At 43.2% G+C, this 140942-nt stretch overlaps 1 protein-coding gene and 1 non-coding gene across 2 annotated transcripts; one reads left to right on the forward strand and one right to left on the reverse strand.

Annotated features, from left to right (window-relative positions):
• Nucleotides 1-4977: 4977 nt before the first annotated feature.
• On the reverse strand, nucleotides 4978-110333 carry DKK2 (dickkopf WNT signaling pathway inhibitor 2). The gene is made up of 4 exons (XM_038754937.1): nucleotides 110046-110333; nucleotides 9583-9733; nucleotides 8610-8765; nucleotides 4978-7244 (listed from the first exon to the last, which is right to left on the reverse strand). Exons 1-4 carry the CDS (start codon nucleotides 110331-110333, stop codon nucleotides 6994-6996), a joined length of 846 nt encoding a protein of 281 aa, XP_038610865.1. The 3' UTR covers nucleotides 4978-6993.
• On the forward strand, nucleotides 90841-90978 carry LOC119935962. Its single transcript, XR_005453556.1, has one exon. It is a non-coding gene; the product is annotated as a small nucleolar RNA SNORA7 (small nucleolar RNA).
• Nucleotides 110334-140942: the final 30609 nt, after the last annotated feature.

The following is a 140942-nucleotide window of genomic DNA, read 5'->3' on the forward strand; positions in this document are numbered from 1 at the left end:
CTATTATTTCAGATGATCTGGCCTGGATTCTAATTCAGAATATGAAGGTCCATGGGTAAGTGTGCTCCATAATATAGCCATTCATGAATAACTCCATGATTTGGGGCAACATATTAATCCAGTGCCAGCTCTCTCCTTTCCCTGCCAGGTATTTGAGGTCACACTGAACACAGGACTGCCCGCAGAGTGGTAGAATCCTGATTCATCACTGAATCAGGTAATGTGCTGTTCTTTTATTTTTCACAAGATCTTCCTGTTGTCCTGAACCACTGCTCCCCTAAATATGTCCTCTTATTCTAGTTCACAAATCTGAACACTCTGACTTAATATGCACCACTCAGGGGATTTCCCAACGGGACTGCCCTTTACCATGAACAAATACTCTCAGTTCTGTCAGAACGTGTGGTTTCAATGAAGGTTTTGGACCTCATGGGACATTGGACTTGCAGAGAATACTATAGCACAAGTTTTTCTTAAAAGCAGATTTCTTTAACTTCACTCCAATTAATCGATCAATCGTATTTATTGAGCACTGTATGCAGAGCACGCTATTAAGCACTTGGGAGAGTAGAATATAAAAGAGTTGGTAGACATGCTCAGAGCTGGGGGCACTGATTATGGTAGGCCTCCCTGCAACTGGCTTTGAAGAAACTCTATGCCTGTTGAAGAAACAAACCCACAAGTTTTCCAGCTGTCTCCACCTCTCTGATAGTAGGAAACCGCATTCATAGCATTCCCACATTTCCTGTTTCCCCACACCTAACATTTATTTTTAAAGGTCTCAGAGAAAGCCCATAGAATATAAATGACTTTACTCCCATGCAGGGTTCAACATTCCCTGAAAAATGTTAAAGAGAAGTTTCAGCTTTGCCTCCTCTCATGCAGTCCCAGATCTGGGACTTGGGAGTTTGACAGCATGTGCTAGACCGCTTGAGCACACCGCCCTATTTTAACAGATAATTGATTCTTGTGCTGTTATCATTCTTTAAACCTACTTAACATGATTTAAAATGAGGCAACGGATTAGTGAATTTGGGGGATGGGATATGAGGGGTGCTTGGAGGGGAGAAAACAGCTCTTCCTCAGCTTTTAGGGCTGAATTAAGAGCAGAGCCAGGACTTTGAAATTTACCTATAGAACTAGTGGATCTGATGATCTCCATCTGTTCATTTCCTCTTGAGGCTGACCAGCTATTAAAAACAGAACGATGACAGGTGCAGCAGGTGAAGTGAAATGGGAAGGTGTGGAGCAAATAAAATATTCCTGTGGCAATTATATGAAATGTTGACCTCCAGGAAGTTTAAAAAACATGTGACGGATGTGCAGAGGTATGATGGTAAGCCCATTTCTGGTAGAAACAGTACAATTACTCTCACATTTGTGTTCCTCTACAATTCCCAAACCAGATATAATACAATTACCTAAGAAAGAATTAGAGAGCACAATGATTGTTTTTTGACAAAGTGCCTGTTAATAAAATTAATTAGCTATTGCCATTGGGAGCTGTGTGCAAGTAAGACCCCTGCAGAAATAATTTTCTGAGTCTACAGCTGTGATTTCACCATTCTCATCTTCATAGACTTCCTCTAACTCGCTATAGCTATCTGAATTCATTCATTCATTCAATCGTATTTATTGAGCGCTTAACCAATTCTCCCCTGAAAGCTCTGTGTTTCAGATAGAGGAAGTGGCAGAGTATAAAGATATAGACTTAAATGCTGTGGGACTGGTGGTGATTTCAGTCTTCCCATTTTCGCCCCACAGGCTCTCCACCATTTCAACCCTGTCTTCCCCATCCCTACTCAACTCTTTCTGCCTCTCTCCCTTTCCTAGTCTGGGCCTTGCGTCTTCTCTCTACCTTCCTTTTTTTTTCTTTCCTCCCTGCTGTTCTGGATATCACCTCTCTTCCGTAAGATCTCTCGGGAACCACTTCCAGGTATCATATTATTTTTCGCCTCTGTCCTATCTTCGATTAACCTCCTTGGTTAGGTTTTCCATTCTGAAGAATTAGGTAGCTATTAGCTTGCTGGATAATTTGAAGGGGAGTGGGAACATTAGCCTTGTTAGGCAAGATGGTCTGGAGGGCCTTTGCCTAGAGTTAAAACAGTTCATTGTGGTTTGAGTTATAACGATCACTATATTGCACTCTTCCAAGCACTTAGTTCAGTGCTTTGCACTCAGTAAGAGCTCAATAAGTGTGGCTGAATTGATTGAATGAAAGAATACTACTCCTACTCCTATTACTACTATGACTAATAATAATGATAGTAATAATAATTGTGGTCATCTAAGCCCTCATTTTCCTAATTCTCTTTCCTTTCTGTATCTCCTGTACACTTGGATATTTAAGCACTTGATATTCACCCCACCCCCAGCCCCACAATTCATTTTAGTGTCTGTTGCCCCCTAGAACGAAAGCTTCTTGTGGGCAGGGAAATGTCTATCAATTCTATTATATTGTGCTCTCTCAGGTTCTTAGCACAAGGCTCTGCATGCAGTAAGTACTCAATAATTGACATGGATTGATTGATTGTTATTTGTTAAGGGCTTACTATGTGCAAGGCACTGGTTAAAACAGTCCACTGTGGTTTGGGTTATAATAATTGCTACTACTACTACTACTATTACTAATCTACTGCTACTACTACTCTACTACTAGTGATAATAATAATAATAATGATAATAGTAATAATGATAAATTATATTGAGGAGCAGTCGGTCAATCATATTAATCTAGCTCTTAATGTTTGCAGAGCACTGCACTATGTGCTTGAGTACACTATAACAATATAGCAGATACATTCCCTGCCAACAATGAACTTAGAGTTAATATAAAATGAAAGACATGTACATAAGTGCTGTGGGGCTGGGAGCGGGGGATGAATAAAGGACCAAGTCAGGGTGATGCAGAAGGGAATGGGAAAAGAGGAAAAAGGGCTTAGGGAAGACCTCTTGGAGGAGATGTGCCTTCAGTAAGGCTTTGAAGAGGAGAGAGAGTAATTGTCTATCGGATATGAAGGGGGTGGGGGGTGTTCCAGGCCAGAGGCAGGACTTGGGCAACAGGTTGGCAGTGAGATAGATGAGACTGAGGTACAGTGAGTAGGTTAGCATTAGAGGAACAAAGTGTGAGGGCTGGGTTGTAGTAACAGAGTAACACTGTGAGGTAGGAGCGGGTAGGTGGTTGAATGCTTTACACCCGATGGTAAGGAGTTTCTTCTGTTTGATTTGGAGGTGGAAGGGCAACCACTGGAGGTTCTTGAGGAGTGGGGAAACATGACCTGAACATTTCTGTAGAAAAATGATCTGGGAAGCAGAGTCAAGTATGGACTGGAGTGGAGTGAGATGGAAGGCAGGGAGGCTGATAATAGTAATCAAGGTGCGATAGGATGTGTTTGGACTAATGTGGTAGCAGTTTGTATGGAGAGGAAAAGGTGGATTTTAGCAGTGTTGTGAAGGACAAACCAAAGTAGTAATGGATTGAATATGTGGGTTGAATGAGAGAGAGAGTCAAGGATAACACCAAGATTACAGGCTTGTGAGACAGGAAGGATGGCAGGATATTAGACATGGACATTAGACATATTAGGTATGTGTACCTACCACAGCACTTTGAACAATGGTTGACACAAAGCGTTTAACAAATATAAGAATAATAATAGTAGTAGTATTTAAAGCACTCAATCACCTTGCTCCCTCCTACCTTACTTTCTTGATTTTCGACTACAACCCAGCCCAAGTACTTTGCTCCTCTAATGCCAACCTACTCACTGTACCTCAATCTCGTCTATCTCACTGCTGATCTCCCGCCCACATCCTGCCTCTGGCTTGAAACGTCCTCCCTTTCATATCCAAAAGACAATGACTCTCCCCACCTTCAAAGTCTTATTGAAGGCACATCTCTGCCAAGAGGCTTTCCCTGAGTAGGACTTCATTTTCCTTTCTCCCACTCCCTTCTGTACCATCCTGCTTTGGATTTGCATTCTTTTTTCACCCCTCCCTCAGCCCCACAGCACTTATGTACATGTGTGTAATTTACCTATATTAATGTCTGTCTCCCCCTCTAGACTTTAACCACTTTTGGGCAGGAAAAGTGTCTACCAATTCTAGTTATACTGTACTCTTCCATGTGTTTAGTATAGTGCTCTGCACACAGTAAGCACTCAGGAAATAGGATTGATTAATTGATGGATCGATTGGTTTGTTACGGTCTTACTTTGCTTCTAATGTTCTACTAAGCATTGGGGTAGATAAAAGATAAGTAGTTCATACACAATCCCCATCCCACATGGGGCTTATTATCAAAGAGGGATATGGGTATTTTGCCCTCATTTTATACAGATTAGGAAGCACAGAGAAGTTAAGTTACTTGCCTAAGGTCACACAGCAGGCAAGTGACAGAGCTGCGATGAGACCCCAGGTCCTCTGATTCCGAGGCCCATGCTCTTTCCTCTAGGCTTCATTATTACTCTAATTTCCATCCTATTCATCCTCAGTCACATTTGTCTAGTGTGACTGAGGATAGTGTTGGCCTTTCTAGTTATAATAATACAGGTTATTGAGACCACTGGAGCACACTGAGAATAGTTTCTGGTTCATTCTGCCACATTTTGTCAGGGCTCCAGGAAGGATCTAGTATCAATCTTTTGGCCTCGTCATCAAAAAATGATCCACATCATCAGATCCCCAAATACTCTTAGTCTCAACGATCCGAATGCTTCAAGCGAAAGGGATATTTTGGATTATTGAGACCAAATAATTGAGACCACAAGTGCAATTTTTGGTCTTCTGGACAGAGTGATAGTTTAGACGGAGCTTTAGGGCTATCAAGGTAAGTGCTGCTCACCCCACAAAGCCACAAACTCAGAAATTCCTCCATGATTCAGAGAAATAAACCAGCACCCTAAACATAAAACATTTCCTCCCACTTGGACAAGACCGGTCTGTTAAACAAAACACAAAGAAATTTGGTTATGGTATTTGGAAAAAGAGAAATTTAATATATTTAATCTTATTATACATTTCCCCCTAAATTACAAAGTCAATGGGCTGCAAATATATTCTGCTACAAAGCTTTTCTGTAAGAAATATCTCTATAAGAAAATACATCTCATTAAACATTTCCTGTAAATAAATTATTTCAAATAATAACTTTTTGAAGGGTAGGGAGGGCAGGAGGGCCATAAAGGAGGTCATGCAGAAGCTGGCGAATAAATGTAATTGCTGCATAGGAAACATTTTGCTGATGTGCTGTGGTTTCACTTCTCCAAACCTACAGAATTGTATTGATGGACAAACAATCTATCTGTGTGTCTCCAGAATTGGGAGAGTGTTGGGGAATTCATACATTTTTTTACGATCCTTTTGAAGGTGGCATGTGACTGGAGAGCTGGAATTTCTACTAGATAATGCAGACAGAGATTCAAAATCCAGTGGAAAATTGGAATTGGAACCAGCAGGTGGGGAAATCAGTCGGTGCAGAGAGAAGGAGATGAAGGAGTGAGTGATTGGTAATCTATATCCAGGTAGCTCAAAACCTGGTTTTAGAAGGAAGATTTGTTTCATTGTGCGGGTGCTTTCTCCCTGCTGTTGGGAACTGGGCAGAGAAGGGGGGAATTCAGCAAAATGGGTTAATCAGATAATCAGTTGATTAACAATGTCAGTGTTGTTAAAGCACACGCGTCATTTTCCTGACCGGAAGCATGGCTTCCGACCGGAGAGACAGAGGGAGGAATTTATTCAGACAGACATGGGAGGCCCATGTGGGGCAGGGACTGTGCCCAACGTGATTATTTGGGTTCTACCCGAACACTTAGTACATTGCTTGGCACATAGTAAACACAGTATTGTAATTATTATCTAAAAGGGAGCTGGTCACCATGTTACCAAGATGACAATTTTTTGCTTTCATATGGCCTCATCCTTTCTTCCCAATGCGGGTTCCCTTCGACACCAAAGGGTTCCAGATCTTTAATGATGAGCTTGTCTTGCATCAATTTATCACAATTGCGTTCAGCTTGAATTGAATGCGTACCTCTCAAGTATATCTGGTTCTGAGAGATAGTTGGGGAATCAGAAGTTTCAGTTCCTTTTTGATGACTTGGGGCTCCTGTCGTGAAGAAAGGGAAGCTTCCTCTCGTCCTCTTAGCCAAAGTTCACCTGGAACTTTGGTTTGGTGTCGTCATTTTCTTTTCAGCTATCAAATGCTACAGATGTGTTCAGTCAAAGAGAATAGTTGTGACTAAGTGAAATACAATATGTGGATTCCTCTAGACCATTGGATGCTTGTTCAGCATATAGTAATGGAATTGAATATCTGTGGTATTTGAATAGAGATAAAAGTTGTGAATAGTGTTTAAACACGAAATGCCTTTTTTAATGGCCTTCTTCACCAGGTGAGCTGCTGACATTTTGAAATTAAGGTGAAGAAGAACTGCTCCCTTGGCATCTGCCCCATCCTTCACTTGGGGCACATGGAAGTAGTTCTCCATACTGAATGAAGGCCTTGATTCACAAGTTACCCATCTTCAACCCTTTCTGTCACTCTTACTATTTTTGTCAATGCCTGCAGAACTTCATAGTGTGCTTCAAGAAGACGATAGTCTTCTTTATTTCATTAAAATATAGTTCTGCACACGATTATTGATTTATCCATCCGTAACTTGGCACCTCTGGCACAGGCTAAATTCTCGGAAAGCCATGGGATAAATGTCAACCATTTCCACTGCGGGCTTTTTTCTTTTAATAATAGCTTTTTCACAGATGTTTACATTATTTACATGAAACGAGTTGCATAATGGAAACACTCCAGCTGCCATTTCAGTCATCGGTCACCATTCCAAACTGCTTTTTCGTTTCGCTTTTGGTGACGTATTCTTATGCCACACTTCACGTTAGACTTTCTGTTCTTGGTTACGCTCTGCGTTTTCCACCATGCCGTAATGCATTAAATACACAAATTCACAGTCAGCTAGTAACACTTTTCCTCATTTTCGTTCAGATCTTCTGACACACATGAAGTCTGGATTTGGAGGAGTAGGTAGCATCTTTCCATACTTTGCAAGACAGTCCTCTAGCACAGTCACATCGCTGGAAAATCTCTAAGCCGTGAGATCCCTTCTTCCTCTGCTTAGTACACACTTCTCCCTGGTGCAATACTGGCTTGCAGATTTTGGTCCAAAAGTGACGTGCGCAGCAAAATCCTTCAATGCAGTCAGATGAGCGTAAGCAGGGGTCTCCTTCGTGCCCTGCAGAACCCAACCAAAAAAGCGGTTGCTAAATGGTTGAAAGTATTTGCGAAAATGAGCCTTTATGGATTGTCTGTGCTTTTCAACAATCTGCAGTAGCCCCACTCCCCATCAGAATGGATTTTCAAACGTGGCTGTAGTGTGTGTGTGTGTGTGTGTGTGTGTGTGTGTGTGTGTGTGTGTGTGTGTGTGTGTGTGTGTGTGTGTGTGTGAGAGAATGGGTGTTACATATACAAATGCATGTATGTTTGTGTGTGTATGTGTTTGCCTGTTTGTGTGTATGCCTAGTGAGGGTGGCAGGATGTAGAGGGGAGGAGAGGTAAGAGGAGTCAGCTAAATATTTATTCTGGAAACCACATGATGGCTGAGAGCAAAGCAAATCAGTTATCACTACATTGATCTGCAAGGAGAGGCAGGTGGAAGTCAGGGGACCTGGGTTCTAATTCCAACTCTGCCACTTACCTGCTGTGTGACCTTGCTCAAATCACTTAATTTCTCTGGGCCTCAGTTTCCTCCACGGCAAAAAGGGAATTAAATACCTGTTCTCCCTCCTACTTAGACTATAAGCCCCACATGGGGCCTGGTAATCTTGTATCTAGTTCGGTACATAGTTCAGTGCTTGGCACACAGCAAGCACTTAACAAGTACCATAATTATTATTATTAATTATTATTGGTCTGGGGAACTCACACTCTTTCGGACATTCCATGGCAAATAAAGCTGTGTCCAGACCTTAGGAGGAGTTCATTCATAGGGAAAGTGAGTCCTGTCCTGAAAGGACAGCATATATTTGAGGTATATTGAGCTGCACTGAAAAATATAGGACTGCCTGACTGCACTTCTTTTATAATAACTGGGGTATCTGTTAATAAAAGTAATTATGGCATTTCTTAAAACTGTTCTAAGTGCTGGAATAGGTGCAAGATAAGCATATTAGGCATGTTACCTGTCCCCATGGGGCTCCCAGTCTAACTATAAGGGAATATGATTTAATCACCCTTTTGCAGATGAGGGAACTGAAGCCCGGAGAAGTTGTGACTTACCCAAGGTGACACAGAAGGCAAGTGGTAGAGGCAGGTTAAGAACCCAGGTTCTCTGATTTCCAGGCCTGTGCTCTTTACACTAAGCCATGCTGCTTTCCTATTCAGCACTCTCTATGTGCTAAGCACTGTTCTAAGAGTTGGGGTAGATATATAAGCAGATCAGACACAGTACCCCACCCACATGAGGTTCAAAATTTAAGAGGTAGAAAGAATGTGTATTTTGTCCCCATTTTATAGATGAGGCAACTGAGTCACAAAGAAGTTGTGACTTGCCCAGGGTCACCCAGAAAATGGTGAGTTGTGGGTATTTTTCTAGCCTTACCTTTTATGTGGGATTGCTTGGAGTGAGGTCTTCCTAGATTCTGCCAGCCTAGGTCGTGATTAGAGTAGTGGCCATTATTACGATCCTTCTGGCGGGTCCCATCCAGAGCTGGGATGTGAGGAGTGAGGATACTTTCAGTAACCGGAACACAGATCCCTGAAAGGAATGAATAGTGCAAGACGTCAATGTCTTGTCCCAGATCAGAAGATTAGAGATCACGAGGAGAAGATCTTTCCCATCCCCAGTTTCCTCCTCAGAGCAATGCGTAAAGTCCAGATGGGTTAATACTGTACTCTCCCAAGCCCTTAGTACAGCATATAGTCAGCGCTCAATAAATATGACTGAATGAATAAGGGCTATCAGTTTGCCTTCTGTATATGTGAGGACTGATGGAGGGGGATCATGTTCCTATTCTGGGACTCTGGTCATCCTACCACTGTTGGTTACACAAAATTGCCCAAAGAGGGTTGATGTGGGCTGAGGCACTTAGGCAGGCAGAGGAAACCAGAGGAGGTAGATTCACTCTGGTACCTAAACAATAAGTGGGTCAATTGGATGGCTATAGTTCAGCTACTCATTAGGAAACAGCGACCTGAGTTAAGAAGGGAAGTTTGCAGCAGATCTGGCTCAGCTCGAGAGGAAGCCAAGAAGATATATGTTTGTCTAGAGTTCAAAGTCTTCATTTGATTGTAAGCTCCTCCAGGACAGGGATGGCGGTGGTGGTGGGAGGGGCGGCTTGTACTTCCTCTACAGCCCACCTAATGAAGTGCGCGACTCAGAGCGGATGCTCAAGACATCCTGCTGCCTGCTGGCCTGACTAAGCTTGAGAACTTCTCTGCATTAAGACAGGATTTTGTAAACCAGGCTTCTGACTAAAGATGTGGCCGCCCCAGCTTCTGAAACATATGCTTCCTGCTGCTGGAAATTCTAAGTCACCCTCCAATGGACCCCAACCCAGAGAAAGCTCCCTTACCGTTATTGCAGCGGTTACCAGGGCAACACATCCCATCCCGATGGCAACGCTTCTTTTTCCGCCGGCACACCATGCAGGCCGAAGAACCTTGGTGGGGACTGTGACAGTACCTCCCAACTTCACACTCCTTATCGCTGCTGCACGGGTAGGCCTGTCGCAGACAGACAAGAGGAGAGGCATGTCAGAGGAAGGCGAAAGGGGAGATCAATAAAAAGTAGCACCCTCTGCAAAAAAACACATGAGCAGAATGCTGCTGGAAAAAAATATTTTTTTTGTAAGTTCAGCTTGAATATAGTGGGAAGCAATATGGTCTAGTGGAAAAAGCTCTGGCCTGGGAATCATAGAACCTGGGTTCTAATCCTGGCTCTGCCACTGGGATGATGTAGGACCTTGGATACGTCACTTCACTTCCCAGGGCCCCAGTTCCCCCAACTGTAAAATGGGGATTAAGACTGCGAGCCCCATGTGCCTGGAACATAGTAAGCGCTTAATAAATACCACAATCACTATTATTATTACCCATATGGTGATGCTGATGGAGCCTTGGTCCAAGTTACAAAGATTTTGGGAACAAGAACTCGTGTAGGTGAACTAATTGTGGAGACAGTGGTTTGTACAGACCTGATCAAGCAATCAATCGATCGATCGTATTTATTGAGTGCTTACTGTGTACAGATCACTGTACTAAGCACTTGGGAGAGTCCAATAAATAGAGTTGATAAACACTTTCCCTGCCCACCACTACCATTCTCTCATCCTTTCCAATCTCTGGGTCATGATAGACCATGGAGTCCAACGAGTGAGTGGATAGGGGTGCAAAGTAATACTAATTATTACTAATTCAATAATGATAGAATCCAATAGTAATATAATTATTATATCACGATATTAATCAGTAGTAAATCTTATTAAATTATATTAACTATAATCAGATAATACTATAACAATGAAAATTAATGATAATAATAATGATGAGGGTACTTGTTAAACACTTACGATGTGCCAAGCACTGTTCTAAGCACTGGGGTAGATACAAGCTAATCAAATTGGATTAGCTGATAGGGCTCCCATAGGGCTTACAGTCTAAATTGGAAGGCATAGGATTTAATCCCCATTTTCCAGATGACATAACTGAGGCACTGAGAAGTGAAGTGTGACTTGCCCAAGGTCACACTGCAGGCATGTGGTGGTGGCAGGATTAGAACCCAGGACCTCTGACTCCCTTGTGAGATGCGTGTAAAAATTTTAAGGGCAAAACGTACGTATGGCCAGACTGGTTGTGGCCTAATGCCGATTCTGTGCCAAAGAGTCACAGACCAAGTCTGACCCACCTGGCAAAATGCAACCTCCATCTAACTGCAGTGTGGTGGTAGTAAAGAAGTGTTCGCTAGAGCTAGGCCATCAGTGGTATATGGCATCTGGCACGGAAGACGGGGCCGGCAGGAATCCGGAGCATGGCTGTCTAATGTGGGCAGCAAAGACCGTAATGTTTAATAACAATAGTATTTGTTGAATGCCCATGGTACAGTGCCCAGCTTGAATAGTTACAAGATAATCCAGCCAGACGGAGTCTCCGTCCAACGCATTGCTCCCATTCTAAATAACAGGGAGAAGCAGTATTTAATCCTCATTTTACAGATGAGGAAACTGAGGCACAGAGAAAAAATTAAGCGACTTCCCTAAGCCCACATAGCAGGCAAGCGGCAGAACCAGAATTAGAACCCAAGTCGTCCGAATCCTAGGCCTGTGCTCTTTCCACTTGGCCACGCTTCTCATCGTCATTATCATCAATCGTATTTATTGAGCGCTTACTATGTGCAGAGCACTGTACTAAGCGCTTGGGAAGTACAAATTGGCAACATATAGAGACAGTCCCTACCCAACAGTGGGCTCACATTCTAAAAGGGGAAGACAGAGAACAAAACCAAACATACTAACAAAATAAAATCTGACTTGTAGCATATCAGAAACTCAACTTAATGAAGCAGCACAGGCCTCGGAGTCAGAAGGACCTGGGTTCTAATTCCAGTTCCACCACTTGTCTGATGTGTGATCTTGGGCAAGTCACTTCACTTCTCTGTGTCTCAGTGACCTCATCTGTAAAACGGGGATTAAGGACTGTGAGCCCCAGGTGGGCCAAGGACTGTGTCCAAATTGATTACCTTGTGTCTACCTCAGTGCTTAGAAGAGTTCCTGGAACAAAGTAAGCACTTAACAAATACCATAAAGAATGGATATTCAAGTAATTATTAATTGACAGCGATAATGGCCCTTCTATTTCTTGAGGCTAGTGAACTACGGGCAGGCAAGCATGATATGTGACACATGACCACCTGAAATCTAAAAATAAGTCAAAATCTTTATACAGTAAAATGTCCGTAATTAGCTTTCAGCAGATATTGTGAGCTCCCTGGGGGCTGGGATTGTTTTTATCATATTAATGAATTGCACTTCTTCTAGACTTCTTCTAGACTGTGAGCTCACAATTGGGTAGGGACCGTCTCTAAATGTTGCCAACTTGTACTTCCCAAGCGCTTAGTACAGTGCTCTGCACACAGTAAGCGCTCAATAAATATGATTGATTGATTGATTGATTGCACTATTCCTAGCACTTAGTACAATGCTGTGAACACAATAAGTTCTCAATAAATACCACTAGAAAAAAACACCAGTACGCTTATTTTAGAGAAGCAGCGTGGCTCGATGGAAAGAGCACGGGCTTGGGAGTCAGAGGTCATGGGTTCTAATCCCAGCTTCACCACATGTCTGTTGTGTGACCTTGGGCAAGTCACTTAACTTCTCTGAGCCTCAGTTACCTCATCTGTACAATGGGGATTAAGCCTGTGAGCCCCGTGTGGGACAACCTGATCACCTTGTATCACCCCAGTGCTTAGAACAGTGCTTTGCACATAGTAAGTGCTTAACAAATGCTACTACTATGATTATTATTATTTGGTCTGAAGTGGCACAGGTGTGCTGTTTAACTTTAGGTCATGCTGTGCAAGTTCAGCATATCTTTCCAATGTTTCCAACACTATTTTGTTTTCTTGAGCTCTTGGCAGAGTTGTGTTGTGTTACAGTTGCTCAGGGCAGGGGCAGAAGCTGCTTGTTTCTTATCTGCTGCCATCTTATTGGGAAGATTTACTAAGACTATAAGCTCATCTATAGATTGTAAGCTTGCTATGGGCAGGGAACATGTCTCCTAATTCTGTTGTGCTCCCTCAAGCGCTTAGTACAGTGCTCTGCACATAGTAAGTGCTTGATGAATAATAATAATAATAACGATAGCATTTATTAAGTGCTTACTATGTGCAAAGCACTGTTCTAAGCGCTGGGGAGGTTACAAGGTGCTCAGGTTGCCCCATGGAGGGCTCACAGTCTTCATCCCCATTTTACAGATGAGGTAACTGAGGCACAGAGAAGTGCAGTGACTTGCCCAAAGTCACACAGCTGACAAGTGGAGGAGCCGGAATTTGAACCCACGACCTCTGACTCCAAAGCCCGGGGTCTTGCAACTGAGCCACGCTGCTTCTCTATTCTCAATTGAATGCAACTGATTGATTGAGACACATGGTCTCTGTCTTCCAAGCACCTGACTCCGAAGAGCCTAGGCTAGGGTTGCCTTCCTCTGCCAGGCAGGAGACTTTTGAGTAACTGCTTTGTCTAATTATCTATCTACTATCAATCATCTATCTATCTATCTATCTCTATCCATCCATCCATCTATCCATCCACTTATCTATCTACCTACAGATTGATAAATATAGCTATACACATATATATGCAGGTATATGAAAGGAGTCACCAAGATCTTCATGCTATCCAGAGGGATGAAATAATAATAATAATGATGACATTTGTTAAGCGCTTACTATGTGCAAAGCACTGTTCTAAGCACTGGGGAGGATACAGGTGATCAGATTGTCCCACGTGGGGCTCACAGTCTTCATCCCCATTTTACAGATGAGGGAACTGAGGCCCAGAGAAGTGAACTCTCTCCTCGACCCCCTCCAGTCTGGCTTCCGTCCCCTTCATTCCACGGAAACTGCGCTCTCAAAGGTCACCAATGACCTCCTGCTTGCCAAATCCAACGGCTCATACTCTGTCCTAATCCTCCTCGACCTCTCAGCTGCCTTTGACACTGTGGACCACCCCCTTCTCCTCAACACGCTATCTGAGCTTGGCTTCACAGACTCCGTCCTCTCCTGGTTCTCCTCTTATCTCTCCGGTCGTTCTTTCTCAGTCTCTTTTGCAGGCTCCTCCTCCCCCTCCCATCCTCTTACTGTGGGGAGTTCCCCAAGGTTCAGTGCTTGATCCCCTTCTGTTCTCAATCTACACGCACTCCCTTGGTGACCTCATTCGCTCCCACGGCTTCAACTATCATCTCTACGCTGATGACACCCAGATCTACATCTCTGCCCCTACTCTCTCCCCCTCTCTCCAGGCTCGCATCTCCTCCTGTCTTCAGGACACGTCCATCTGGATGTCTGCCCGCCACCTAAAGCTCAACATGTCGAAGACTGAACTCCTTGTCTTCCCTCCCAAACCTTGTCCTCTCCCTGACTTTCCCATCTCTGTTGACGGCACTACCATCCTTCCCGTCTCACAAGCCCGCAACCTTGGTGTCATCCTCGACTCCGCTCTCTCCTTCACCCCTCACATCCAAGCCGTCACCAAAACCTGCCGGTCTCAGCTCCGCAACATTGCCAAGATCCGCCCTTTCCTCTCCATCCATACCGCTACCCTGCTCGTTCAAGCTCTCATCCTATCCCGTCTGGACTACTGCACCACCCTTCTCTCTGATCTCCCATCCTCGTGTCTCTCTCCACTTCAATCCATACTTCATGCTGCTGCCCGGATTGTCTTTGTCCAGAAACGCTCTGGTCATATTACTCCCCTCCTCAAAAATCTCCAGTGGCTACCAATCAATCTGCGCATCAGGCAGAAACTCCTCACCCTGGGCTTCAAGGCTCTCCATCACCTCGCCCCCTCCTACCTCACCTCCCTTCTCTCCTTCTACTGCCCAGCCCGCACCCTCCGCTCCTCCGCCGCTAATCTCCTCACCGTACCTCGTTCTCGCCTGTCCCGCCATCGACCCCCGGCCCACGTCATCCCCCGGGCCTGGAATGCCCTCCCTCTGCCCATCCGCCAAGCTAGCTCTCTTCCTCCCTTCAAGGCCCTGCTGAGAGCTCACCTCCTCCAGGAGGTCTTCCCAGACTGAGCCCCTTCCTTCCTCTCCGCCTCATCCCCCTCTCCATCCCCCCGCATCTTACCTCCTTCCCTTCCCCACAGCACCTGTATATATGTATATATGTTTGTACATATTTATTACTCTATTTATTTATTTATTTATTTTACTTGTACATATCTATCCTATTTATTTTATTTTGTTAGTATGTTTGGTTTTATTCTCTGTCTCCCCCTTTTAGACTGTGAGCCCACTGTTGGGTAGGGACTGTCTCTATATGTTGCCAATTTGTACTTCCCAAGCGCTTAGTACAGTGCTCTGCACATAGTAAGCGCTCAATAAATACGATTGATTGATTGATTGATTGATTGAAGTGACTTGCCCAAAGTCACACAGCTTACAATTGGCAGAGCTCGGATTTGAACCCAGGACCTCTGACTCCCAAGCCCGTGCTCTTTCCATTGAGCCACGCTGCTTCTCTAAAAGACGCTCTCAGCACATGATCAAATATGAACATTTTTCAGAAAATAATAACTACGGTATTTATTAAGCGGTTACTATGTGCCACGTACTGTTTTAAGCGCTGGGGTAGATACAAGGTAATCGGGGCTCACAGTCCCATACGGAGCTCACATCCATATTAATCCATATTGTACAGATGAGGTAACTGAGGCCCAGAGAAGTGAAGTGACTTGCCCAAGGTCACACAGCAAACAAGTGGCAGCGCTGGGATTAGAACCCAAGACCTTCAAAGCAACTTCAAGCAGGATCTGGGCTGTGGCTAAGCAGCAGTGGAGTTGAGTGTGCGGAAAGCCAGCTGGAATAAGAACATCATGAGGTCTGCGAGGTGAAGAGAGAGGTTAAAACCCAAGGCCAGACATGACCAGAAATATTTGAAGAGACTATTGGGCAAGACTGAAAGGACTGTGTTCCCATCTCAGCCTCTTCTGCTCTTTTTGAATGCTCAGAAAGCAACACCAACAGAGTCTGGTGCAAATGTATAAACTACTTATCAGTCTATGATTAATTTATTCCTCTCTGTTTTCTGGAGGTCCAAGATTTAGGAAATGGAAAACAGTTTATCAGCATCCCCTACGGTCTATTTTAAGTATTTTATCTTTTTAACACATTTCCAACAAGAGGTCTTCCCCAGTTAAGTCTCTGCTATGTGATCTTGGGCAAGTCACTTCACTTCTCTGTGCCTCAGCTATCTCATCTGTAAAATGGGGCTTAAGACTGTGAGCCCCACATGGGACAATCTGATTAACTGGTATCTACCCCAGCGCTTAAGAATAGTGCTTGGCACATAGTAAGCGCTTAACAAGTAACATAATTATTTTTATTTTCTTTGACTCCCTCTCCCTCTGCACTGTCTGTGCATTTGGATTTTAACCCTTTGGGCACCCTCAGCTGCCCAGTACTTACGTACATATCCATAGTCTCCTCTAGACTGTAAGCTCATTGTGAGTAGGGAACTTTCTACCAACTCTGCTTTAGTGTAATCTCTCAAATATTTAGTATAGTGCTCCATACTCAGTTAAGTGCTCAATAGGATTTTTAATCTCAAATTTAACATCACCTTCCCTTAATTTTTACATGATCTCTATCTTCTCTCTTTTTCTATCTTCTCCCAATTTGCTCTTTCTCTCTTTCACACACACATAGACACACACATTCAAGAGAAGCAGCATGGCTCAGTGGAAAGAGCCCAGGCTTTGGAGTCAGAGGTCATAGGTTCAAATCCCAGTTCTGCCGATTGTCAGCTGTGTGACTTAGGGCAGGTCACTTAACTTCTCTGGGCCTCAGTTACCTCATCTGTAAAATGGGGATGAAGACTGTGAGCCCCTGTGGGACAACCTGATCACCTTGTAACCTCCCCAGCACTTAGAACAGTGCTTTGCACATAGTAAGCGCTTAACAAATGCCATCATCATCATTATTATTACTATTACTGTGGGCAGAGCACTCCACTGGGAGTGCTTGGGAAAGTACAGAATAAAAATTAACAGACACATTCCCACACAGACATGCACACACACATACACACAGTATCCGGAAGATCTAAAAATCTATTATTCTTTTGATAGAGAAATCACCCATGCAGGATAATGTGGATAAACAAGTTTAAAGAATAAGCAAAACATCATTTCCAGGAAGAGATCATCTAATTCATCAAATTTTCCTGTGCCTTAACTGACAGTTGGCAAGCAAGAGATTTCCATTTGAAATGGTTTTATAAATGGTGTCCATTGACAGCTTTTGTTGAGTGAATACTTTATGACTTGGGGAGGGGAGGGCCCCTAATTACTCCTTTGAAAATAGTCTGCACGCTTTCTTCCCTTCCCATCATTAATGACAGGAGACTCCAGCTAAGGCTTGGTTTCCCAGTTAGTCTGTTTGAAAAAAAAATTAAAATGTTGGGTTGATGAAACCCAAAGCATATTTTCCCCACAAGCTTTTCTCCCCAATGGCTTCTAAGCCCATGGGAATTGTAGGGGAAATGAAATGCACATGTTTCTGATTCGCTTACACTTAATTCAACGAATTGGTGTTTTGCAAGAGCCATTTGATGTCCAAAGAAACTTGCAAGTGTTTTTGAACCTCTCTTCCCCCTTAGAAATAGGACAAATTTTTCCAACAGTAAGTAAACAAACTCAATTCCCCAAAGAGATTATGTGAAATTTGAAACTCAAACTGGTCCAAGTAGATTCTGAGCTTGGTCCTGTGAGCTTTCCAATCTATAAACCTATTTTAGTCAGAGGAACCGGTAACAAAAGTTGGCCCGTGTTTGCGGGAAGGTGCTCAGAAACATTTTGTTTGAAAAGCAAATGTATTTAGTGGTCAAGTCTGTCATTTGTGTTAGATGGAGAAGCTATTAATAAATGGTGAGAATCCACCCATATGGACAGGAATGCCTGAAAAACCTTATTTTCAAATTTATACTCCATCAGAGTACAAGCTCCTTGTGAGCAGAGAACAGGTCACTCTTTATTCTGTACTTCTCAAGTGCCTAGAACAAGGCTCTAAACACAGATGGTGCTGAAAAAATACTACCATTTGACTGATTAAATCCATTGTCGGAGAGTTTTTGCTTGATGTCGAGGGAAATGGATAGCCATTGGAGGTTTTGGAGAAGGGGAATGACTTGAGTGAAATCAATCAGCAGAATTTATTGAGCACCCTGTGTGTTAAGAGCTTTGTACCTCAGGAGGATAGCAGAACTGTATAGTCCCAAGTGCTTAGTACAGTGCTATACACACAAAAAGCATTAAATCAATCAATCATTGGTACTGCTTACTATATGCAAAGCACTGTAAATACTATTGATGATTGATTGATTAATTGATACAATACATTCAGCAGATGTAATCCCTGACCTCAGAGAGTTAACAGTTTTAGCAGGGAGACAGAAACTGTGATAAATTATAGTTTAGAAAGAGTAACTGAGTCTAAATACAGGTGCATGAATGCTTCACAGGGGTACGAATACTTAACTACTGAGAACTACTGAGGTGGCAGTTTGGGGGACACAAGATAGGAAAATGAGGAATTAATCAGGGAAGGCCTCATGGAAGAAATGTGACTTTTACAAGGGTTTTGCATATGGGGGGAGCATTGGTCTGCTGGATGTAAAAGGGGAGGGAGTTTCAGGCAATGAAACTCAGGCTGTGAACACTGAGGTCAGCAGCAGGAGAAATCAGAATATGGCACAGTAAAGAAGGCTGGTTTGAGATTAATGAAGTTGTGGGAATTAAAGGGGTGTTGTGAGACGAGTAGATAGTACGAGAAAGAGAAGATTGAGAGCTTTAAAGACAATGGCTGGGAGTTTTTGCTTGTTGAGGAAAGAAAAGGGCAACATTGATGGGTTTCGAGGACTGGTATTTGTGGAAATTGTTTATTCATTCATTCCATCATATTTATTGAGCACTTACTGTGTGCAAAACACTGTACTAAGCAATTGGGAGAGTACAATACAACAAACAGACACATTCCCTGCCCATAGTGATTCTGTATTGCATTTTGACATTAAGCATGACTTGAAGATGATATTAATGAAACCATTCAAGAAGTCAGATGTGACATCTGCCTCCAGGTGTTGCAACCCAATAGAGAGTGGACACTACAGATACTTGGTCAACTATCCTAGATTTAGTCATCCAAGATCTACAAGACATCGGTGGCTGTATTCTCAAAGCACAAGAAACTCCACGTCAGCAGTAGAAAAGTTGTATTTCAGTTAAAAGAATCTCCCGCACACTGGAACACTTTGTCCGTGAAAATACAATAATGCGCCATTTCTGACCTCTTGCCAATATTTAAATGTGCGTGGCTCATTCAGTTTGCATTCAGAATTCAACTTTGCCATGGTTAATAAAGGATCATTTTTATCATTATCCATGTCATCTAATGCCTAACCAAATAGGAATGGCACTGAATGTGTCTGTTATACTTTTATATTGCACTTTCCCAAGTATTTAGGATGCACACAATTTTTTTTTAGGACACACAGATTTTTTGTCTGCATACAAAAAATGAAATTGTCAGACAAAAAATTTGATTGATTGACTTAGTGACTGACTGTGGGGTCTCAGATCATGTTCTGTGACCACAACCTGCATCCAATTTCCATACCAGCTGCCTTGCAGTACATGCTACTGAACAAAGGTGACCAGCTGAGAGAGTGTAGATGGCTCAGCACAAACCATCCCCACTACCATTAAAAAACTCAGGCACTTTTCCAAAGTCAGTAGAGTGTCATCATCGACTGTTCACAGATATCCAGTGATATTTTATCATGTGGCTAGCAAGGGGTGTAAGAAATTTGTCCAGGTTGGGAAAAGACAGGGAGGTGTGGATTTTCAGAAGACCTGGAAACGCTATGGGGGGGGCAGTATATTTTTGATCCTAAAGCTAGAATTTGAGAGATGAGTTTATTTTAGGTAGGTATGAAGCAAACAGTTCACACGTTTGACATCAGATCAGGACCTGGCCTTAGAAGAATGTCATCTGGATAAACATCCTGTGAGGTTTGATGGGAGGAGTAACAGGTGTCAGGGAAGGGAACTGAAGAAGCGATGGTCCCGACTCCAGGGGATGGTGGACTAACAGGAAAATAGCAGTTGGTCTCTTCCACTTGTAAGTCAGTGGATTCCATTTGTTTATGCCTACAGAGATTGTAGCTACTCCTAACTGCTGACTATTCGAAAACCTATAGGAGATTAATTTCAGTACCTCAACTCAAGGGTCCAAGATCATAAAAAAAATGTCAAGATCTCTCCTTGTCTGCAATGCTATGTGGAAGGATTAGAGAAACACTGCAAGGGTATAGAGTCTGAACTGTTATGAGTGGTTCCTTTTCACCTACATTGCGCCCTGGGTTTGAGGTAGTAGAGCTTAGGGCCCCCTTCTCCATCCCTCTGGGAGAGATGTTGGAGTGAGGCATAGCAGCCAACTTTTCATTTTTAGTGCAACTGCACTTCGACTGCATTTCGACTGCAGTTTCTTTGGAGGGAGCAAGTAAGATGGAGTGTGTGATGATATCAGGTGGGCTTCAAAGGCTTAACCGGTCAGTAAAACCCAATCCTGAATTCCTTTAGCTGTGCTTCACTTTTGGGTTTCCTCAATCCTGCTCAGAAACCTCTCGGGTCTTGTTGATGCCTAGAGACAAGTGAGGCTGGGAGTCCAGTCCAAACAGATGTGGCAGTGGAAAACTACATTTTCTCCCTCTCAGCTGGGAACTAGTAGAAATTGAAGGTGGGGAGAAGCAGGGGAGAGACATCCCCCCTGTTCTCCCTGTCCCCCGCCATAGACTTGGCACCTGTTTCTTGGAAAGGGGAACAGGAAAAACAACAACTCTAAGCACCAGCAAAATATGGCAAAGTAGGGAGAAAAGTGAACACTAAAGCACTCATCTAGTACCAAACTGAACACTAGCTCTCCAGGACACCTAAGGGACAGATTACCTGCAGCAATTGGTTATCTCCACACATTCAAAGGTGAATTCATTCATCCCATTTAGTTTCCCTTAAAAAAAACTAGTAAAGAAGCTTGCTTTACGTTACATGGTATACGGTAAAGTTGTCTAATCAGGCAGATCAACAAAGTGAATTTGTCTAGTTCTATCACCACTGACAACTCGGATCCCTGGTAACTTGAAATAAAATAGCAGTGAGATATAGAAGCAGGGTCATGTTGAGGAAAAGCATGGACTAGGGGAGAGAACATGGGCCTGGGGGCCTTGATTCAAATCCTGGCTCTGCTACTTACCTGCTGTGAGACCTTAAGAAAGTTACTTAACTTTTCTGTGCTTCAGTTTCCTCATCTATATAACTGGGGGTAAGATACTTGTTCTTTCTGCCCCTTAGACTGCAAGCCACATGTGGGACAAGGACTGTGTTTGATCTGCTCATCTTGTATTTACTCCAGTACTTAAACTGGTGTTTGGTGCCTAGTAAATACTTAACAAATGCCACTATTATTATGCCAACTCCTCAGCATTTGAGAAAGATTGATAAACTTGAAACTAGATGCTAATCTTTTGAAGATTCTGTTTAATAGTTTTATTGCTCTGTAGGTTTGATCACATTCATCTCTCCATCATCATCCTGGATGGCATGCAAAGTTATTATCATAGACCCTGATGCTCACAGGAGGAAACTGAGGCACAAAGAATGGCATGGAGGAGGGCTATATATCGTTGAAACACACCAGCCCTCCAAGGCAGAGATCAAATATTATTTATCCCCATTTTACAGAGGAAGAAACTGAGGCACAGAGAAGTTAAGTGATTGGCCCAAGGTATCTCAGCAGGCAAGCGGTGGAGCTTAGATTAAAACCCTGGTCTCCTGACTCCCTCATCAATACTGTTTCCACTAGGCCACATCCCTAAGAGGGACACTCAGCAGGCCAGAAGGTTTTGGAGAATGCTGGAGCAGAGCTGAATTTAGATCTTGGGAAGATGAGCTTCTGCATTGTTCATTCTACAAGCCTCTAAATGTCAACAACATGGACTGGGGCAGCTGTTAGAGAAACTGAAAACTGGAGGGAAACTTGGGCATATCTGTAAATAACGTTTCCTCATTTTGCTTTCTTCTCCCAGTTTAATGTTTGTTAAAAGTCAATATAAATCAGACATTCAGGATGAAATCGCCGGAATCCAGGCCATTAGTTCATAATAATACACTAATGAGCAAAGGAAAAATTAGGGCTAATTGTTGCCTTTAATTAGAACTAATTGTAGTCTTTTTTTTTCAATTATGCTGCCAATTGCTTGGTGTAATAGGCTACTAATTCAAGACTTATGGTGAAAGAGTTGTTTTGATTCTCTTTTGTTGTACGGAAGGGAGGAGAGACAGATGCCACCCATCACTCAAAACACAAAGAAGGTAGACACAAGACAAACAACAAAGAGATTGATGGGGAGAGGACAGGAACGGACATTTCAGATGCCACAGAAGAGCCAAGGTGCAGGAGCACTAATTTAGCACCACTAAACTAAAACGTCGGTTGAGTTGCTGAGTGTTTGAGTAATGAAACTGTTCAGGCTCACTACTGGGGGGTGGGGGGCCAAGCAAGAAATGGTCATGAAAGCACTGATGTGTGCAGGCCACCCCTCCTGACTGTCCCAAGAGCGTCCTAGCTTCGACTGGGATCAGACCTTCCTTCCTCAAGAACAGTCGGCAGAACGATTTAACAATCTGGGGAGGTTTGGACGGCAAGCAACGTATTATCAACTGGGCGGGCCACCTGGGGGAGTGAACGGCATTCCCGGAGGGGAAGAGGCAACCATGGGATCTGGTCAGAGTGAATCGGAAGCTTTGGGAAAGCAGAGGCAGATGGCCAGTCCTTGGGGTGAGGCGGACAGAGATGAGTCTGGTGCTGTATTTCCCAGACCTGCAAGAGCGAAGGCAAGGAACAAACTATTTGATCAATCACCGTGTGGCCTAGTGGATAGAGCACGAGTCTAAGAGTCAGAGGACCTGGGTTCTAATACCGCTCTGCCACTTGTCTCCTGTGTGACCTCAGGCAAGTCACTTCACTTCTCCATTCCTCAGTTACCTCATCTGTAAAATGTGGATTAAGACCTTGAGCTCCCACTTGGGTCAGGGACTGTGTCCAACCTGATAATCTTTCATCTCCCCCAGCACTTGGCAGGTAGTTAGCACTTTACAAATACTATTAAGACAAAAGCAAACAAACAAACTTCCATGCACTGATACAGCCCAAACACTTGAAAAGCAAATATTGAATCTGCACCTGCTGCAGGTAAAGACACTTTAAAGGAGGCTACTTAATGATAAGACACTGTAAAGGAGGCTAGCTAATGAACCATGAGCTATTCAGAGCTTAGAACAGTGCTTGGCACATAGTAAGCGCTTAACAAATACCATCATTATTAATATTATTATTACTCTACCTTCAGGTGGTTGTGTAGCTGCAGAGTTACTCACAGGGAAATAAAGAATGCCTTTTGGATTGCGATCTCTGTTGTGGTGTGTGAGAGTTGAGTTCTGAGAAGGGGTAGTAACCATCATGACCTAGTGGATAGGACCCGGGCCTCTGAGACAGAAGGACCTGGGTTCTAGTCAAAGCTCTGCCACTTGTCTGGTGTATGACCTTGGACAAGTCATTTCATTTCTCCATGCCTCAGTTACTTCCTCTGGAAAACGGGGATTACAAATGTGAGCCCCATGTGGGCCACCGACTGTGTCCAAGGTGACTAACTTGTATCCACCCTAGCGTTTAGAACAGTGCCTGGTACATAGGAAGTGCTTAACAAATACCATAAAAAAGCACTCCTGCTGCTGACGTTTTTGACTGCATTAGGACCGAGTTGATAGGCAGTCTCTCAGACCTGGAGAAGACCCTGTCTTGCCTACCGTGAAGGTTGTGACATTGGAGAATTTCCACAAAATAATAACAGTAATAATAATTCTGGTATTTGTTAAGTGTTTACTGTGTGCCAGGTACTGTATTAAGCATTGGGGTGGATACAAGTAAATCAGGTTAGACACTGTCTCATGAGTGCTCAGATTCAGGCGAATTTCCCATCAAAGTACCTGAGGTCCCACTTTCCAACTTCCATACTGATGGTCTGTCCCAAGACTGCTCCTCAATTCTCCCTTAGTTCCCGGTAAGAGTGTCTCCTCCTCTGACATCCACAAGCTTCGTCACAAGTCCAAGCTCTCCCACTCTAATTTTTAAGTTTGTAAAAGCAAGACCTTGGCAAACAGAAATGGTGAATTCACTTTCCCACCTCCTCATCTGTGCCCTATTAAAATTGGATCTGTTACACATTGAAGTTATGATTGTGCTCATCATCAAGGTATTCATTCATTCATTCATTCAATCATATTTGTTGAGCGCTTACTGTGTGCAGAGCACTATATTAAGCTCTTGGGAAGTACAAATCGCCCACATATAGAGACAGTCCCTACCCAAAAATGGGCTCACAGTCTAGAAGGGGGAGACAGACAACAAAACAAAACAAGTAGACAGGTGTCAATACCACAGAATAAATAGAATTATAGCTATATACATACCATTAATAAAAGAGGGTAATGAATCTGTACAAATATTGTCGGAGCCTTTTTGTTCTGATGGATAGACCTGGTACTCAGTCAATCAGTCAATCATTGGTATTTATTCATTCATTCAGTCATATTTATTGAGCACTTACTGTGTGCAAAGCACACAGAGTATAACAGAGAGAGTATAACAGAACAATGGAGACCTTACTGTGTGCAGAACACTACACTAAGTACTTGGGAGAATACAATACAACACAGCTGGTAGATAAATTCCCTGTCCACAAAGAACTTACAGTCTAGAGGAGGAGCTTGAAGTCTAGAGGTAGCCAGGCAGATGTCAGACATCTAACTAAAGCCTCTTTAACTGCTGTTTAATCATATCTTTCTTACGGGTCCATATATTGTTCAGAACACTTAGGTCACACCTCTTTCTTGTCTTCAATCAATGTGCCCAAAGCAGAAACGCGGGGACAGACTCTTGCAGTATTGCTGGGGACTGTGAAGGATTCAGTGGGGATCTCTAAAGATGGGCTAGTTCTCCTCTGTTTGGATGGTTTGTGTGATCCCTTCAAGGGCAGAGAGATGGACTTGGGGTCATTCATTCATTCAGTCATATTTATTGAGTGCTTACTGTGTGCAAAGCACTGTACTAAGCGCTTAGCCCACCCAGTCCAATAATATCCTCACAGTCTGTTCATCCAGGTTTACAAAGGACAATACTGAGTTCTCCTTCTGAAAAGTCTTGACCACTTAACCACTCAGGAAATTCAGAGGGATCTGGTTATTAATCTCTAAGATCAAGTATTTACAAACGGGTTCCCCTTTGCTCTGGAGGCTCAGTCCCTCTTGACTTTGGGCCCCAAATGATTCTAAACCTACTCGTAAAGTAAGCCTAAATGAGTAACAGATGTACTAGTGCACCTTGGGATGAACGCGGGGTAGACTCAGAGCTGTCATCACATGCGTTACGATCAGATTTGTTTTATATACTCATGTGCTGTACACCTGTGCCTTGCTGGCAATGAACGGGGCTGTGGTTTTCCTTGCATCTTGGCTCCCTTCGGTGATTTTAGCAAACAAATCCTCTCCTTTGCTCTCCTCTTACCTCCCGTGGTACATGGAAGATTTGTGTTTTTTTATGGTTTTCCCCTCCAGCATACCTCACAGAGCATCCACTTCCCTTTATCCATTAAAACGGCTAAATTTAAAACTAGAAAAAGGACATGCCCGTCGCCAAAGTCGAGCCAAGTCCCAACAAGCCCTAGAAAATCAAAAATGTCCTTCAAGAAAATAGAATGGGGGTGGCTGGTGATTTTGAGATCAGTCAAACCTTTTGGAATCTCAGGAAAGCAGTGAGCCCGCTGTTGGGTAGGGACCGTCTCTATGTGTTGCCAACCTGTACTTCCCAAGCGCTTAGTACAGTGTTCTGCACACAGTAAGTGCTCAATAAATATGAATGAATGAATGAAAGCAGTGGTTTGGGGTGAGGAATGATATTTTCTTCTCTTGTATGGCAAACTGGGAAATGGAAGGTGTGAAATTAAAGTTGAATTTCTTGACCTCCTGCACTTCATCGCCTCAAAGTTTCATAGTTTCTGGCTACACTTCCGAACTTGCAATAACACTAGTCTTCCAGGGGGGTTTCAAGAGAGTCACTGTTTGTTTTTCTGGGAATGTATCAAGGTGCTGGGACTAGATTTCTTAGTTACACATTTTTCATTGTGCTCCATAAAAAAAGCACTGTTATCACCAAGGTCAGCCTGCCCTACATGAAGCTAATCTAGATATCCAAGTCCTAAAACAATGTGCCGTTCAAACAAACCTAATTTAGTTGGGCTTCTGTTTACAGTTCTGTGCTACTTTAATTTTCTGTAGACTGATAGAAGCATGAGCTCTCCTCTGATCTTGATTAAAAGGTGGACATCCATTCCAGGAATCAGGTCAGGCAGATAATGGAATGACCATTCACTAATCTCAGACTTTGAGGAAGCAGGTGAGGTGGGAAGATAAAGTAGGATAGGTATTTTGGAACACACGAAATTCAGTAGGAAAACACACAATTCTCCAAATTCAACCTAGTCCGGTAGAATGATGGCATAAAAACAGAAGAAAATGGGCTCATGCCTCTTTTGGTTCAGGGCCAAAATAAAGTCTGCCTCGGGAGACTGCAATACAACAGAGTTGGTAGAAACATTCCCTGTCCAGAACAGCCATACAGTCTAGAGGGGGAGACAGGCACTCATATAAACAAATAATTTATAACATAATTTATAGGTATGTACATAAATGCCGCGGGTCTGCTGGTGGGGTGAATAGCAAGGGCCCTAAGGTCACAGATCCAATTTAGCAAAGAAGGCTTAATTGGGGAAGGCCTCTCTGAGGGAATGTGACCTCAGTGAAGTTTTGAAGGAAGGGAGAGTGGTGATCTGGTGTTTATGGAATGGGAGGGAGTTCTAGGACAAAGTGAGGAGGATGTTAGGAAGGGGTCGAATTATGAGTTAGACGCACTGTAGGCAAGCTGGTACTAGAGGAGTGAAGTGTGTGGGCTGGATTGTAAAATAGGACATCAGTGAGGTAAGGTAGGAGGTTGCAAGATGACTGAATGCTTTAAAGACCATAGTAAGGAGTTACTCCACCCTCTTCCTCCTTGACCTCTCAGCTGCCCTTGACACTGTGGGCCACCCCCTTTTCTGGGAAACATTATCAAACCTTGGCTTCACTGACACTGTCCTCTCCTGGTTCTCCTCTTATCTCTCTGGCTGTTCATTCTCAGTCTTCTTCCCGGGCTCCTCCTCTGCCTCCCACTCCCTATCTGTGGAGGTCCCTCAAGGTTCAGTTCTGAGTCCCCTTCTATTATCCATCTATACCCACTCCCTTGGAGAACTCATTGACTCCCATGGCTTCAGATACCACCTCTATGCAGATGATTCCCAAATCTACATTTCCAGCCCTGATTTCTCTTTCTTTCTGCAGTCCCACATTTCCTCCTGCCTTCCAGGACTCTCTACTTGGATGTCCTCAAATCACCTCAAGCTTAGCACATCCAAAACAGAACTCCTTATCTTCCCACCCAAACTCTGTCCACCCCCTGACTTTCCCATCACTGTAGATGGCGTCATCATCCTTCTTGTCTCAAAAGCCCGTAACCTTGGCGTTATCCTCAGCTCCTCTCTCTCATTCAACCCAAATATTCAATCCATCACTAAATCTTGTCAGTCCCACCTTCACAGCATCTCTAAAATCTGCCCTTTCCTCTCCATCCAAACTGCTACCACGTTAATACAATCACTCATCGTACCCTATCTGGATTACTGCTGATCACTCAACCTCCTGCTTCTCTCCACTCTGGTCCACACTTCACTCTGCTGCCAAAAACTTTCAGGACATGTTTCCCACTCCTCAAAAAACTCCAGTGGTTGCCCACTCAGCACTTAGAACAGTGCTTGGCACATAGTAAGCGCTTAATAAATACCACTATTATTATTATTATTATCCACCTCTGCATCAAACAAAAACTCCTCACTATTGGCTTTAAAGCACTCCACCACCTTGCCACTCTCCTACTATAACCCTTTCATTCATTCATTCATTTATTCAATTGTATTTATTGAGTGCTTACTGTGTGCAGAGCACTGTACTAAGTGCTTGGGAAGTACAACTCAGTAATAAAGATAGACAATCCCTGCCCACACCGGACTTACAAGTCTTGAAGGCGGGAGACAGACAAGTAAACAGGCATCAATATAAATAGAATTATAGATCTTTACATATATACACATGTGCTGGGGAGGGGAGCAAAGGAAGTGAGTTAAGGTGACACAGAGGGGAGGGGGACCTGAGGAAGGAGGGCCTTGTCTGGGAAGGCCTATTGGACGAGGTGAGCCTTCAGTAGGGCTTTGAAGGGTGAAGTGTGATTGTTTGGCAGATTTGATGAGGGAAACTGAAGCCCGGAGAAATTAAGGGACTTGCCCAAGGTCACATAGCAGACAAAAGGCAGAAACAGATTCAAATCCAAGTCCTCTGATTCCCAGGCTTGTACTTTCTCTCTCTTCTCTCTCTCTCTCTCTCTCTCCCTTTCCCTTGGTCTTATATTTTATACCCACTTTTTTCCCCTTTTTAGTTCTGTCCCAATCCTGCCTTGGCCTCTCAGGAATCTGCTCATATTATGCAGTTCATGGAGTGAAGAGAGCAAACCACAGGGAGTTATAGGCTCTGCAAAGACCAGGCTCAGTGGTGAACGGGAAAACTTGAGAAGCAGCATGACCTAGTGGTTAAAGCATAGACTTGGGAGTCAGAAGGACATGTGTTCTAATCCTGCCTCTGCCATTTCTCTTCTATGTGACCTTGGGTAAATCACTTAACTTCTCTGTGACTCAGTTACCTCATCTATAAAATGAGGGTTAGGCCTGTGAGACTTGTTTTGTTTTGTTGTCTGTCTCCCCCTTCTAGCCTGTGAGCACTTTGTTGGGTAGGGGCCATCTCTGTGTGTTCCCGATTTGTATTTCCCAAAGAGCTTAGTACAGTGCTCTGCAGTGCTCAATAAATACGATTGAATGAATGTGGTGGGACATGGACTGTATCCAATCTGATTACTTGGTATCTACCCCAGCACTTAACGGTGCCTGTCATATGCTAAATACTTAACAAATATGATAAAAAAAAGACATTTGATTCAGTAAAGTCACATGCTGGTCCTATTAGCCCAACTCACTCCCAAGGGTTGTGACCCTGTCAGCAGTGACATATCTGAGTACAGTGATGACACTCTTTTCCAAGGACTGTGGCTTGGTCTCTACTTCATAGCCTCCCCTGTTCTGTGCCAAAAGAATCAGGGACCTTCTCTAAATGGCTTCCCTTCATTTTAACATGGTGTAGTGGATAAAACACAGGCCTGGGTAAAGCACAGTCCTGGAAGTCAGAAGGTTATGGGTTCTCATCCTGACTCTGCCACTTGTCTGCTGTGTGACCTTGGGCAAGTTATTTCACTTATCTGGGACTCAGTTACCTCATCTGTAAAATGGGCCTTGAGACTGTGAGCCCCACGTGAGACAGGGATTGTGTTCAACTCCATTTGCTTGTATCCACCCCAGAACTTAGTACAGTGCCTGGCACATAGTAAGCACTTAACAAATACCATTATTATTATTATTATTATTATTATTATTATTAACATTTGCTCTGGAAGATTGAGACTCCCCGTTCATTTTGAAAGTCAACAGTCATGGTTAAAGGAGCCAACATCATGGGCTTGTAGCATTAAAAAAAAAAGAATTGAGCTATAAGCATTATTTGTTCAAAACATACTAACTTTCCTTATTTGGTACGAAAAAAATCATCAGTATCATTATAATTACCAATAGCACTGATGATGTATGCTCAAATCTCCTAGAATGCAGAGGTTATAATTGTGATGAACAGCTCTTGGCAGAAAATTAGTAAGCATTTCTTTTAATAATGTCATCACAGTCAATCCAGATAGATGCAAATCTTCTAATAGAGTTCTGTCTAAAATGCACAGTAAAAACATATATTAAGGAAGTACTGTGCATCTTGGGTGCTTGGAAACATAAAATAGAAGAAAAGATATGATCACTTGTCTTCAGGATCTTACAGCCCAATGAAGACTGTAAGGAAACACAGATTGTCGAATACTCAATATGTAAAAGAGTGAAAGAAGTGACACAAATGATAAAAAATACAAGTAAATAATTAAATGAATAAACAAATGACCATGAGCACTAAGTTGATTTCCATGATGGCTTGACAACAAAGGTGAGAGAATTAATCAGGGAATGCCTCTTGGAGAGGGCTTTGAAAGAATGGAGAGGTGGGAATTGGTCGATTGGAATGGGGTGATATTTCAGACAGTTTCAACACTTTCCACAGTTTAATCCCATTCCAGTCCCCTTCCCCACTAAACTACTTTGAATTGAATTGGGTGAAAGAAGGTTTAGAGAATCAAGGGAAACACAGACTAAATGAAATAGCAGAGTCAAAGACACCAAATTCAAGTGCCTGCATCACTTATAGCTACGGCTATTCCATTTTTAGTTCAGATCTAGGAAAGAGAATCGAAGGGAAGAAAAGTCCCAGGAAGAACATAGAATATTCCTTAGTTTCTGTGATCCTTGTGCTAAAATTGCTGCTTGCGAAATGGGATTTGTCTTTTGACGAAGTACCCAATGTGTTAGTGATCCAAAAGAGGACAGATGACGGAATCAGTCCAGTCCACCCTTTTCCTTCTCTCTTTCTCCTTTCCTCTCCACGGCCTCCAGCAACCCAGGACATCTGCTTTGTGTGTAGTGTCCATGCCATTTCAAGGAGAGCAAAACAATCAATGATTTGTTACATGATGTGAAAAATCACATTTGCTTATCAAGTCTCTTTTCCAATGTCCCTTTGGCTTCAACAGTTGGCCAGGAAGAACAGTTTCCCTTCTGTTTTGTGCTGCCTCTCTATGTTGACCCTTGTTCTTAGCTAAGGAACCCCAGATGTACTGGCTCTGAAATCCCCTTTAACACCTCTGGGGCTGGACTCACATTTCTGAATTCCCTGCAGGCCTTTAACAAAGGGGAAGGGAAGAGAACTGCCAAGAAGTCAGGGATTGTCTTGCTCTGGGAGACTGAAGAATATCCCCTCACCACCCAATCAAGTGAAAGTTGAAGGAGAATGAACAGAGAACTAAATACCTGAAGGCAAATTGGTCAAATGCCTGTATTTACTCAGTGTCCAGTATTGAGTTTCTTTAGAACTCATCATTCACATAGCTGTGAACCATTTCTGATTAGGAACATTGTCTTGAAGTCTTAAGGATACACTAATCTAATAAAATGGATTGGAAAGCATGTCGGTTCCCATCTCGCCAAATGTCCAAAACATGCACAAGTGAAAAAAAGGCTTCGAAAAAAGACCGTTATATCTGGGAGTGGTGAAGTATAATAATAATAAGAATGGCATTTATTAAGTGCTTACTATGTGCAAAGCACTGGAGAGGTTACAAGGTGATCAGGTTGTCCCCCATGGGGCTCACAGTCTTAATCCCCATTTTACAGATGAGGTAACTGAGGCACAGAGAAGTTAAGTGACTTGCCCAAGGTCACACAGCTGACAATTGGTGGAGCAGGGATTCGAACCTATGACCGCTGACTCCAAAGCCTGGGCTCTTTCCACTGAGCAACGCTGCTTCTCTATAGTCTGAAAATATAGTCTGAAAAGTCTAGTGTGAGCTTTGTATGTAGTAAACTGGACAGGAGGGCACCATAGCCTACAAATTCAACCTAACAGAGCCTCATTTAAAGACATTTTTATCCTGAAAGGGTTGGTAGCTTCTCTAGGGCCTAACACTTCCTGGGCCAAAGTTAGACACTGGAGAGGAGTTGGCTCATAGGATATAGTCCATTAGCCCAGAGCAGAAAGACAAAGACTCATAAGCAGGATTAGACTATCTGTCCGTAGTAAGCCTGACAATTCCCAGAATGCGCAGGCCAGTGAGCAGGATTTAGTAGGGTGAAGAATCTAGGATGGATACTTTCCTGTGTGATTTTATTGGGTGAGAAAGGGAAGAGAGGATGTAAGGGACTGGTCAGAGGATCTGCTGCTTCCAAATGGCCTCTCACAAATAGTAGCTGTCCTGCAGGCAACCAGACAAATGCTGAAAAATCATCTGAGCTTAATACAACTCAATGGAAAATTACGTGCAATTAAATGTTGGAGGCAGTGGCTAAAGATAAGCAGGCATTACACCATAAAGAATCTAAGCAGCAGTGGTTAGAAAACAGGCCTGGATGTCAGAAGGTCATGGGTTCTAATCCCTGCTCTGCCACTTGCCTGCTTTGTGGCCTTGGGCAAATCACTTCTCTTTGCCTCAGTTATCTCATCTGTAAAATGGGGAGTGAGACTGTGAGGCCTACATGGGTCAGGGATTGTGTTCTACCTGACTGTTTATATCCAACCCAGTACTTAGTACAGTGCTTGGCACGTAGTAAGTACTTAAAAAAACTCACAGTTATTATTATTATTATTAAATGGCAGGAAGGAATACTGGGTTTGTCTAATCAGTCAACCAAACAATAGTATTTATTGAGTGCTCAGTGCACTTAGTGCATGGGGGAGTAATAATAATAATAATTATTATGGTATTTGTTAAGCACTCACTATGTATCAAGCACTGTTCTAAGCGCTGGGGTAGATACAAGATAATCAAGTTTTCCCCCGTGGGGCTCACAGCGTTAGTCCCCATTTTACATATGAGGTAACTGAGACACAGAGAAGTTAAGTCGTTTGCCCGAGGTCACACAGCAGACAAGTAGTGGAGCCGGAATTAGAACACACGATGTCCTATGACTCCAAGCCCATGCTTTTCCCACTGAGCCATGCTATACAATACAATAGCATTAGTAGACATGATCCCTGCCTTCAAGAAGCTTACAGTCTACTGAGGGAGACAGGCATTAAAATAAATTATAGATAGGGGGAAAAGAACAAGAAATACATGAAGCATTAAAAAAAAAGCTAAAGAAATTATTTTCTAATTCTCAGGAAGCTTTAAGAGCGGGGTGTGAAGCACTATTTTCATAGGAACTCTCTTCAAAAGATTGGAAGCCCCCTCAACTTTTAAGCTTTGGAAAATCCATGATTCTTGCTGTTTGCCTCATGGTATCCTGCTTTCATTTGGAGGCTGAGAACCAGAAGAAGGAAAGAGTCAGAAAGATAGAAGAGGAAAGATTTAATGCCCAAGGGACTCCAGTGGAGTATCAGATTGGTGCCTTAAAGGGGAAAAGGGAACAAACAGTTGAACAGCGTAGAATGGATTAGCACTACTCACAGTGGAAGACCTGAAGAATGTATTCAATGTTCTCACTGAGTTCCACTGGGAGCTGCATGAAACACTTCTAATAGGAAACATTCCCCAACCATACTTGCACAACTCTCTTAAAATGGACTTTTCTGGGTCTCAGCTAGAGAGATGGCGTAGATCTCTGAGCATACACATCCTGCCCCAGATTTGCTGGCTGCGTTTCTTTGGCCTCTTTGGGTATTTGAAAACTCTTTGCCCTATTAAAAGGATTGTGGGCACTAGAGTAACCTAAGCTAGGGACTGGGCCATCTTATTCTTGCAGAAGGGCTAGGGGTGCTTTGTTAACGGGTGAGGGTAGGGGGAGATGAGAAGTGTGTGATTGTTGCTTGATAAATAATAGGATTGAATCAGAAGATCAAATCATTCACGTGAGGGAGGGAGGGCGAAGTGGAGAGAGGAGAAGCACTGTGGCTTGGAAGAAAGAGCACAGGCCTGAGAGTCAGAGGACCTAATACCAGCTCCACCACTTCTATATTGTGTGACCTTGGGCAAGTCACTTCACTTCTCTGGACTTCAGTTTCTTCATCTGTAAAATGAGGAATCACATTTGTTCTCTCTCCCTTAGAAACAACATAGTTCTCATGTGGGACAGAGTCTGCATGTGACCCAATTGTCTTGTAGCTATTATAGTGCTCGTCTCATTGTAGATGCTTAACAAGAATTATTATTATTATTATTATCATTATCATCATCGTCATTAGGTGTATTAAGAGTCACAGTGTCAGATGCAAAGGTACCCAATCAGAAAACTTCTCAGTCTGGAGGCATGGCAAGCTAGGTGGTGAGCTTTACAGTTATCATAATTCCCATTCACCTATGTCGTGACGTCGAACTATCAGAGTGGGAGCGTCACAAGTGTAGTAACAATGTGGCCTACAGAATCAGTGTGGCTGAATGGAAAGAGTGTGGGCCCGGGAGTCATAGGACCTTTCGCCTGCTATGTGACCTTGGGCAAGTCACTTAACTTATCTGTGTTTATTCCCTCAACTGTCAAATGGGTACCTCTTCTCCCTCCGACTTTGACTGTAAGCCCCATGGCGGACAAGGATGCTGTCTGACCTGATTATGGTTTATTTACCCTGATGCTAAGTAAAGTGCTTGTCACAGAGTAAGCCCTTATTAACAAATACCTTTATTATCATCCTTATAAATCAATCATCAGTGGTGTTTATTGAGCGCTTGCTATGTGCAAAGCACGGCACTAAGTGCTTGGCGAGTACACCACAACAGAATTAGCAGAAATGTTCACTACCCACAGTGAGCTTACAGTCTACAGGGGGAAAGAGATATTGACACAAATAAATAATTCATAAAGTATAATTTAAGTTATTATTTTATGAAACATCAGGATGCCTTTCTCATAGGTGGATATTACTAATTTCCAGCAAGTTCACTAACAGTCCAGTTTTCTGAATGATCTTCCAAAGAGAAATCACAGACCTCCAAGCGAGTTTTAATGGACAAATAATTACTCAAAAGAAACACCAGTCTGCTTCTGATAGCAATGTTCTCCCTATCTCTTAAACTGGTGGCCCTGTGAAGGTATTGATAATCACCCCACACTCAGCCCCACAGTACATATGTACTTAAATCTGTAATTTATTTACTTATATTGATGTCTGCCTCCCCCTCTAGGCTGTAACTTCTTCTGAGTAAGGAATGTGTCTACCAACTCTGTGGTATTGTACTCACCCAAGTTCTTAGTAGTTCTCTGAATATATGTGCTCAATAGATACAAATGATTGATCTGATCTGACTGCTTAGTACCCACCCCAGCACATAGCACAGTGCTAATCTTCTAGTAAGAACTTTATTAATAGGGGAGGCTGCGTGGCAAAGCGGCAAAGCACTGGTCCAAGAGTCACAGGACCCGAGTTCCAGTCCAAGCTGGGCTGCTAACCTGCCGTGACCCACAGTGGGTGGGTAACAACTTTTCTGGACCTCCGTTTCTCCATCTGAAAAATGGGGATAATAACACCTGCCCTTTTTCCATACCTCACAAGGTAGTTGTGAGGGCTGAAATGAACTAATTAATGTGAGGATGCTTTGGGAATAAAAGTGCCAAAGAAAACCAGGGAATTATTATTATTATTGAGTGAATGGATAAATAGCCAAATCTATTCTATTTACTCAGCAAGGATGTTCATTGGTACCGGGAAAATCCTGTGCATCCATCAGGAGTTAATGAGGACCCACTCAGCATCCATCCTGCAAGCCAAAAATGTTCATGGGGGAAATGAAGGGGGTGAAAAGAGAAAGCTGGAAGCCAGATGGTACTGTACATTCCCAAGCGTTTAGCACAGTGCTCTGCACACAACGGGCACTCAATAAATACCTCTGATTGATCAAATGAAGGTCCCAGAGTAGGGGGTTTTAACACACACGGGAAATGTTTATGACAGTTTTTAAACTGAGAACTGGGACTTTCAGTTATCAGCGCACATGAGGAACTTTTTAGGACCAAGCATAAGACTGGATATGAGCTAATAAAGAAAATACTGGTGAAATGGAAAACAAGACGAAAGAACTGAGGAAATGATGTCGCTTGCTTGTTTTGATGTAATTACATTTGCTTGAACTGATTTTAATGGAAGAATTCTTTAATGCAAAATTGAGAAAAATCTCTAACACTGCCCTCTCCCTTCAGCATCTGTGATTGTATCTGTGTTATGAGTAGATTTCTGTGTCCAGGCATCTGTGTGAGTCTTAATGGGTCAGTTGCTATGACTTTGAATGTAGAAGCGGATCCCAGACAGAGTCCAACCTATCCTAAAGGATAGGTTGACAAGCAACATGACCTAACGGTGACAGCATGGCCCTGGAAGTCAAAGGGACCTGGGTTCTAATCCCAGCTCTTCTAGTTGTCTGCTGTGTGACCTTAGGAAAATCACTTCACTTCTCTATGCCTCAGTTATCTCATCTGTAAAATGAGGATTAAGGCTGTGAGCCCCAGGTGGGATGTCAACTGTGTGTCCACCTGATTATCTTGTATCTACTCCAGTGCTTAGTGCAGTACCTGGCACAAAGTGATGAACAAATATCACTTTTTTCAAAAAGCCTGGACCTCAGAATGTGGTTAATTGACAGATATTTGGAGGAGTAGAAGGAGTAGGAAGAAGAAGGAGGAAGAAGAAGGAAGAAGAAGGAGAAGCAGAAAGAAGAAGGAAGGAGGGAGGAGGAGGAGGAAGAGAAGGATGAGGAGGAGTAAAAGGAGGAGAAAAAGAAGAAGGAAGAGAAGGAGAAGGAGGAGAAGAAGGAGAAGGAGAAGAAGCAGAAGAAAAAGAGGAAGAAGAAAGAAGATGAAGACTAATAGTGACATTTGTTAAACACTATGTTTACCAACCCACTGTACTAAGCACTGAGATAAACACAATGCAATCAGATTGGACATAGTCATTGTCCCTTATGGTTCTCACAGCCTAAATAGGAGGGAGGACAGGTATTTAATCCCCATTTTACAGATAAGGAAGCTGCAGCACAGAGCAGTTAAGCAACTTGGTCAAGGTAACAGAGCGGGCAAGTGGTAGATCCAGGATTAGAACCCAGGTCTCCTGACCCCCAGATCTATGCTCCTTCCACTAGGTTTGTCACATTCCAAGTCACGTTTTCATCTACTTTCTTAGATATCAAAACATGCCTCTTTAGCTGTCACCGGAAACTGTGGGAATACGCTTAGGCCAAGTGGGCCTATACAAAGTCACAAAGGCAGTCAACGGTACGACAAACACTAACACTCAGGGTGGATTTCTAATCTGAGTCTGAATCCACCCCTCAGTGCTGAGACTGAAAGCTATGAGGGTTCTGGTGACATTATCAGACCCCACACCACTACTAGTTGCAAGTGGGTAGTCACACATGTTCTCTCTGAGGCTTGGGGTAGCTCCCATCCGGAGGCTATCTTGACAACAGATGAGACCCCCTGGGCCTTCATTCCTAAACCGCCAGGTTCAACAGTTGCTGCTGTGGAGAATAAACCCAGATGCCATCAGCCAAAGTTTAGCATCTAACTTTAGGATATTCTACGCTTTTCGATATTCCATGCATCACTTGGGAGAAATCCTCCCCTGACTCAACTAGGTAACAACAAAGAGAGGTATTTAACCCAATTAAGAACCAAGCAGCTAGGAGCTAGGAGAAGTGTATATCATCTGAAAATCACTTTAAAAATGTTGGCAGTGTCTAGATGAAACACTGACAGATTCTACATCTAAAGTTATTGTGGGTCACAATCAACTCGGCAGTGAACTTCAATCGGGGAAATAAAGCGTAAATCCCACAACAAAGAAGCAGCATTACCTAGTGGAAAAAGCACGGGCCTCGGAGTGAGAGGACCTGGTTTCTAATCCTGGCTCTGCTGCTTGTCTGCTGCGTGACCTTGGGCAAATCATTTATTTTTATGGTATTTGTTAACTTCTTTGTACCTCAGTTACCTCATCTGTAAAATAAGGATTAAAACTGGGAGCCCATGTGGGCCATGGACTGTGTCCAACCTGATTAGCTTGTATCTGGGGTAGATAGTGTACAATAAGCACGGAGCAAATACCATTGAAAACACCCAAAAAATCCTATGGTGGAAATACTACTACTAATAATAATTACAATAATTGTAAACTGCTTGCTATGTGCTAAGAACTGTTCTAAGCACTGGGGTAGATACAACGTAGTCAGGTTGGACACAGTCCCTGCCCACATAAGGCTCACACTCTTCATCCCCATTTTACAGATGAGGTAACTGAGGCACCGAGAAGTGAAGTGACTTGCCCAAGGTCACAAAGCAGACAAGTGGAAGAGCTGGGATTAGAACCCATGACCTTTGACTCCCAAGCCCAGTCTCTTGCCACTAGGCCATCAGAAGCACATTCCACAGAAGCAAATAAAGTGGCTGGGAGATCAGTAGTGTCTATTACTGAAGCCATTCTGTTATATGGCCAGTGCTCTCACAGAATGTGAGGTTAGCCACTGCTGAACAAGAAGAGGATGTGAATAGCTCAGCAAAATCCATCACCACAACTGGAAAAACTAATCAAATGCATTATGGCCCTACAGGCAGGATACCCCTGCTATATTTGAAACAAATTTCCTTGCAAGCAGGTGATACAGAACAAGCAGCCTGCTGGGTTTTAACATTGAAGTGCTGCAACCACAAGGACTCCAACAAATCAGATTTAAAAATAGTGATAGATAGTGAATGCGTTAGTGCAAGGAGACACAATCTTTAACTGCACATGATATGGAGTGGGAGGTTAGTCACCCAAAGGCCTATCCAGTTTGTTTCACCCGCACACATAGATAATATTTTACTGACAATAGAGTCTTCAAATGCAAAGGGCTGCTACAAAATACACACACACGCACACCATACACATACATGATACCAGGCTAAACCAGGAAACAAACATTCCAACATCTGCCCACCAGATCTGTGTAGTCCATGTGTGTCCCCTGTCAGTTACTGCACTTGAAGTTGAATAAGGAGGGGACAATTAAGCCCATAGAGCTGGGTTCCTTTAATCTCCTTTCCGCTTTGATGTTTGACTTTCACTTCCTTCTTCAGTGACCGTGACACTGAAAGCAACACCAGGAAGTTATTTCAAATAAATTGGGGAGGGTGGAAGGGAGAGTTTTTACCACCTGCACAATCTCTGACCATTTGCAGGCCTCCATTTAGTGAATTCCTGTTTAACCAGGAATCCCGATAGACGGAGAACTGGCAACAAATCCCACTCTGGCCACGTTGTTACAACTCCTAGCTTAGCTGTAGTTTCAGCATACTGATGGTACTGGATCACGGAAGCAGAAATAGAAAAAGATTTCCAATTTTTCAGAGAGAATCTCGGGTGGGGATTCAGAGGATCTAGGTTTTTAATTCCAGTTCTGTCAGTTGCCTGCTGTGTGACCTTGAACGAGTCACTTAATTTCTCTGCACCTCAGTTCTCTTATCTGCAAAATGGGAATTCAGTGCCTGTTCCTTTCTCTAACAAACTGGGAGCCCCATGTGAGATAGGGATGGCGTTCAACCTGATTGATCTATCTCCACCCCAGAGCTTGGAATATAGAGCTGATCAAATAATACAAGTGTCATGTTTGAGAATGAATCTGAGAGACGAGGCTACTAAAAAGTAAGCCATAATAGAGTGCTCTGCACATTAGGCATGTATATGTGTATTTGTATATTAGAATATTTACAAACATATACAACAAAGGAGAAGTGGGAGGACTAGTCCTCATTTTCAAAGCAGGTAATAATGACAACTGTGTTATTTGTTAAGCTCTATATGCCAAGCTCTGGGGGTGGAGATAGAATAATCAAATACACATATACATGCCTAATGTGCAGAGGACTCTATTATGGCTTACTTTTTAGTAGCCTCATCTCTCAGATTCATTTTCAAACATGACACTAGTGATGGATAGAGCCTATTAATCTATCCCAAAGTGATGAGCTGTCACAGTGTATGCACACAAAGATAGCCACTGGTTGAGCCTTCATTACTGAAACACATGTCCTCTGGGGAGGCAGGTTTGAGTTTGGGGAGGCACCTCATTTGATGTGAGGTGTGTGTTCCTTTAAACTAGCCGCTCAAGAGCCTCCGCCGATTTCCTAGGATTTTTCTTTTTTGGAAGGGGAAAGAGGTAACCCTCCAACTGTTCTAAAGGCTTGGCAAAGTGTAGAAGAGGTACAAGGTACGATCCCTGTTCTCAAGGAACTTAAAATTTAAGACAGACAACATAATTTACAGACAGGAGGAAGAAGGGAATGGAAAGTGTGGAAAAGCAAGTCATTTAATAGAAGTACATTAAACTTGTTATGAGCAAAAATGTTACCGGTAGTTGTGAGTGCAAAGCACTGAGGTAATGGGAAGCACTGAGAAGCAGTGTGGCTCAGTGGAAAGAGCACGGGCTTTGGAGTCAGAGATCATAGGTTCGAATCCCAGCTCCGCCACGCCTGCTGTGTGACCTTGGGTAAGTCACTTAACTTCTCTGAGCCTCAGTTACCTCATCTGTAAAATGGGGATTAAGACTGTGAGCCCCACATGGGACAACCTCATTACCTCGTTTCCCCTCCCCAGCGCTTAGAACAGTGCTTTGCACATAGTAAGCGCTTAACAAATGCCATTATTATTATTATTATTATTAATGGTTGGGGAGATGTGACAGAAAGCCTCAAGGGTTCCCCATATCGGCTCAACTGCACTGTTTGAAATTGTGCTTTCCGTGTCTTCAAAGTATTTGATCTGTCCTCCATAATTGAATGTATCTTCTTCCAGTTCAAACACTAGCAGCTACTTAGGTATTTTGCTGTCATCTATTCTCCTCACATGCCCTGCCCAGCAAACCTCCACTGAATTGAGCACTGCCTCAATGTTAGGAAGCTGATTCTATTCCAGGCCTCTTTGCTGGTGGCCCCCTCAGGACATTTGATAGTGAGTGTGGCCCGTAGTTAATGCTGACATAACTGCTTAGGGATTAGTCTCTGCAACAGATAGAAGTGTCAGAGTCACACAGTAGGTTGGACACATATTTCGATGGTCACGTCTGCACGGGGTTAATAAATCTTTTCAGATTTTTTTGAGGGAGGATGAAAAATGGGCTCAGGACCTGATTCTGTTAGATCAAAGCAATGCTCAGGGCAGACCCAGATTTGAAGGAGAGCACTCTTCCTCAATCAGAGTCATCACCATTGTCACTATTAATGGTATTTATTGAGTACTTATTATTTGCAGAGCACTGTACTAAGTACTTAGGAGATGACAACAGAGTTGTCCATCACAAACACAGGGACTGAATGGTATTTCTTGAGTATTTACTGTGTACATGTTCTGTATCCCTGCTTACATTCTCGAGAGGGAGACAGACATTAATATAAGGTGATTCAGGCAGTAGAGTGAAGTATGGACTGATGTTAAGTGCTTAGTTCAGAGCTCTGCACACAGTAAGTGCTCAATAAACATGACTGAATGAATTGAATGAATACATGGAGAGAGACAGGAGTCAGGAAGGCTGTTGCGAGAATCAAGGAAGGATAGGATATAGGAACCAACAAGGATGGGTGACGGATTGAATATGTGGGTTGAATGAGAGAGATAAGTCAAAAAATAAAGCCAAGGTTATGGGCCCGTGACAGGGAGGATGGTGGTGTCATCTACAGTGATGGGAAAGTCAGGAGGAGGGCAGGATTGGGTGGGAAAATGTTTTGGACACACCTGAGGTGTTGGCCTGACATCCAAGTAGAGCAGGAGGATATCAGAGACTGCAGAGAAGGAGAGAGGTGGGCAATGGAGATGTAGATTTGAGAGTCATTAGCATAGAGATGGTATTTGAAGCTGAGTGAATGAGTTCTCTAAGGGAGTGGGTGTAAATGTAAAATAGAAAGAATAGAATACCACTGATAGATTCATCTGATGGGCAGACAATGCTTTGGGTTTTGCCATTCCCAGGCCTGTCTCCTTCACCTCACTTCTAACCCGAGGACTTGGGGTAGTTTCCAGAGCACAGGCCAGCTGAGGATGGGATGAGGGGAGCCACCTACAGGGATCAGCTGTCAATCAACCCCTAGGAGACTTGTGCAAGTACAGTCGTGGAGTACCCGGGTTAAAACCCATGTATTTCAGCTGATCCAGAAATATGACAGCCAGAAAGCTAGCTATCCACCTCCCTTTTATTTCATCATAAAGGAATCTAGTAACATTTGAAAGTGAGTTTGGACTCTCTGTTTTTTGATCTTCTAGCTGCTTTTGACGAGTGCAGATTTGGTCATGGGATCGATTTCACCCATCCAACTACTCCCAGACTTTGCAGCAAACTGGGTGGAGTTCGAAAATGAACAGAGCATATATTGGACATATGGGCAGGACTGAAGAGGGTGACACTGTTTTGCCAAAATAACACTCTTCTGCTCTACATTACCAGCATTTCCTGAAATCTGTGTTGTGGCAACTTTAAAATAGTAGTACTAATCTGAGCTGCTTGAAAATTCCAGATTGTCATGCAGGAAGAAAGAGGGGATAAAGAAAGCAGGTTCCCCTCCTGCTGCATTAAAATCTGCTACACACTACTGCATGATTTAGCATGACGGTGTGAGTCGGATTTGATAAATGCCAATATTTTCCTGATCCAGCGAAGCATTCCCTTGGCAGCCATGGTGAGCTCAAACCGCAATCAGCGATGAATCCGGACAATGCATGGAGAGACAAAGGGACAGGAGCTTCTCTACATTTCCACTGGGACTCTATAGAATGGTGAAAGGGGATTCCACCATTATGGCATAAGACCTCACAAGCCCCTAATTAATAACATAGTTTTGTCTAGATGGAGGAGTCAAGGGAAATAGTTCATCTAAACACCCTCCCGAGATGTCTCGGGGGACAGGATTTTATACACAAATCAAATAAGTACTAGTGGGAGAGCTGAGCTATGCTATTTAGCACACTCCTGTTTCTATGGAGATGAGGGAAGATGTCCATCACCACTTTAGTGACCAGATGTCCCGAAATGGGCAGATTGGACGTGTTTCTTAGAAATCTGTCCTGACATCTGCATTGCCTGAGAAAAGAGTCTATAAAGACCCTGCTCTCTGACAGGTGGTGGGAAGGGATCTCCTGGCTACAGCAGTATCAGGACTTTCTGAATAATAACAATAATAATAATAATAATAACTGTGGTATTTGTTAAGTACTTACAATGTGCAGGGCACTGTACTAAGCACAGGAGGTGACACAAGGTAATTGGGTTGGACACAGTCCCTGTTTCACATTGGGCTCACAGTCTTAATCCCCATTTTACAGATGGGGTAACTGAGGCACAGAGAAGTTAAGTGACTTGTCTAAGGTCACACAGTGGCCAAGTGGCCAAGTTGGGATGAGAACCCAGGTCCTTCTGACTCACAGGCCTGTGCTCTATCCACTAGTCCACTTTGCTTCCATCCCAACATCACCCCTCCAGCACTGGATTTTCTGGTAGGCTACTTGTTTCAGGCTGGGCTAAAAACTTCTAGTCATTCCCAGATTCGGCAAGCATCGAGTTAGGATAGCACGTCACTTCTGCTGCTGCTTCAGCCCAAGGGTGTCCACTGCAACCACTCTGACCCATGCAGGATGGGTGGCAGCTCTGGATCAATAAACCTACCCTGGCCAGTTTCCTGCCGGAGTGGCGAAATGGACACAGAGGAAGTTGAGGTACGAGTGGAGGCAAGGAGGTGGCAGGGTCAAGTAAGCCTGCCACCACCCTTTTGACCCTTTCCCCTTGTCCTCTTCTCTCTCCTACTCCTCCTTTCTCTTCACCTCCACCCATCTTTTCCCCTTTCTCTCTTCTCCCTTTGGTCTCTTTACTCTGCTCCTTTCCTCCTTCTCCCTTTTTCCCTTCCCCAGTATTCCCTTACATCTTCCTTCTCCCCTTCTTTTACTTCCTCTCTTCCCTTCCCCACCTCCATTTTCTTCCTCCCTCCACCCCTTCCTGCCCCTCCTCTTCCTTTCCCTCCTCCAATCACCTCTCCGGCTCCATCCACTTCATTTAGCCCCATTTTCTGGGTGCCCCACCTTTGTTCTACCACCTAAAGGAAAAGAAAACCCAGAAACTGTGAGTCACCACCTCATAAACCTCCCAGGACTCTCCTCAGCTAGTGCTGCCACCTCAGTGAATGGCAGGGGCGTGGGATTTGGGGGAGAAGTCTAAGAGGTTCACTGACTTCCCACCTGTTAGCCCCAGGAATGCCAACCGGTAAGGAAATGGGAAATGTCAGAGTGGACCTTGGTACTTTCCTGGGTGCCAAGAAATGGGCAGGGACACCAAGGTAAGTGGCGTACCTACACCCCGACTCAAAGTTCTAAGTGGGTGACATCATATGGAGCCTCAGAAAGAACACAGGAAAGATTGAGGTTTTAGTCCTGCCCCACTGACCACAGAAGTGGCATGGGAAGGGCAGAGCTCTGGATGTTCCCAAATGTTCAGAACCATGGGAACCATAGGACCTAATTACATGAGAGGCAAGCTCCCTGCAGGAAGGGCAGAAGTGTTTTGCTTTTGTTTAAAACTCCCAAGCACTTAGTACAGTGCTCTGCTCTCAGAAGATGCTCAATCAATCAATCCCTTATAACACTTGAGCACTTAATCTGTGCCGAGCACATTGAGATCAACCAAGTCCAGTGATTGATTGACCTGGGGACTTCCTGGCACTTGACGGGCATTTTTTCCTGCTGTGGAACCATTTCTACTGTCCAGTGGAGAGCCTTGAATAAGAAGCTTACTGCAATTTCAGAGTCATTTGATTTTAATCAGTGGACACTTTCTATCTAGTGTCAGAGGCCTACCCTAAGTACTTGGGAGAGTACAATACAATAAAATTGGCAGATAAGTCCTCAAGGAACTATCTAGTGGGGGAGAAAGGCACCGAAAAGTTAATTACGAGATAGGAGGAAGCGATAGAAAATGAATACGTAGAAACAGGCCTCCGAGATTTGTGAGTACTTAAGTGCTTGAGGGGTGCTTTAAGTGGCAAAGTATAGTAAATTAGAAATTACTCAAGGAAGGCCTCCTGGGAGAGATATGATTTCAGAAGGACTTTAAAGATAGGGAGGCCAGTGGCCTGTGATGGGAGAAGAAATTTCGGGCAAGCGCAGTGCTTTGCACACAGTAAGCGCTCAATAAATGCAATTCAGTGAATGAATGAGAGTAGGCATGATGAGTGATGGAAGAGACATGAATGAGGCCAAGTGAGTAGGTTAGCATGAGAGGAACAATGAGAGCAAGCTGAGGGATAAGGGGAGAAGAAAGTAGATAAAGGAGGGAGAGAGCTAATTCAGGGCTTTAAAGCTGAAGGCAGGACACGAGATTCTATTTGATGCACAGATGACTCAGGTCTAATGATATCTACAATGCACATACGACAGATAGCATTTTAGATTCCCAAGTAGATTCACTTTATGTAGAATTACCATATATAACAAATACCATTAAGGAGTAAACAGATAGATTAGACTCCTTTTTAAATCCCATTACATTATATTTCAAATGGACCACCCAATACATACAACCCACACAGTTTAAGGGTGTTTCTTTCTACAATAATTCAAACTTTAATGGGAAGAATGGGTAACTCTTCCTTCACATTAGTATATCTTGGGGCTTGAATAATGCTCACAATACATTATTTAATTTCTCTCTTCCAACATATTTAGCTCTAACAATACTGACTATTCAAACAGAAGAGAACAATGAAATAGCTATGTTATCCACTTCCCCCATTTCCTTCTTTCCCACACTTCCTTCATGGCATTTTCATATCCACTTGCACTCTAGGAAACTTGAATTTCAATAGCAAACTGCAGCCATGGTCACACTGGGAAAATAAGGAGGAAAGAATTGAGGAAAATGGTCATGGAGGCCTCTTTTCCTGGACTTCATAATGAAGCCCTCCAGGTTTTTAAATCCCATTACATTACATTTAAAATGGACCACCCAATACAATTTAAGGGTGTTTCTCTCTACAAGATCCTAAATTTAATTAGAAGAATGAGTAACTCTTCCTTCACATTAGTATATCTTGGGGTTTGAATAATGCTTACAATACATTATTTAATTTATGTCTCCAAAAGGGCTCTGCCTTTTTCACCACAAAACTACATTCCTACCCCACATGGAGGTCACAGTCCACGCCTCTACTCTTCAGAGGTTGACTAATCAGTTTATGGATCACCCAATCACTTCGCCTTCAACACTTTTCCATTTGCCACCTGCCACTTGCCTATTTTCCAATTCCCAAGAACCACCACATGCTCCTTCTGGGCAGGGAATGTGTTTGCTACATTGTTGTGTTATACTCTCCCAAGCGCTTAGTCCAGTGCCCTGCATGCAATAAACACTCAATAAATATGAGTGATTGATTGATAGATGAGGAGGGGCCCGGAAGAGAGGAGGAGAAACTCAGATCCATCCAATGTGATACTTGTTGGCAGTTCTGGTTCATGATTTGGTTCCTAAATTACTAATGGACAAAAAGGGGTTTAAGATTGTTTACAGATTTCAAGTATCCATGCCTTCCTGGGGCCCGAGGATAAATAAAGAGCTGGCTGGACTTTTTTGCTTCTTCTAAGACTATTGAGCCTAAGCTCATCAAAACTTTCAGCAAAATGGATTTCAACCATGGTGACATGCAGGCTAATGTTATGGGTTGCCACTTTTTAATTCTTCAGAATAGAAAAAAAGGCTGATGTTTTAATTATAGTAACCATGTTTTTAACACCATGTTAATTTTTCAAAACTTTTCAACCATTCTAAAACATCTAAGGATATGCCATCTTCATAATGAAGGAGTTCAGGAATTCAAACATTCAATCAACCACAAACCAATGAATCCTAAATTATTTTAACCTTGTGAAGGAATTTCAAGCTCTAAGAACTCTGCAGACACAAACAGCTCAAGCTATAAAAAGTCTTCCCAGTTCTGCTTCTTCCTGGAGTGGCCCTATCTGGTAATAGTTACAGCCAGGGACTTATTTGCAATGTTGGGTTTTCTCTTTCATTTCTTTTTTTTTTTTTATGGAGAGTCACCCAGCTCTATAAACAAGAAAACTGTTGCTACAGTGATTTATTAATTGGACTTCTGATGGGCCCACCATCACATTTCTGGGTATATTAGCAAATGTGTTCCATAATATTTTTCAAACAACAAATTTCCATGAAACCCTCTCCTGACATAATCCCTCTGTGTGTTCTGTTCAAGAAAAGATGAAGAAATTATCCTTATAAAGGAAACTCTCAATTATCCATTGTACTGGGGAACAGGAATAGCCTGGAGAACAACACTCACTAATTTTGGCTGCAAATTTCAACTTCCTCCTCTTCCTCCTCCTCCCCCACTCCTCCCACCTCTTCATCCTCCTTCTCCTCCTTTTCCTCTTCATCCACATCTTTAGCTGAAAAGTCACAAAATTGGCTGCCTTGGATTTCTTCTGCTCTCCCTTCTCTGGTCCACCATTTGGTCTAGGAACTAATGTGCACTGGAATGTCTAATAGGTGGGCAGAAGAAGGAAGCTTGACAAACTGAGAGCTACGTGATCCACACATGTTTCAATCAGTAATTGGCACTCAAAAAAGTAGACCAGACACACACACACACACACCCCCCTCTGCAAAAAAAAAAAATTGGCAAGAAAGTACCTAAGAAAACAAAATTTAGGGCACTAATATTGTGCTTCTTCATACAGCTGATGCTCACTACCATTAGATGTGTTGAGCCCGCTGTTGGGTAGGGACCATCTCTAGATGTTGCCGACTTGTACTTCCCAAGTGCTTAGTACAGTGCTCTGCACACAGTAAGCGCTCAATACATATGATTGAATGAATGAATGAATTAGAAGGTTCCACAAACAGAAGTTGTAGAAAGGAAGGATCTGGATATCACTGGAGGGTTTAAGGATAAGCTTGAGTCATAAAAGGAAGACAAACCTAGTGTCAACCTTTAGGATGCCTGACACAGAGAGGGCAAACATGGGTATTTTGGGAAGGAAGAGTAGCCTTTAGTTACTGAATTGATACATGTTTTGTATTGTCTGTCTCCCCTTTCTAGGCTGTGAGCCCATTGTTGGGTAGGGACTGTCTCCATATGTTGCCGACTTGTACTTCCCAAGCGCTTAGTACAGTGGTCTGCACACTGTAAGAGCTCAATAAATGTGATTGAATGAATGAATGAATGAATGGGTGAGGAACATAGGAGGAAGGAGGGAGGGAGAAAACAAGCAGACGGGTGACAAGCTTGAAACATACTAATTGTGGTATTTGGTAAATGCTTACTACGTGCCATGCACTCCATTAAGTGTTGGGGTAGATACAAGATAATCAAATCCCATAAGGATCCCACCTGCCTACATGTTTTGTTTTGTTGTCTGTCTCCCCCTTTTAGACTGTGCGCCTGTTGTTTGTAGGGACCGTCTCTATGTGTTGCCGACTTGCATTTCCCCAGCACTTAGTACAGTGCTCTGCACACAGTAAGCGCTCAATAAATGTGACTGAATGCATAAAGGCTCACAGTCTAACTAGGAGGGAGACCAGGTATTGAATCCCTATTTTGCAGATGAGGGTACTGAGGCACAGAGAAGTTAGATGATTTGCCCAAGGTCACATGGAAGTTAAGTAGCGGAGCTGGGATTAGAACCCAGGTCCTCTGACTTCCAAGCCTGTGCTCTTTCCACTAGGCCACACTGCTTCTCAAGAGCAAGATGATGATTTTGTCAACCAAGATGAGAAATCTCAAGTTTCAGGGGATGTGTAAGAAATCCTGCTTTCACCATTTGTCTTGCTTTTCTACTTCAATTGGAACACAGACAAAGGGTGAATTTCTTTTCCCCCCTCTCATTTCCTCCCCGACTTCTTCCTTGCTCCTCCCAGCCTCAGCTGCTTGTGAAATAACTTTCTTGATGCTCAGTACCATAGCGACTTCTAAGAACATAAGCAGACATATATGCTTCTTTACTTTCTCCTTATTCCTTTTGATGGTGAGGAACGAACATTAAGAACTTCTAGAAATATCCAACATCAATTGTAATGTTTTGAACTATAACTCTATGCCATTTAGAGTGCTTAAAATGTTCACTCTGTAAGTTTGGCAGTATAATGTTACCCAAGAAGGACAAAGCCAAGAATTACTCAGGTCTTCTCACATAAAAGGCAATAAAACTTTATGGAACCTTTCACAATCCATAATGTTTTATTCATACCACTTAATTAATTTGTTTTTGAGTTTTTAATGATCTTTTCCCCTGAAGAAATCATGTTTTAAAGGAAGAGGGAACACAGTTTCTCTCAGAATGTGCACATAGAAATCACCCATTGCTGGGCTGTTGGATGAACTATTTACAAAGCACTTTGCTGATTCTATCTCTTAGCAACATAATATTAATGCAATCTTTGATTTGAAAGAATTACACACTTCTGAAAGCCACTTGTCAGACTGGGCCTACATGCTACTACTGTTGCCTAAACCGAGACTGTGAGCCCATTTCTGGGTATGGATTGTCTCTATTTGTTGCCGAACTGCACTTTCCAAGAGCTTAGCAGTGTGGCTCTGTGGAAAGAGCACAGGCTTTGGAGTAAGAGGTCATGGGTTCAAATCCCGGCTCCGCCAATTGTCAGCTGTGTGACTTTGGGCAAATCATTTAACTTCTCTGTGCCTCAGTGACCTCATCTGCAAAATGAGGATTAAGACTGTGAGCCCCCTGTGGGACAACCTGATCACCTTGTAACCTCCCCAGCACTTAGAACAGTGCTTTGCACATAGTAAGTGCTTAATAAATGCTATCATTATTATTATTACATTGCTCTGCACACAGAATAAGTGCTCAATATATACTATTGAATGAATAAATGAATGAATAGGTCACCTAGAGTTGAGCATCATCGTATCATTGCAATGTTTTTCCTTCCCTTCTTATTTGCAGATCACTCTTCTCAGCTTATTCTGTAGTAAGTAACTTCTTGGGTGTCCTCCTGTTATCCAATCTCTCCTCATATGTTCTACCCAAGGAGCTGGGCGCATTAAGCATTGCTTCAGTACTTGGAGACTGATTACTTTCATTCATTCATTCAGTCGTATTTATTAAGTGCTTACTATGTGCAGAGCACTGTAGTAAGTGCTTGGGAGCATACGATATAACGATAAATAGACATATTCCCTGCCCACAATGAGTTTACATACCGGAGCATTCCTTTTGGCCCCTTATCCTTTAGTGCAACCTAAGGTCATGGTGTGTAGGTGAACTTAAAATAACTGCTGAAGAAAGTAAGCATCATTTCTAATTTCTGTTCAGTGCATGAATGAAGTTGTTAGATGCTTTGGGCAAGGTTTAGCCATACCTACCTAGTTAGCTGATTTAAATATAAAGCAGAATTTAAGAAATATAAATCAGTGCAGGAGTGTAGTTGCTTTGGGCAAGGTTTAGCCATACCTAGTTAGTTGATTGAAATATAAAGCAGAATTTAAGAAATATAAATTTGGGGTTTTTTTGTATTTATTAAATGCCTTACTATGCACCAGACACTGTACTAAACACTGAGGTAGATATGAGCTAATCAGGTTGGACACAGTCCATGCCCCACATAGGGCTCGCAGTCTTAATGCCCATTTTACAGATGAGGTAACTGAGGCCAGATGAGGTAACTGAGGCACAGAGGAGTGAAGTGACTTGCCCAACATTAACATTACCAGAACCCACCTTCTGTTTACATTAGACCTTACATGAATCTGCATTTATTCATCAGGCATGCAAACATCCAGTTTGACCTGAATCACTTAATCTTGAAAATATGAAATATCCTAAGAAATTTGGTCCAAGGAGATTTGGGGCCATCTCAATTATTAAATAATTTGTGAAGATAGATATACCTCTGAACTAATTGAGTTATGAGGTCATTCTATTACTTGGAAAATGGTACACATGTAATATATGCAGTCAAGGCAAGAGTTGACTTAAGTAAAATATTCTTCCCTCAATACAGAAGAGTAATCAAAGTTTCCCAAAGTGCAGAGGTGAGAGAGTTTCACATTTTAAAAGAAGAATGCAATCCTGTAGTGGCCTTAAAACTTCCAAGTACCTTTCACACATGGACAAATGGAATTTATATAAGAAGATCTGTGATGTGCCAAAATGTACGTAGTATACATTATGATATCCATTTACAAAATGTAAATGTACACAAACCTAATTAATTTCCTAAGGGCCCTCTTGTAATGAGCTGTCCAGCCCTGCAAAGCTTTCAGCCATTATCATTTTCTCAAGAATGTCCTTGTGTTTTTTATTTAAATCTCATCTGCTAGGAAGTAAAATAAACTTCTTGACCATTGTTAACAGTGTCATGTTTGAAACAATGTGTTGTGAGTCGATGGATTCTTTCTTGCGTATGAAGGGGTTCAAGGAAGAAATTCTCAAGGGTCGGGCTGAGCAATACTTAGGAGTGGTCTTGAGGCTTTTCACTCCCTGTGAAGTGCATGTGGAAGAGCTGTCTTGTAAAAGATGTGTACCGTACGATCCTCTGGATCCACTTCATCTAAATGCTTCCCCATTCCGAATTTCTCGGGCCTGCCTGTGCTTCGGAGAAGCGAAACTAAAGCATTCTGAAAGCACATCGAGTCCTGGATTTGATATTACCTGAAACATATTTGGAACCCCCTTTCATTTCTCCCCTTTCATTCCTATCTGGGTTCCATAGTTGCCAGGTAACCTCTTAGTACATGACATGAATAAAAGACATAGGATGCGTACAGATGAATTATGCAATGAGGTCATTGGATCTTCATTCCCCATATGGCTTTCTGGTCACCTGGCCTCAAAATGGGCTCGCAAAGTTCCTGGGTTGTAGTCAACTGTGGGGCCTAGCCAAAGAGCAGCCTCTGGGTGCATTTCAGAAGGAACATCTCCTCAGGATTTGCAGGCTTTGATTACACTGGTTCCCACCATGTGAATGATAGCATCATACAGGTGTCAGCCCAAAGATGTACATGGTCATATTCTTCTGTCCCTCTCTGCATTCCCCAAGAACAGTATCAGAAGAGCAGGAATTGTCCAATTGGGAGAAAACTCACAATAATCATAACTGTGGTATTTGTTAAGAATTTATTATGTACCAAGCACTGGGGTAGATGAAGAACGATCATATCAAAACCAGTCCCTGCCCACCATGGGGGCTTACAGTCTAAGGGGGAGGGAGAATAAGCATTGAATCCCCATTTTACAGATGAGAAAACTGAGGCAAAGGGAATAATAATAATAGTAATAAGTATGGTATTCGTTAAGCACTTATGTGCCAGTAACTGTTCTAAGCACTGCAGTAGATAAAAGATAATCAGGTTGGACATAGTCCCTGTCCCACATAGAGCTCAAAGTCTCAATCCCCATTTTACAGATGAGGGAACTGAGGCACAGAGAAGTTAAGTGACTTGCCCCAGGTCACACAGCAGGTGAATGCCACAGCTATGGTTGGAACCCAGTTTCCCTGACTCCCAGTCCCTGTTCTTTCCACTAGACCACACTGTTGTTCACTGTTCGTAAATGAAGAAATCACAGGGGAGACCAAAATCATAGAGAAGAACTGCTATATAAAGAAACACAAACTATTGCGCAAGAGAGTAAACCTTTTGTTAAACAGAAAACTTGAAAATTATGTATAAATATACAGAAAGACTATTTAAAGTGGGGTCATGAAGGGTGACAGAACAGAGACTTCCTCAATTCCTGTGCCTTTAAAATAACAGAAGAAGCAGTTTAAGTCTTTGGCAATATTCATATTAGTCAAGATGTAGATAATGGCTAGCTCTGTTACCAACTTTCTCGTTCTGGGAACAAATCACTAAATTCCCCTGTACCAGTTTCCATTTTAAAACAATGGAAATTGTGGTGGCAGTGGCATCTTGTTTCTATCCCAAAGACGTAGTACAGAGCTTGGCACATAGTAAGCGCTTAACAATATTTCAATTTTTATCTCCTCTTCCCGACTTTTCAGGGTTGATACAAGAGCCAGGAAACAATGATAGCAGAAATCTTTAGCCTAGCAGAAGGAAAACCTAAAGTCCAGATCTAAAGTGTTGATGCTATTCCTTATCCCTGTGACTCTGTGTCTTTTCCAGCCTCCTCTTAGGAAAAGAACGTTCTTGAAATGTTAGGTAAGAAACCATGTGTTCCTAGATGGCTGGACTCAGGTCTCTGATCGACACCTTGCCACATGGGAATCAGTGGGCTAGCCGAGCCTTTTGAAAAAAATTTGACATTCAAAGTTCAGTTTTTCTCCCATTGGGCCCTTTTCATTCTTCATCTCTGTAACCAAGACTGAAGCTGACACTGTTTTTTAAACCTTTCTCATTCCATTGTGATGGAACCATAATCAATTTTTGGTTCTCTTCAAAGAGACAGCGAATCAAAACCGATAGTCTGGAATTGTGTTCCGAATCTTTGGCAATTGGCATCTTGCCAGGGTAAGAGTTATTCATCCACCTTTGGAAATGGTCATTTCACACCAGGTGTTATCTTCCCTGCCCTAATTAAGGAAAATAAAATTCACCAAAGTGGAGCGACTATATCAAGGTCACTCAGGAAATAGACTGTATGCTCGTTATGGGCAGGGAATGTGTCTCTTTATTATTATATTGCATTCATTCAATCACTCAGTTGTATTCATTGAGTGTTTACTGTGTGCAGAAGGCTTGGGAAAGTACAGTATAACAATAAACAGACACATTCCCCGACCACAAAAGAGTCCAGAGGATGAGCTTACAGTCTAGAGTAAGCCCTCAATAAACACCACTAATTGATAGATAAACTCTGTGTAGACATCTCTGAAGACTCCTGATTTCCTGCCCCTGTGCGAATCACAGTGCTATCTACCCTAGCCTGCTGGTAAAAGAAAAGTTTTCCACCACCTAGTCCTATTGCTAAACTTTGCAGTCAACCTTTCAAAATCTCCACATGGAATGCTTTCCCTTCCCATGTTTAAAGTAGCGTTTCACCCCTCTGATTAATCACACTGTAGCACTAAATTCAAACATCAGGCTCTCCATTCATATTCACATTCAGATTCAGGAAGAGGACTTTGCAACAAAGATTCTTAACTTGGCATCTTTTTGCACCCCCAAAAATCTTTTAACCTGTTCTCCAAATGAATGAGCTTTCAGGCTATTACTTAATATCATTTTGCTTGAGGCCAGGAAAAGTATACTAATCATCTTGTCATGTCACTTCTTGGATTTTAACAGTTGCTAAGATTTAATAACTGTGGAAAATAAGTGACAAGGTATCCTCCAGTGTTCTGTAAATAGGTTGAACGGTGAATTGCATTCTCCTCTCTTATCCTAGGACAAATCTTGCAAAGTTTAAGAATGTTGCTGAACCTGTCCAAGACCGTTAAATCTTGCACATGTGCAGGATGTGATCTATTTTATACTACCCCAAGCCTTACTACCGACTTACCCCATTCTTGTTGAATTTGTACACTGATACATTTCTCTCCCCTCCTAAGCAGGCCTTAGTTGCATTTTAAATGCATAATTTAACTACACGAGACCTTTATAAATGCTTACAATAAATGCCGAAATGGAAGTCTATCAGCAGCTGGTCTCATTAAATATTCTTCTACACTCAGTCTTCTGTTTGCTCGTCTGCAGACCTGACACATAATACCTCATGTTGTTTGAGCACATTTTGGAGGAGGGATTTTGCTTTGGCTGATATGTAGTATCCTCCGATATACAAAGCTGTTTCCACAAAGGATACATTACAGATCCAGGTAATTGCAACCATCTGCTATACATTAACTGCTTGAATCTCAAATGCGGACTGAATTTTTTTAACAGGGTAATCGTGATATGGTCAAGCCCCAGCTGATTAACAAAAATGTATGTAGTAAGGCTCACCAACTATATCACTGAATTAAATCACAGTGTTTAAGTCACAAATGACTATCCGAAGGGCTAATAGATTTGGAGGAGAATGGCATGGTTTTAGAATAGTAAATATTGGGCCCTATTCTGAGGTTGAAAAGGTAATTTTGAGGAACATTTCAGTAGAGGCTTCCCAGATTTTCGGGACTTCTCGAATTGATATTGGGAGTTAGCAGCTCCTGCTAAGGCAGTCACAATTTCCATCACTTCCTCCTTTGCCCTTGGCTTCTGGTTCTACCAGCATTTAGGAATTCCAACTGGGAGCACTGGAATTGTGACAAGCCCTGAGCACCACAGCCAGAGAGGAGGGTGAAAAAGCACCTCCTTGTTTCTCCCCTTCAGCTCTTGAGATGAAATATCTGGATGTACCCTCCATCAGAATTGCTAACTGCATAGCTGCCCAGGTGAAATATAGACTGTATTTTATCCTTACTAAAATAATTAGACTAAAACACAGAGATTTCCTAGCAGATAGACTCTTTGAAACTTGGGTCTGAGTTCCAGAAAATCTAAATCTGCTGATTTCTTTTAGTCTCTAGGTAATTTCTTTCAGTCCTCAACTCCTTTTGCAGCACTCTACCAGTTCTCTCCCTCCTACCTGCTCTCTTCTCCCAACACACCCAATCTTTCATTATTTCATCTTTGTCCTTTGATTTTCCTGTAATTCTTTCTAAACCCTCTCACCCTCGCTTAATTCCTCCCTCCTATCTGGAACTCACTCCTTCAAACCTACCCAGACCACAGTCCTCTCCATCATCAAAGTCCTCCTGAAATCTTGCCTCCTCCATGTAGGAGATGTGATTTGAATAATTTTTTTCTCTTCTTAGGTCCTACCTTTCCACCTTGACACATACAGCCTCACACAGCTCTTTGGCAAATCAATCAACCAATCAATTAGTGGTATTTATTCATTCATTCAGTTGCATTTATTGAGTGCTTACTGTGTGCAGAATAATGTACTAAGCTTTTGGGGAAGTACGATATAACAGAGTTGATAGACGCATTCCCATCCTACTACGAGTTTACAGTCTAGAGGGAATATAATTTTATATGCTCTTGCATTGAAATGTCTATTTTATTCCTCTTATCCATCTTTTCATTATCTTTTTCTTCCATTCTGTAAATTATTTTGGGCCTGCCACCCCTTTTTCATTATGAGAAATAACATAATAAACAAATAATAAATACATTTTAATTATAACAAACTCCTTTGAGGAGAGAAAGAGTGCTTTTTACTTCTATTCTACACTCTCAAGTCTTCAGCACTTAGTAGGTACTCAATAAATTATATCAGTTGCTTGTTTGACTGTAACCTGGTCAGTGGACCTGTGCTGACATGCACAGCTTCTCAAAATGGTAGTACCAAATAGACTTCCTTACATGTTTTAAAAGCCCTTTTAATATAACTGGATAATTTATGGGACAAGTTTATTCACCACCAATCCTCTCTGTGCCTATGTCCTCTCTGTGGCCTGGAACTCCCTCCACCCTTTAAAAATGACAAACTGCTACTCTCCCCACCTTCAAAGCCTTAGTAAAATTACCTCTTCCAAGAGGCCTTCCCCAATTAAGCCCTTCTTTCCCTAACTCTCTCTCCCTTCTGTGTCATCTTTGCACTTGGATGAAGCACTTGATATTCAGTCCACCCTCAGCCTCATTTATATACTTATCCATAATTTATTTATTTCTTTTAACGTCTATGTCCCCCTCTAGACTGTAAGCTTCTTGTGGGCAGGGAGCGTGTATACCAACTCTGTTGTACTGTACTCTCCAAGCACTTAGTATGGGGCTCCGTACACAGTAAATGCTCAATCAATACCATTGATTGATCGAGGAGTAACTGATGCTTGAAGAGGTACCGCGACACAAAACCCAATGAAAACTAATAAATCAGGAAGACTTTCTGTTCTTGCTATTCACATACAAATGACTTATTCACAAATACCCACTACTGAACTAAGACATATAGTAAAGGACTCTCCAACCTCCCTAATTTGAAGCAGCTGGCATCCTCCTCCTATGAATCTTGTAGCAGCCTAGACTTCCTAGAGCATATGTAGGCCCCATCACTAAGGATCTGAGCCCTTGATTTTAAACATTCCTCATTATTCTGTCTGGATGGGGATTTATATCATATAGCTGTCAACTGTCTCGCCATTGTTCCCAAACTGTCATAAATTATTGTCAAAATAGAGCATTTCATTGATGCACCAATTAAAACTTCTTAAAACACCATCATTACGGATCTGAGTCCTTGATTTAATCATTCCTTATTATTCTATCTGGATGGGGATGTATAGCATAATGCTGTCAACTGTCCCGAAATTGTTCCCAAACTGTCATGAACAAATGTCAACAGAGTATTTCATTCATGCACTGAAATTAAAACCTTCACTCCATAATTAGCAGTAATCACGATCACATATGATTGTGATTTCATGTAACTAAAATAGATGGCGTGGGATTTATTCTTGGTTTTAGTTGTGACTGCTCTGGCCTATCTTTAGAGAAACATTTTGAAATGCAAGAAAGTGTCAAGGAAAATGAGTTAAATAATTCCATAGTGGTTATTCTGGGGTATATAATTCTTGCTTTCTTCTATTATCCGGTCTTCTCCACCCGAATACCAGATTTTCAAAGTGTCTTGTTAGTGGATTCCAAAACAGATCAGTAGGCTCCCCCTAAACATTTCAAACTAGTCAATTGAGAACCTATTTTGGAAGAGAGATAGATGAGCTAACAAGATAGATAGACATGATTTCCTCCCACACATATCTCATCCAGATGAATTGTTCTAAGATTTCCAGGAATGTAGAAGGCAGGTACCAGTGCTAACTAGGAATAGAAAGGTAGAATGCATATGAACTAAGTCTCCTGCTTCTGATCCACTTCATCTTCTGTCAGAAATTTATGGTACCAACTCCATTCTTTTTTAAATGGTATCTGTTAAGAGCTTACTATGTGCTATTTGTTAAACACTTACTATGTCTCAAGCCCTGCCCTAGCCACTGGGATAGATACAAGATAGCAGGTTGGACACAGACCATGTCCCACGTTAAGTATACAGTCTTAATCCGCATTGTACAGATGAGGGATAACAAGAGCTGAAGGGCAAATTGATGGAGTCTTTCAGCAGGAATGAAGGGCCAGGACTGGGAATTGGCAAAGGGGAATTGACTAACATGCTAGTGGTTTTCTCAGCATCTCTCTCACCCCGCTAGCAGTGTTGGGGGAAGGATTGACGTGAGTTAATGGAAATTTTGTGGCAGCCCAACAAAGGGAACTTCCCCAGCTAAAATCAGAACAAAGATGTTAATCAGGGGGAAAAAGGACTGTGCTGCAGCATAATAGGATCATGCAGTGTAAACTTATCTAGTGGTTGGAGTAACTTTGTTTGAGCAACTTACTTAAAGAACAGTTAGTAGTACATGGAAACTGGTGACAGCTGCTCAATTTAGAGGACACTCCACTCTCAGAGAGACATCCTTTGCCTTGCCTTATTTTTTTTTACTGAACTATTATCATCATCCAACCTGACCTAACAGCTCACGACTGTGCCGAAACTGTCCTTACCGGCCTTAGGGTAGGAGTCAAGCTCTCCAAGTTGGCCACCACGAGACCCAGGTCCAGGTTCAATGGCCCCGTGGGCTAGTGTGGCAACAGTTCAGGTCAAAGAGACTACCAAGATGCTGAAGCTACTTGCTTGTCCTTGAAGGAACTCTGCCGTGTCCCCTTAAAAAAGCTTGGCCCAGACCTTGGAAACACCCATCACTCTGTCAGCCAGAAAGATGTTTTCCAAAACCATAAAAGCAATCGTTCTCATAACATTTTCATTTAACTGACTAATATTTGAAGTGATATTTTAGGGGAGATTTGGGCTGGGGAGGGAAGGCTAAGTGGGTAGAAACAAATTAGTCTCTCCCTCATAAACCCTGCAATGTCATCTCTCCAGCTTGATGAAAAGGGGATGAATGGGGAGGAGCAACGGTACTAAGCATCTTCAAATTAACCCTTCCCTGCCCCCACATCTGGATCACAGCTGTTCTCCTTTGAAGTCCTGCTGCATCTTTGAATTCCCAGTGGAATGTCCAGCAGTATCTAACCCTGGGGAAGCAATGAAATGGTTTTCTTTGTCCAGCTTATCAGGAAATGAGATAGGAGTGGAGTGGTTAACTAGGCACAAATGTCTTAAGGATAGATTAGGTAGGTGTCTACAGTTTTCTGGCTTTGAAGAAGACAGAATATTCAGCTCATGTGTGTTACAGCGGGTTACCTACACTGCTTCCTTATATTTCTCCCCAGAATGCTTAGATCCTAGCTGAAGTTGCTGAGGTCTGACTGCCTTCAAGGGAAAAGCATCTTTTTAACTTTTGGGCTTCTTGCAATCTCTACATTCTTGCATACGTCACATTGTCGGAGAATTTTCCATTAAGATGGAATTCCTCTTTGGAAAATTGGGGACCTGGGATAGATTCTTCCAACTCATCATTCTTGAGTTGTAGGCTGACTTAATGGGAAGTAGGTTTGTGGTTGGACAGCCTGCTCCTGTTTGATGTGGCTGCTTGTAATAGAGTTGGCATTCAACTCTAAAACGTGGAATTCAAGGAGACCAGCATTTCATGTCAGGCAGGGTGCGGATATATCCAGTTCTGTGTTCTCAACAGTCTCTCTCACTTTGCAAGTAGTTGTTCTGGTTATTAGGTAAAGGATGCAAAAAGAATGAATGTGACTAATGAGTTTGATACTCTCATTTTGGGGAAAGAGGATAAATTCAACTCTGTGGAATTATACAGAGCAACTATATAATCCTGTTCTCATGGGCTAAACTGGTACCCCATAGAATCCCAATGTACAATAATAAATTTAAACATTCTTTAAAATTCAGGAGATTCAAGCATGATATAACAAATATAATTGTAAATACCAGTCTGGCATTACCTCTGGAGAATCAACTTCACCCAGAAGTTAATAATAAAAACCACCTTTAATTTATAGATGCTTCCGCGGTAGTTTGTAAGCTCTTTGTGGGCAGGGACCTTGTCTACCAGCTCTGTTGAACTATATTTTTCCAAGCGCTTAATTCAGTGCCCGGCACCCAGTAAGAACTCAATACACCATTGAGTGATTCCTCATTCAAACTGAGCACAGATGAACGAGAGTCCTGACTTTAAGAAATCAGATCAGGGTCCTTAAAGGCCTCCTAGCTCTGGTGATCCCAATGCTTAGGGACTTATCTCTTCTGTTCTCCAACTTCCAGGCAGATCCATGATCTGCCCTTTCCCCTTAATGAGCTCTGATAATAATAGCAATAACAGTGATAATAATAATAACAACAATAATAATAATTATTATTATGATGTTCGTTAAGTGCTTACTACATGCCAGGCACTGTAATAATAGTAATAATAATCATGGCATTTGTGAAGTGCTTACTATGTGCAAAGCACTGTTCTAAGCGCTGGGGAAGATACAAGGTGATCAGGTTGGGAAGGTAAGTGACTTGTCCGAAGTATTAAGCACTGGGGTGGATACAAGCAAATCGGGTTGGACACAGTCCCTTGTCCCATATGGGGCTCACAGTCTCAATCCCCATTTTACAGATGAGGGAACTGAGGCACGGAGAAGTGAAGTGACTTCCCCAAGGTCACACAGCAGACAAGTGGCGGAGCTGGAATTAGAACTCATGACCTTCTGACTTTCAGGCCCTTGCTTTATCCACTATGTCATGCTGCTTCCAATCACCATGATGAATACGGTATATTTACGCCCTCCTGTGTGTTGCTTGTTTGCCCAACCATCTCCATCTGTCTTAATAGATTGTAAGATCCTTGAGGGGGGCTGTTCTTTAAAACATGCACCAAGCACCTATGGATACTCACTAATTATAACTTGGAAGTAGGTAGGACTGCAGGAATTGAACATAATAATTCAACAATATAAGTAGAAACTAAAAGAAAGCTTTCATATTCCCTTAGTGAATTATTCTCCTCAAGAAAATATAACAGAAGAGCTTTCTGACCCTAATCTATGTTCTTCTGCCAATGGATCTAATAGTTAACCTCTCACAGACTGCAGAAAAGAGTTCTCACAGGTAGAGAGGGCTAGCATAGGGCCAAGAGTCCTTATTTAGTACAGTGCTAAACGCTAAGGTACAGTAAGTATCCAACAAATACCACTAATTGATTGAAGAATTTAAGAATCAATCAGAGAAACAACAACAACATGGCTTAGCAGAAAGAGTCTGGGCTTGGGAGTCAGAGGACATGGGTTCTAAACCTGGCTCCACCACTTTTCTGCTGTGTGAAGCCACTTAACTTCTCTGTGCCTCAGTAACCTCATCTATAAAATGGGGATTAAGACTGTGAGCCCCACTTGGGACAACCTGATTACCTTGTGTCTTCCTCAGCACTTAGAACAGTGGTTGGCACATAGTAAAGTGCTTAACAAATACCATCATGATTATTATTTAATGAAGGAGAGACCTAAGTGATTAATTAATTCACCACTCAAGGTGTGGATCAAAATCTCTGGAAGTCAGACTTTGCGCTCCATGGATATTGGAGCGTGGATAAACAACTGCAGTCCAAGGCTTCGGTCAACAGTGTATCACAGAAGGTCACAGGTGACCAGATTGCCCATTTTCGTTGTCTGAGGAAGGAAAGCAGAAATCCAGCTAAGAGCCTCTTCCTCCTATGGAAATCAAAGGTGACTTTGATCACACCTCGCTTTCTGCTCACAATCTCAACTCCCTTTGGTCAACCAAGGCAGGAACTGTACTTTTGTGAACCTAATTTTGAATTGAATTATACTATGAATACTTCTTGAGATTAATGCAAAAATCCCTTTGTTCTGTATTTTCAGCTATTTAAGACAGGATTGAGTTAACAATTGAGTTACCGTTTTGTAGGGAACAAGACAATGCATAACAAGGCTAAGCACACTGGAAGCCAGGCTATGGTCTTCCGTGAAGGAAAACTAAGACTTGGTGTTGTCCGCCTTCACCCCCAAACTGGGCAGCGAGTGTTTCTCTCATTTTAAACTCCAGGAAGCAATGACCTGTGACAATTCATCAAATTAAAATGTTGTATTTCTAGACTTAAAAGCAACCACCTCAGCTGCAGTCAGAAGGGAGTCCGAGGTGATCCTGAGGCTTTGGGGAGTTCAGTAAGCCACTGTGTTCCTCTTTCTTAAAAAATGGTATTTGTTAAGCACTTACTATGTGCCAGGCTCTGTATTAAGCACTGGGGTAAATAAAAACTAATCACTTGTCCCACATAGGGCTCACAGTCTTAATTCTCATTTTACAGATGTGGTAACTAAGGCACAGAGAAGTTAAGTGACTTGTCCAAGGTCACACAACAGTAATAGAACCCCGGTCCTTCTAACTCCCAGGCCTGTTCTCTATTATTCATTCATTCCATTATACTTATTAAGTGCTTACTGTGTGCAAAGCATTGTACTAAGCGCTTAGGAGAGTACAATGTAACAATAAACAGACACATTCCCTGCCCATGCTAGACATTAGGCCAAGTGTACTCCCTGAGAAACACTCTCTCCCTTGAAGCTAGCTTGTGGTGCCACTGTGTATTGAGCAGCAGGAACAGTTTAATTCCTAAAAGCAAAAATCCCATTTTGTTGATAAAGCTCCTAGTGACTTAAGCATTGAATGTGTTTCAAACTTTTCCAGGACTTGTCAACATAGCATTACCCATATTGAAATAACTAATCAGATCTTCCAATTTTGCAGGTGTTACCTATTCAGTTTATCTGCCTTGCCTGGTCAGAAAAAAATTAATAGGCCTCACATTTGCCCCTGTCTTATGAAATAGTTTCATTCTTTTCTTTTATGGTCTACAAAATTGCACTTGACAAAACCAACCTACTTAGTGAAAATGGATTCCATTAGTACGTAATCTTATCCAACTATCGTTCTCTCCTAAAGAAAGAAATGGAAAACATGTGCAGGTGCTTAAGATCAAGCTCCTGTTTCTAGAATTACAATCTGCTAGAAACTACCAGCCACCTTTGAAACCCTTGAGATCTGCTCAAGAACAAGTATGATCCCATGCCCATTCACCACATGGAAAACCTCTTTCAAAATGTGAAGAGGTAAAGCAGGAGAAGACGAATCAGTAGGACTTGGGATGTTTATATATTCCAGCAAAGGGTCATGGTTTCCTGCTGAGCTGTCAGGCCATCTTCCACTTCCACAAAATAAACTATACACATTTTTAAGATTCCTTCTGGAGGCACTAGTCTATGACCCATCCTGTTTCCATCTCAAAATGTGGCAGAACTCCTGCTGGTTTGAAAATCTGGGGTGTTTGCTTGAGTCTCTCCGGGAAGAATAGCACATAAAGTTTTTCCCCAGATTGTTTCAGAGTCACTCAAAGTAATTCAACAGCTAAACATAATCCTGAGTTATGAAAGGATACAGGAGTTCCTCATTCCCACCAGGTGGCCAAGTGTGTTTCTCTAACTTAAAGTCAGTCAGACTGTCAATTGTATTTGTTGCGCACTTACTGTGTGCAGAGTATTGTACAAAATGCTTGGGAGAGTACAGTACAACAGAGTCGGTGGACATATTCCCTGCCCACAACAAACTTACAGTCTAGAGATGAGTTTACAGTCAATGGAATACATGGCTAGCCAGAGACAAAGACAGCTTCCTTTCTTTATCTGTTCCATTTTGAAGAAATGTAAAGTAAATTAGAAAAAAAAGTCACGGTAAGCATTTTAGAAAGTATATGTCTCAGGCATGCCACTCCAAACAACTGCTATCGCTTAGTACAGTACTCTGCACACGGTAAGCACTCAGTAAGTATGACTGATTCCTTGCCATCAGCTTGATTCTTCCGTCTCTAGATTGAATTTATGAGGTGTTGTGAACAGAGTCTTGAGGAAACTTCATTTTGTAAATCCCCTGTCAAATCTGAAGTTATCTGATAGCTTCTGGGCCCACTGATCTCCCTTGGATAAGAGCCATAAAATCAGAGTTTCTAAAGTACATAGATGTATATGTTTTATTTTTGCACTTAATGAAGAGTACATATGTAGCTCTTCTTAAGAATTTAAAAATGACAGTTCTTACAGGAAAATACATGTAGCACTCTTTCCCAGGGCTCTAATGTGCTATTAGACCAACTGAGATTTGCTTCTAGAGAGCTAAGCGTCCTTCACATTGCTTGGAAATGACATCTTATGGGTTTGCATGTATTAGAGTCCTCTTCTTCATCATTTTGATTCTAATTCAGTGGAGGCATGGTATATCAGAATTTATTGAGTGCCTAATATGTGCAGAATACTGTACTAGTGGCTTGGAAGCATGCAATAAAAGTGGAACACATCATCCCTGCCTTCAAGAAGCTGAGCAAGAAGAATCCAGAACAATTATGAAGGCTAAAACAAAAGTTAAGGCCAAACAGCCGCCAAGAAAAAATGAGAGGAAGCAACATTCCAAAACCTAAGTAAAATTTATCAGATTTAGCAAAGAACTTTAGTTTTCAATGTAAAAGAGAAAAAAAATTCCAGTCTAACCTAGGGGAATAATGCTGTCAGACTATGGCTTTAGGCTTTATATACCTAGATTCAGTTTCTAGAGAATGTACGAGAAACAAATGCTTTGGTTGACATGAAGTGGATTTTTTTTAACATTTTAACATGTAATTGGCTCAAATGACAAATATAAGGAAATGAAGAATTTATATGAGGAAATGGCTAAGTGGAGAAGTGAAGTTAATAATTCCATAATCACTTGGAGAGCAAACTAAGATGTAAGGGACTTGCACAAAAATGTTTAAAGAAAGACATGATGTGTGTATAAGGAAATCTGCGAAGAGGTGATAATGTCAGAAAATTAAGCACAAACAAGATGAATGAACAGTGCTTATTTTCTTAGTTACGCAGTTAAAATATAAATACTGTTGCCATGGGAATTTGTTAGTTTTGTCATGGCCTTAATAAATCTGTCATTGCCCAGATATTTGAAAAACTACTTAGTTCTTGATTAATGGCAATTGTGCTTTTATGATGGATTCCCCTTTTCTGGTGTTATAAACTGCAAAAACACTGTTCAAACAATGTTGGAGGAATGGGAACAGCCCAAGATTAAATTACAGCCTTTCTGTTTAATTCATCAGGCATGTAGCATTCATTTTGATTAGGAATAAAGAATATTATATGTACACATATGCATAAAACAGTTATACATTTTCAGCCTAGTTTAAGCATTCAATTGGTAACATTAAACCATGTTTATGGTTGTACATATTTATTATGGTTGTACATATTTATTACTCTGTTTATTTATTTATTTATTTATTTTACTTGTACATTTCTATCCTACTTATTTTATTTTGTTGGTATGTTTGGTTCTGTTCTCTGTCTCCCCCTTTTAGACTGCGAGCCCACTATCGGGTAGGGACTGTCTCTATGTGATGCCAATTTGTACTTCCCAAGCGCTTAGTACAGTGCTCTGCACATAGTAAGCGCTCAATAAATACGATTGATTGATTGATTGATTGATTAAACAAAAAAGTCACTTTAAGCACATAAAGATGCTCAGAAGCTTGGAGAGGCCAATGAAATAGATTATTTTTTCCTATATGCTAACTATTCAGTGATTTCCCAGCTAAAGTAACCTTCCCTATATATATATATATATATATATATATATATACATATATATATATATATATATGTCATATTACCTTCAATTGTAAGTTTTGCCCTGTAAATTTCCTCACCCTAACATGCAGATTTTCATGGTGCTTGACTAAATTAATAATAATAATAGCATTTGTTAAACACTTTCTATGTGTCATACACTGTTCTAAGCACTGGGGTAGATAAAAGTTAATCAGGTTGGACACATTCTCTGTCCCACATGGGGCTCACAGTCTTAATTCCTGTTTTACATATGAGGGAACTGAGGCACAGAGAAGCTAAGTGACTTGCCCAAGGTTACACAGCAATGTGGCAGAGCAGGGATTAGAACCCAGGCCCTTCTGACTCCCAGCCCCATGTTCATCATCATCATCAATCGTATTTATTGAGCGCTTACTATGTGCAGAGCACTGTACCAAGCGCTTGGGAAGTACAAAATTGGCAACACATAGAGACAGTCCCTAATAAGCCACTTAAGGCTTGATGTACTGAACACTCAATAAGTCTGGCCTAGGGAGCTACCCAGCATGGCCTAGTGGATAGAGCATAGGACCTGGGTTCTAATCATGACTCCACTGTTTGTCCGCTGTGTAATCTCGGGCAAGTCGCTTAACTTCTCTGTGCCTCAGTTACTTCATCTAAAAAATGGGGATTAGGACTGTGATCCCCATATGGGATAGGGACTGTGTCCAACCTGATTAGCTTATATCTACTGCAGCACTTAGATCAGTGCTTGGCACATAGTAAGTGCCTAACAAATACCACCATTATTAGTTTATTTGAAAATGCTTCTGTTCTTCCCTCCGAAGAATCTTCCTTTTAGAGTCCTGTGTGGGTCAAAACTCCCTTGGCCTGGCAGTCAAAGGTCGTGGGTTCTAATTCTGGCTCCACCACACACTTTCCTGCTATGTGACCTTGGGCAAGTCACATAGTGCCTCAGTGACCTCATCTGTAAAATGGGGATTGAAACTGTGAGCCCTACGTGGGACAGGGACTGTGTCCAACCCGATTTGCTTGTATCCACTCCAGCACTTAGTAAGTGCCTGGCACATAATAAGTGCTTAACAAATACCACATTTACCATTATCTTAGGTCCCAACTGCTTGGCTGAGGAGGCTAACTTCAACCTGAGTTTGAGCCTGTCTCTGGTCTCACACCAGGAACATCATGGCTCTCATGACCCTGCTGCGGTCACCCCACCTCCAAACAGCCTTATGTAGATACAAGCCTGTTTCCTAACCAAGCCTGGCCCCCAAAATTAGAGCACACAGGACTCCTACTTCCTTGTTGAAGTGGCAGCTGACAGCACTCAAATACACCAAATATAAGGACATCATGACAACCAGGACTCTCAGTGTCCTCTCCAACACTCTGCACTGACTCTCCTCCCTATCACCAACGACTCTCTATCCTGGCCTGTCCTGCACCACCTTGGAGGGGTAGACAAAAGTAGCCACAGCCTGGTGCCAACTCCACAGAACCTCAATAGGACTGTGGTGGCTGCTACTGTAATGGTAACCGTGGCTGTGGTTGTGCCTGTGGAGTCTGAATTGCAAGGAGTGCTCAATAAATACGATTGACTGATTGAAATTCTGCTCTACCTGCCACAGTACCCTATAGAGCTTTGGGTTTCTTTATTTTTTTTTTCCTTTATGCAGTCTTTTTTATTTCGTATGAGTCTCCCGAGGGACAGGGACTCGGTCTAATACATTTCACTCATTCATTCAATCGTATTTATGGAGCGCTTACTGTGTGCACAGCACTGTACTAAGCACTTGGAAAGTACAATTTGGCAACAGAGCGAGACAATCCCTACCCAACAATAGGCTCACAGTCTAGACGGGGGAGACAGACAACAAAACAAAAGAAGTAGACAGGTGTCAATACCATCAAAATAGATAATTCCCACCTGTGGAGTCTTCCCCAATGCTTACTAAATAAATGCTACTTAACAGTCATATTCAGTGAGTGTTTATTCATTCATGTATTCATTCGATCATATTTATTGAGCACTTACTGTGTGCAGAGCACTGTACTAAGCACTTGGGAAGTACAATTCAGCAACAGAGACATTCCCTGCCCACAATGGGCTCACAGTCTAGATGGGGGGAGACAGACATCAAAACAAGTAATGTGTAGACCACTGTACTAATCACTTGGGAGAATACAATACTGGAGAGTTGGAAGAAATGTTCCTTTACATTGATGAGTTTACAATCTAGGGGGTTTATAGTCTACTACTATTACTACTACTAGAGAAGCTGCGTGACTCAGTGGAAAGAGCACGGGCTTGGGAGCCAGAGGTCATGGGTTCTAATCCCATGTCACTTAACTTCTCTGAGCCTCAATTCCCTCATCTGTAAAATGGGGATTAAGACTGTGAGCCCCACGTGGGACAACCTGATCAGCTTGTATCCCCCCAGCGCTTAGAACAGTGCTTTGCACATAGTAAGCACTTAACAAATGCCATTATTAATTAATTAATTAATGACTACTATTACCACCACCACCACCTGTATCATTCTGGGTCAAGCAGCCTAACTTAATGATGTTTTATATCCAAGTTCAGCCTTAGAACATTCCTCCAAAGCAAAGCCCACTTTCTCCCACCCATACACACACCCTGACATACCCACTTGCACCGGTGCTTCTGTTTACCCTTCCTAGGTCCCATTGAGTAATAATAATTATGGTATTTGTTAAGTGATCACTATGTTCCAGGCACTGTACTAAGTGCTGGGATGGATACAAGCAAATCGGGTTGGACACAGTCCCTGTCCCATGTAGGGCTCACAGTCTCAATCCCCATTTTAGAGATGAGGTAAATGAGGCACAGAGAAGTGAAGTGATTTGTCCAAGATCACACAGCTGACAAGTGGTGGAGTTGGGATTAAAACCCATGACCCTCTGACCCCCAGACCTATGCTCTACCCACTAGGCCAGGCTGCTTCTCTGTATGGATGATCTTTAGGGATGCTATGGATGTCATTTCCAAGCCATGGAGCTTGTTGGCTGGAGTCCTACAGGCCAGAAACTCCTTTTGGGCAGGGATCAAAATGCATTGCATTTTTCCAGGCAGTTACTACAGAATTCTGCACACAGTAGGCATTCAATAAATACCACTGATTGATTGATAGGAGCTATGAAGGAGGGAGGCTGGGCTCTGAAGCTGGAAATATTGAACAGTGGGGCTTACTGAAGCAGCATGGCTCAGTGAAAAGAGCACGGGCTTGGGAGTCGGAGGACGTGGGTTCTAATCCTGGCTCCGCCACTTGTCCACTGTGTGACTCCAAGGTCTCTTGACTTCTCTGTGACTCAGTTCCCTCATCTGTAAAATGGGGATGAAGACTGTCAGCCCCATATGGGACAACCACCTGATTACCTTGTATCTACCCCAGGGCTTAGAACAGTTCTTGGCACTTAGTAAGCGCTTAACAATACCATTATTATTCTCATTATTAGGGGCTTCCTGGGCCGTTCCAGGCACTAATCAGACCAGCTAAAAACTGGATTGTCCAGTTCAAAACTGGACCAGTGGCCACTCTACGCGCAACTCACTCACTGGGTCCTTATATTCAGGGCCTAATCTTCTTATTCCATTACCTGCTTTTATTATCACTCTGCTTTTCATTGCAATGGAACAAGCTACATCTCCCCAACTGGGAAAAACTCACCTTTCACTGGAGAAAATGACAGAAATGATGATAGCAAATAGGAGTTTTAGAATCGAATCAGAAACAAACTTTGCAGCCAAAAACATGAGAAATCCACAGAAATAAGCTAGCAAAGTAAGACATGTTAGAACAAAAGATAAGTAGGAAGCAGAATGTCTGATTTCATGAAAATCTTATTGTGTGTTTAATTTTTTGCACTCGGTACATAATGACTTTTCCATCTTCCTTCAAAGAACAGAAATCTTCAATTTCAAAACCATGTGTTGGAGAAAAAAAAATCTGTCCTGAATTATATCCTGGAAGACACTCTTTCTTCATAGTGCCTGATTTCAACAGTGCATGGATACACAAACAAATTGTTTAATTTTTTCAAGTCTTTATTTTCACATTGGAGGAACTAAGTATCACCTTTGGGCCATAAATTCAGCAGACCTACCCATTCTCCCTGTATTTCACTTCGATCTTCCAGTAAGCTAAAAGCTGGATCTAATTTTCAAAGGAAAGAAGCCTCCACTGAAAATTTATTTTTATGAAGGCATGGCTTTACAGTCTTTGCTGTGTGGATTCTTTTATTTAGTTTTTTTATTTCCTTCAAAATGTGAATGGAAAATGTTTGTCTGCTGGAGGGCCTCACATGCTTCTGGTTTGCTGGCTCAATGAGGTCTACTGCCAAAAAAAAAAAATGAAGGAAGAATAAAAAGAAGAATTCCAGCCACTGGTCAGCAGGGTATTTATTTCCTAATAAATATAGGGTCAAAAGGAAATTTCTTGAAATAGCTTAGGAGTGATCTGTGATGAGCACGAAATGGGAAGGATGGATTGATTCCACTTTGTAGCTCTAGCACTGACTCCTCCAGAACAAGTGAAGCAGCGTGGCATGTGAGTCAGAGGATCTGGCTTCTAATCCCAGCTTTCCCGAATGCCTGATGTGTGACTTTGGGCAAATCGCTCCACTTCTCTGTGCCTCAGTTCTCCTGTTCTCCCTCCTACATGGACCCCACCCCACCATTCCCACCCTTCCGCACACCAAGACCCAGACTCATGCTAGAGAAGCAAGACATCAAAGACATAATAACATGTCGACAGTCACCCATCTTGGAGAATTTATTCAATCCCATGGCTTCAATTACTACCTCTTTGCAGATGATCACCAAATCTACATCTCTAGCACTAACCTCTTTCCTTACCTGCAATCTCACATTTCCTTCTGCCTTCAAGACATATCTACTTGGATGTCCCACCAACACCTCCAATTAAACATGTACAACACTGAACTCCTTATCTTCCCACCCAAACCCTGTTCTGTTCCTGTCTTTCCCTCCACTATAGACAACACCACTATCCTCCCTGCCTCCAAGCCTGTAACCCTGGCATTGTCCTCGATTCATCTTTCTCATTCCACCCACATAGTCAATCAATCGCAAAATCCTGTCAGTTCTACCTTTTCAAATTCCTAAAATCCGCCCTTTCCTCGCCATCCAAACTGCTACCATGCTGATCCAAGGATTTACCTTAATCTGCCTTGACTACTGTGTCTGCCTCCTGGCTGACCTCCCAGCCTCCCGTCTCTCCCCACTCCAATCCATACTTCGCTCTGCTGCATGAATCATTATCAACAAAAATATTCAGTTCTTGTCTCTTCTCCCTCCAAAACTTCCAGTGGCCACCCATCCACCTCTACATCAGACAGAAACTCCTTATCAATCAGCTTGCCCCATTCTATCTCCTCTCCTACTACAGACCAGCAATCTTACCACCTTACACTTTCCCACATCCTCCTCCTAGCCTATAACTCCCTCCCCCTCTATATACACCAGACCACCACTTTCTCCACCTTCAAAATATTACTAAGGTCACATCTCCCCCAAGAGGACCTTCTCCAATTTAAACCCTCCTTTCCCCAACTCCCTTTCCCTTCTGCGTTGTCTATGCACTTGGATCTGTGACTTCTGGACATTTGCTATTTGCCCCACTCCCAACCCCACAGCACTTATGTACATATCTTTCAAGTATATATAATAAATCACTTATTTATTCATATCAATGTCTGTCTCCCCCTGTAGACTGTAAGCTCATTACGGGTGGGGAACGTATCTGCTAATTCTGTTTTACTGCACTCCCCCACACTCTTAGTGCAGTGCTCTGCAAATAATAATTACTCAATAAATACCATTCATTGATTGATTGATCAAAGGGGGAAGGGAGGGAGGGAGAGAGGGTGAATGAAAGGGTTGGAGGGAAAGAGAGAGAAAGGGAGGTAGGGAGGGTGGAAAACGAAATGAGATGGAGGAACTGGGGGAAGAAGAGATAGCGAGAGAGTGAGCTAGAGACAGACAGACAAATTAATCGATATTTACTGAATACAGTGTGCAGAGCACTGTACTAAGCACTTGGGAGAGCATAATCTAATAGAGTTGGCAGATATATTCCGCTGCCCACAATGACCTTAGAGTCTAGAGGGGGAGACAGACATTAATAGAAATGAATAAATTACAAAGATGTAAATAAGTGCTGTGGGGCTGAGGAAAGAGTGAATAAAGGGTATAAATCCAAGTGCATGGGTGAGGCAGAAGGGAGTGGGAGAAGAGGAAATGAGGGCTTAGTTGGGGAAGGTCTTTTGGAGGAGAATCGCTTTTAATAAGGTTTCAAAAGTGGGGAGAGTGATCATGTGTCGTTCCAGCACTTAGAACAGTGCCTTGCACATAGTAAGCACTTAATAAATGCCATCATTATTATTATTATGTGTCAGATGTTCAGAAGGAGGGCATTCCCGGCCAGAGGCAGAATGTAGGCGAGGGGTCGGTGGCTAGTCAGACGAGATTGGGGTACAGGGAGTAGGTTGGCATCAGAGGAGTGAAATATGTGGGCTGGGTTATAGTAGGAAATCAGGGAGGTACCACAGGAGGTGTCAAGGTAACTGAGTGTTTTAAAGCCTATGGAAAGGAGTAAGGACAAAGATATAGTCAGTCAGAGATAGGGAGACAGAAACAGACAGAAGCTGCATTACCTAGTAGAAAGAGCACAGGCCTAAAAGTCGGAGGACCTGGGTTCTAGTCCTGACACTGCCACTTTTCTGCTGTGTGACCTTGGGCAAGTCACTCAATTTTTCTCGGCCTCAGTTACCTCATATGGAAATGGGGATTAAATCCTCCTAGAGCAGCATGGCCTAGCAGATACAGCCCAGGCCCGGGAGTCAGAAGGTCATGGGATCTAATCCCGGTTCCGTCACTTGTCTGCTGTGTTACCTTGGGCAAGTCACCTTACTTCTCTGGGCCTCAGTTTCCTCATCTGGAAAATGGGGATGAAGACTGTTAGACCCATGTGGGACAGGGACTGTGTCTAACCCAATTAGCTCGTTTCCACCTCAGAGTTTAGAACCATGCCTGGCACATAGTAAGCACTTAAATACCATTATTATTATCATTGTTATTATGATTAATAAACTGTGAGCCTCATGTGGGGAGACTGTGTCCAACCTGTTACTAACCCAATACTTAGTTCAGGACCTGGAACGTAGTAAGCACTTAACCAGTACCATAAAAACAGAGAGACAGAGAAAGACAAAGAATGTTGCCTATCCTGAGATGAAACCCAATTGGTGGTTACAGAGCGGGACAGGAGACATCTGGGCAGAAGAAAGAACGCTTTATTATATAAAGGCTTTATTTATATTAATAATAACAATAATTTAAGCCCTTACTATGTGCAAAGCACTGTTCTAAGCACTGGGGAGGATACAAGGTGATCAGGTTGTCCCACGTGGGGCTCACAGTCTTAATCCCCATTTTACAGATGATGGAACTGAGGCACAGCAAAGGTAAGTGACTTGCCCAAAGTCACCCAGCTGATAAGTGGGGGAGCTGGGATTAGAACCCACAACCTCTGACTCTCAAACCCGGGCTCTTTCCACTAAGCCATGCTGCTTCTCCTGAGCACAGGGTCATTGGTAAGACGAGATCAAGGTACAGTGAGTAGATTCGTGTTGGAGTCCATCGGAACTTTGCATTACCATGACGCTAGTCAGCTGTAGACCAAGAAAAGCTGAAGTGAACGGGGAGAGTAATGAAGCCATTGAAATGATTTCCTTAATGCAGTTTGTGAAATGGCAAAAAATTGATCTGGTGTTTCATTTTTTTTTTCCTGGTTGGTAGGGTAATACAGTGTGACTCAGGAAGAAATCTATCTCTCAGTGCTATTTTTAAGCAATGAATTTAGCCAGACACCTATCTTTCCCACAGCACTTATTTACATACCTATAAATGATATATCTCACATTTATATATATTAATAATATATTTATATATTACTGTCTGTCTTTACTGTAGGCTGTAAGCTCACTGTGGGCTGGGAAACCTCTAACAACTCTTCTAAGTGCTCAGTACAGAGCTCTGCACACAGAAAGCGCTCAATACATATCATCGATCATGATGACTGATGATAAACTCAAAGGAGGACATCAGCCCTAGAACGGAATCTCTTTCCTTGCATAGCAGCTCCTGACTATGGGAAAAGGAATTCCCAAAACCTCAACTTTTCATGACAAGGGTTTTCCCAGAACATCTTTCCAGGTCATGGGCAATCCTGATACCAAGTAACAACCTTCTTCATAATTCACAGTCCCTCTGAAAATGAACTCCAATTTGTTCAGCTAATTTTGACCCTTAAAATGGAGCCTGCTTTCAGCCTTAATTATGTCTCCTGTTTCTGCTTATTAAAACATTACTTAATAGCCATGAGGAATCAGATTCTCCCGCTGCTTACCACCCATCTTATTGTCTAATCGGCAGGAGCGGCGCCAGCAGGCAGAAACGTGACTGAGAATTTGTGGTGTAAAATGAGTATTTGTTCATCATAATAATAGTAACTGAAGTGTGGGAATTCTTTAATGAGGGTCTGGTGTTCAATTGAGCAATCTGCCCAATTCAGCTGAGCTATAGCCTCCCATGATGGCAAAACTCCCCCCTCCTCAAACCAGCTTTCCTGGATTAATTCCCAGTACCCTGAATTTACTAACCTACCAGTAATCTCCAACACCACAAACACCATTAATTGATCAATTATTTATACCTGCCTGAGCATTTTTGCATGTTATTCAAATGTCCATTTTATGAATCACTTTGATTACTCTACTTGTAAATGTTTTTATATCTGTAAAACCTAAGTGTCTTGTGGGCATGGGATGTGTCACTTCTGTTTTGTACTTTCCAAGTCCTTAGTACAATGTATTGCGTGAGCACCCCAGCTCTAAAAGTACTGTAACAGCTAAACAGTAGCTACTACTGTTACTACCAAGATGAAGAGAAAGATTTAAAAAAACGCTGATAGTTCAAATTGGCAAGCCAGAATTATTAACAGGATGTGACACAGGCCAAAAGCTGCATTTTAAGTGATATGCAAAGCCCAACATGGTAAACATATCTTTAATAATGACTTAAATGTTATTGGAAAAATAAAGGAAACTTCAACCATCCAGTTCACATGAATTTCTGAGTAACTTTACTTCAGTAAAAGTAACTTTCAAACTGATTTTCCTTTTATTTAGTGGAATTCTCATTGTTTTCCTGCTTCAATGATCTTACTTCAAAGAAAAATATACATGGGTATTTGAATTTGTTAATATGACAGGATCCACCTCCCTGTCTTTCCACAATTCTAAATTCTTCATTCCCTAGGGACTGAAAGCATGGGATAGTATTCCTTTTCTGCTTTGTTCTTTCTGATAACACTTTTAGAACTTCAAGGCACAGGAGCATAAAAAATGAGAGCATTCAGCAAAACAAGCAGAAATTTGGGGGGAGCCAACTCTTATCAATAGAGAATCAATGTATTCATTATTGGTGATTTTTCTAGGGCAAGGTAGAAGTGATGGTTTTCGTAAGTATCCCAGACTCCGAAGGTGATTTCAAATCTACAACCACCTGCTCAAACTCTAGCTGAGCACTCATGTTATCTGTTAATGGAGCTACTTCACTGTTTACAAATCATGCTGGGGCAGAGAAGGGTTAGCCAAAATTCAAAAGTAGAAGAAAAAAATTGGCACGTTTACCTGTGAGAAGGCAAAATCAGTGTATACTCCATAGACAAGCGAGAACATATGGCTTAGTAATTGTATGGGTATTGAAATTAGCCTATTGAAGATGCTCCGACATTGTGGTTGAGTTTGAAGATGGTGATAATGATGATGATTGTGATCTGGGTACGGGAGAGCTGTCCAACCAATGTATGTCCAACGGTCTTCTTTTCAACAACAACCAAGTAAAGATTGTCTATGGTGATTTGGTTACAAGCAACAAGTGAAGTCAAATAGTCCCCGAACCCAGAGCAGGAAATATGTGTCTCTGATAATACTTATGGTATTTGTTAAGCCCTTACTATGTGTCGAGCACTGTACTAAGCCCTGGGGTGGACAGGTTGGACACAGGCCCTGTCCCTTGTGGGGCTCACAGGCTTAATTCCCTATTACGGATGAGCTAACTGAGGCCCAGAGAAGTGAAGTGACTTGTCCAAGGCCTCACAGCAGACAAGTGGTGGAGCTGGGATTAGAACTCATGACTTTCCTACTTCCAGGCCTGTCCTCTATCCAGTAACCATGCTGCTTCCCAGACTCTACTGACCCTTTGGGCAAGACACTCAATCCTATCTTTAACACCCAAAACTCAGTTTGCTTGGAAAGTGTAAGCACGAAAACAGTGATGATTATGATGAAGATGAAGCTATTTGTAATCAAATAACATTGGAAACCCGTGGCAAAGGAGCATCTTTGACTAGACCTCTTCTTGAAGCCATCGAAACCACCATATGTAACTGAGACAGTGGTGCTGGAAAGGAGCCCTGAGAGAGTTCGGATCCCTAAAACATTTCTGAAATATTTCTGAAAGCCGAGGGCTGAAAATCCACGAAGGGGTTGGGGCCTGCAGCTGGGATGTGGAGGGCAGAGAGAAGAAGATGAGTTTTTATTTTAAACACATGTATTAATCATGGTTCAAAACAGGGTGGGAGTTTGCAGCTGGAAGGGGAAGGGCAGAGAAAAAAATGATTTTTTATTTTTGAATAAATTTATTCGATCATGCTTCGACATGGGACTTTGCAGCTGGGGGAGGACAAAGGGACACCACAGGCTTTTTCAGGCGAGCCACCTGAATAAAATATGCAAGCTCTCACTTTGACGTAGCATTGGGAAAGGAGCCTCTGGAAGTGGGATCAAAGCAGTCAGGCATATTTTGAAGCAAAAAAAGCAATGTTAGGCTCTGTGGCCTCATGAGTTTTATGCTATACGACCATTTGCTCTACCAGATTGGGCCATATCCTCATCCTATGTCATTCTGGGGGAATTCTCCCTGAATGACACAGAGGCACCGTTGAATGCCAAGTGTTTGTCCTTCAAGTTTGGCAGTAGAACAACTTCTTCTTTCCTGAGGATCTCCAAGCACTTCGTCAGCCATAATGAACTAAAGCCACGACAGCTCAGAAACAGTTTCACTTTTTCATAAGTAAAGCGATCAAGGCACTGAGGAATTAATGATTCCTCCAAGACCACGGAGAGCCAGCAACAGAGCCAAGGTTAATTATTTGTCATTTTCTCCTGAATCTTATAAATTGAACCTTGTGCAGAATTTGTTCGTGGGATTAGAATCCACAGGTAGTTTCGGGTCTCGGGCTCTGTTGGCCGTGGGCCTTTCACAGGCTTTTATAACCCTTAGGGCCCAGCTAATGAGAAATTCTAGGTCTAATTCATGTGTGGGTTCTCTAATTGTACATATTTGCGTGCTTGTCTTCCCCGTAAAGAGTATTAGCTTCTGTGGGCAGAGAAAGGATCACTTTTTTGTGGTATTTTTAAGCACTGACTATGCACCAGGCACTGTACTAAGCAGTTCTACTTTCTCTTATTTCTCAAGCACGTAGTACAGTGCAAGTTAGTACAGTACAGTCCAAGTTAAGTCCTCTATAAATGCTATCACTACTTAATGTTTAATGAACACTTTGGGTGCCGTACTAAATTCTTCGGGATGAACTGAAAAAGTATAAGATAAAATCCCACCTTTTCAGTATAATTGGGAAGATGGAACATAAATTGATGAAACAAGGGTCAAGAAATAAGAGACTGTGTGAAAATAATAAGCCATTAATGTGAGTCATACTTTATTAGTATGGCTTGTCAATTGAGGGTCAGATTAGTGGTTGATTTATTTATCCACTTTTTAACAGCATAATAATAATAATAATAATGATGTCATTTATTAAGTGCTATGTGCAAAGCACTGTTCTAAGTGCTGGAGAGGTTGCAAGGTAATCAGGTTGTCCCACATGGGGCTCACAGTCTTAATCCCCATTTTACAGATGAGGTAACAGGCACAGAGAAGTTAAGTGACTTGCCCAAAGTCACACAGCTGACAAGTGGTGGAGCGGGGATTTGAACCCCTGACCTCTGACTCCAAAGCCCGTGCTCTTTCCACTGAGCCATACTGCTTCCCATGGATTGCTATGTTGATATTCTAAAGAGGAAGGTATTTAGAGAAATGGGAAACCCAACTGAAATTAAAGGTACTTAGGGTATCCCTAAGTGGGGTCTTAGAGTTCACCATAATCAATCAGTCAATCAATCAATGGTATTAATTGACTGCTAACCATATGTAGGGCATTGTACTAAGCACTTGGGAGAGCACAATGCAGCAGAATTGGCAGACACATTCCTTGCCCACAACAAGCGCACAACCTAGATTTTAAACCACGCTTCAGATCAAACAACAGGCTTTTTAAGATAGTTGGCTAACAGAATCATAGAAACACCATTTGATTATAAGTAAAGTGCATGTAGAAAAATAAGAGAGGGGGAATGATGCCAAGCAGTCATATCACTGACGGTAAGGCTGATCCAGTCAGATGCAAGATAGGTGCTGCTTCTGGCAGGAATGGCTTTTTTTTGTTTTTTAATGGTACTTGTTAAGTGCTTACTCTATGCCAGGAACTATATTAACTGCTGAGGTAAATACAAGCAAATCAGGCTGGACACAGTCCCTGTCCCATAGGGGCTCACAACTTTAATCCCCATTTGACAGATGGGATAACTGAGGCACTGTTGCCAACTTGTACTTCCCAAGCACTTAGTACAGTGCTCTGCACACAGTAAGCGCTCAATAAATACGATTGACTGATTGATTGATTAGTACAGTGCTCTGCACATAGTAAGTGCTCAGTAAATATGATTGAATGAATGAATGTGACTTACCCAAGGTCATGCAGCAGACAAATGGTGGAGCTGGGATTAATTATAATAATAATAATGATAATGGTATTTGTTAAGCACTTACTATGTGCCAAGCACTGTTCTAAGCATTGGGGGAGATACAAGGTTCTCAGGTTGTCCCGCTTGGGGCTTGAAGTGGGAAGACTCTAGAGAAACAAACCTTTTTAGTAATTTCTACCTTTTACATTCAGGGTTGTGGCTTGCTAACAAAGATGCAAAGTTATCAAGTTAACAAAATGGTGAGGCAATTGACTATCATTTCAACAGGATATACCTACATCATCAGTGGCACAGGCTTGGGGGTTTCATTAGTCTCTTGAAAACTGAATTTCTGAGCATTTTCAAGACAGCCCACAGAATAAAATATCTACATTTCCTCTCATTTTTGCAGGATTCGCTTTCCAATAAAACTTTGTTTTGCTCCCCTAATCGGAGTCAATGGGGGTAACATGAAAGAAAAGGCATCTGACATCTCACTAACCCCCTTCCCTTGTTTCATTATGTCTGACGCTTTCAGTGGAGCGATTCAAACCCCAAACCCACCAGGACCGCTTCATCCATTGGAAAGAAGCGGGGAAAAATTTACCCACTCCACCCAGCATTCAAAGCAGGGACTCCAGGAATTGTGCATTCTCTGTTCCTCCCGGATGCTGTTTTGTTAAATAGAGGGAAGTTGGAAACAAGGCCTCTCTGCCCCAAGCAATCTGACCCAGTGATACCGGGGTTAGGATAGAATGGGACAACTAAATTCTAGTCCCCAGGATCTTCCCAGCTAGCGAGGCCAGAAATCAGGGGCTCTAATATGGGGCCCATACCCTTCTCTCTGGGGAACCTCACTCTTTCCTGGTCCTGCAGCTACTGCAGCTCGAACAGCAGGTCTTCTGCTCTGCAATTCCAAGTTTGGGCAGGGAAAGGGACTGCGTACAGGGCTCGGAGGATGCCAGAATGGCCTAGTGGATAGAGCCCAGGACTGGGAGTCAGAAGGTTACAGGTTCTAATGCCAGCTCTGCCGCTTGCCTGCCGTGTGACCTTGGTAAAGTCACTTCACTTCTCTGGGCCTCAAGTCCTTCATCTGTAAAATGAAGATTAAGACTGTGAGCCCTATGTGGGACAGGGACTGTGTCCAACCCGATTATTCTGTCTCTACCCCAGCACTTAGAACAGTGCCGGACACATAGGAAGCGCTTAACATGTATCATAATTATTATTAAAAGGGTCATGCTACGTCCTTTTGCCTTCTGCATCTCCTCCCCTTCCTTCTCCCTTCTGGTTCTTTATTTTAGGTGCTCGTCTCCCCAACTAGATTGTAAAATTCTCAAGAGAAGGAATAATGTCTACTAATTCTATTGCACTCTCCCAAGTGCTTATACGGTGCTCTGTACAGATTAGGTGCTTAATAAATACTAGTGATTCATCGATTGAGCTGGTTACTTCCTACTATGTTCCTAGACCATTGAACTTTAATCTGCCCATGACCCTCCAAAATCAGTAAGGGTGGAGCTAGGACAGCATACCTTTGAGATAGGAAACATTCTAGAACAACACAGGAAGTCAGAAGGACAGGGTAAGATGCTTTCCCCTTCTAGATTGTAAACTCCCAGTGGGCAAGAAATGTGTCTACCAGTTCTGTTGTACTATACTCTCCCAAGCGTTTAGTACAGTTCTCTGCACACAGTAGGCCCTCAATAAATACCATTGATGGATTCTTGTAATTTGCTAAGTCACTCATCAATGCTATTTACTTTTCCATAAGACTTAGAATGACTGCTTTGCTCCTTAGTAAATACTCATAATAGCCAGATAAAGCTTATTCCTTGAATAGCCTCGCATGACCAACCTATATCTATCTATATATCTATATCCTCTATCTAGTCAACTCAGTTCCCTGTGGTCTACATAAAACTACAAAATTCCAAGAATGAGGAGCCAGAACTTCCAAAGAACCTCCCATGACTACTCTCGGTGGAGACAGGAGTCAGAGTTGAGGTTAAAGACATCTCCACAAAGAGCAATTTTCAATTACCTGAAGCTGGGTGGAAAGAACTGAGAGACATGGCACATATCAATAATATGGCTTATTATCAATAGTTAATCATAACACAGATATAGTATTATGGAGAAGCAGAGAGACCTACTGAAAAAAACACAGGCCTGGGAGTTAAAAGGACCTGATTTCTAATTCTGCTCTGCTACTTTGCTGCATAATCTTGGACAAGTCACTATGCTTCCTTGTGTCTCAGTGACTTTATTTGTAAAATGGAGATTAAGACTGTGAGCCCCATGTGCGCCATGGACTGTGTTCACCATGATTATTTTTGTATCTATCCCAGGGGTTAGTACAGTGCCTGGTAAATAGTAAGTCCTTAACCAATACCAGATATATCTATCTATATATATAGATATAGATATATATATATATACTGTTATATATATATATATCATGTTTGAAAAGTGTATATAACAGTATATATATATATATACACACTTTTCAAACATGATGAGCAACTGTACATACATCACAACTCTGCAGGCTCTGGATTTTAATGACATCATCCATTTGGCTTATAATAATTCTCTGCCTTTCCTACCTGGCTGTTGCTAGTAACTTTTCAGAAGCCTCAAAACCAAACTGCTACAAGAAACTGAGTTAGGAAGAGATGGGTTAGACCTAAATAAAACATTTTTTTCTCCTTTATTTTTTGTAAAGTACTCTTCAAAAAGGCTAGGCTTTGTGCTGTGAAATATTTTTGGTGAGACAAATGATTGTATCACAAAATATGCAGTGGGAACATTAACTACATTTCTTCTTTGTGCCTGCATTTTTGAAGTTCCTTTTATTTTTTTTCCAACTTTCACAGTGGCTTTTGTGGAACATTGTGGAAAGTTTTACAAATGGGTCCAGTTTTCCTCAACTGATAAGCCCTGAAAGGAATACTGGTTAACAGTGTGAGCCCACTGTTGGGTAGGGACTGTCTCTATATGTTGCCAACTTGTACTTCCCAAGCGCTTCGTACAGTGCTCTGCACACAGTAAGCGCTCAATAAATACGATTGATTGATTGATTGGAAGGTGTTTTTTCCAAATTTTCCCCCAAATTAACTAGTTTCATTTGAAAATTTTAGGCTTTTCTCACCACTTGGCTTTTCTTTCAGGGACTTTCCCACCCATCCCAAAAGTACCCAAAACTCCGAGAGGTGAAGGGAAGAGACAGTGGGGGCAGTGCACACTACAAAAGAGGAAATCAGAACCAGAAAGTTGGCCACAGCTCCGAAAATGCAAGCTACCCCCACCACCTCCATTAAACCCGTGCAAGAGGATTACACTATCGGCTCGGCGAGCAGTGGCTGCTGTTGCTAGGACTGTGCTTTCATGGTCCCTGGAAACCTCTGAGCTAACACACACTCCTCGCGAAGAGCCTTTTGTCAGAGCTTCTGGAAGGCCTCTGAGGAGAAGGGCCTTTTGTCAGAACTTCGGGAAGGCCCAGATCACGACACCTGGGTGCCAGATACGCACAGCTGTGCCTTTCTACTGGTGAGGCCAAATCATCTGCTTTGCACATGAAATGCCAGTTGTTTGGCTGAGGGTGAGGTCAGGGGGAGAGGACTCTTTAAAGAAAAAGCCCACAGTCTCGCTTGTGACATCCTCGGCCTTTCTCACATTTTAAAATAAACAGCGTAAGGAAGAGGGGATTAAAGGATTATGCCCGGGGGACAGCAAGGAGGGTGCTGGAGTGCTAGACTTCAAGAAGAACTGACTCAGAAGTCACCATCCAGTTCAGCATTTGGCTTTCTCGCTCTCGTGGGTAATGACTGAAATCCAGAGGGAAATGCAGGTGCTGAGCATGTGGAGAACCAAAGAGGGCTTATTGTCTAGTGACTCCATTTGTCCAGATATGCAAAGCCAGGAGAAACATCTGCCCCTTCAGTATCCTGCCACCCTTTCAGTTAAATATCCAACAACCTTTACCCATAATGCCTCAAATTCCAGTGGCAAGGTAAAGAAGCAGTGTTGAACTAGTGAAAATAATGCAGGCCTGGGTGTTTGAGGACCTGGATTCTAATCCCTCCTCTGCTACTTGCCTCTTGGGTGATCGTGGGCAAGTCGCTTGACTTGTCTGTGCCTCAGTTCCCTCATCTGTAAAATGGTGATGAAATACCTGTTCTCCCTCTTAGGCTGTGACCCCCATGTAAGTCAGGGACTGTGTCTGACACAATTACCTGGTTGGTATCTACTCCAGTTCTTAGCACAGTGCTTGGCAGATATTAAGCTCTTAATGAATACCATGATGATTACTATTGTAAAGGAAGATTTGGGCTTGAATTAGTAGCCTCTTTAAAGGACAGCAGAGAGCAATCTCTGTACTCAGACTTCTTTTGCTGCCTTTAACGGTTCGGCAAAGACAAGAGGAGGTAACTGAATTTTTGTCACCTGCCTCTAGTAAGACATTGTTTGGGCAAGTTTTATGGGTGAAACTGCTATTGTCCTCTAGGTAATAATGATGGCATTTATTAAGCACTTACTATATGCAAAGCACCGTTCTAAGCACTGGGGAGGTCACAAGGTGATCAGGTTGTCCCACGTGGGGCTCACAGTCTTCATCCCCATTCTACAGATGAGGGAACCGAGACCCAGAGAAGTCAAGTGACTTGCCCAAAGTCACCCAGCTGACAATTGGTGGGATTTGAACCCATGACCTCTGACTCCCAAGCCCGGGCTCCCTCCACCGAGCCACGCCGCTTCTCTTTTTCCACCCTGCTGGTGACTCCCCCTTCCCCTCGGCCCCTTCCCCGGGCTCCTCTCGATACTGATTTGCTTTTTGATTTTAATGATGCCATGCTCTTTTTTTAAGGTACTAGAAGTGATCTCTTTAATCCACAAAGAATATTTGATGAGCGCTTACTCTGCGCTGAGCACTGCATTTACGTGCAAGGGATAGTACAATAGAGTTAAGTAGACATGATCCCTATCCTCAAGGGTCTTGTAATCTACTGGGGGAGGCAGGTACTAAAATAAGTTACAGGTAAAAGGGAAGCGACAGAGTTTGAAAATATGTTGACAAGTCCTAAGGTGTCCGGATGGTGAGTAACCAAATGATCAGGTGACACTGAAGTGCTGACATGGCAGTAATGAGGTAATAGGCTAGGAAAATGAGAGATTAATCAGCGAGAAGATATGTGATTTCAGGGGGGCTTTGAAGATGGGGAAATCAGTGGTCCGCCAGATGTGTAGGGGGGAATCAACTAGAGGTTGGTGGAGAGAGACAAGAAAATGACAAAGTGACTGGGTTGACTTGAAAGAAACAAAGCGTGTGAGCTGGGCATTACCACCTTTACTCATGGTTTCATCACAAGTGTATGCATGTGTCTGTGTGTAATGCCATGACCGTAAATGCCTCCATCAATGCTATTGAAAAGTCTTCAAATAAAGGTCTGAAGCAAATAGAGAAACAGTGTGGCTTAGTTGAAAGAGCCCGGGCTCAGGAGTCAGAGGAGGTGGGTTCTAATCCCGACTCCACCAAGTTGCCAAGTAATTTGAAAGCTGTTCCTTAATATAACTATCATTGCTGTTATTATTATTATTGTTGTTGATAATCACCATCATCATTAAGTTCTTACAATGGGCAGAGCACTGAACTAAGCATGAGAGTAATTACAGAAAACAAGACTTGGGTCTCTGGCCCACAGCAGGCTCAGAATTTTTATATGGGGGAGCACCGACATATGGAACAATAAATAACATACGCCAACAATATGAATGTAATCCAGTCAACAGAAAAGTAGGCTAAAATTCAACAATTCAAATAACCACAGCTAAAGACATATGCGATAAACCAACATTTGGCGACCGTCTTCAACTCAGCCCTGTTCTGGGTGAGAAATTGCCAGAACCCTCTGAAAATTCTAAACTTTGGGAAGCAGTATTGTCTAGTGGGAAGAGCACAGGCCTGGGTGTCAAAGGACCTGGGTTCTAATCCTGGCTCTAACACTTGTCTGTTGCGTGAGCTTGAGTAAGTCATTTAACTTCTCTGTACCTCATTTTCCTCAACTGTAAAATAATAATAATAATAATGGTGGTATCTGTTAAGCTCTTACTACGTGCCAAGCACTGTTCTAAGTGCTGGGGGAAATACAAGGTAATCAGGTTGTCCCGTGTTGACTTCTCTGTGCCTCAGTTACCTCCTTGGTAAAATGGGGTTTAAGACTGTGAGCGCAATGCGGGACATGGACGGTGTTCAACCTGATTATCTTGTATCTACCTAAGTGCTGAGTACAATGCCTGTCACATAGTAAGTGCTTAACAAAGACCATTAAAAATTAAAAAGAAAATGGGTGGGGGGAAAGAGGAATGCATGATCCAGGGGCACCTCTCTAGTTTCAGGGCTGGCTTTATGTGGTTCCGACTGATATCGATAGGGTGAGAGAACATATTAGACCCTTTTCCAAATAATGGTCCACCTACACCCCTCTCATTAAGATGCAGCCAAATTGTCATTTCGTAGTCAAAACTCTGTAGTGTACTGTATAAGTCAGTGAAGCCAAGAAGGCTTTTTAGATTCTTTTGATGTCATTTAGAGGCTTATAGTTGACATTGTTTGCCAAAAGAAACATACACTTACAAATCCATTATTTTAAACATCTAAGAATTTCAACTGATAAAAAATGCATTGGTTAGTTTAATTTTTTTTCCATTTAAGTTAGCAATTTCTAAAAATTAGATATACCTTGGCATTAAGGGAGGTTGCAACCTGGAAGAATTTCAAAACTGTAATTGGTGAGCATTTTCAAAGCCCTACCAAAATCACATCTCCTTCAGGAAGCCTTCCTTGACTAACCTCTCTCTCTCTCCACCCTACTCCCTCTTCCTTCTACAGTGTCTATGCACTTGGGCCTAAGCACTTTGATAGCCATCCCACCCCCAAACTTACAGCACTCATGGAACCAATCATATACTCTGCTGCTTCTCCTGTTTGTGATTTATAGTAATTCCTGCCCATACTCTAAAAGCTAGTTTTGTAAACTCCCAGAGGGCAGGGTTCATGCTGTCTGTCTTAATGGAAAAAGACATGGGCTTAGGAGTAAGAGGATATGGATTCTAATCCTGGCTCTGCCACTTTGCTGTGTGAACTTGGGCAAGCCACTTAACTTCTCTGTGCCTCATTTACCGCATCTGTAAAATGAGGATTAAAACTGTGAGCCCCACGTAGGACAACCTGATTATCTTGTATCTATCCCAGGTCTTAGAACAGTGCTTGGCACATAGTAAATTCTTATCAAATACAATAATAATAATAGTGTACTCTCCCAAGGGCTTAGCACAGGCTTTGCAGACAGTAAGAGTTCAATAAATGCCACTGATTGACTCTCACCTAAACTTCCTCTTCCCAGAGTCAGAGAAGATGTGAGAATACTCTTGAACATCAGTAATGGTCCCTGACATGGTTTCTCTAGAGATTTTGGTGTCAGGGTTTTTCTTCTGCCCTCACATGCCTGCTGTTCCTGAAGAGAGATGGGGTGGCAGAGAGATCCATCCTCAAAATAATCCATTTCAAAATGATCCTTTCCCAAGCGCAGTACAGTATTTTCCCAAGTACAATGCTCAGTATAAAGTAAGCACTCAATATTGATTGATCAATTGATTGAACGGGGTGGGGAAATCCTCTCCCTTCGTGGCTTGGCATTTTGCTGTCTGGGCCAACAGTACTCTGCACACAGTAAATCTGTACTATTGATTGATCGATTAATTGATTGAATGGGACAAGGAGGTCCTCTCCCTTCATGACATTTTTCTCTCTGGCCAACAGGATTCCCCACACAGAGTGCTCAAGACTAGACTGCAAGCTCATTGTGGGCAGTGAATATGTCTGTTTATTGTTGTACCATACTCTTCCAAGTGCTTAGTATAATGCTCTGCAAAGAGTAAGTGCTCAATAAATATGATCGAATGAATGAATATTGATTAATCGATGGATTGAGTGGGGTGGGGAGATCCTCTCCCTTCATGACTTGCCATTTTTCTCTTTGGCAACAGTGCTTTGCACATACTATGTGCTCAAAATTGATTGATTAATTGATTGAACGATTGAATGAATTGAGGGAGATCCCCTCCCTTCACGACTTGGCCTTTTTCCTCTGGCCACGGCCCTTGAAGCTGAGCCACATATTCAGGCCACCCTTATTAAAATGCTAGCCTACTAGTGATTTCCTTTGGTGCCAGAAACTGAATTTTCAGACGAAACAATGAACGCCACACAGTCCAGTTGGATTCATAATATACTGCGGGTCAGCTGTGCTGTATATCTAGGGCTTTGGTCACTTATGCTTTTAACAGTGAGAATAAGCAGACACTAAAGTTCAGTTGCAATGTGTTGCAGATGCTGTGGCCAGGACCCCCTTGGAAATGTAATTTCAGGAGGATTCTTCTCGTTAAAAAGCCATTTCCTTCTGAGAGGTTTCTGGAAGATAGCAATAACGAGAAAAGGGAAGCACGGAAATTTAGAAGCATTCCCAAGGAGCATTTTGGAAGCATTGTATTAATTTAAACAATTGCAAAAACATTTTACTGAGTTAATCAGTTAAGCCCATCCTCTGAAACTTTCAGTAGAATTTTAAAAAAATCAGTTTTGACAGGCGTTTTGCCTGAGTGAATCCATTATGTTTAACCAGATGCACATGAAGTAATGGGTGTCACCAAGCCGAGTCCTAAGGACTGTTTATCCCTCCCTTCACCTCTGAGGATGGAGTAGGCTTGTGGTGTGAAGCCCAGGCTTTACTCTTTCTCTCCCTCCCTCCATGCTCGCTTACATCACTTTGGCCGTGAAATATTCCCACCCTCATACATGTGCTCAGATACACCCTTATCACTTCAAAGATGGTTCATCCCCTCATGCCAAACATGGATATCATAGCTCCGACCAAAAAGGCCAACAAGATGCTGGGCACTGTCAATCACTCAAGCAATCACATTTATTGAGTATTATTCTTTACAGAGCACTGTACTCTGAGCTGGTGAGAATACAGTATGACAGAGTTGATAGACACCTCAGGAAGGGGGGTGAAAGCAAAAAGACAACCATGGAACCTACCCAATTAGAATACTGTGTGTAGTTTAGCTCACCACATAGCAGCACTCATTGTAGTCTTAGCAGTAATAATAGTAGTAATAGTAGTAACAGTGTTTGAGCATCCAATGAGAGCATTGCCCTTGGGGCAATCAAATCAGTCAATCAATCAATTATATTTATTGGTATTTGTTTATTATTTATTTCAATGGCATTTATTTACTGCATGCAATGTACTGTTTTAAAATAATAACAATGGTATTTGTTAGGCGCTTACTATGTGTCAAGCACTGTTCTTAGATCATACAATTTAATATACATGCATACACTATTGCCGAGGATAGGTAAAAAAAAATTCATATGTTATAATGTTGACTTTTGTGTTGATATGATGCAACAGTTTGAGAAACAGAGTGGAAGTTTTTTTGTAGGAAGGGGGATTTTAGGAGGGCTTCGAAATTGGGGAGGATCGAGGATGGGGTGGATTTAATGGTAGTGAGAAAGTATTTCAAACTGGGGAATTAGCTAGAGCAAAGGGTTGGAAGATTATTGTTATCAATATTATTACTACAAGCTCAGAGTCCCTTCTTGGCAACTATTTTTTCCTCGGTCAGCAATCATGCCAGAGGGGAATGTGTAAGCTTGTTATGGGCAGATAGCATATCTGCTAATTCTGCTGCATTGTACTCTCTCAAGAGCTTAGTACAGTGCTTTGCACATAGTAAGTGCTCAATAAATACCATTGATTGATTGATGGGAAAAACAAGAGGGGGATTCAGTCTTGGAAGACCTTGGACTGCCTTGAAAACAAGGGTAGGAATTTATGCTTGGTGCAGAAAATGAGCAGCCATCGAAGGTTTTTGAGGAGTGGAGGATATGTGTGGCATGCACTGAGCAACATGTGAGGAACATGATTCAGGCAACGGCTATGAATTAAAGTTGGGGAGAGGTTGGAGGCAGGAAGATCAGAAAGGAGGCTGACACAGTAGGCTAAACATGATCTGAGGAGTGCTGAAACCAGGGTGGTGGCTGTTTGGATGGAGAGGAAGAGGTCGATCTACGAAATGGTTTAAAGGAGAGTCGGTAGGATACAGCAGTTGACTGGATGTGAGAACTGAATGGCAATAAGGATTTGAGGTTCACAAAAGGTTGCAAGCTTCAGAATTGTCATCATGGTGCTCCAATTGGCAAAGATGGGGAAGATGTCAGGGAGGAGGGGAAGGGTTACGAGGGAAGACGAAAAGTTCAGGGCATGGTAATACAGAAGGCATAAAGGAAGAAAATTGAAATAATTACAGACACGGAGAAACTTCCGTTTGAGGGCAGATTGGAACTACAAGGATCTTTCAGAATACAAAGACAGAGGCTGAAAGAGAACATGATTGCAGGCTACAAAATTTTGAAGAATGTGGACTAGATGACTGTGGCTACAGTACTAGATCTAGAGGACAGTAATTGAACTTTGAAGGTGAAAGGTTCAGGACAAACAAAAGAAACACTGTGTGAAGAAGTGTTACCTTATGTTCCTCTTAATCTTATCTTTAAACCCTAGTTGAGCTCTCTGGGATTTCTTTTTCCCAAGCATGCACTACATACAGGCAGAAAATACAAATACCTTCAAGAAGATTTTAACAACTTTCAAAGGAAAGCATTAAAGGAAAAAGTTAAAGATGCTTGAAGGAAAAGTCAAGGGGTTTTGAAGGGTGAAGAAGAGTGAACGTAGATTTATAGATAATGGGTCCACGGTCAGTTCTCACAGAGGAAAATGAAGAATGGTAGAAAAATATCTCTGTTCATTAGGATTGCCCTTTAGTAACATTACTGAAAATCGAATATTGGACTGAGTGGACCACTGGTTTGATCCAGTTTGACACTGCTTGTGTTCTGAACCTTACCTCAGAGACACACCTACTTCAATATGGGCCATACCTATGTCACTCTAGTCCCTTGGTAAGAGATATGAGCAAATATGATCACCTCCATGGGATATGTACAGTGCCTGGTAGATAGTAAGCGCTTAACAAATACCACAATTATTATTATACATTTTATCTCCTTAAAATAACAATCTTTGGTGCCTATTTCCACCCTAGTGCTCTCTTCCAGCGCTTAGTGCCATGTTCTGCACACAGTAAGCACTTAACAAATACTACTACTACTACTAATAATGGTCTTTGTTAAGCATTTACTATTTGCCCAGCACTGTTCTAAGCGCTGGGGAGGTTACAAAGTGATCAGGTTGTCCCAAGTGGAGCTCACAGTCTTAATCCCCATTTTACAGATGAGGTAGCTGAGGCACAGAGAAGTTAAGTGACTTGCCCAAGGTCACACAGCAGACAAGTGGAAGAGCTGGGATTAGAACCCAGGTCCTTGGGCTCCCAAGCCTGTGTTTTTGCCACTAGGCCATGCTAATACTACTGCTACTTTGACCATTCCCCGCCCCATTGGGCAGCCAAATTTCTTTCTTCATTTTCTTTTTTATTTTCTCACGTTCTTCTGATATCACTCTTACCTCCTCAGAACTTAGTACAGTGCTTGGCACGTACTAAAGCACTAAATAAATACCACAATTATTATTATTCCTTTTTCCCTGTGAGACTGTCTCCCTACCTGGATGTACTCTTCTATGGTGTGAATGGTGGACGTGTGCAGCAGCAAAATTGGAGGGATTGGATGGATGTAATTTATGTGCAGAAAAGCTTGTTGGCCTTCCTTGATTTCACTCCTTCTAAGAGTGAAAGTAAAGCTTTAAAGCCTCCGAAAATGTTGTCCAGTTGTCCAAGATACATAGTTTTGTACTGCTCAAATAGTAATAATTAATTCATATTTATTGAGAGCTTACTGTGTGCAAAGCACTGTACTTAGAAGAAGAAGCAGTCTATGAGAAGCAGCGTGGCTCAGTGAAAAGAGCCCGGGATTGGGAGTCAGAGGTCATGGGTTCTAATCCTGCTTCACCACTTGTCAGCTGTGTGACTTTGGGCTAGTCACTTAATGTCTCTGTGCCTCAGTTACCTCATCTGTAAAATGGGGATTAAGATTGTGAACCCCACTTGGGACAACCTGATCACCTTGTATCCCCCCAGCACTTAGAACAATGCTTTGCACATAGTAAGTACTTAGCAAATACCATCATTATGATCATTATTATTACTAAGCACTTGGGAGAGTAAACTATAAAAATAAACAGATACATTCCCTGCCCACAACAAGCTTATCAATTAATAGCAAAACTCAGCTGAACCATTGGATTCCCCTCAGATTGCCCTGAAACCTAATGATAAAGAAATTAATTTCTCCTTCTCTCTGGCTTAAAACTTCAATCCTTCCCTCTAAAAAATCCACAATGGATTTGGATCAGCCCAATGAAATGGACAACAAAACCAGTGACCCTACGAGAGGAAAGACACAACGGAACTTCCTCAGTCCCGTTATGGCTCTCCAACCTTTTAACCTTTTTCATCTCTAGCACTGGAAGTAGACCAGAGGAGAAGCCGTCTCTGCCACTTGAAGAAATAAAGGAGAAAAATCTGCCCCTCAAGTAGCTCAAGTCATAAAAGTGATTCTTGGCATGTAATGACAATGACAATAACAACAATAATAATAATAATTAGTAATAATGATTGCCCCCTCTCAGGGCCGCACCTGGAGATTTTCCAATACTCTACTAGTCTCGGCTATGGGAGGGAGAGTCAAGCGGTGGCCTACCCATTCCATTTCTAGCTTGGGCAATGGCTAGCAAGCGGAAGGCAATCTGCTACAAGTCAAAACTCACCCAAGCTGGGCAGCAGGGGCATGGGAGAGAGTCAAGGGTGGATACTCATGTCTTCTGTACAGAAGGAGGCAATGGTAAACCACTTCCAAATTTTTACTAAGAAAACTCTATAGATACCCTACCAAAATGATTGCAGATGGCGAGCAGGGCGTTCCGGGAAAGATGTGTCCATGGTGTTGCTATGGGTTAGAAACGACTCGACAGCATAAGACAAGACAATAATAATTGTGGCATTTATTGTGTGCGTACTATGTGCCAAATACTGCACTGATCACTGGGGTTCACACGCTATTAGCAGGTAGCAGATAGAACTACCTGTCCCATGTGGGGCTCATTGTCTAAAACGGAGTTGCACTTCATTCATTCATTCAATCATATTTATTGAGCGCTTACTGTGTGCAGAGCACTGTACTAAGCACTTGGGAAGTACAAATCGGCAACATATAGAGATGGTCCAGCAGAGCAGAGGTTCTTCCCTTTGTTTGTCTGGGAGGGGACTGGAAACTCATTGTGGGCAGGGAATGTGTCTGTTATATTGTACTTTCCTAAGCACTTAGTACAGCGCTCTGCATAGAGTAAGCACTCAATAAATACGACTGACTGACTCAAAAGTTTGGTGATGTCAGAAGCAGCGTGGCCTAATGGATAGAGCCCAGGCTTGGGAGGCTGAGGACCTGTGTTCTAAACCCAGCTCAGCCACCGGTGTTCTGTGTGATCTTGGGCAAGTCACTTCACTTCTCAGGGCCTCAGTTCCCTCATTTGTAAAATGAGAATTAAGACTGTGAGCCCCACGTGGGACATGGACTGTGTCAAATCTTGTGTCTACCGCAGCGTTTAGTACAGTACCAGGCACCTGGTAAGCTCTTAACAGATACCACGATTATTATTATCTGGGGCACAGCATTGGTCTCCACTGGGCCCAAGGGCTCCAACTGAACTGGACCAGCCAGAGGTCTGATGCCAGTAGCCCAGGCACCCAAGGTCTACCAATTCCACCTTCCCCACCCACTGTCTAGCCAGGGGAGGCACATTCCAACCAGCATCAGGGTGGTTACAAACCGCCAAACCTGGAGAAGTAATCAAATGCAGCTCAAGTGAGTCAGTAACTGAGGCTAGTGAATGCTTGTGTAGCTGGATTCCTTCAGCCACATCTTGCTGAATTCAGCCGCAAACTACACAGCAGCCCCCTCCCCAGTGTCGCTTGCCGGCCAATGGGACAAATTTCTGAATGTTTGCGCGGCTAAGACTTGTAATCGGAGGCAAAAGTGTAGGTGCAGTATTTTAGCACTGCTTGGGTAGGGTGATGTGTTCCTGGCCAGCCTGGGGAACGTGCTCCCAGGTTCTTTCTTCATCATCCCTTCCCTTCTCCTCACAAACCATCAATCTCCGACTCTGCAGCCTGTCCATAAGCTTTTTTCATACATTTGCAGCCCACTGCTGATGAGTCATGTGCATGTTCCCAGTATTCATTGTGGATCATTTCATTTCAGCACAAACGACCTCCTGAACTCTCTTCCGTGCCCCAAGGAGTTAGCAAGCAAAAGAAATGGGCTCGGAGTCAGCTGAGAAAAGGGCTATCGACTTAAATGTTGGGAACTGCAGTGGTCTGAGAAAAATGATACAATAGTTTGGTTCAATCACCATTTTCGCCTCAGTGCTTTCACGTGTCCGCTTGCTATATGCACCACCTCAGAGATTCCCGCCCATTGGGTCAGGAATAATTGGCCTTATTACATTATTTGTTGGGAAATGCCTGCTTAGCAATACACTAGTACATTTTCAACAGCTGTGCACAAGGGCCCCCGTTCCCATTTGAAGCGGTTTTGACAAGATTTCTTTTCCTGGTCCCAGTCTTTGTGACTCCACACCCTTACATCTTGGCCATCTTTGGGATTTTGCTCCCAACCTTATCCCCGTCGAAACTTTCTGGCCCTTGCCTGGCTCCCCAAATGACGTTCCTATGAGTGGTTTGGTGGGATTTGCTACCTCGTGTTGACCCGCCTCATTTCTCCCCAGATGTTAGGGGGAAAGATAGAAATAGAACCCAACCCACACACAACAGACAAAGAAAAAAATCCTTAGGCTTCTACTGGCCGCTGTGGAATTTGGGACTGTCAGAACAACAAACAGGGAGAGTCCTCTCTGCAGCCTGCAAATGAAAACAAGAAGATTCCGTTTCCACTTAAAGGGATGTGAGGATTAATGCTGGTATTGGAATTTTAGAAAAGGACAGTGAAAAACTCAAATGAAAAATATCTCCTTCCAGGCCTTCATTGTCACACTTACCACGTAACGATAGTGGTTCTTTGAATAAAGTAATGACTTTTTCGGTATCTGCTGATTCCAGAATAAAGCATCTCAGTGAAATGTAGTTTTGATTGAATTCCTAAAAAAACTCCTTGACTGTTGTGTCATCACTATCATCGACAGTATTGGCTCGGGGTTTGCAGTATGCAGAATATTCTGCATATTGCAAACTACGATACCCCGTATTGGGGGGGATATAGGAGAAGCATAACGATGGAAACAACAAGGAGACATAAAGTGATGAAACTTTACTGGACTGCGTGAACTTGGCTGACAGGGAAAAGTGATCTTCAACAAGGTGTGAATTCTCCCCCATTTATACCGTTTCTCCCCCGCCCCTTCTCCATCGCTTCTTTTCTCCTTGGGAATATTGAGGAAGGGAAAGCTGTCACTATTGCTCATCCCTGTATTAATAGCATGGGAGTGTCTGACATGGTTTTGTTTAGTGGGAGGATAATATAGTTTCTGAGGAGAGGGCAGAAGGAGGAAGTGACAAGATGGGACAGGGTGGAGAGAGGAGTAGCATATTATCTGAAATGGCAATCTTTATTTTAAAGTTTTTCTGTAGGGCACTTTGGATCCCAGTGAACAGGATGGCTCTAAATTTTAAATCGCCTGAAATAGAGCTCAAGCAGCAATCCAAAATCTCAGAGAAATAGAAAAGGGTGTGGACCGAATCCGCACCCAATTTCCCAGTCATCATAGAGGAAGACAGTTACAATGCCACTCCCTCTTGAAGAATGTCTGCTCCCAGCAAGATATCTGGCTTTCAGTTGGAAATGAGGGAATCTAAGCAGTGTGGGCTAGCAGAAAGAGCACATCCCTGGGAGTCAGAGGACCTAGCCTCTAATCCCAGCTCTGCCACTTGTCTGCTGTGTGATCTTGAGCAAGTCACTTAACTTCTCTGTGCCTCAGTTACCTACCTCATCTGTAAAATGGGTGTTAAGACTGTAACCCTTATGGGGGACAGGGACTGTGCCCAACCTGATTATCTTCAATTTACCCCAGCATTTAGTTCAGTATCTGGCACAGGGTAGGCAGTTAACAGATACCATTAAAAAGCAAACTAAAAAAGCCCACTTGAGCAGAAAATAGACCTTTGAATGTTGCTGGAAAAAAGGTACTAGATGTACTAATTAAATTATTTCCAAATTTGTAATTAAATAATTAATGTTGCCCTGACTCTTAGTGACTCCAATTCTGTTGTGCTTTATAAGTCAATTAATCAACCAATCCATCATGCTTAAGGATGCCCAGAAATGGAAACATTCAGCAAGCGGAGGTTAGCATTTGGTTATTATACTTCATCTTAATATGCTGAAGAAAACATATTTATTTCCTTCAGACCTATTAATACCTATATCATTAGCGCCACACGAAATAGAAGTTGCCTGCGGTTTACTTCTTAGAACAGTGCTTTGCACATAGTAAGTGCTTAAAAAATGCCATTATTATTTTATTATTTATTAGAAGTAGCATGGTGTAGTGGATACAGTAGGGGCCCTGGAATCATGAAGTCATGGGTTCAAATCCCAGTTCCACCACTTGTCTGCTGTGTGACCTTGGGCAAGTCACTTCACTTCGCTGGACCTCAGTTACCTCATCTTTAAAATGGGGATTGCGATCTGTGAGCTCCAACTGGGACAGGGACTGTGTCCAACCCGATTTACTTGTATCCACCCCAGTGCTTAGTACAGTTCCTGGCACATAGTAAGTGCTTAATAAATACCATTATTATTATTATTCTTTACTCCAGGGCTCAGTATAGCGCTCTGCACACAGTAAGTGCTGAATGTATGTACAATAATTATTTAATTTTTAATCAACAGGTTAAACCAGATTCCCTCCCTACTCTTCCTCCTTCTCCACCTCTAAAATTGGGCAGCTCTGTAGGCCCACTGAATGTGTTAGGTTGCTCAATGTCTTGTGAGTCCTAGAAGGAGCCAGACAGATCTATCAGAGATGCGGCCGTGTGCAGCTAGGCAAAGATACACCACACAATATTAGGGATTCCCAAGGAAGCAACTGAGCCCTTTATGGTAAAGGGGCAAAAACCCCTCCAAAATAATCATCTTTCAAAGCATGGAAAGCACATATTTTCTGAGCGACAGTAAGACAAAGTCCTAAGTTACGAATTGATAGCATTCTCAGAAAGTCACTGTGGGTGTGCAATGCATGCTTCATAAGGGGACGTTTTGAATGTCTGGTCGCTTTTGATAAATCACATTCCCTCACTGCATTCTGAATTGCTCCTCTTCTTCCATATTCCAAGGTTTTACAAAACCCAAACTTTCCAGCGTTTTCCAGCCCCCAACGCTGATAAAGTGACCCTTTGGAAACAACCAACAAGGCCTCGGTCCTGACACTTCAAGTGAAAACATGAATGGAGGAATTGATTGTATTGCAGAGCATCAGTCTCATTCTCATTCCTGCCAGTCATGTTCTCGTTGGGCACAAAATGCCACGAGCAAGAGACGGGCAGGGATGCAGCACATCGCTGAGTGCACATGTAGACTTTTTGACGTGTAGGACTCTTTTCACAGCCACAATGACCACAGTATATTCCCGATGCTGTGTTGTAGTCCTGTGACCTTGTGCGTGGTTACTTGTGGACAGGGAATATGTCTGTTATATCCACTCTCTCATTCAACCCAAATATCCAAACCGTCACCAAATCCTGTCAGTCTCACCTTCACAACATCGCTAAAATCTGCCCTTTCGTCTCCATCCAAACTGCTACCACTTTAATACAATCACACACCCTGTCCCGCCTAGATTATTGCATCAGCCTCCTTTCTGACCTTCCAACCCGCTTCATTTTCCCACTCCAGTCCATACTTCACTGTGCAGACTGTGAGCCCCATATGTGACAGGGACTGTGTCCAACTCAGTTTGCTTGTACACACCCCGGCACTTAGTACAGCTACTGGCATATGGTAAGCACTTAACAAATACCATAATTATTATTATTACAGGGCTCTGCATACAGTAAGTGCTCAATAATTACGATTGACTGAATGAATGAATGAATCAGTGAATAGCTGCTGTGGTCTTTGCTACCCGTATTAACGAGCTTTTTTTCAGGATTCCTGCTGGGCTTGGCCCCGTTGTGGGATGCCCCAGTTGGTCCCTCAGTGAGAAACCTTCTCCGTTGAAGGCAGAGCTCCAGCTGGAGAACCGAACTATGACTTCTGATTCCCAGAACACTGCACTTTTCCCTGGATCGAAAACTGCGCATCACTCTGTTATGGAGACGGCTCAGAACGGAATCACAAATACTGCACAGACACATGTTAAAATGGTTTGAGACTTAAAATCTGATGCAAATGTATTTTAGGAGTTTAGCTTTGAGGTGGGAGTGGGTGACTGATGATTTTGTTTTCTCTGGTGTCTTTGTTTATTGCTTAAGCAGCGTGTTCGGTTAGTTTATATGGATAAACGTAACATTTATGAAGGCCTGGCGGAACCATGTGTTACATAGCCCGTGTGGTCTTGAAAAAAAATTTATAAGCAGTTTTAGAAAATTGGTGCTACATAAATTAATTGCTTGTGAAAAATGACTGATTCAAATAGGGTATTGGCTTCTTTATGTCAGTGTTCAAAATGATTCTGGTTCAAATTACCATTGCGAAGAAAATGAATCATGGAACGAGTTAGCTCAGAAGACATCTGACTAGTCATTGGTGTGTAATCAGGACTTCTGGGTCCCTGGTTTACATCCAACACGAGTGGGTAGTCACCAAGAGTTGATCCCATCAGAGAGCTCTGGCCACTAAATGTGTTGGTGATTAGAGAATATTTCCTTATGAGTATTCCTATCATAGGAACACAGCCCCATTTTATATCAATCAATCTATTTGTTACACTAAAGTCCCATGCCTGGCTTAGCGAAACAGTAACAAAAGCCTAAACTGCTGCCCCATCCCAGCAAGAATATCCACCAGGAAAGGTAGCTTGACCTAAAACTTCTTTGTAGCCACACCATGTCAAGTAGGATCACCCTCCTGCAATATTCCTCACTGACGTTTGATACTAACTCCACACAGTCTACACCTCCTTTCACTATTATATGTACAATTCTTTGTTAATACTACTACCATTACTACTACTACTAATAATAAAAGTGTCATGGGTTCAAATCCAGGCTCCGCCAATTGTCAGCTATGTGACTTTGGGCAAGTCACTTAACTTCTCTGTGCCTCAGTTCCCTCATCTGTAAAATGGGGACTAAGACTGTGAGCCCCACGCGGGACAACCTGATCACCTTGTATTTCCCCAGCGCTTAGAACAGTACTTTGCCCCAGTAAGCGTTTAACAAATACCATCATTATTATTATTATTTGTTAAGCATTTACTCTGTGCCAGGCACTGTACTAAGCGTTGGCAAGAAAATCAGGAAGGACACAGTCCCTGTCCCACATAAGGCTTATAGTCTTAGTCGCCATCTTTCAGATGAGGAAACTGAAACGCCGAGAAGTGAAATGACTGGGCCGAGGTCCCACAGCAGATAAGCAGCAGAGGCAGGAATAGAATCCGGGTACTACTGACTCTTAGGTCTGTGCTCTATCCATTAGGCCACCCTGCTTCTCTGTTACTATCAAGCTGAGTTGAAATGAAAGCAAAGTTTGGGGACGGAGGGCTGGAAGATACCAGGGACATTGGGTGCCCTCTTCAGAAGCAGTGCCTGCCATCCTCGCCACACTCCGGGTGCTAATTCTAGACGTAAGCTCGATGTGGGCAGGGAATGTATCTGTTTATGAGAAGCAGCACGGCTCAGTGGAAAGAGCACGGGCTTTGGAGTCAGAGGTCATGGGTTCAAATCCCGGCTCCACCACTTAGCTGTGTGACTTTGGGCAAGTCACTTAACTTCTCTGTGCCTCAGTTACCTCATCTGTAAAATGGGGATTAAGACTGTGAGGCCCCCGTGGGACAACCTGAATAACTTGTAATCTCCCCAGTGCTCAGTACAGTGCTTTGCACATAGTAAGTGCTTAATAAATGTCATTATTATCATTATTATTTATTGTTACATTGTACTCCCCTATGCGCTTAGCACAGGGCTTTGCACACCATAAGTGTTCAATAAATGATTGAATGAATGAACGAAAAATTCCTGGCCACTGAGGAAATGACGCACATTAATTTTGATTTTTAATAATGAACCAAAGTCTTCCGGATCCTAAAGCCTGAGGTAAATCTCCCTTATGCGTTTCGACGGGAAAGAAAACTCTCTCGACTTCTTCCTGTACTCGACACCAGGAGCTGGCGTGCTTGTAGAAAGAGCCAGACTCTAAGGTCATTGTGGGCAGGGATCACGTCTACCAGCTCTATTGCACTGTGCTTTCCCAAGTGCTTACTACAGTGCTCTGCACACAGTAAGCCTTCAGTAGATTTCATCTATGGATTCTATCAAGTGGAGGCTTGCTTGCATTTGAACTGTTCCTTGGTCCTACTCTGTTTCGCTCAGTTTCAGGGCAGCAGCTTGAGGCGGTGCTGAAACGGGAGAAGAGCCGAGTCTGCTGACCTCGCTAGCCGTAGCACGTGCCATTCTCTCGATCCTGTCAGCTCCTAAATGGTGCTGTGGCATCTCAGGGACGGACCTGGCCCCCAGGCACTGAAAAGCAACAGGTTGAAAAAGGAAAGCCCCTTCCTTCCCCCTCAAAACTCCACAGAGGCCTCACCCAAAGGACCTACTAACGCTAGCTCTCCTCTTATGCAGCAGGAAGAAGGCTTTGAAAGAGCAAGTTTTCTGCCCTGTGAATCTACGGATAATACCTTTGGCAGATGAAGTTTACGCTAAACCTTCCAAACAGAGCTGAAAAGTAAACTGGAGAGGTGAGACATTATTCTCCCCCTTTAACGCATGGATAAATGGACTCTTCGGGAGGTGAAGTGACTTTTCATTCAGCACATTCAGGGGTATAAAGTAGGTTTGGAACGCAGGTATTGTAGCTCCCAGGCCAGTACTCTAAATCGCAAAACTATAATCCCTCTCCATCAAGATTATAAATCCCAGAAAGTTTAGAGACCTGAACATTAAATAAAGTAGGTAGCTAAAACAGTTTCCAAAATTCAGTGGATTGTCCTCCCAATTTTTTTTGGTTTTGAGAACAGTTCTTGTGAGAGAAAAGACGCGGGCCCCCGAGATTCTCCTAGAATGGTCCTTTGCAGCTATAGCTGATTCTCCCAGAATGGTTCTTTGCAGCTATGGCCTCCAGATGATTTGCTTTTTCAGGTTTGAAAAATGTAAGCACTGACTCATTTTATGAAAGGGGAAAAGGGGTAAAAGATTACATCCAAAGGGAATGCTGAAAGGGAGTGTGGTAGGGTTAGAACAACAGCTGGAGTACGTTTTACAAACTCTGCCCCCTCCCCTTTGTTCTGTGTTCTTGCAAAAAAGCAAAATGATGAATGCTTATAGCTAAAGGACTATTAAAATACTTTTCCTGTTATATGTAAAACAACTTTCCACTTGCTTGTATTGAGTAGCACTGTTTTCACTTGTCAAATAGCTGTGTGCATGCCACGTTGGAGTACGTGCGTGCCCATATATACTTGCGTATTTTATGGAAAACCCGGTTGTGAATATACTTGTCCTTTGACTGACTCCACCGATTTCTATCTAAATATATTTTAGGGCAGTGATTTCTTGCCAAGCAACTACATCCAAACCATTGTGCATTGAGTGTTCGTGTTCCATTTAAAAAAAAATAGGACAAAATTACAACTTTTGAACCAATCATGTCTTTTGAGACAAATTCAAGACAATGTTTCACTTCCAATTCTCTGCTATTCATCGCATCATCAGATTTTTCAAAATGTTATCAACTGCGCTGAATGGAGCCCGGCTGCCAGACTCCTGAGAGATCTCAAAGATGCCAGGTGAACAGGAAAGAATAGTAGTAATTGTCTCAACAGCTCATTTTAAGGATTTTTAATAAATATTTTAAATAGCGAAGTTAGAGAGATAAAGTAAAAAAAGTGACGTTAATGGCAGGATCCCCAAAGCAAGGAGAACAGTGTTCAGTTGTGCTGCTCCTACGCAAAATTTTATCACCAAATCCGTAAAATTTATTGAGTGTCTAGTGCGCTGGACAGAATAAGAGCTCAATAACTACTCTGACTGCCAGATTACTTTGTGGGAAAAGACTGTACTAAGTGCATGGAGAGTACAAAAGAATAGGCGAGAGGCATTTAGTAAAGCTTGGCTTTAGAATTTCAAATCCAAGCTACTTTGATTTGTGGCAAATAACTGAGGTTTAATTGCCTCAATATATGTACAACAAAGATGTCTTTAAACCCATACTAGACATTTTATGACTTTCTATACTCGCTTTGTGAAGCACTTTTTGCCCCGAAATTGCTGAAGAATGCAATGCTTTCTATACAGGCACCGAACATTATTTGGAAAAAGAAAAGAACGAAGCTATAGTCTTTAGATTTTTGCAATTCTAGAATGTCTTTTCTCTACTTCTTCATGGGTTCTTCAACGAGATCAGTGTACAACAGTCTATATTATTTCATGAAGGCAAATTCCTAAAACAATTGTTAATATTTTCTATTTCCTGGATTAGTGAATCAACAATTTCTTCCTTCTGGGGACAGATTCGGTTCACGCAGCAATAAACCATAGCTAAAGAAATACAGGAAAGTAAATGAACAATATAATGTGACTTCATTCAAAGCCCCTAAAAGGGCTTAGAACAGTCCTCTGCATACAGTAAGCGCTCAGTAAAAAATATTGATTGGCTATTAGCAATTGTTCAGCAATGCAGTGTTTTTTGCTCTGAGAATATGCACATCAAGAACAATAAACTACCCTCTGGATCACTCTTCTAAAACATCACTGAAGGAGGATATCAAAAGCAGGACTAAGAATTTTAGGGAATAATTTAAACTGAAATTCAGTGCAGACAGATTTCCCACTCAATCCTCATACGAGGGCATTTTCAGACTTCTAAATTAACCAGTCCGTTCCTCCAAAGAAGTTTTTGGTTGTTTACTTTTGTTTGTTAGTTTTTAGGTGGGGTTTGTTTTGTAAAAGCTGATACTGGTCAGTTTGGAAATGACAGAAAGCAGTCAGGTGAACTTAAATTTATGTAATGTGTTTAGGACCTCTCTATATAGTTTCTCTATCAGTTTATGGATGTGGATAAACCCACTCCTTACATTACCTATCTTTATCGGCTCTCAATGATTTTTACAGATATCCTTTCAGAAATTCTCACCACAACCATGGGCTTAGAGAGGGCAGGAAACCGGTAAAGACATGATAGAGTATAGGAAGATTTTGTGGTTTGCACATATGGGATACACATTCTCACACCCAGCATTCTCCGCCTATTGAAAGAAACACTAGACATGTTTTAAAACTAAATTCAGTTTGGAGGGGAAAAAAAATTCAATTTAGTGAAAAGACAGAAAAACAACAACAGTGCGCCTAATCATTGCGGAGTGGAATGTGCACTGCCAAATCTGTTCGGGTGATGCCTGAGGGGAGTGAGTTAGCTGGGAGAGAGAGACAGAGACAGAGAGACAGAGAAAGAGAGACAGAAAGAGACAGAGAGAGGGTCATCGCCACTTGGAGCTAGAAAGGAAGTCCGAAACAGCACCTAGATCATTCCTCTACTTCCCGGCGGGAACACACCTCGACCTTCAGGGCATCTAAAAATGACCGCATTCATTCATTCATTCAATTGCATTTATTGAGCGCTTACTGTGGGCAGAGCACTGTACTAAGCGCTTGGAAAGTACAATTCAGCATCAAATAGAGACAATTCCCACCCACAACGGGCTCACACTGCAGCTTGGCTTAGTGGAAATAGCACGGGCTTGGGTATCAGGGGTCATGAGTTCTAATCCTGATCCTGACACTTGTCAGCTGTGTGACTTTGGGCAAGCTACTTAACCTCTCTGGGCCTCAGTTACCTCATCTGTAAAATGGGGATTAATAATAATAATAGTATCTGTTAAGCATTTGCTATGTGCCAAGCACTGTTCTAAGCACTTTGATTTGTTAAGCACTCACTATGTGCCAAGCACTGTTCTATGCGCTGGGGGTAGATAGAAGGTAACCAGGTTGTCCCATGTGGGGCTCACAGTCTTAATTCCCATTTTACAGATGAGCAGAGGCACAGAGAAGTGAAGTGACTTGCCCAAGGTCACACAGTAAGTGGCAGAGCCGGGATTATAACCAACGACCTCTGACTCCCAAGCCCGGGCTCTTTCCACTAAGCCACAGAGCTTGTGAGCCTCACGTGGGACAACCTGATGACCTTGTATCTATTCCTGTGATTGGAACAGTGCTTGGCACATAGGAAGCGCTTTAACAAATATCATCATCATTATTACTGTTATCATTGCACCAACGGGATGGCGACGGGCCCCAGAGACAAGTCTCGAATGAGAAGCGTTACTGGGCCGAAAGGGATGGTTTAGATCCTCTCTCTCCTTTCCCACTTTCTCCGGGCATTAATATGGGATCAAATTGCATTTCCTAGAGTACCAGCTAAGAAGGATCAGGGCTATATAGAGAGGGGGCAAGTACATGCATGGGCCTGAATGTTCATGCTCTGGAGGGGGACAGCTGAGCTTCAATGTATATGTGTATACAACTATTTAATGCATATACATATAGCTATAATTCTATTTATTCTGATGGTACACTGTCTGTCTACACCCAGCACCCACCCAGTGTCACACCCAGCATTCTCCGCCTCTTGAAAGAAACACTAGACATGTTTTAAAACTAAATCCAGTTTGGAGGGGAAAAAAATTCAGTTTAGTAAAAAAACAGAAAAACAACAACAATGCGCCTAATCATTGCGGAGTGGAATGTGCATTGCCAAATCTGTCCGGGTGATGCCTGAGGGGAATGAGTTAGCTGGGAGAGAGAGCTCACACTTGTTACTTGTTGTCTACTTGTTTTCTACTTGTTGTCTACTTGTTTTGTTGTCTGTCTCCCCCTTCTAGACTGTGAGCCCATTTTTGGGTAGGGACCGTCTCTTTATGCAGCCGAATTGTACTTCCCAAGCTTTTAGTACAGTGCTCTGCACACAGTAAGCGCTCAATAAATATGACAATGAATAGTCAATGTGTACACGCTGTAGACGTATGTGCGTGTATGTGGATGAGTGTATATGCGAACGTGTTTCTGCATTTGTGGATGCAGGCACACTGATTCGCGGCAGGTGTATTTGCATGCGTGGCACGGGGCAGCAGATGTGTGAAGGCACGTGTGGGTAGTCCTGGGTGCATGTACATTCATTCAATCATATTTATTGAGCGCTTACTGTGTACAGAGCAAGGTACTAAGCACTTGGGAAAGTATGATACAACAAGAGACAATCTCTGCAATCACATAGTGATTCAAGCGCTTAATACGGTGCTCTGCACAAGTAAGCACTCAGTAAATATGACTGAATGCATGGTGACCGAAAAGAACTCATCTGGACCAAAAAGGGCTAATACGAACTCCTTGCCATAAATCTTATACTGGGGATGCATCTACATGCAGGGATGTATTTGCTTGGGATGAGGAAACAGGTCCAAAAACCAAGGATTGTTTGGATTGAAGTGTTTAGTATAGTGCTCTGCCCACAGTAAGTGCTCCATAAATATGATGGAATAATAATAATAACGGTATTTGTTAAGCATTTATTATGTGCCAAGCATTGTTCTAAGCGCCGGGGTAGATACAAGGTAATCAGGTTATCCCACGTGGGACTCACAGTCTTAATCCCCATTTTACAGATGAGGTAGCTGAGGCACAGAGAAGTGAAGTGACTTGCCCAAAGTCACACAGCTGACAAGTGGCGGGGCTGGGATTAGAACCCACAGCCTCTGACTCCCAAGCCCGGGCTCTTTCCACTGAGTCACGCTGCTTCTCCAATGAATGAATGAATGGAGGAGATGGGAAAAAAAGGTCTGGAAGGGTGGCATTTCTGGATTCCTACGGCTTTGCTAGTTTTCCAGGCAAGGAGCGGGGTGAGGAGGGGCAGGCTCTGGAGGGTCTTTACCCCTTCCCAAGTGCAGAGCCCCCCGCCCAGCCCCCATACCCCACCCCCCAGGATGGCAATAGTCCAGAGCCCAGGTGGAGGGCTCACGGGGGCAACTGCTGCCGGGGGGCATCTGAGAGAAGCAGCGTGGCTCAGTGGAAAGAGCACAGGCTTTGGAGTCAGAGGTCATGGGTCCAAATCCCGGCTCTGCCACTTGTCAGCTGCGTGACTTTGGACAAGTCACTTAACTTCTCTGTGCCTCAGTGACCTCATCTGGAAAATGGGGATAAAGACTGTGAGCCCCCCGTGGGACAATCTGATCACCTTGTAACCTCTCCAGCACTTAGAACAGTGCTTTGCACATAGTAAGTGCTTAATAAATGCTATTATTATTATTATTATTATTATCTGGGCCCGGAATTCCAGCTCCACCACTTGTCTGCTGTGTGAGCTTGGGCATGTCACTTAACTTCTCTGTGCCTCAGTTCCCTCATCAGCAAAACGGAGATTTAATCCCTGTTCTCCCTCCTATTGGACTGTGAGCCCACTGATGCGTAGGGACCATCTCTATATGTTGTCAACTTGTACTTCCCAAGCGCTTGGTACAGTGCTCTGCACACAGTAAGCGCTCAATAAATACGATTGAATGAATATTAGACTGTGAGCTCCACGTGGAACAGGGACTGTTACTGACCTGATTAACCTGCATCAACCTCAGTGCTTAATACAGGGCCTGGCACAGAGTAAGCGCTTAAATACAAAAATTCTAATTATTAAAATCAGCAGCAGTGCTGTTTCTGCAGCATATATTCTCTCCCAACAGCTCTGACTCAGGCTCCACATCCTTGATAATTTCAAGGTCTGGACTGTCCTTGAGAGTGCCTTTGCCACTGCAGCTATTCATATAGAGAAATTTCATCTTTTTTGGGGGGACGCAGATCCCGAGGATCATGCCCCTGCTCACTCCCCTGGGCTCCCTGCCCCCAAAACCCAGCATCTGGTAGAGAGGTGTGTGTGTAATGTGTCTGATTAGGGTTGTATTGTACTCTCTGAAGCATTCAGCACAGTGCTCCGCACACGGTAAGCGCTCAATACACTTTTCCTCATCTCCCGCTCCCTTCCGTGTTGCCCTGACTTGCTCCTATTGCTCTCCCCCCTGCCCCACAGCACTTAGATATAATTATATATATGCATATATAGTGTATGTCGTATATATTACATTATATCCAAACATATATATCCAACAATCCAAATATAATATATAACTGTAATTGTATTTATTTACCTTGATGTCTGTTTACTTCTAGTGAAGTCTGTCTCCCACCCTCCAAGACTGCAAGCTCGTTGTGGGCAGGGATTATTTCTCTTTATTGCTCTATTGTACTTTCCCGAGGGCTTAGTACAGTGCTCTGCACGTAATAAGCGTCGAAAAATACGACTGAATGAATGGATGAATGTGCGTGTGTGAGAGAGAAAGAAAGAGAGATGATTCTCCTACGATTCTTGTGTAAGCTCATTACAGGCAGAGACTATCAGCTAATTCTATTACACTCTCCCAAGCACTTAGTTCGTTCATTCATTCAATCGTACTTATTGAGCGCTTATTATGTGCAGAGCACTGTACTAAGCTCTCGGGAAAGTACAATAGAGCAATAAAGAGAGACAAGCCCTGCCCAAAACGGGCTCACCGTCTAGAGGAGGGGAGACAGACATCAATACAAGTAAAGGGACATCAGTATAAATAAATAAAATCACACCTACGTGGTGTGGGGCTGGGAGGGGGGGAAGTGCAAAGCGAGCGAGTCAGGGCGACGCAGAAGGGAGTGCGAGGTGAGGAAAAGTGGGGCTTAGTACAGTGCTCTGCCCCGGGAAGCGCTCAGTAAATACCACTGACTGATCGGTTGGTTTGTCCGGCCTGTCCCGGGATGGCAGGAGAACGGCCGGGAGAGGGCGCGCACACACACGTACACACACACACACAAACACATGTACACACATGTACACACACACGGACACACACAGACACACCAACACACACACACACACGCCCACCACGTTCAAAGCAAAGGGGAGCCACATCCTTGTCTCTGTCCAAATTCTGGAGTTGACAGTGTGCATCCCCGTACATGCTCAGACCCATTTGAGAAGCCTTTATTAATAATAATAATGGTAATAATGATGATGGCATTTGCTAAGCCAGGGACTGTACTAAGCGCTGAGGGGGCGGGGGGAAATACAAGCAAATCGGGTTGGACCAGCTGGGGCTCACGGTCTCAATCCCCCTTTTACAGATGACAGAACTGAGGCACAGGGAAGTGGGTGTCACTCAATCATCGCTTTAATCGTATTTATTGAGCGCTTACTGTGTGTAGAGCACTGTACTAAGCGCTTGGAAAGTACAATTCAGCAACAAATAGAGACAATCCCTGCCCGTGACGGGTTCACAGTCTAGAGGACGTGGGTTCTAATCCTGCTCCGCCACTTGCCTGCTGTGACAAGCCACTTCACTTCTCTGTGCCTCAGTTCTGTGGACTGTGAGCCCCACGTGGGACAACCTGATGACCTCGGATCTACCCCAGTGTTTAGAACAGTGCTTGGCACATAGTAAGCAATTAGGAAAAACCACTATTATTATTCTTTTATTGTTATTATCATGTAAAGTGACTTGCCCAGGGTCACCCCGCAGACAGGTGGCAGAGTCAGGATTAGAACCCACGATCTTCTGAGTCCCAGGCCCGTGCTCAGTGGAAAGAGCCGGGGCTTGGGAGTCAGAGGTCGTGGGTTCTAATCCCGGCTCTGCCGCTTCTCAGCTGTGCGACTTTGGGCAAATCACTTCACTGGGCCTCAGTTCCCTCATCTGTAAACTGGGGATGAAGACTGTGTGCCCCAGTTGGGACAACCTGATCACCTCGTGTCTCCCCAGCGTTTAGAACAGTGCTTGGCACATAGTAAGCGCTAAACAAAGCCCATTATTATTATTATTATTACTACACCTTCTGTTCTGGCGTCTTTCTCTCCGCATCTCCGTGTCCCCCCGCTCCTCCCCGCAGTCTTTCCCCAGGTGGGAAACGGAGGAGGGGATGGTCAGCGCTTGGCACAGTGCTTGGCGCATAGTAAGCGCTTACCAAATACCATCAACATTATTATTAAATGAAAGGACTTGTCCAGGGTCTTTCTCCACATCTCCGTCTCCCTCCGGTTCTCTCCGCAATCTTTCCCCGAGGTCAGCGGTTACAACAGTGCTTGGAGCATAATAAGCATTTACCAAATACCATCATCATCATCATCATCATTACTGTTATTATTAAGTGAAGTGACCTGTCCAGGGTCTTTCTCCGCAACTCCGTCTCCCCCCCTTCTCCCCGCAATCTTTCCCAGGTGGGAAATGGAAGAGGGGATCGTCAGCGCTTAGAACAGTGTTTGGCGCATACTAAGCTCTTAACAAATACTATTATTATTATTATTTTTATTAAGTGAAGTGATTTGCCCAGGGTGCTTCTCCGCATCTCCATCTCCCCCTCTCCTCCCCGCAATCTTTCCCTAGGTGGGAAATGGAAGAGGGCATATGGTGAGAACTTAGAACAGTTTTTGGCACCTAGTGAGCCCTTAACAAATATTATTATTATTATTATTATCATTATTAAGTGAAGTGACATCCAGGGTCTTTCTCCGCATCTCCACGTCCCCCCCTCCTCTCCGCAATCTTTCCCCACGTGGGAAATGGAAGAGGGCTTACAACAGTGCTTGGCGCCTAGTAAGCCCTTATCAAATACCATCATCATCATCATTATTATTGATTATTATCATTTAGTTTAGTGACTTGTCCAGGGCCTTTCTCCGCATCCCCCCTCTCCTCCCCGCAATCTTTCCCCACGTGGGAAATGGAAGAGGGCCTCGGGTGAGCGCTTAGAACAGTACTTGGCGCCTAGATAAGCAGCGTGGCTCAGTGGAAAGAGCTCGGGCTTTGGAGTCAGAGGTCACGGGTTCAAATCCCGGCTCCGCCAATTGTCAGCTGTGTGACGTTGGGCAAGTCGCTTCACTTCTCTGGGCCTCAGTTCCCTCATCTGTAAAATGGGGATCAAGACTGTGAGCCCACCGTGGGGCAACCTGATCACCTTGTAACCTCCCCAGAGCTTAGAACGGTGCTTGGCACATAGCGCCTAATAAATGCCATCATCATTATTATTAGTAGTAAGCCCTGAACAAATAATAATGGTATTTGTTATGCCCTTCCTATGTGCCGGACACTGTACTAAGCACTGGGGTGGATACAGGCAAATCGGGTTGGACCCAATCCCTGTCTCACATGGAAGTCCCAGTCTCAATCCCCATTTTACAGATGAGGTAACTGAGGCCCAGAGAAGTTCATTCATTCATTCAATCATATTCATTGAGCGCTTACTGTGTGCAGAGCACTGTACTAAGCGCTTGGGAAGTACAAATTGGGAACATAAAGTGACTTGCCCCAAATCACACTGCACGGAAGTGGCGGAGTCAGGATTAAGATCATGCTGACGGTTCAAATCCCGACTCGGCCAATTGTCAGCTGTGTGACTTTGGGCAACTTCTCTGGGCCTCAGTTCCCTCATCTGTAAAATGGGGATGAAGACTGCGGGCCCCCCGTGGGACAGCCTGATCACCTTGTAACCTCCCCAGCGCTTAGGACGGTGCCTTCTAGACTGTGAGCCCAATGTTGGGTAGGGACCGTCTCTATGTGTTGCCAACTTGTACTTCCCAAGCGCTCAGTACAGTGCTCTGCACACAGTAAGCGAAGCAGCGTGGCTCAGTGGAAAGAGCCCGGGCTTTGGAGTCGGAGGTCATGGGTTCAAATCCCGCCTCCGCCAATTGTCAGCTGTGTGACTTTGGGCAAATCACTTAAATTCCCTGTGCCTAAGTCTGTAAAATGGGGATGAAGACTGTGAGCCTCCCGTGGGACAACCTGATCACCTTGTTACCTTCCCAGCGCTTGGAACGGTGCTTTGCACATAGTAAGCGCTTGATAAATGCGATCATTATCGTTACTAATAAATACGATTGAATGAAGGGTTGGCACACGGTAAGCGCTTAATAAATGCCATCCTTATCGTTATTAATAACTACGCTTGAATGAACGATTGGCACACGGTAAGCGCTTAATAAATGCCATCCTTATCGTTATTAATAACTACGATTGAATGAACGGTTGGCACACGGTAAGCGCTTAATAAATGCCATCCTTATCGTTATTAATAACTACGATTGAATGAACGGTTGGCACATGGTAAGCGCTTAATACCATCCTGATCGTTATTAATACGATTGAATGAACGGTTGGCACATGGTAAGCGCTTAATAAATGCCATCCTCATCGTTCTTAATAACTACGATTGAATGGACGGTTGGCACACGGTAAGCGCTTAATAAATGCCATCCTCATCGTTATTAATAACTACGCTTGAATGAACGGTTGGCACATGGTAAGCGCTTAATAAATGCCATCCTTATCGTTAAAACTACGATTGAATGAACGTTTGGCACATGGTAAGCGCTTAATAAATGCCATCCTTATCGTTATTAATAACTACGATTGAATGAACGGTTGGCACATGGTAAGCGCTTAATGCCATGCTTATCGTTATTAATAAATACGATTGAATGGACGGTTGGCACATGGTAAGCGCTTAATAGATGCCATGATGATGAAGAGGAGGAGGAGGAGGAGTGGGAGGAGGATTGTTCTTACGAATTGGGGGAAGCAGGGTGATTTTCCTTACCTCTCCCTGGGGCTGGTGGTAGTGATGCCGGTGATGATGGTGATGGGCGTGCTTGGCCGGCTTGGGCAGCTGGCCGGGCCCTTTGGGCTTCTTGGCCCCTCCGAGGGCCGGGCCCTGGGGGACGACGCCCGCCGAGCCGTCGGTGGGCTGGGTGGGGGGCTCGCCCCCCGGGGAGGCCTTGATGGAGTTGAGCTGGGGCCGGGCCCCCCCCACCTGGGCGCCCTCCACCGCCAGGAAGGCGGCCAGGAAGAGCAGGCAGCGAGGCCAGTCCCTGGTGGCCATCCGCATGGCTGGCACCAACGCCGCCGCCGCCGCCGCCGCCCCCTCCCCGGGCTGGGCGCCCACCCGGGGCTCGGAGGGAGGCCGGGCCGGAGGGCTCCCCGGAGGAGGAGGAGGAGGAGGAGGAGGAGGGTGGCAGGCAGGCACGGGGGAGCGGCCGGGGCCGGGGCTCTGCCCTTCTGTGGCCAGCCGCGGAGGGGGTGCCCGGCGCGGTGCCCGCGGTGCCCGGCGCTCCGGCCCTCCGCTCCCCGCTCTGCGCTCAGCCCCGCCGCCCGACGCTTTTTATAGCGCTCGCCACCGACGATTCCGCTTTTCCTCCGCCCCCAATTCACAGGGACAAAGACTGAAACTGATTCTCTCACCCCTTCACACACACCTCCTCCTCCTCTACTTGCTTCCCTCCTCCTCCTCCTCTACCTACAATCCCCCTCCTCCTCTGCTTGCTTCCCTCCTCCTCCTCCTCTTCTGCTTGCTTCCCTCCTCCCCTCCTCCTCTACCTACAACCCCTCCTCCTCCTCTTCCTCCTCCTCTACCTACAACCCCGCTCCCCTTCCTCTTCTGCTTTCTTCCCTCCTCCTATACCTACAGCCCCCTCCTCTCCCTCCTCCTCTTCCTCCTCCTCTACCTACAACCCCGCTCCCCTTCCTCTTCTGCTTTCTTCCCTCCTCCTATACCTACAGCCCCCTCCTCTCCCTCCTCCTCTGCTTGCTTCCCTCCTCCTCCTCTTCTACCTACAACCCCTCCTCCACTTCCTCCTCTAGACTGTGAGCCCACTGTTGGGTAGGGACCGTCTCTATATGTTGCCAACTTGTACTTCCCAAGGGCTTAGTACAGTGCTCTGCACACAGTAAGAGCTCAATAAATACGACTGATTGATTGATTCCCCCCTCCTCTTCTGCTTTCTTCCCTCCTCCTCCACCTACAGCCCCCCTCTCTCCCTCCTCCTCTGCTTGCTTCCCTCCTCCTCCTCCTCTACCTACAACCCCCTCCTCCTCCTCTTCCTACAAACCCCTCCTCCTCCTCTTCTGCTTGCTTCTCTCCTCTCCCTCCTCCTCTTCCTCACTTCCCTCCTTCTTCTCTTCCTCCCTTCTTCTTCTCCTCCTCCTCCTGTACCTACAACCCCCCCTCCTCCTCCTCTTCCTTCTCCTCTACCTACATCCCCTCCTCCTCCTCCTCTTCCTCCTCCTATGCCTACAACCCCTCCTCCTCCTCTTCTGCTTGTTTCTCTCCTCCTCCTCCTCTACCTACAACTCCCCTCTTCCTCCGCTTCTGCTTTCTTCCCTCCTCCTCCTCTAGCTACAACCCGTCCTTCTCCTACACCACCTCCTCTTCCTCCTTCATCACTTCTCCCTCCTCCTCTTCCTCCCTTCTTCTCCTCCTCTCCCTCCTCCCCTTCCTTCCCTCTACTCTTCTTCTCCTTTTCCTATCCTCCTCCCCACCTCCTGCTCACCTCCCTCCATCTTCCCCTCCTCTTCCTCCATCTCCTCCTCCTATTTTCTTCCACCTTCTCACCATCACCTCCTCTCCCTTCCCCTCCTCCTCTATCTCCCCTCTCTCCTTCATCTCCTTTCTCTCCCTCCTCCTCCATCTCTCCCCTCTCCTCCATCTCTCCCCTCTCCATAGCCCCCCATCACCTCTTCTCCCTTCTCCTCCTCCTCTATCTCCCCTCTCTCCTTCATCACTTCCTTTCTCTCCCTCCTCCTCCATCTCTCCCCTCTCCACAGCCCCCTTCATCACCTCCTCTCCCTTCCCCTCTTCCTCTATCTCCCCTCTCTCTCCCCCCTCTTTCATCTCCTCCTGTCTCTCCCTCCTCCTCCATCTCTCCCCTCTCCACAGCCCCCTCCATCACCTCCTCCTCTATCTCCCCTCTCTCTTTCATCTCCTCCTGTCTCTCCCTCCTCCTCCATCTCTCCCCTCTCCACAGCCCCCTCCATCACCTCCCCTCCCTTCCCCTCCTCCTGTATCTCCCCTTTCTCCTTCGTCTCCTCCTGTCCCTCCCCTCTCCATCGCCTCCTCCCCCTTCGCCTCCCCTCCCTCCACCCTCCTGTGTCTTTCCCTTCTCCGTCAGGCCCCTGCCGCCCTCCGGCAGGTGGGGTTCCCGGAGCGGTCTCCCGGGAGAGAACCCCCTGGTCCCCGGCTCCTGGCGGAGGAGCGCAGGGAGCAGCGCCCACCTGGGAAGTGTTGGAGGCGTGGGGAAGGGCCCACCGCCCTCCAGTGGCCAACACCGGAGCCGGACCATCTTAGAGGCATCATCCCTCAGAGGTGAGAGAAGAGGACAGAAACAGACCCTCAGAAGGATATAATAATAATAATAATGGTATTTGTTAATAATAACGAGGTGCCAAGCACAGTTCTAAGCACTGGGGGAGATGCAAGGTCATCAGTTTGTCCCACGTGGGGCTCACAGTCTTCATCCCCATCTTACAGATGAGGGAACTGAGGCACAGAGAAGTTAAGTGACTTGCCCAAGGTCACCCAGCAGACAGGTGGCAGAACCCATGACCTCTGGCTCCCAAGCCCGGGCTCTTTCCACTAAACCATGCTTACTATGCGCAAAGCACCGTTCTAAGGAGGGATAGAGAAGACGTAATCAGATTGTCCCACGTGGGGCTCACTGTCTTAATCCCCATTTTACAGATGAGGGAACTGAGGCACAGGGAAGTTAAGTGACTTGCCCAAAGTCATTCAGCTGATAAGTGCTGAAGCTGGGATTAGAACCCATGACCTCTGACTTCCAAGCCCATGCTCTTTCCATTAAGCCACGCTGCTTCCAACACAAACACACACACACACACACACACAGAGAGAAGGACATATTGATGCTATTGATGCCTGTTCACTTGTTTTGATGTTCATTCATTCATTGTCATATTTATTGAGCGCTTACTGGGTGCAGAGCACTGTACTAAGTGCTTGGAAAGTACAATTTGGCAACAGATAGAGACAATCCCTTATGGCTGTCTACCCTCTTCTAGACTGTGAGCCCATCGTGGGTAGGGACTGTTTCTCTCTGTTGCTGAATTGCACTTTCCAAGTGCTTGGCACAGTGCTCTGCACACAGTAAGCGCTCAATAAATTTGATTGAATGAATGAATGAATGAATGACAGGCAGACCCAGATTGGCAGATAATAATAATAACAATGGCATTTGTTAAGCGCTTACTATGTGCCACTCTTCTAAGCCCTGGGGGAGATACAAGGTGATCAGGTTGTCCCACATGGGGGCTCACAGTCTTAATCCCCATTTTACAGATGAGGTAAATGAGGCTCAGAGAAGTTAAGTGACTTGCCCAAGGTCACACAGTAGACATGTGGTGGAGCCTGGATTCAAACTCATGACCTCTGACTCCAAAGCCCTTGCTCTTTCCACTGAGCCACGCTGCTTCAGACGGACTACCAGAAGCAGACACAGACAGTCAGACACTAAGACAGACCCACCCAAGTCGACTGTCAGACCAAAAAGGAAGACTGTTGGCAAATACAGATGGGCAGACAGACACACACAAACAGAGGCAAACAGATACACAAACACACAGCTAGACAGGCAGGCACAGAGGAGCTCTTCAGGTGAGATGGTGAGGGGCTAGGGCAGCCAGGCTAGGGCGAGAGGACCAAGGAAGTTTGATCCACACGTCTGCCCTCAACTCTGATTGTGTGTGTGTGTTTGTGTGTGTGTGCTTGTCTGTGACTGTGATTGCATTTGTGCGAGTGTGTGTATGCTATTACTATCATTATCATTATTAACAATCACATTTATTGAGTGCTTACTGTGGGCACAAAAACAATATGAATGTGGCTGTGGATATATATATTATGGTATATATTATAATACAATAATATAATGATAAAATATTCATTTATTCATTCGATTGTATTTATGGAGTGCTTACTGTGTGCAGAACACTGTACTAAGCGCTTGGGAAGTACAAGTCTTGGGAGAAGCAGCATGGCTCAGTGAAAAGAGCACAGGCTTTGGAGCCAGAGGTCATGGGTTCAAATCCCATGACAAGACTTAATGAGCATTTACTATATGCCAGGGACCTTTCTGAGCGCTAGAGAAGATACAAGGTAATCAGGCTGAACAGAATCCATGTGCCACGTGGAGCTCAGTCTTAATCCCCATTTTACAGATGAGGTAACTGAGGCCCAGGGAAGTTAAGTGGCTTGCCCCAGGTCACTTTGGGCAAGTCACTTAGCTTCTCTGGGCCTCAGTTACCTCATCTGTAAAATGGGGATTAAGACTGCGAGGCCCTTGTGGGACAATCTGATCTCCTTGCAACCTCCGCAGTGCTTAGAACAGTGCTTTGCACATAGTAAGCACTTAATAAATGCCATTATTATTATTATTATTATACATCAGCAACATGTTGAGACGGTACCTACCCAACAATGGGCTCACAGTCTAGAAGGGGGAGACAGACAACAAAACAAAACATCTGGACAGGTGTCAAAATCGTCAGAACAAATAGAATTAAAGCTATATGCACATCATTAACAAAATAAATAGAATAGTAAATATGTACTAGTAAAATAGAGTGATAGATCTGTACAAATATATATACAAGTGCTGTGGGGAGGGGAAGGAAAAAGGGCAGGGGGGATGGGGAGGAGGAGAGGAAAAGGGGGCTCAGTCTGGAAAGGCCCCTTGGAGGAGGTGAGCTCTCAGTAGGAGAGATTTGGGTGTCATCAGCATAGAGACGATAGTTGAAGCTGTGGGAGCGAATGAGTTCACCAAGGGAGTGAGTGTAGATAGAGAACAGAAGGGGACCAAGAACTGACCCTTGAGGAACCCCTACAGTAAGGGGATGGGAGGGGGAGGAGGAGCCCACAAAAGAGACTGAAAATGAAAGGCCAGAGAGATAAGAGGAGAACACGGAGATGACCAAGTCTGTGAAGCCAAGGTTGATTGGCATGTTGAGGAGAAGGGGGTCGAAGGCAGCTGAGAGGTCGCGGAGGATTAGGATACAGTAGGAGCCCTTGGATTTGTGCTCTACTATGTATATTATAATAACATATGGTATATATTATATATATATATATATGTTACGGTATTTGTTAAGCACCTACTATGTGCCAGGCATGGTACTAAGCGGTGGGGTGGATACAAGCAAATCAGGTTGGACACAGTCCCTTGTCCCATGTGAGGCTCACAATCTCAATCCCCATTTTCCAGATGAGGTAACCGAGGCCCAGAGAAGTAAAGTGACTTGCCCAGGTCACACAGCAGACAAATGGCAGGGCCAGGAAGGACATCCTGTAGACTGTGAGCTCACTGTGGGCAGGGAATGTGGGTGTTTCTTATTGTAGTGTACTCTCCGAAGCGCTTGGTACAGAGCCTTGCAACCAGTAAGTGCTCAATAAATACAATTGATTGAGTGAATACAGCACACACATATGTACAAACCTGCTCGCACAACCATATGCACACACAGGCACACACACAAGCTGACAGGCCTGCAGACTCAGGCACGTTATTACAGGAATAAAGGCAAGCAGCAACACCAGTGTCTCCAATCAATCAATCATATTTATTGAGCGCTTACTGTGTGCAGAGCACTGTACTAAGCGCTTGGGAAGTACAAGTTGGCAACATATAGAGACAGTCCCTACCCAACAGTGGGCTCACAGTCTAAAAGTGTCTTCCCTCCCAAACCTTGTCCTCTCCCTGACTTTCCCATCTCTGTTGACGGCACTACCATCCTTCCCGTCTCACAAGCCCGCAACCTTGGTGTCATCCTCGACTCTGCTCTCTCATTCACCCCTCACATCCAAGCCGTCACCAAAACCTGCCGGTCTCAGCTCCGCAACATTGCCAAGATCCGCCCTTTCCTCTCCATCCAAACTGCTACCCTGCTCATTCAAGCTCTCATCCTATCCCGTCTGGACTACTGCACTAGCCTTCTCTCTGATCTCCCATCCTCGTGTCTCTCTCCACTTCAATCCATACTTCATGCTGCTGCCCGGATTATCTTTGTCCAGAAACGCTCTGGACATATTACTCCCCTCCTCAAAAACCTCCAATGGCTACCGATCAATCTGCGCATCAGGCAGAAACTCCTCACCCTGGGCTTCAAGGCTGTCCATCACCTCGCCCCCTCCTACCTCACCTCCCTTCTCTCCTTCTACTGCCCAGCCCGCACCCTCCGCTCCTCCACCACTAATCTCCTCACTGTACCTCGCTCTCGCCTGTCCCGCCATTGACCCCCGGCCCACGTCATCCCCCGGGCCTGGAATGCCCTCCCTCTGCCCATCCGCCAAGCTAGCTCTCTTCCTCCCTTCAAGGCCCTGCTGAGAGCTCACCTCCTCCAGGAGGCCTTCCCAGACTGAGCCCCTTCTTTCCTCTCCCCCTCGTCCCCCTCTCCATCCCCCCGTCTTACCTCCTTCCCTTCCCCACAGCACCTGTATATATGTATATATGGTTGTACATATTTATTACTCTATTTATTTATTTATTTATTTTACTTGTACATTTCTATCCTACTTATTTTATTTTGTTGGTATGTTTGGTTCTGTTCTCTGTCTCCCCCTTTTAGACTGTGAGCCCACTGTTGGGTAGGGACTGTCTCTATGTGATGCCAATTTGTACTTCCCAAGCGCTTAGTACAGTGCTCTGCACATAGTAAGCGCTCAATAAATATGATTGATTGATTGATTGATTGATTGATTAAAAGGGGGAGACAGAGAACAAAACCAAACATACTAACAAAATAAAATAAATAGAATAGATATGTACAAGTAAAATAAATAGAGTAATAAATATGTACAAACATATATACATATATACATCTCCACACCCCAGAACCCCATTCATGCGTGCATATTCGTTTCTCTGGACCTTCCCCCTTGGAGATTTAGCGTCCCTTCCCTCCCCACCTCCTCCACCCTGCCCTCTCCCTAGAATGGGTCACTTCTAATAATAATTATAATTATGGTATTTGTTAAGCACTGACAACATGCCCAGTACCATTCTAAGTGTTGGGGTAGATACAAGGTCATCAGGTTGTCCCACATGGGGCTCACAGTCTTGATCCCCATTTTACAGATGAGGTAACTGAGGCCCAGAAAAGTTAAGTGGCTTGCCCAAGGTCACCCAGCAGACAGGTGGCGGAGCCAGGATTCGAACCCACATCCTCTGACTCCCAAGCCAGTGCTCTCTCCACTAAGCCACGCTGCACTTCTAGATCCAGTTTTTTGTATTTTTTTCTGGCAAAGATGAAATAAAGCAGGGAAGCAATGTGCCTAGTGGATAGAGCATGGGCCTGGGAGTGAGAAGAACCGGAGTTTTAATCCTGACTCCCTCACTTGTCTGCTGGGTGACCTGGGGCAAGCCACTTAACTTCTCTAGTCCTCAGTTACCTTATCTGCAAAATGGGGATTAAGACTGAGTTCCATGTGGGACATGGATTCTGTTCAGCCTGATTACCTTGTATCTACTCTAGCACTCAGAACAGTGCCTGGCACATAATAATGTTCATTAAATACCATTTAAAAAAGAAAAAAGAAAACAATTTATTAACTCTCTGGCAGGTCCTCCCCAAACTTGGATTACCTGTTCTCTGCCTGGCAGCAGGAGGGTGGAGAATCTGGGCACTTCAGCACTTGGTCATGTGGATTATGGGGAGGATTTAGGCAAAGGGAGGTGGGGTATTGGCACTGTGAGGGTTTTGTCAATTTAATCAGTGGGCTTCAGTTTCTGCTCACAATCAATCAGCCAATGATAATTATGGAGCTCTTGCCATGTGTTTAAAATACTGTGATAAGCTGCTTGGAAGAGCTGGTAGACAACAGCTCTGCCCTTTTTTTAAATGATATTTACTAAGCACTTACTATGTGCCAGGAACTGTACTAAGCACTGGGGAATGTACAAGTTAATCAAGTTGGATACTGCCCATGCCCTACATGGGGCTTATAGTCTGAATCCCCATTTTACAGAGAAGGTAACTGAGGCCCAGAGAAGTTAAGTGACTTGCCCAAGGTCATGCAATGGGCAGAGTGGGAATTAGAACCTATATCCTTCTGATATCCAAGCCCAGGCTCTACCTGCTAGGCCACACTGCTTAGTTTATAATCTAACAGCTGGGTTGGGAGAATCAGGAATGAAATGGGCACACTACGGCAAAAAAAACTCACCTGCCAGGAAGGGAAGGAGACCACATCTCTCTCCCAGGTGGTTAGCATAAGTCATCATCATCATCATCAATCCTATTTATTGAGCACTTACTGTGTGCAGAGCACTGTACTAAGCACTTGGGAAGTACAAATTGGCAACATATAGGGACAGTCCCTACCCAACAGTGGGCTCACAGTCTAAAAGGGGGAGACAAAACCAAACATACTAACAAAATAAAATAAGTCAGTTTTGACCTGATAGATTCTCAGTGAAACTGAAGGACCAACGACCTGCATGTGTGTGGAAATTGATTCCACTTGCAATCTCCTTATGGGGAGGGGACGGGTCTACCAAATACTTTATATCCCACTCTCTCAAGTGCTTACTACAGTGCACTGCACACCGTCTGGTCTCGTCTTATGCCGTCGAGTCGTTTCCAACCCATAGCAACATCCTGGACACATCTCTCCCAGAACGCCGTACTCTCCATCTGCAATTGTTCTGGCAGTGTATCTATAGAGTTTTCTTCGTAAAAATCCAGAAGTGGTTTACCATTACCTCTTTCCACCCAGTAAACTCGAATCTCCACTCTTGACTCTCTCCCATGCTGCTGCTGCCCAGCACGGGTGAGTTTTGATCTGTAGCAGATTGCCTTCCACTCGCTGGCCACTGGCCAAGCTAGGAATGGAATGGGTAGTCCTCTGCTTGACTCTCCCTCCCATAGCCAAGACTGGTAGAGGACTGGAAACCCTCCAAGTGTGACCCTCAAAAAATGCTGTTGATGGACTGATTGATTCAACATCAACAATAACAATGATGACATTTATTAAGGGCTTTCTATGTGCAAAGCACTATTCTAAGCACTGGGGAGGTTACAAGGTGATCAGGTTGTCCCACAGAGCACTCACAGTCTTAATCCCCATTTTACAGATGAGCTAACTGAGGCACAGAGAAATGAAGTGACTTGCCCAAAATCACACAGCTGAAAAGTGGCAGAGCCTGGATTTGAACCCATGACCTCTGACTCCAAAGCCTGTGCTCTTTCCACTGAGCCATGCTGTGATTTCTGCCTGTCATGTTCCTGTTGGGGCATGGGATGCAAAGGGTGAGCAGAGGTATAATAAATACATTGCTCCATGCTGGTACAGTCTTCACTCACATCAGTCAACTAAAGGCAGAACAGGATTAGAACCGGGTCTCCTGATTCCCAATTGTGCTCTTTCCACCGGGCCAACCACAGAACTTATATATAAATAAATCATCAGCTACTCCATCTTTGAATGTAAAGAATGGAATTGCATATGCCTCATTGGAAGGGTGTGATTAACAGGCTAAATTGTGTTTTCTGTGAAGAAACCTAGAAGGAAACCATGAAGAATGGAAGCAACCAGGATGAATGTGCTCTAAACAGAAACCACACAGAGCCTCACAGAACAAATAGCATTACATACGTATTAGCCCAATCCTTCCTTACATGTTTGTTTCTAAAGAGGAAAGAGATTTTAGACACGCGCGTGCGTGGGCGTGTCACACCCACACACCATTTTACAATATACAGTTATATGGACGAACGCAGAAAGATGTCATTAAGCCAAATGAATACAAACTCCAAAAGCAAACACACCTAATTACCATTAAGCTCACAGCCCATAAGAACGTTATTTGTACAAACACTGTGACCATGCATGCACACACCCCCCCTCCACACACACACTCACATCCACCCCCCATCAGTTGCTGATTCACCTCCGGCCTCAACAAAAGAGAAACAAATGGACATGCACAGCTAAAACAAAGTCAGGCATACACACAAAATACTTGTCTGTTCCTTAAATATAAGTGAAGGATCATGAATCCATGCATATGTGGAACCACAAAGATTAAATAAATGTAGACACACCAGCACGCACAGTCATTTACCCAGGGCAAAAATAGACCCAGCCATTTGGATGAGATTATTAATAATTCAGACACACTGCTGTCATTTTACAAAGACAAAACGTCACTGAAGTGTTTCCTGAACCCACAGAAGAAGGAAAGTCGGTTCTACATGCAATAAACCCATAACATTGCATGGTTGTCCTCTGTAAATATGTCTATGGAGGCTTTCCCTGCTTCCTCTCTGTGAAAATTTATTTTTTCACTACAATCCAGCCTTCCCACACAGAAAAGGTGTGGCCAGGTTTCAGGGGATGTGTTTGTTTCTTGTTAATAAAGTCCTAAGGAAAAAAAAAAATCAGTTTTCAACTTTATCCTTTCACCACCTTTTAATGGTATTTGTTGAGCACTTACTGGCCTTTTTCATCTTCCTAATTGAGGGGTTGACAGCACAGCCTCTTGATTATCAGAGGGCAGTAGCGTACTGTACCAAGCTCTTAGGACAGTGTACACTCTGCACGTAGTAAGTGCTCAATAAATACAATTGATTTAATTATTATTATTATTGTATTTGTTAAACATTTACTATGTGGCAAGCACTCATCTAAGCACTGGGGTAGATAGATACACGTTAATCCCGTCAAACAACAATCCCTGTCCCACATGGAACTCACAGTTCATTATACCTATGACATATGTATGCTTAACACCTAGTAAAACATGACTGTTTTAAATGTGTTTTTAGTAGAAAAGAAAACTTTTTAGCATTCTGTAGGAATAGATGAAATATATGACTCTAACTAGAAATAAAACTGAGCTTTCCTGTCACAGAGCCAAGGGGCCCCTCAACCACTCCTGATTCTCTGCTCTCCCTACTCCCATAAGCTAAGAAACTGACTTCCTCCTCCACCCAATGGCCTGGATTTTCATCAGATTCCCCTCAATTTCCAGTCAGACAGATGGATCGCTCCAGCAACATGAGGATAAATGCTTGTGATCCAATTGTTATATCTGAAAAGATGTGCCCTGAGACACAAAAAACAAAAAATTAACTCAACATTGGGAAATATGCTTGATTAATGTGTCTTTCAAAATGTATTTTTTCTTCATTCATTCATTCAATCACATTTATTGAGCACTTACTGTGTGCAGAGCACTGTACTGAGTGCTTGGGAAGTACAAGTCGGCAACATATAGAGACGGACCCTGCCCAACGATGGGTTCTTCTAATCAATTAGTGGTATTTTTTGAGCAAACACTGTGTGCAAAGCACTGTATTAAGAGCTTGGGAGAATATAATTCAATGAGTCGGCAGACACATTCCTTACCCCCAACAAGTTTACAGTCTAGAGTACTAATCCTATTGTAAACTTAAGATAAACCAGTGCTCTGCACACAGTAAGCGCTCAGTACGATTGAACAAATGAATATTGCTTTGATAAATATAAAATGACTAAATTTACTTTCCCTCGGAAAAGGAACCAAGTTGATTATTTTCTCCTGCGATAGCTTTTAAGAGATGATTCAGTGACTTGATAAAGAGAAAGAATGATTTATGGAAATATCACTTGGAGATTCCATTTTCTAAAAACTGAATAATAACAACTAAATAATGCCACTGTCACCATAGCAATTATTGGTAGTTTTATGGTAGCAGTTACTTGGAAGGGAGTAAGGTGTCATATAAAGAACAACATAGGGAGTTTTATTCTGGTAGAAGGGAAAGGGGAAAATTACTAATCTCCCAGAATAGGAATAATGACTCAGTCGAGTACCAGACAACCTAGGCATCATAACCTTGTTTGGGCAGACTCCAAAACTGGTTATAATAATAATGTCATTTGTTAAGCGCTTACTATGTGCAAAGCACTGTTCTAAGCGTTGGTCATGGCTTAGACATTCTTTTGCAATCTCAAAACAGCCCATTCTGTTTCTAAACTTGGGCCCCATTTTCTCATTTTAAAATTTCGGAACCGTAAATCTGCCCTTCATGGGCTTTTGGAAAGCTTATCAAAAGTTTCTGGAATGACTAGGTCAGAGACACTTATGCATGTTTATTCTCATAGTGGAGGATAAGGTGACAAAGACTACAGGGTGGGAAAATTACAAATATCAGTGATGAAAGGACAAATTACAGTGATATAATTAATATAGTTTGTGATTCACCAGGTACAATACTAGGAGCTCTGAACAAGTATTCTGGAGATGAAATCTTAGCCTTAAGTGTCAGTTTACCAGATTTTGGTTGGGAGAATGTAAGAAATAGCTTAAAATCAGGCTTCCTTCATTTTGCCTCTCTGCATAGAGTAAGAGGCTGTGCCATTCAAGTGAAGGAATACTACAATACCGTCCCCACAGATCTTTTCAGAAAACCAGGACACAAAAGTGAAATAAAGGACAAACCCAAATAAATGGGGAACCTCAGCTAGGAATTTCCTGTTTTCCACTAAAAACTTACTAGAAAAATCTCATTTAAATGTAAAAGTGTGAAAGGTCTAAGCTTTTTGCCTAGATACCTGGGAACTCTCACAGACAACCAAAGATTTTCATCAGCAACACAAAACTCAAAGCAGTCACTGTGAAATCGGCAACTTAGACATTTTGCTGTTGAACCATGAAGAGTTAGCTATGGAAATTAAAAGCAGGATAAAAAAAAAAGCCAGCATGGCCTTTGGAAGACTGCAAGATGAAATGCAGTATCAAGTTCAAATAAAACAATAAATAAATTACAGATTACAAATGAATTACACATTTACCAATTACAGATAAATTACAAATAAATTACAGATAATGTACACAAGTGTTATGAGGCTGAGAGTGGGGTGAATAAAGGGTACACATTCGTGTTAAAGGGTATATACACAAGTGCAATGACAACAAAAGAGAGAGAGTAGAGAGATGAGTGTGTAATCAGGGAAGGTTTCTTGGAGGAGATATGACTTTAAGAAGGCTTTGAAGGTGGGAAGAGTGATGGTCTGTGGTATATGAAATAGAAGGGAGTTCCAGGTCAGAGGCAGAATAAAATAATAATAATAATAATGATTATGGTATTTGTTAAGTGTTTACTATGTGCCAGGAACTTTTCTAAGCACTGGTATAGATATAAGATCATCAGGTTGGACACAGCTCCTGTCCCACCTAGGGCTCACAGTCTTAATCCCCATTTTACAGATGAGGGAACTGAGGCTCAGAGAAGTTAAGTGGCTTGTCCAAGGTCACACAGCAAACAAGTGGCAGCGGCAGGATTAGAACCCATGACCGTCTGGCTTCCAGGCCCATGCTGTATCCACTATGTGGGCGAGAGGTCAGTGGCAAGGTGGACCAGACTGAGGTACAGCCAGTAGGTTGGCATTAGCTGAGCTAAGTGAGCATAGGAGGTTATAATAGGAAATCAGTGAGGTAAAATAGGAGGGGTAAAGGTTATTGAATGTTTTAAAGTCAAAGATGAGGAGATTCTGTTCGATGCAGAAGTGGATGGGCAACCACAGGAGATTCTTGAGGAGTGGGGACACGTGGACTGAACGAATTCTTAGAAAAATAATCCAGGTAACAGAGCAAAGTGGGGAGAGATGGGAGGCAGGGAGGTCAGCAAGGAGGCTGTATAGTAATATCAGTAATAATAATTATGGTATTTGTTAAGTGTGCTATGTGCCAGGCACTGTTCTAATCACTGGTGTAGATACAAGATCATTGGGTTGGACACAGTTTCTGTCTCACCTAGGGCTCACAGTCTTAATCCCCATTTTACAGATGAGGCAACTGAGGCACAGAGAAGTGAAGTGGCTTACCCAAAGTCACACAGCAGACAAGTGGTGGAGCTGGAATTAAAACACATGTCCTCTGACTCCCAAGCCCATGCTCTTTCCACTAAGCCATGCTGCTTCTCAAAAAATAATGATACTTGTTAAACACTTCCTATGTTCCAGGCACTGTATTAAGCACCGGGGAAGATACAAGCCAATTGGGTTGGACACAGTCCCTGTCCCATGTAGGGCTCACAATCTCAATTCCCATTTCACAAATAAGGTAACTGAGGCACAGAGAAGTGAAGTGACTCGTCCAAGGTCACAGGTCAGACAAGTGGCGGAGCTGGGATTAGAACCCGTGACTTTTTACTCCCCTCCTCAAAAACCTCCAATGGCTACCGATCAATCTGCGCATCAGGCAGAAACTCCTCACCCTGGGCTTCAAGGCTGTCCATCACCTCGCCCCCTCCTACCTCACCTCCCTTCTCTCCTTCTACTGCCCAGCCCGCACCCTCCGCTCCTCCACCACTAATCTCCTCACTGTACCTCGCTCTCGCCTGTCCCGCCATCGACCCCCGGCCCACGTCATCCCCCGGGCCTGGAATGCCCTCCCTCTGCCCATCCGCCAAGCTAGCTCTCTTTCTCCCTTCAAGGCCCTGCTGAGAGCTCACCTCCTCCAGGAGGCCTTCCCAGACTGAGCCCCTTCTTTCCTCTCCCCCTCGTCCCCCTCTCCATCCCCCCGTCTTACCTCCTTCCCTTCCCCACAGCACCTGTATATATGTATATATGGTTGTACATATTTATTACTCTATTTATTTATTTTACTTGTACATTTCTATCCTACTTATTTTATTTTGTTGGTATGTTTGGTTCTGTCTCTGTCTCCCCCTTTTAGACTGTGAGCCCACTGTTGGGTAGGGACTGTCTCTATGTGATGCCAATTTGTACTTCCCAAGCGCTTAGTACAGTGCTCTGCACATAGTAAGCGCTCAATAAATACGATTGATTGATTGATTGATTGATTGATTGATTTTTGACTCCCAGTCCCGGGATCTATCCACTAGACCGTGCTGCTTTCCAGTTAAGGTTAATCAAGGTTAGATAGGATAAGTGCGTACTTCCCAACTGCTTAGTACAGTGCTCTGCACACGGTAAGTGCTCAATAAATACAATTGAATGAATGAATCTACATGGTAGCAGTTTAGATGGAGAGGAAAGGGTAGATTTTAGCAATATTGTGAAGACAGAACCAACAGGATTTGGTGACAGATTGAATTCGTGGGTTGAGTGAGAGAGATAAGTTGAGGAAAATGCCTTGAGGGATTCCCCCCAGTTTGGGGGTGGGAGATAATAATAGTAATAGTAATAATGGCATTTATTAAGCACTTACTAGGTGCAAAGCACTGTTCTAAGCGCTGGGGAGGTTACAAGGTGATCAGGTTGTCCCAAGGGGGGCCCACAGTCTTCATCCCCATTTTGCAGATGAGGGAACTGAGGCACAGAGAAGTTAAGTGACTTGCCCAAAGTCACATAGCTGACAATTGGTGGATCCGGGATTTGAATCCATGACCTCTGACTTCAAAGCTCAGGCTCTTTTCCACTGAGCCACGCTGCTTCTCTGATAGAAGAGGGCCCCCCCCCGCCCCACCACCACCACCAAAAGACTGAGAATGAGCTGCCAGAAAGATAGGAGAACAAGGAGGGAGCAGGGTCAGTGAAGCCAAAGTTGGCCTCCTCCCCATCCCCCCTGCCCTACCTCTTTCCCCTCCCCACAGCACCTGTATATATGTTTGCACAGATTTATTACTCTATTTATTTTACTTGTATATATTTACTATTTTATTTATTTGGCTAATGATGTGCTTTTAGCTTTAATTCTATTTGTTCTGATGACTTGACACATGTCCACATGTTTTGTTTTGTTGTAATAATAATAATAATAATGGCATTTATTAAGTGCTTACTATGTGCAAAGCACTGTTCTAAGCACAGAGCACGTTGTCTGTCTCCTCCTTCTAGACTGTGAGCCCATTATTGGGTAGGGACCATCTCTAGATCTTGCTAATTTGTACTTTCCAAGCGCTTAGCACAGTGCTCTGCACACAGTAAGTGCTCAATAAATACAATTGAATGAATGAATAATGTTTCCAGGAGAAGAGGGTGGTCCACAGTGTAGGAGGCAGCTGAGAAGTTGAAGAGGTGCAACGGGATGGGCTTGGAGGTTCATATTAGTCACTAAATTCTGTTCTTTCTTCAGTACTTCTCCGGGATCTACCCCTTCCTCTCCATACAAGTAGCCATTCTGCTGGTCCAAGCACTTGTCACATACTTATTCTGCTAAGGCATTAGACTCCTTACAGACCTCCCTACCTCCAGTCTCTCCCCTCTCCAGTCCGTACTTCGCTCTGCTGCCCAGATCTATTTCCCAAAACATCATTTTGCACACATCTAACCCATTCTCTCCTCTCAAGTCAACTCAATCAATCATATTTATTGAGCGCTTACTGTGTGCAGAACACTGTAATAAGTGCTTGGGAGAGGACAATGTAACAGAATTTGTAGACACATTCCCTGCCCACAGTGAGCTTACAGACTAGAGAGGGAGCTTATAGTCTAAAAAGGGAGTCAGCCTACTCACTGGCATCATTTTTGTCTCTCCCACTAAGACCCCCTGCTCAAACCATTCTGCCTAGACCCTCTTCCCCCTAAATGTGTGGCAGACCACTACCCTTTCCATCTTCTAAGTCCTCCTGAAATTACACTTCCTCCAGGAGACCTTCACTGATTGATCTTTCATTCATTCATTCATTCATTCATTCATTCATTCATTCATTCATTCGTTCATTCATCCACTTGTATTTATTGAGCACCATACTAAGCACTCGGGAGAGTACAATACAACAATAAACAGACACATTCCCTGCCCACAGCGAGCTTACAGTATAGAGGGAGGGAGACATTAATATAAATAAATAGATTACAGATATGTACAGAAGTGTTGTGGGGCTGGGAGGAGGGAAGAAAAAAGGGAGCAGGACAAGGCAATGCAGAAGGGAGTGGGAGAAGAGGAAGGGGGAGCTTAGTCAAGGAAGGCCTCCTGGAGATTTGCCTTCAATAAGGCTTTGAAGGGGAGGAGAATAACTGACAACCAGATTTGACAAGGGAGGGCATTCCAGGACAGAGGTAGGACGCAGGTGAGGGGTCGATGGTGAGATAAACGAGATCAAGACATAGTGAGAAGATTAGCATTAGAGGACTGACAAGTGTGGTTTGGGTTGTAGAAGGAGAGTAGCAGGAGAGAGCAAGGTAATGGAATACTTTAAAGCCAATGATGAGGAGCTTATATTTGATGCAGAGGTGATTGGGCAGCGTGGCTCAATGAAAGAGCCCGGGCTTTGGAGTCAGAGGTCATGGGTTCAAATCCTGGCTCTGCCAATTGCCAGCTGTGTGACTTTAGGCAAGTCACTTCACTTCTCGGTGCCTCAGTTCCCTCATCTGTAAAATGGGGATTAAGACTGTGAGCCCCCCTGGGACAACCTGATCACCTTGTAACCTCCCCAGCGCTTAGAACAGTGCTTTGCACATACTAAGCACTTAATAAATGCTATCATTATTATTATTATTATTGAGGAGTTGGGTGACATGTCCTGAATGTTTCTGTAGAAACAATGATCCAGGATCTGGAGATCTTTCATTTCCAGACCCAGTTTTCCTTACTACTTCCACTTCAGCAGTTCAGTGTCACCCAAGGTCACGGGTACTCAATCCCCTCCAACTCCTTATGTACACATCTTGTGAACTCTATTACTTTCCCTACTCATAAATTTACCGTCTTGCTCTCCTACTAGATTGCAAGTTCCTTGAGGGGAGGAATCATGTCTACTAACTCTATTGTACTCTCCTAAGCAAAGCACAGAGTAAGCACTCAAAAATATTATCGATTGATATTATCCATAAAAAGTCTGTAATCACAGTACAAGAAGAAAGAAGACAGATGACAAAAAATACAAATAATAATAATGGCATTTATTAAGTGCTTACTACATACAAAGCACTGTTCTAAGCACTGGGGAGGCTACAAGGTGATCAGGTTGTCCCACGGGGGGCTCACAGTTTTAATCCCCATTTTACAGATGAGGTAACTGAGACACAGAGAAGTTAAGTGACTTGCCCAAAGTCACACAGCTGACAGTTGGCAGAGCTGGGATTTGAACCCATGATCTCTGACTCCAAAGCCCATGCTCTTTTCACTGAGCCACGCTGCTTCTCTACAAATGGTTAGAAATTATTTTCTACAGGTATGGTCAAAGTTTTTTAAAGTTATTAGTCCTGTGACAGAATTTGCATTGACACCCCCCCACCATAACACATATACACACACATGCACATATGCACACACAAACACACATACAATGTCATGCATAATTCCTACCCTCTTCCACCTTCCATACTTTCCCAGATTTTACTACATTAGAGTTCCTGACCAGCCCACATTCTCTTCAAAACCAAACAAAATGTAAATAGAAGAAGAGGAGTGTATTCAATTTCTTATTAGGCTGACTGCCTGATTTCCATTAGACCCTCTAAATTACATTAAGGCCACTCTGATTTTCTTTTTGATACCAATGCTTATTTACATGTCTGGTTTGGTGAGTCTCTGGGCAGACATAGTGTGATAATGACATAATCTCAGGGTTTAAACATACCAGCTCTTTTCAAGATCCCAGATCTGGGGTTTTCTTTTTTCTTTTTCAAATAAAGGAAATTTTCCCTTTTTGGAAGAGGTAGGGAGCAAAATTTGGAAACATTTGGAAACATACAAAGATATGTGGAAGTGGGGAATTAAGCACCCCCTTTTTGAACCATTGAAGCTTTTGCAATAAGATTCATGTCAGTGTCTTTTTGGTTAACAAAGAGGATTTAGATCATAAGTGGCAGGGCAGGGAGGGCAGACTGCATCTGTTTAACTTTTCTTTGTACAATGGCCAGGAATATCCCATGCACATGAGGGTACTTAATAAATGCTTTTGATGGTGATAGTTTACCGTAGTCACATCTTACCCAATATAGTCATTGAGTTGAGTTTCTGAACTTACTCATCTGTTCCTCTGCCTTCCCTGATCATGGAAGTAGTGCTGGCTGAATACATGATTCTCTTTTATCTCTCTCCCTCTCTCTTTGTCTCCCTCTTTGTCTCATTCTCTCCCCCTTTTTCTTTTTTTTCTCACATCGTTCTCTTACTCTCCACTTTTTCCCTCTATTTCTCTTTGTTTTCTTCTTTCTCCTTTCTCTCTCTTTTCTCTCTTTCTCTTTCTCTGCTGGCCTTTCATAGCAAATAAATTAGTACTGAGGGTGACATTTCAATTAGATGAAATGATGTGACTATTATATGGCCTCTTCCATATTATATGCAGGCTAAGGATTAAAAAAAATCACCTTTTCTAGTTGCCGCCCAATTAGAGTGAAAAGGGCATTTCTAAACAGGGTCACCTTATCACTGATGGAGTAAATTTTGGTGGGCTCAGCTCTTTTCAATTTATTCTAGGTAGGCCTGTTGGAAGATGGAATGAGACCTTCATTCATTCATTCAATCATATTTATTGAGCACTTACTGTGTGCTGAGAGAGTACAGTACAACAATAGATACATTAACTGCCCACAGTGGGCTTAGAATATACTCTTAGTTCCCTTCCAACTCAACAGATTTAGAACATCATCATCCTCAAGACAGGCATCCAAGAAATAGTATACAGAAGACTGAGCCCTAGAAAGACACACTCAAGAAGACACACAAAGGATTCCCAGTCACTTTATGAAACTGGCCTGTGGTCTGGAAAAGAGTCTCAAAAACAAGATAATGTATCAGCCTATAGCAGGAAAGTTGTACTTTCAACCAAAAATCTATATTGGCCACACAGAGATAAATACTGTCAGGATGTTTGGTTACCTAGACAACACATTGGTCAGTGATATAATGATAGACAAAGGAGTAGAGTAACTGAGTCAAGAAGGCCAGCACTTCCTTTGAAAGGCTATCAGTCAGCATGCACTAGCCCTGAGGTAGAGTATACGACCAGGATGTGGCTTCTTGCTAATCTATGACTTCCTCCACAAAGAACATCTTCAGGACAACTTTTTTTTTCCAGATTCTTCAAGTTAAAATATTGCTATATAACCTGTCCCTTTTTCCTCCTCTGATTACCCCTTTGCCCCAAACACAGGCAAGATCTGACAGGAAGGCAAATCTGACTGCTGATTGCTCACCATAACCCTTCCTCTGACTGGTCCCCCACACCAATAACATTTACTCTGGTTGGTTGTACCGGGCCAGATTTGAATTATTATTTTGGTATTTGTTAAACGCTTACTGTGTGCAAAGCATTGTTCTAAGCGCTGGGGAGGATACAAGGTGATCAGGTTGTCCCACGAGGGGCTCACAGTGTTAATCCCCATTTTACAAGTGAGGGAACTGAGGCCCAGAGAAGTTAAGTGACCTGCCCGAAGTCACACAGCTGACAGTTGGTGGAGCCAGAATTTGAACCCATGACCTCTGACTCCAAAGTCCAGGCTCTATCCAGTGCTCTATCCACTATGTCATGCTGTTTCCCTACCCCAGCTCTTAGCACAGTGCTTGAAACAGCGTCGGCACTTAACAAATGGTATTATTATTATGGCTATTATTCATTCATTCAATTGTATTTATTGAGTGCTTACTGTGTGCAGAGTGCTTGGGAACTACAATTCAGCAACAGATAGAAACAGTCCCTACCCAACAATGGCTCACGGTCTAGAAGTGGGAGACACAACAAAACAGAACAAGTAGACAGGTGTTAATATTATCTAAATAGAATTATAGATATGTACATGGCAGATTATACTAGTAATAATTAGTATTATAACTGCTCCTTTCAAGCCATTTGCTGATTGTTTTCAAAACTACCAGGTAAAACAATAAACAGACTATGTCGGTTAGTGTTGGCAGTTGCACAGCCTCAACATAGACCTAATGAGATCGGAGAATTGTGTCCAGGGCCCTAAGCGATGGACCTGCAGGACTATGGAAGCGGAAGCCAACTGGCTACCATCACTGCTGCCTTCAAGGGATTTCTGGAGTCAGTGAGTCAGCCGGAGCTCCTGTGACAGTCTGATTACAGCTCTACATAGGCTGGATTCGTGAGACATTGACCGAAGGCCAGATCACTCTGAAGATTGGTGCAAGGGCTATATTGAAAAGTGTTGAGATTCCCCTGTTCATACCAGACTTTGGCTGGACAACCAGCTCTTGGGAAAGCCTCGTTTAGAGAGGCAAAAGTCAGATTTCATAATACTCTCTCAGCACTCTCCAGCTTAGGGGGAGATGAAATTAAATCAAAGCAGGACATCTAATTGTCCCTTTTTCACCTCTACCCCTTTGATGCTTCATCTCTCGTGGCCCAGGAGTTATTCAATTTAGTGACTGTAAGCTTCTCGAAGGCAGGGATCATGTCTAAAAACTCCGTTAAATTTTGCTCTCCCAAACATTTAGTGAGTCTGTTTCTTATTACATTGTATTCTCCCAAGTGCTTAGAACAGTGCTCTGCACACAGTCAGTGCTCAATAAACACTAATGACTGAAACATGGTAAGTACAGTGCTCTGTACACAGTAACTGCTCAATAAATATCACCGATTGATTGATTGGTTGATTGAGAAGTGGGCGAGATGTCCAGGGTCCTGGGGAGAATTCTAGTGCCTGGTATTCCCCTGGCTGGTATTCCTCTAAACTGTGAGGTCACTGTGGGCAGGTATTGTCACTGTTTATTGTTGTATTATACTTTCCCAAGTGCTTAGTACAGTGCTCTGCACACAGTAAGCACTTAATAAATACAATTGAATGAATGCTGCTCCCAAGCCTCTCGCCCCTCTTTCCCACACTTCTAACATTTCCAGGTTCCCCAGTTCAGTAGAAGCCGCCGTTACAGAGGGAGGCCTTGGAAGCATGAAGGTTCCTTGCCAATCCAGAAGAAAAGTGGAAGAATACGTTCCTAAGTGTGGATGCCAGCAGAAGTTAGTAACCTCAATTAGAACTCAGGGCAGCTCCCAAGGGGAAGGGTCCCGGAACCATGGAAGAAAGGAACCATGGAAGAAACTTTACGGCATCGGAGGCCAGCAGAACTTCCTCCAGGGGAACAGAACCCCTGCTTCTCCCCCTGGAGTGTTTGTTTGCTTGTTTATTTTTTCACACTGGTATGTACAATTCATAGGATATTTGTTACTCATTGACTAGGTAGAGGTTATCTGTCTACAAGACTTTCTCCAAACAATGAAATTCTCCAATGCCCTGCTATTGGTCAAGGAAGATTCAGATGCTGGTGGTATCAAATATTTCTTTCTGCATCAGATATTTAAGAGACATCTATAAGACTGTGTTGTAAATACAATTGATGCTTTTTCCTCTTGGCTGGGTCATCACAACACTATGTTAGGAAATATTTGGACAGTGTTAACAGCCATTGGAAAACGTTTAGTACATATTTACTATTCTTTTTATTTTGTTAATGATGTGCATATAGCTTTAATTCTATTTGTACTGACTATTTTGACACCTGCCTACATGTTTTGTTTTGTTGTCTCTCTTCCCCTTCTAGACTGTGAGCCCGTTGTTGGGTAGGGACCATCTCTATATGTTGCCGACTTGTACTTCCCAAGCGCTTAGTACAGTGCTCTGCACACAGTAAGCGCTCAATAAATACGATTGAATGAATGAATGGAGATAAGAACCTCCGTAACAAAGCGGTGTGGCCTAGTGGAAAGAGCACGGGATTGTGAATCAGAGGACCTGGGTTCTAATCGTGGCTCTGCCACTTGTCAGCTGTGTGATCTTTGGAAAGTCACTTCACTTCTCTGTGCCTCGGTTTCCTCATTATATAATGAAGATTAAATCCTAGTCCCTCCCACCTGGTCTGTGAGCCCTATTTAGGACAGAGACTGTGTCCAACACCATTACCTTTTACCTACCCCAGTGCTTAGAACAATGCCTAACACCATAATTAGCACTTTTATAATAATTATTATTACTATTATTATTATTATTCATTCAATTGCATTTATTGCAATGCTTACTGTGTGCAGAGCACCATAGTAAGTGCTTGGGAAAGTACAATACAGCAAAAAAGAGTGACAATCCCTTCCCACAGTGAGCTCACAGTCTGGAATTGGGGGAGACAGACATCAGTAAAAATAAACAGACATCAATATAAATAAACAAAATTACAGATATATACATAAGTGCTGTGGGGCGAGGAGTTGGGGGAAGGTTAACACCAAGATTACAGGTTTGTGAGATGGGGAGGATGGAAGTGCTGTCTACAGTGACGGGAAACTTCAGGAGAGGACAGGGTTTGGTTGGGAAGATAAGGAGCTCTGTTTTGGACATGTTAAGTTTGAGGTGACGGAGGACATCCAAGTGGAGATGTCCTGAAGGCAGGAGAAGATGCAAGCCTGGAGAGAGGGAGAGAGATAAGGTCTGGAGATGTAGATTTGGGGATCATCCACATAGAAATGGTAGTTGAAGCTGTGGGAGCAAGTGAGTTTTCCAAGGGAATGAGTGTAGATGGAGAATAGAAGGGGATCAGAATCTCTCCTTCCCCTGCAGTGACACCAAGAGCAGACTGGTTAGGAAAATCTGGAATTTTCACCTAAAGCCAATCTAGAATCTACTTATTAAGTTCACTCATTGATTCTAATATTTATTGAGACTTACTTTGTGCAAAGCAGCACTGTACTAAACACTTGGGAGAGTACACTATAACAAGAAACAGGCACATTTCCTGCCCACTATGAGCTCACAGTCTAGAATGTGAGAATTTGAATGTTCCATTAAGAGGGTAAAAGTGGAATCAATAACCATTTCAAAAGTTAACTGTTGAGAAACATTTTAAAAGTTGATTAAGGAATTTTGACTTCCCCCACTCTTCTCATTAGTTTATTTGTATGTAGGTAATGGCATTCTTATTATCCAACCAAGCACTGCATCCCTTCCCTAAAATGTGCAGGAAGAGTAGCTTTGCCTTTGTTTTATGTATATTAATACTTGGTCACATTCGGGAACTCTGGTGAATAGATCCTCTACCCTGTAAGCTCGCTGTGGGCAGGGAATGTGTCTGTTACATTGTACTCCCCAAACATTTAGGACAGTCTCTGCACACAGTAAGTGCTCAATAAATATGATTGATTGTGAAGACATAATGTTATGGCATTATCACTATTCACGTCCTTCCAAGTGAAGCTTAAGAAAAAGCAAAATAAGCATAATATTCTCTCAACCAGCTTGCATTTTAATTTTGTAAATCTCATAATCACAACAGATCCAGAGAAATAAAGAAGGAAAAGAAAGAAAAAGTTGACAGCGCATGATGGATTGTAAAATATCTTTCCGCTGTTCCTTGGAGAACCAGAAGGCTTGGGAGGAATTTATAAGTCTGGCATATCGGGGTAGTTCCACAGGTATAATCCGATCAACCATTCATACAGCATTTTTTTGTACAAAGCAGCAAAAGGCACTTGACAATGGGAGAGAAAATGTCTTTACTGAGTAAGAAAATAACTTATACAGACCCAACAGGAAAACATTAATCGGAAAAGGCCAGAACAGACAGGAAACCTTTCACCCAAAGTTTAAAACTGCACATGAAGCAAACATCAGCTAATGCCAGAATTCCAAAGACGAGCACAAAGTGAGAACCCCTAATCCATGACAGAGAACTTTTCCCGTGTGGAATGGCAAACTAGCATTCAGGGCAGAAATTCATACTTGAACTTTACTTATTTTTAAATTAAATGTCTTGAGTATGATCTGATTGAATTGTAAAATCGTGGCAGTGATGCCAGTTATTGAATGTTTTTTGAGAGGGCTTTTTTTCCCTTTCTGTTCGATCCTTCCTTAAAAGTCAACACATGTTTTAAGGATGAATAAGTGAGCATCACTGAACGGTTTTTATTATAGCCCTTGGCAAGTAAGAGAATAGGAGCAAAAGGGATGAGAAAGTGTGAGAATTAGAGAGGGGAGGACTAGAATTTAAGCAGTGATAATAATAAAAGGGAAATGCTTTAACAACAATCCTGATTGAATTTATAATCATTATGAAACATTCTTTCATAGTTTCCAAATGGATTCCACCCTGCCTAACATCTTCCCCAAGCTCTGCCTGGACATTTGTTTCTAGTAGAGAATGAAAGCTGTTTATTTTAGCGGTCGCACTTCCACGATGCTGTCAGGGAATTTACTGGTATAGATCCAAATTCTGCACCCTTCATGTATAAGAGGGGCCTGGTAGTGTTCCCTATTGGGGACACGAGTGAGTTGGGTCCTCTCCCCAACAACTCTTCGCACAGTTCTTTGGATCAAAATTCTCCTCTCCATCCTAGGTAATATCAGGCTCGAAGGGAGAGTGCTGGAATCAGCCAGAGTCAGGCAGGGAATCCCTTTTGAAACATCGTGGTCTAGTGGAAAGAGCATGGGCCTGGGTATCAGAGGACCTGGGTTCTAATTCCAGCTCAGCCACGTACCTCCTGTGTGACCTTGGGCAAGTAATTTAACTTCTCTGTGCCTCATTTCCTTCATTGGCAAAGTGGGGATTCAATACCTGTTGATTCAATACTTAGACTGTGATCCCCCTGTGGATCTCATTATCTTCTATCTACCCCAGTGTTTCGTACAGTGTTTGGCACATAGTAGGGTCTTAAGAAATACCACAATACCGCAATTTTTTAATAGTATTTGTTAAACACTTACTATGTGCCAGGCACTGTATGACGTGGTGGGGTGGAAACAAGCTAATCTGGTTGGACACAGCCTTAATCCCCATTTTCCAGATGAGGAAACTGAGGCACACTGAGAAACTGAGAAGTTAAATTACTTGCCCAAGATCACATATCGGACGAGTGGTGGAGCTGGGATTAGAACCCAGGTCTTTCTGTCTCCTAGGCATGTGCTCTATCCACTAGGCCATGCTACTTCTCCTATTATTATTACTGTAATTCATTCATTCATTCATTTGTATTTATTGAGCACTTACCGGGTTCAAAGCACTGTACTAAGTGCTCTGAAGAGTACAATACAACAACAAACAGATGCCTTCCCTGACCACCATGAGCTCACAGTCTAGAGGGGGAGACAGACATTATTATAGTTAGATAAATAAATAAATAATTAAATATATTATCATCATATAATATAATTACCAATAATAATAATTACTATTTTGCCAGAGAACATTGTTTCTCCCATTTGGAGAACATACAGCTTGGTTTAGTGGAAAGAGGCCGGGTTTGGGATTCAGAGGTCGTGGGTTCTAATCCCGGCTCCGCCACTTGTCAGCTGTGTAACTTTGGGCAAGTCACGTAACTTCTCCGGGCCTCAGTTACCTTGTCTGTAAAATGGAGATTAAGATTGTGAGTCCCGTGTGAGATATTCTGATAACCTTGTCTCTAAGCCAGTGCTTAGAACAGTGCTCAGCACATAGTAAGCACTTAGCAAATACCATCATCATCATCATCATCATCATATGAGGGAAGGGAAGTTGTATAAGAAACTCATTCCCATTGGTGAAGCCTTAGAGGAGGCCACGACAGAGTCTCCGGGAAGAGTCCAGGAAGCCGTTGAGGAGCAGGAAGTTGATGACTCAATTATCTCCAAGAGATGGTCCAGGAAGATGCAGAGCCCCTCCCCTGAAGACCCAGCCCTGAGGAGCGAGGCCCAGGATTATCTGCACCAAATGAAGATACTGGCTGTGAAAGCTCCATAGTTTGGGCTTCTTTTCATCATCTTCAGCCAGCTCATCTTTATCTTGCCTTCTGAGTCAAAGGGTCCCCTGCCTCCCTGAATGCTCACAAACACAATCCCATCGACAGATGACGAAACAAAATAAAATCCCAGTATTAGAAAGAAAAAAAATTGTTTCTACTTGGGAAACATCTACTTTGGTAAACAATCTCAGAATTCATCTTCAATGAGTGTTACATTTCTGGGGGTTTGTCCTGATAATGAAGTTTCTCTCTGTTTTCACTAATCCAGTAAAACCCCATCTTTTACAGTGCTACTGGTTGGTTCTGCACTTTAGAAATAAGACAGAGAGGAGGATTTGAGATGCTTCTAATGATGTAAGTCCTTGTGCCATGCCTTTCTCAGAGTCCTGGGCTGAGCCTTAACGTTATTAGTATTAGCAGTATACTAAGGGAGGTTGGATTGAAGAGCCTGACTGGCTTCTGGTCTAGAGTTGGCCAGTGAGTTAAAGTCTCCTCCCTGCCCCCTCCAGATCCTACCAAAATCTGTTGGAGGGAGGAGGTTGTGGATGGGTGGAAATAGAGTTTCCTGGTACAGCAAACACATGTGATTAGGAGGGGAACACTCAGCAGCCATGGCCACTGGACAAAGCCAAGACTGCTAGGGACAGCAGGGACTCGGATGTTCCCTTTTCCCCTCAGCACAGCTCCTCCTCCTCTCATGGAATCTAAGCCAAGCTGAGGAGAAGATGGAGCTTTCTTCTCCACTGTGAGCCTGTTGTTGGGTAGGGACCGTCTCTGTATGTTGCCAACTTGTACTTCCCAAGCGCTTAGTACAGTGCTCTGCACACAGCAAGTGCACAATAAATACAATTGAATGAATGAATGAATGAATGGGAATGGGGACTGCGAAATCCTACTTCTTCTAATTCCCTGCATCAGACAGCCACTCTTTCCCAAAACCTTTAAATCTCCTAGGTGGGTGGGTGAGTTGTCCCTTCTGCTGCTGGACTGTACAATTTGATACCTATCTCTGGGCCTCAGCTCCCTATTCTTGCACTATTGCTCTGCCCTTAAACCACTTGAGCTGCTTGAATTATGGCCACTTTAGACTATACCTGTATTAGACAATTCAGAGTCTTGTCTTGTCTTTTTATTTGGTATTTGTTAAGCACTTACTATGTGCCAGCCACTTTTCTAAGCCCTGGGGTAAGTACGAGATAACCAGGTTGGACCCAATTCAAAGACTGTCATTTCTTTTCTTCCCATCACAATCCTTTCAATATATTTTCCTTTATTTAACCTTTGTATTATTTCATTTTTTTCCTTAAAAAAGTGAATTTATTTTCTTTCAGTAGAGGATTTAGAAAAGTTCTTTGGCTTGCTCACTTAGGGGTTCTGATCCAGGTGGTGAGCTCTTCAAACACTGGATCTGCTGAACTACTCACGCTTCCAATACAAACCAGAAAATTAAGGTGGGGAGAGCTTAGGCTGAGCCAAACTTCAAAGCATCAATACTCTGTTATCATTTAATTAACATTCAATCCCTGTTTACAGAAGAAAATAGATTAGTTAGTGAAGGACAATTGATTCCTCCTCTGATTGTTTTACTTTTGATCGGATAGACTGATAAGGAACCAGAAACAGCAATCCAAGGTGTAATTTACAGAAGATAATACACCCTGGGGTTTGGTGAATGTGCAAAGGGTAGCCAACTGCAATTAATTAAGCAGATTGTCTTTTAGAGAGGCTCATCATTATCATTACATCTTAAATGTATGGAACTGAAGCTTAGGAGAGGAGTAAGAAATACTTCCGAAAGAGATCACTGAAATTATCCGATAGGTATAGTTTACTAAGGCCAATTAGTATTATCATAGTCTCTGGGAAGAGGAGAGTACTCATCTCAAGTGGTTATTGCTCCAAAGAAGGAGAAATCAAGAGGGTCTTCTTGGCTTGTCCAGTGTCCTAAAGATGTCTAATTAAAAAAAAAATCACTATTACAGATCTCCGACTTCCCTGCAATAGTTAGATCCAGCCTACTTCAGCAGCCCTTGTGAAGCAGGAATTAAATGTAGATTGTTTTTTCCAAACACACATGCTACAAATAAAGATATGAAGTGTACTGACGTTTCGGCATTACTGCTTAAAATAACATCCTGTGTGACTTCTATATACGGCGCTTTTAGCTCAATTTCAGATTTTCTAAACACAGAGTGTGCTTTCAAAGAGCAATGCTCCAGTTCCTGCGCTATGTATGCATATACTGGCTCTAAAGCTGGGAAACAAAGTGAAGAATGTGTGGGTTTTGGCTTCAGAATTAGTCAGGTTTCACTGATCTTCTACACTAAACTGTTTCTGATTAATAGATTGTGTAAGCGTCCCCACCGCCACAAGTCTGACACTTTCTCAATATATCAATAGCAAATGTTCTGGGAGATTTAACTTTTTTATGAAGCCCACCCTGACTCTCACTGTGATGCTAAACTCCCATCGGCCTTCAGACCTCCATGTGTTGCTCTTAAAGGCGGAAATCATTTAAAACTTGTTTCCCTTGGTGGTTTTTTTCAAAAAGCCTAATGCGAGTTTCCTCTTTTTAAAAAAATTTCTTCCCTAAGCTTGGGTCTGCCTTGCTTGAATGACTGGCTGCATATACTGTAGCTGAAAAGAACATTCAGGAAGTAATACAAGGGAAAGAAGGGGTGAACCTCCCCGGCCTCCCAACACCCATCCCTCTTTAGGACCAGTTCTGCATATGGGAGATTGAGTTGGGAAGATTCTTTCATTCATTCAGTCGTATTTATTGAGTGCTTACTGTGTGCAGAGCACTGTACTAAGTGCTTGGGAAGTACAAGTTGGCAACGTATAGAGACAGTCCCTACCCAGATTCTTCCCTGTTTCTGACAGAGATTTGGTCTAGAGAGAGACAACATCTATGTCTTTTGTGATCAGGCAGACTCTGGTTTCCAGTCCAGAGCCCAGAGCCCAGTGGTAGTTAATAATAATAATAATAATAATAATAATAACAATAATAATGATGGCATTTGTTAAGCGCTTACTATATGCAAAGCACTGTTCTGAGTGCAGGGGAGGATACAAGGTGATCAGGTTGTCCCATGTAGGGCTCACAGTCTTAATCCCCATTTTACAGATGAGGTAACTGAGGCACAGAGAAGTTAAGTGATTTGCCCAAGGTCACACAGCTGGCAATTGGTGGAGCCGGGATTTGAACCCATGACCTCTGACTCCCACGCCTGTGCTCTTTTTTGATAAGGGGACACTTCATTCATTCATTTATTCATTCAATCATATTTGCAGAGCACTGTACTAAGCACTTGAAAAGTACAATACAGTAATAAAGAGAGACAATCCCTGCCCACAAGGGGCTTACAGGCTAGAGAGGGGGAGACAGACATCAAACCACATAAACAGGCATCAATATAAATAGAATTATATATATATAAGTACTGTGGGGTGGGTGGGGAGGGGGGCAAGCAAAGGGAGTGAGTCGAAGTCACGGAACCATTGACAGAACTAGTACCAGAACTCCTGAAATACCCATTCCCCCACCCTGCCGGAGTCCCTGCCTCAAAGAGTATCTTGACCCAGATTCCAAGCTCTTAGTTAATAATAACAATAATAGTAATTATTATTATGGTGCTTCTTTAGCACTTAACTTTGAGCCATGCACTGTTCTAAGCACTAGGGTAGATACATGTTAATCAGGTTGGCAACAGTCCCTGTCCCACTTGGGGCTCACAGTCTTAATCCCCATTTTACAGATGAGGTAACTGAGGCCCAGAGAAGTTATGTGACTTGCCTAAGGTCACACAGCAGACAAGTGGTGGAGCCAAGATTAGAACCAGGATTTCTGTGATTCCCAGGCCAATGCTCTATCCACTAAGCCACGCTGCTTTGTACAGTAAATGCTCAATAAATATCCTTTATTGATTGATTGATTGATTTTGGTACCCCAAGCCCCTAACAACCTCACCAACCAAGTGTGGACCTAGGAGTCAGAAAGACCTGGATTCTAATTCCGGTTGAGGTAAGTGAAGTACAGAGAAGCAACGAGACTGACAGTTCTACTCAGGTCCTCTGACCCCCTAGGCCCAAGTTCTTT

This window comes from Tachyglossus aculeatus, chromosome 12 (genome assembly GCF_015852505.1).
Source record: "Tachyglossus aculeatus isolate mTacAcu1 chromosome 12, mTacAcu1.pri, whole genome shotgun sequence".
Lineage (NCBI taxonomy): Eukaryota > Metazoa > Chordata > Mammalia > Monotremata > Tachyglossidae > Tachyglossus > Tachyglossus aculeatus.

Coding starts and splice junctions, on each gene's coding strand:
- DKK2 (XM_038754937.1), bottom strand. CDS start 110,333: ATGCGGATGGCCACCAGGGACTGGCCTCGCTGCCTGCTCTTCCTGGCC. Junction 9,734..110,045: donor ACCACCAGCCCCAGGGAGAG/GTAAGGAAAATC, acceptor TGTCTGCGACAG/GCCTACCCGTGCAGCAGCGA. Junction 7,245..8,609: donor CAAGCAATCCCACATAAAAG/GTAAGGCTAGAA, acceptor TGGGTTCTGCAG/GGCACGAAGGAGACCCCTGC.